Genomic DNA, 140,704 nt, shown 5'->3' on the forward strand with positions numbered 1-140,704 from the left:
GGAAGAAGTTAATGACCTACATGAACGGTGTAAAGAAGGCTGATTAAAATAACCGTTGCGAGGCACGGAAGAGGAACGGCGGACCTCCACCAGAGAAATTGACTCCACTACAAGATAAAGTCTTCGAGATCATTGGAGAAACCCCAATAGAAGGCATAGAAGGAGGAACTGACACAGGATATGTACCATGTGGTGATGGAATTGAAACATAATTATGTCTTGGACTTTACTTTCCTTACCTGTCCAAATTCTAGAAAGAGTTGAAATTCGTCTATGGAAAACGGTAAGTTTCTTTATAAAAAATGATAAGATGTGGTATAAGAACAGTGGCGGATCCAAGGGGCGAGAATTCTGGGGATTGGACCCCCCCCCCCTCTTTTTGGACACCTAATGCCTTAGTATGGAGACATATGGTTGAAATCTCCCTTTTTATATGACTTGCCTGTGTTGCAACCCCTTTTTAAAATGGCTGGATCAACCCCCTGGAGGGCAAATGAAACAGCTATCCATGCAATACAAAATGTCATTAATGTACGCAATTATATGTCACGGGACGGCCGTTAACGCAGAGCTTAGGGAGCTACCATTTGATTTTTAGGGGGGGGGGGGACTAGGATGCAAAATTGTGTCCTGCATTTTCTTTTAGTTGTAATCTCTGCCTTATATTTTTCACTCTAATCGGTCCTGCCTTTTTTATTAGTTTATCTGGACTTTTTTCCACCTAAATTGTGATCCTGCCTAATTTTTTTTGCATAGTTGCTCATCCTGCTTTTTTTTATATATAAAAACTCCTGTCCTGCCTTTTTTTCAAATTTCATCCTAGGTACAACCCCCTTATTTTTACTCCATTAATATGCAATACAAATTCTAGTGCCTAAATTTTTATGATTAACACAGTCGAAGTGTACTACCTGAAGTGCGCATTATGGAAAAGTTCCAATCGAAAAAAAAATAGTTATGTGTTTAAAAATGTCAAAGAAAGTGCATCATGTGCACTTTTTTTACATGTGGTACGATAACTCGTTTGTTTTAACAACATTTCGTTAAACTATAAATGTATAACAAAGATGAATGTTGATGAATGGCTGCTTACCGTCCAGCGGTAGATAAATTGTATCATTCATACTCGCATTTCTCTTTGTCTGTTACTTTCAATCTATTACAATGTAAAAACCATGAATATTAATCAGTTCATTCTATTTCAGAACCAAGCTGCTCATTCTGGACAGAGGGCATCAAGGGTTCATGTATGACAGGAGAGCAACCAATCAACAATAGAATCTAACACGATACATGAGGACAAAGCAACACAGAGTTTTATTGCCATCGAAGAGAGACGACTAAAAACAGAATAAGAAAGGCGTTGTGTCGAAAAATAGAGATTGACTATGAAGTCGGAAAAACATGATATCGAAAGACAGTTGTTTTGAACGTGTAGACAATAAAGGCGAGTAATGGCTATAAACTCAAGTTCGTATGCTTTACTTGGAGTCAATGATATACATAGAGAAGTCGGCAAGTGACGGCGTTGCGGGCCTATTGTTACGTAAAATGGCGCTAAAACGTTAACCAAATAAAAGAGTATAAAAATAGACTGAAATGAAGCTATAACTAATTCACAACATTCTAGGGGCCGCAAAATGCATTTACTGTTCATGTATTGTTCATAAAAAAGGGTATGGAAAAAACACTTTAACCAATTATAGTTCATATTTCCAATGGCACTAGTTTCACAATTGGTCTTGTTGTAATCAGTCCATTTGATGTACGAAGTTTAACTGCTCTCACTACTCCATCATTCTCGGCCGTGATCAAATCTTCTATAACTGCTAGCTTCCACATCATTCTCGGTGAATTGTCCATGATTTGTACGACGGAACCGACTTTCACATGTGCGCTTTGGTCTCCGGCGACTCGATAAAATTCTCTTAATCCGGTGAGGTATTCCATTCTCCATTGTTTTGCAAAGTGTTCAATTAAAGTTACTTTATGGTTGTAACGTTTGTTTGCTTCTGTAAAATCAAAACTTGAATTATTGTCCTCTGAATCAGAATTGTTCTCTTGTGATAACCTTCTTCCCTGTAGTAGATGTGAAGGCGTTAGCGGCTCTGAATCTCGAATGTCGGACGATACATACGTAATCGGACGATCGTTGATTACACGTTCGATTTCTATCAAAGTTGTTCGTAATACGTTAGAATTTACTTGTGATTTCCCGAGCACTTTTTTCAATGTCGTTTTCGTAATTCCAACTAGTCTCTCCCACCATCCACCGTACCATGGTGCTGCTTTCGGAATAAATTTCCAATTTATTTGAATGTACATTTCCTTCGGAATGTCATGTCGGAATACACAGTTCTGGGAATTCCTCTCCTGCTAACGAATCGTCTAAACGCTAATTTGAATGACTCGATTGTCATTTCTGGAACAAGTTCTAGATGTACGGCACGAACACACGCTCATGTAAAAAAGGCAAATATACGATTTCGTATTGTCTCTTGTTTGAAAACTTGTAAACGGTCAACATCCCCACCCTTAAACCATATATATTCTTGTAGTGGATAATAAAACAAATGAAATGAAATAAGAGGGGAGTCCCTAGGGGGTCACCCCACCCCCTCTTGTTTGAAAACTTGTAAATGATCAACATTCCCACCCCTAAACCATATATATTCTTGTATGGGACAATAAAGCTAATCAAATGAAATTAAAGGGAAGTTCCTGGGGGTCGCCCCACCCCGTTCAATTTGAGAATGTGCTATTATCTTGTAAACGGTCCAGATCCCCACCCTTAAACCATATATATTCTTGTAGGGGACAGTAAAACAAATCAAATGAAATGTAGGTAAATTCGCTGGGGGTCACCACCACCCCCTCTTGTTTGAATACTTGTAAATGGTGGAGATCCCTACTCGTAAGCCATATATATTCTTGTATGGGACAAAAAATCAAATCAAATGAACATGGGACCATATGAATGGCGAGTTATGGGAGCTTTGTTTGGGAGACTTTGTAACAGCATCCTGTTACAATTACTTCTTGTTTTTATCTAGTTTCCTAATGAAAATAATTAAAAGAGAAGATAAATACCTTACAGCTTCCTTTACCGCCGATGCTGTAATGTTTAATGTTATAAAACAATTTTAGCGTCTTTGACCTACTTTATCTTTTTATTCGGATACTTGCGGTTATCTTCTCCAATTTCAACGGGAACATTAGAATGATCTAGAATAGAACCCAGATGGAACCAAGAAGTTGGGTTGCTATAATCAAACAACCCGGATGTTGAACCAGTTACCATGGTTTCGAACCAAATAACCAAGGTTCAGAACCAAAAAACCCAGATGGAACCAAGGTTTAGAACCAGAGTTCCCGGATAGAACCTAATTGCATTCAGAATTCTCTTGACTTTTTATACTTTAAATGTATTTTCCAAATCATTTATTTATTTAGTATATTTATATATAATTTACAAGATTGATCGTTTATATAAATATACAGTGTTAATTTCCATTGTTTAACGCGAGCGAACATTTTAAATGAATAAATTGAATGAAAACTACGGTTCCTTATTTGTTCATTGTGATTAAAATTTCGTATGTACAATTACTTTCATTTGTTTGCAACTCTGTCTTGTATTGTTCTGGTCGTACTATTGCAAATATTCAATTCCATGACTGCATCATGTGTTTCTATCAGTTTACCATAGTGCTATCACGTGGTAAGGTTAGAAATTAATGGTAAACCCTAGTTTTAAGTGTTTTAATGTCTTATCTTACCGTTTAAATTTATTGACATAACTGCACGACCCGATTTTCAATTAACAGTGGTAATATAATCGTTGCAAAGAATCCTGCTCAAACTTTTGTGAAAGACGGTTTTAACTTTGAAGTGTTGCGAGAGTTTATTTTCTATGTTGAAGGCACTTGTATATAGTGACCTGCAATACAAGTACTGTTCCATTGAGTTTAGTTATATGTCTTCTGTTTCTGTCCATGACCCATGTTTTCTTGGTCTTTAAAAACTTCGACCCCCCTTTCCAAATTCCTGGATCCGCCCCTGGTTTATGTTCTATTTTGAAGGCAATTGTAGTGACCTGCAATACAAGTACCGTTCCATTTGAGTTTAGTTATATGGCTTGTGTTTCTGTCTCTGACCTAGGTTTTCTGTATTTGGCATGTGTAGTGCGTGCATCATGACATAAGACATTGTTACGTGTACCATGGTGAACTTTCGTGCATGACTGCTGTGTATAATTTTGAACTATTGACCAGAATATGACCTTTTGACTCTTGACCTATGCACGTTGGGTGTGTCATCGGGATACAGTGTGTATATAAGTTTGACCTCAAAATATAATTTTCAATTGATCTTGCTTCTGAATATGTGGCATGTAGATGTATTGTCATAAGTTGGTGAGTCTAGTGGCAATAGAAACTTCATGTGAGCTTGAACTTTGGCCTCAATGTACAACTTGTATATTTTGTTTGAATTAAATGAGGAATTGTCTGATTGGCACTCATACCACATCTTAGAATGAAATTCAAAACAGTGTGGCTGTGGCCATTGATTGACACATTAAATTCATCCATTGACTGGGACAATTTAGGTGAACGTTTGTCTGTAACGACCACTGTTCACGATGTACCTACGATAGACATTTACACTGTGGGGTCACCAAAGGTTTCTTAACGCCTTTAATTATAAAATAATTCGAAAAATTAATCAGGACTAACCTTTATGTTTTGATTTATATAATTGATATAAATCAAAACATCGTGTTATTTCTGATTAATTTTTCGAATTACTTAAGGTGTTGAGAACCTTTGGTGACCCCATGGTTTAAGTGTCTTTAAAAAGTACATAGTGAGCATTGGTCGTTACATACAAACGTTCACCTAAATTGTCCCAGTCAATGGATGAATTTAATGTGTCAATCAATGGCCACAGCCACACTGTTTTGAATTTCATTCTATATATTTTAGATATATAAAGATATATTTGTTAGTTTTGTGTAGCACGATTACTCTTTCCTCAAAATATGCTTTGTGTTTTTTTTATAAGGAACTCTTGACCAGACTATGACTTTTTGACTCTTGACCTCTGCATATTGGGTGTGTCTCTTGGTATAATTACCTTGACGACAAGTCAGGAGTCTCTGTTTTTTGTTGATTTTGTATGTTTTTAATTGTAAGTTCAGTTTTATGTTTTGGAGTTTGAACTTGTACACACTTTGTTTAGGGGCAATCTGAAGCCCACCTCCGGTCGAGGGATTTTCACGCTTTGTTGAAGACCCACTGTTGGCTTTCGACTGCTTTCTGCTCTTTGTTATGTTACTGTCTCTTTTACACATTCCACATTTTCATTCTCAATTTTTAAGAATGTAAGGTTCAAATGAAAACTAAATCCTTTAATTTTCGTGAAAAATTTGAGTGGGTCTCATTGGAGTCTAAGCGTGACGCGGGATTGCTGACTTTTTGTAAGCGTTACACGTGAAAGTCAAATTATTGTGCCGTGAAAACGGGAATTGAAGTCTAGCGGGACACGGGAATTTACAAAAAAAAACAAGAACTGCTTACGTACACAGTGTAAGCGGAATACGGAATCTGATAAAACAGTAAGCGGGATCCGGGATCAGAACCCCCAACGAGACCCCCATTAGAGAGAACATTTACTGCTTTAGTAACACCATGTGCTGTCAGTTGTGATAGATAATGCAAAATGTTTTAATCATTTTACCTTAGATTTCATTTCAATTCATGGACATGCAGATATGGATAGTCTGTTTTTACATCTTAAAAATTCACACAGAAGGTATACGCATACCAATAAACTGAACTCAATGCAAAGAACCTTTAAAGTACACTTAGACAGAGAGCTCAATCTAGTGAAACACTTTGTTATGCTGGTCACATGTAACTTGAAATATCGTTGTCTGTTACCAAACTGCACCGAGATCCTGAAAAAATATGCAAGTTAATTCTAGAAGTAGAATTCAATGGAAGTAAATAAGCTAAATGTTAAATATGTCAATGGGCCACAGATGCCCCTGCTTGTGAAAAAACATCAGTAAACTTCCACATATAGATGCAGGATTCACGTTATTTTGACCGTTTTGTGACCATTAGCATTATGTATAAGTTTCAAAATATTTGGCTATAAAGGCAAACTGAAGTTGAAGAACGGTAACAACAGATTTAACATTTTTCCTATCTTAAGGCTCCGTGTTGACATTTGTATCATTGGTACTCGTACCACATCTTCTTACATCTAATGACTCATGAACAATAAAAGTGACGCCACTCAATATCGAACTTCATAGATCTGTGTTATGGGGTAATAAGCATTGCGTATAAGGTTTATAACGTTTGATTGAGTTAAACTTATTTAAGAGAACGGAAACGAAAAATTAAGCATTTTCTATGTTTTTATAGGGACACGAATTCTCATAAACGGTAAAAGTGACGCTACCAAATTTCAAATTTTATTTTGTGTTGTGTGGTAATAAGCATTGTCCCAGGATAGTGGGATGGTGGGGATCCCGTATTATTCGGTATGTATGTGCCTGTCGCATGTCAGGAACCTGTAATTCAGTGTTTGTCGTTTGTTTATGTGTTACATATTTGTTTTACGTTCATAAATTTGTCCTTTTCTATTCTCGTTTGAATTGTTTTACATTGTCATTTCGGTGCCTTTTATGGGTGACTATGAGGTATGACCTTTGCTCATTGTTGAAGACCGTATTGTGACCTATAGTTGTTAATTCCTGTGTCATCTGATCTCTTGTGGAGAGTTCTCATTGGCACTCAAGCCATATTAGGTAAAGGGTGGGGATCCCGTTAACAAATTTAACCCCGCCTTATTCTGTATGTATGTGCCTGTCCCAAGTCAGGAGCCTGTAATTCAGTGACTGTCGTTTGTTTATTTGTTACATATTTGTTTTTTGTACATAAATTAGGCCGTTATTTCTCGTTTGAATTGTTTTACATTGTCATTTCGTAGCCTTTTATAGCTGACTATTGTGTATGGACTTTGCTCATTGTTTAAGGCCGAATGGTGACCTATAGTTGTTAATTTCTGAGTCATTTGGTCTCTTTCGGAGAGTTCTCATTGACACATATGCCACATTTTCTTTTTTATATTGTGTATAAGTTTTGTAGTACTTCCCAATATTGGTTGAGTCAAACTAAAGTTAGGAGAACGGGACTCATTTTTGGGATGTTCGGAAAGGACGGACAAGGGTAACACCTTATGCCTCTCTACTATGGCACCAACACAGAAGTTCTGACTATTGTGCTGGTAATACTCATCCCACTAGCACTGTCATTAACACACACACAATTTTATTATAAAAATATTTAATATTAATTTTGATTTCTTTTTTTTTTGGGGGGGGGGGGGGGGGGGGGGGGCGAATGATTGATTATATGCATCCCCTTCACAAGGAGTCTCAAATTTGACAAATTTATTGTACATATACATTTTTGTAATATTTTATAGCTTATTTTTCAACTTATTAAAGCTTACAAACTTAAATTGATCATCTCTTTCTTTTTATATGTCTTTTAACATTTTGTTTTGAACATGTATTTCTATCAAATCTGGCATTATTACAAAGCCAATTAAATAAAATTCAGTCGAACTTGAAAATAAATATGCAATCATTCAAATACATATGCAAGTCGTTAACTGGTCAAGTGGCTAGATGCACATATCGTCGGCAAATTGAACGACATGTCGTTTTAAAACTTCTAGAAATATTAACGGAAATAAGGGATGAGTAAAGAAAAATAAATGAAAACAGAACGACTGAATTAAATAAAAAGATGTTCAATATACTGTATATTTCGGTTTATTTTTAAAATCTATACGATGCTTTATTTTTATCTAGTTTCCTAATGAAAATAATTAAAAGAGAAGATAAATACCTTACAGCTTCCTTTACTGCCGATGTTGAAATGTTTAATGTTGTAAAACAATTTTAGCGTCTTTGACCTACTTTATCTTTTTATTCGGATACTTGCGGTTATCTTCTCCAAGTTCAACGGGCACATTAGAATGATCTAGAATAGAACCCAGATGGAACCAAGAAGTTGGGTTGCTATAGCCAAACAACCCGGATGTTGAACCAGTTACCATGGTTTCGAACCAAAGAACCAAGGTTCAGAACCAGAGTGCCCGGATAGAACCTAATTTCGATCAGAATTCTCTTGACTTTTTATACCTTCAACGTATTTTCCAAATCATTTATTTATTTAGTATATTTATATATAATATAATATAATATAATTTATGTGCATCGAATTAGTAATCAAATGATTTACCGTAGTTTCACTTTCATTGTTGACATTCTTTTTCTTTAAATAATCAGTACACGTACAATGCATGCGTTGTCAATCTCTAGCTAGGGGTTAAATTGAAGTTCACATGAATACGGATTTAAAGAGGTTGACTCATTCACTTGCAAGTGAATAACTAATTATCAATGTTTCTTAGCGTAATTTGACAAAATTGAACCTTTTTGGCTGCAAAAAGCGAATTGTTATTTCACTATTTCACTTTCATTATTGATTGAACAAAAAAAATCAAACTTTAGATTTTTTATATATCTCGTAGCTAGTGCCCCTTTAATATAATTTAGTAGTTGACAATGTGTTAATTTAATATGATCTTTTTTTTCGGAAATCACGTCTGTATTAGAATTGTTTTATACGTAAACAGAAAACACAATACATTTGTGAAAAAAATATCTATGTTCATTAAAAATTTCTTTATACTTTGATCGATGATTATTTAAATTAGCGCATGCGGAATTTGTAATATTTTGCGTCAAAATTCAATTTACTGATTGGATGACAAGTTAGATAATCCAAACTTGTTCTTTTGCTCAGTTGATGTGTTATAAGTTATAAGTGGATCAAATTTGTATTTATTTTATGATATTATATATTTTATTTTTATTTCGTGTGAATGATGTAGGGTGATGAAAATGTGGATTATCTTTCTAGCATTTGGTAAGTAATCATTTCTTTTAATTTTAAATTCTGAATAACTAGAATGTATATGTCTAGCCTTCTTAAATCTTTAAGAAGTATTTTTGACAAACAGTATCAGTTAAAAGTAATGATTTTACAGTGTATCATAAAACGCCTAAAACATTATCTAATCTTGTTTCAGCAATATTAACTTCCTTCTTAGGATAATGTATATTATAGTGTGTTTCGTGTCTGGGCATCCCTTCTTGGGATGTTGCAAAAATATTTTAAAATCCTTTTAATTTGGAGGGCAAATATTATATATTTATCATATTTATATTGAATTTGATAGAACAATTTCTTTTTCTTTTTTTTTAATCCCTTATTTTTAGTGGATTTTTCGTATTTATTTATAAAAAGCAAGTATCTCGTTGAATTTTAACCGATTCTGTCGTTTAATGTTTTCACAAAGAAGAACAATTAAGTTTCCTTAGATAAAAGTTATTTAAAATAACTGTGATGTCGTTAATTTCAAGGTATTGTAACGAAAAACCAAGGTCCATGACCTCTAGTTTTAATATTGAAATTCAAAAGTACATTGACTCAGAAGTCGTTTACAGAAGTTCAAGAAAGATCTATCGTCAAACATTTAGACCCCTTCGCTACCTTAATTTCAAAATATAGTATTGTTGCGGATTAAGTTTTTAGGGGTTAGTCATATTTATAGAAGAAAGAATATCTACCGAATTTACAAGCATAATGACAATGATACTAAAAACCATCTGACATGTCTTTCTCTCTTATATTACTTTACATTAGACATTAAAGTTTGTATTATGTGGAGATTAGTATCATTTAGTGTATATATTCATAATTCTAATGCAATTCGTTTAGAACGATAATTTTCATTGGACGTTGACAAATATTTTGAAGGGTTAGGATTCACATTCTACTAGTCCGTAACTAAGGAAAGCCACCATTTTGAATTCCGATTTTTTTTGGGTTGTAATTTTTCAAAAAATAAACAAAGTCACATTTTCTGCCTCAAAATCTTCTTTTTGTCAATATTTGAACCATTCAGAAGCGTACGAAAAGTATAAATACATCTAGTGTTTATGTTTGACATCGGGAGTATACCTATGCTGTCACATTGTTTTGATGCCAAAGACAATGTAATAGTTTTGCGGACTTTTTTATTTATAGCATTTTTAAGCCAATATAATTACTAAAATGGATTTATTTTAATGTGAGGTATTAGAATGGAGATAACTGTATTGTATTTTAAGCTTGGCCTTCGTAAAACTTGATTGAACTGTTGCAAATATCCGTTTTTAATCCAAGGTAAAATGATTGAACATTTTGAATTATCTACCACAACTGGCAGCACATGGTGCTACTGAAGCAGTAAATGTTCTCTCTAATTTTTCACGGCAATAAAAAGTTTTAGTTTTCATTTGATCAAAACATTTTGGGACCTTTTTTGGACTAAAAAACATAAAATAAGTGTAAAATGCACTTTTTAAACGGTTCCTGGCGTGGGGCATGTATATTCTATAGTTGCTGTTAAGTAATAGGGTTGGACATTTTTTATGCTGTATTCTCCCTATTGATTGGCTATCATAAAATGATAGTATGGATCCAAAGCTATGTACTGATATACATATATTTGATGTTGGACTTGTCAGTAAAAAATAGACATGGAAAATTCTCGTTTGTTTTATGTTTAATAAGTTAGCATAACCTCACATATGTCTTGTAAACAAGAAATACGCCGGGCTATTCGATGATTTACAATACGACCGACACGAGTTAAAAAAGTCAAACAGGTCATTTTTATCCAAATGGTTGATTGATATGTTTCACCCAACAGAATTAAGGGAGGTGAGGGGGTCCAAATAAGCCAAAGGCTACGCATGAGTCTGAAATGACAACGAATTTGTGAATGACGGTCGACAAATGGAGACATAAGGGCCACACTTAGCAGTCCGGTTGCAGTCTGGTCTTGAAAAAAGTATTCAATATATCAGCTCGGCGAAACAGACATTCCGGCCAGACATGCAAACCCCGGCCTCAAATTAATACGCCCGTTTTTTATTCATCATGTTCAGTCAGTAATGTTTAAGAGGAGAAAGATAAATTTATAACTTTTAAAGAGCTTAAATTTTTAATGATTTTTTATTAGCATAATATTTAAGATTTTTAAATCAATTCTACTTTTTTTTGTTCTTTTAAGAGACAAATTGTTGATCTAAGAAGTAATTGTTTTGTATTTTTAAATAAGTTTTTAATTTTGAAAAATGTTTTAAATTGTGTATGCATTTAATTTATTAATGAGCATGAGGTAAAAGTGTCTCATATAAAATTGAGAATGGAAATGGAGAATGTGCCAAAGAGACAACAACCTGACCATAGAAAAAAAAAACAACAAAACAACAGCAGAAGGTCACCAACAGGTCTTCAATGTAGCGAAAAATTCCCGCACACGGAGGCGTCCTTCAGCTGGCCCCTAAACAAATATATACTAGTTCAGTGATAATGAACGCCATACTAATTTTCAAATTGTACACAAGAAACTAAAATTAAAATAATACAAGACTAACAAAGGCCAGAGGCTCCTGACTTGGGACAGGCGCAAAAATGCGGCGGGGTTAAACATGTTTGTGAGATCTCAACCCTCCCATATACCTCTAGCCAATGTGGAAAAGTAAACGCATAACAATACGCACATTAAAATTCAGTTCAAGAGAAGTCCGAGTCTGATGTCAGAAGATGTAACCAAAGAAAATAAACAAAACGACAATAATATATAAATAACAACAGACTACTAGCAGTTAACTGACATGCCAGATCCAGACTTCAATTAAACTGACTGAAAGATTATGATTTCATCATATGAACATCAGACACAATCCTTCCCGTTAGGGGTTTAGTATCATACCATCATAACATATATGAGAAGAACATAACCCGTGTCATGCCAACAACTGGTTTTTGAATAAATGTATTTAGTTCCGATGCAAAGACCCTATAAGTGAATCAATATTAACGCCAAAATATGCAATCTTTAATGACCTGACAACAGTATCGTAACTATATCCCTTCTTAATAAGTCTATTCAAAGGTTTTGTTAGTTTTTGAGGTGAATACTGACACCTTTGTGCTTTATAAAGAATATTTCCATAAAAAATTGGATGTGAAATACCTGAACGTATAAGAAGTCTGCATGTTGAGCTATATTTACGAATGATGTCCTTATACCGATGATAAAATTTAGTAAATGTTTTGACTAGTTTGTGATATCGAAAACCCTGGTGTAATAATTTTTCAGTAATACATAAATTTCTCTCGTTAGAATCTAAAACATTGTTACATACACGAGCGAATCGTACAAGTTGAGATATATAAACACCGTAAGATGGTGACAAGGGAACGTCACCATCTAAAAATGGATAATTAACGATAGGAAATGAAAAATCATCTCTTTTATCATAAATTTTAGTATTAAGCTTTCCGTTAGTGATATAGATATCAATCTTCTTCCTGTTTAGTTCATTCGAGACATATGTCTTTTAAGGCAGGAATCTAATATATTTTTATGCTGATTTTATTTGATGTATAATGTATTATGTATTATAGTATTAATGAATGGGTGTTTTTATAATGGCCTTGTTATATGTCCAAGGTCTGTTATAATGGTCGAGAAAGTCTGTAATGGCCCGAGGCAACGCCGAGGGCCATTACAGACATCCGAGGCCATTATTACTGACCGAGGACATATAACAGAGCCATTATAAAAACAACCATTTCTTAATACATTTATTAACCAACTGAATAAAAGTGTATGTGTTAATATACCAAATATCCAAGATATTAAGTTGACAGAAGTTATGTGTTGAAAAACAGGAGGAACAGTGATCCCTATATATGGTTCATTAATGTTGGTTGCTGGTTACTAAATTAAATAAAATACAAAGAAGTATTATACTCTTTACAACTTAATTTTATTAACATTATTAAAAACCCTAACTGTGCTTTATACAGACAAACCGGGCATTAATACAGGGCCATTACAGAAAAACAGGGCCATTACAGAAAAAAACCAGGGTCATTACAGAAAAAAAACAGGGCCATTACAGAAAAACAGGGCCATTACAGAAAAAACAGGGCCATTACAGAAAAAAACTGGGCCATTACAGAAAAACAGGGCCATTACAGAAAATATGTTATTTTTAATAACCAGTCATTTTTAATAACCAGTAATTTTTGGCAATAATGTACTTAGTTGGTTAATAAAATGTTATATTGTGACACTGTAATAAACTATAATTACTTACTTACTTACTTACTTCTAATTACTTTTAATTAATTAAACAGGAAGACAACTATCTATGAAACATTCTTGGTTAATGTTATGAAAAATAAAAAATAAACACCATTTAAATTAACACGAAAAACTAATTGGCCATATTTTTTTAATCAAGATATTTGGTTCATTAATGTTGGTTGCTGGTTACTAAATTAAATAAAATACAAAGAAGTATTATACTCTTTACAACTTAATTTTATTAACATTATTAAAAACCCTAACTGTGCTTTATACAGACAAACCGGGCATTAATACAGGGCCATTACAGAAAAACAGGGCCATTACAGAAAAAAAACCAGGGTCATTACAGAAAAAAAACAGGGCCATTACAGAAAAACAGGGCCATTACAGAAAAACAGGGCCATTACAGAAAAAACAGGGCCATTACAGAAAAAAACAGGGCCATTACAGAAAATATGTTATTTTTAATAACCAGTCATTTTTGGCAATAATGTACTTAGTTGGTTAATAAAATGTTATATTGTGACACTGTAATAAACTATAATTACTTACTTACTTACTTACTTACTTCTAATTACTTACTTACTTACTTACTTCTAATTACTTTTAATTAATTAAACAGGAAGACAACTATCTATGAAACATTCTTGGTTAATGTTATGAAAAATAAAAAATAAACACCATTTAAATTAACACGAAAAACTAATTGGCCATATTTTTTTAATCAAGATATTTGGTTCATTAATGTTGGTTGCTGGTTACTAAATTAAATAAAATACAAAGAAGTATTATACTCTTTACAACTTAATTTTATTAACATTATTAAAAACCCTAACTGTGCTTTATACAGACAAACCGGGCATTAATACAGGGCCATTACAGAAAAACAGGGCCATTACAGAAAAAAAACAGGGTCATTACAGAAAAAAAAACAGGGCCATTACAGAAAAACAGGGCCATTACAGAAAAACAGGGCCATTACAGAAAAAACAGGGCCATTACAGAAAAAAACAGGGCCATTACAGAAAAACAGGGCCATTACAGAAAATATGTTATTTTTAATAACCAGTCATTTTTGGCAATAATGTACTTAGTTGGTTAATAAAATGTTATATTGTGACACTGTAATAAACTATAATTACTTACTTACTTACTTACTCCTAATTACTTACTTACTTACTTACTTCTAATTACTTTTAATTAATTAAACAGGAAGACAACTATCTATGAAACATTCTTGGTTAATGTTATGAAAAATAAAAAATAAACACCATTTAAATTAACACGAAAAACTAATTGGCCATATTTTTTTAATCAAGATATTTACGCTAATATTAATTTTTTTTTTCAGTTTCAATCAATAATATGTTACTATATAAACATTAAATCTTAGAAAATGTTTTTCATTATAATAAAAATATTAGTTTAAGCATTAAAATTTCAGCAGTAAGCCAGATAACAATCTTCTTCCTGTTTTAGTTCATTTGATAAAATAATTGAATTTCATTATGTTAGCACATACACTAAGTTCAATTCATGTATTTTAAATTCAATATAAGTTTTTCATTGAAAAATGATATTCATAGGTTTTGTCCTCACGTATATGTTCACTGTGCTTAAACGGCTGTGAGTAACTTACGTTACCCACAGCCCAAGATGGAGCCGCCTTGCGTCGGTTAGATACTTTTCTTCTATAGAATAACAATACCACGAATGCATCAATTAAACAACTGAATTTAAAAGTTGTATTAATCGTTTAGGGAAACCCCTAAACTGGAAAGGTGACTAAATTCTACAAAATAAACGATCACAGCACGATTTTAAAAAACACTTAGGCTGTCCGTAACTTCAAAACAACTTGTCCGTAACTTTTTTCATCATACCAATAGAGATGTCCGTAACTTTCAAAGAATCGACATACGCGGATGTAATGTTTAAACTGGTGATAGAGATTGCATCAAATACATATTCACAAAACGAAGTAGATGTCTAGTACGATATAATTCATTGTATCGATGGAAGACAAAATTGGGAAAAATATGAAAAAAATCACGATAAATCCGCAAAACTCGGGTCTTATTTTGTATAACGTCGGGGTATCCGAATCGCCAAGTTCGGAGGGTTGTTTCCGATCATAGCAGTATGATAAACTGTTGAAACATATCATTGTTCGTTTTTATTTTTGAACAAGTAGACTACACAAGTATTTTTTACACATACATGTAGCATGTATACACTTACTGATTTTCTGCCAGCAACGACAAGGGTAGCGTGAATCCGGGATTTTGGATTTTGGAGGGGAACCCAAATTGCCCAGGCAATCAGTGGATAGACTATACGAGACTTAAGTGCACAAACTTTTTCCGTCTTTTTGAAAAAGCCTAAAACACTTTTCTCTCATCCCCACAAAAACCAAGATTTACAGTAAATGGGAAAACTTTAAAAAAAAAAAAAGAGGACATTTTGTATAAATGAATAAACCTAGTTTTACAGCAGCTGCATATTTCATTTGTATGCAAGCTGCATTAAATCTCATTAAACTGAATAAAACTGAAAGACACAATAGGTAAAAGTCAGTGACAATAAAAGGAAAAGAGCAGTCAACACAGTGTAACAATTCGACATAGTATATAAAAATATAAATAACTACGTAGGACAACAGGGTAATTTAATAGTCTATCAACCCCTGATAACATACAAAGAGAGAAAAAAAAACATACTAGGAAACATATTCAAAAAATCATAACACTATAACTAACTGGTGGGATGTATAAATACCGAGCCGCGTCAAAGAGTATTCATCAAAATACACATAGAAAGAAACAGAGGTGAAGGTAAACCGCAAACATATAATTAAACTCAAAACATTAAAGAGTATGGAAAAGCCTTGGTCTGACAAGCGAAAAACGTCGATAAGACGCACATCAGTAAATAAAAGTTGAAACCATAACCAGGATGGAGTACCCCAAACCCGACATAAAACTTCTGTGGTGTAAGTATGATGCGTTAATAAAATCACATTTGGTGGTGAATGAGTAGTATAAACGGCCGCGAAGGTTACAAATATGATGTTAATTGTCTTCTAATTGTTGAAATTATAATTCTTAAAATTTTAAATCAAAAGTTACCCACATCTAAAAATAAAGTTACGGACAGTCTGCTTAGTTTCGATCAAAAAGTTACGGACATCTTATGCATTTTTTAAAGTTGACCTTGCGCTTTAGTGAACTCTATATTAACAAATTTATGGTAATTGTTAGTCATTTCTTTATTCAATAATCCTATAAATATTTACATTCTGCATGAAAAACGTCGCAAAAGGTACATTTTGTATGAATTAAATATCAACGAGTTTAGAGTCCGCCATCTTGGACTGTGGGTAACTTAAGTTACCCACAGCCGTTTAAGCACAGTGATGTTGCAAAAATGTATATGCTAAGAAGACTTTTACCAAATTGTTCCTTTTTATGGGTAAATACATGTAGCAATGAAAATCAAACGTCGTGCTTATCTACAAATAATATTTAGGATTGCATTTTCAAAAAAGTATTTTTTAATTCCCTTGATACATGTTTTTTTAATTTTCAGAGTTCTAAAGAAAAAAAGCATCATACTTATAATTTAATACACCAGACTCATGTTTCAAAACAAAACGAAAAAAAACCCAAAAAAAAACACTAATGACATTCGAATCAAATACAAGAAAATTAAGTGCATTGAAAATTAAAAGTTCCAAAATGTGCATAATCTGGCTAAGGCTATATATGCCTTTGGTGTAGACAACACACTTTTGTGTTTTAAACAATTTTTATACTACCATAAAAGGGGGCCCAAAATAAGGATAATCTGTTTTCCAGATAGTAACTTTAGTATAAGTCTATGGATCTCTATGAAATTGTACCACAAGGTTTCATACCAAAAAAGGAAGGTAGAGATTGATTTTGGGTATGATGGCCCTAACCGTTTAAATAAAAGAGGTCAAAACAATACTGTGTGTATAAATGGCTTATTTCTTGATCAATTTTTAATCCATTTGGGGTTTAATTCAAAGTCTTGAATTCTTGGGATTCTCTTATATGCTGAATTAAACCGTTTATTTAGATTTTGGATTTTGGGCCCCGTTTTAAACGGGTCCACATTGAGCTTCAAAGGGTCCAAAGTTAACCCTTGCTTGATTTCATCAATGAATTATTTGGTTCTTTGAAATACCGAATTTAACCGTGTATTTAGATTTTTTATTTTAGACCCGGTTTAAAATTGGTCCACATTAAGGTCCAAAGGGTCCAAAATTAAACTTGCATAATCCTATTGCCCCTTAAATCAAAACTTAGCTTGATTTTAACAAACATTTAATTCAGAGGTTTGTTTGATAAACTGAATCTGAACATGTATTTAGATTTCGGATACTGAACCATAATCATGATAATAGGTAAATGTTCAATTTCAAATTTTTAAGTTCTTAGACACCATTCATTGTGTGTCAGAAACCAATGTAGTGTCAATTATTTAATCACAATCCAAATTCAGAGCTATATCAATAAAATTGAAAATGGAAATGGGGAATGTGTTAAAGAGACAACAACCCGATCAATATCAAGCTTGAATGTTGTGTCCATACATGCCCCAACTGTTCAGGGTTCGACATCTACGGTCGTATCAAACTGTGTCCTCCTTCGAAGCATTTTATTACCATTTAATGAAGACTTAATTTACAAAATAGACCCCACCAGTTATGTTTCATGTCAGCACAAGAATTCTCACTACTGATATGGTTACTTCCAATGAGACGAAAAATCAGTCAGCAGTGGCATCGACCAAGTGGTTGTGAAAACTTTTCAAAGATACCATATTTATTAAGGTCCCAAAAGTAAAGAACCAGGCCGCTGAGGTCAAAGAATCAATGTGAAATAGCACCAACTTTTTACGTGTCATCGTAGCTTTATGTAACTAATTTATTTGACTAATAATTCGTGAAGTACCTTGTTTTGAAGTATTATATGTAAAGTAAAAATGCACTTTACTTCTCTGACATATTCACCATTTCCTTTCTCAATTTTATTTTTTACAGAGTTTGTCTTTAGTGCCGTGTGGAGACAGTAGAGTGCCTCCCCGTGCTTAAGGTTTATGCTCTTATATTATACTAGATTATGGAGTGTGTGTCCGAGCGAGAACTTCTCTATGTTCATTACTTTAGGAATATCTATCAAAAAGTAGTATTTTAATATTCAGCCCCATTCATCTATTTAGTCAGACGTCAGTCGCTACCTTGATATACCCTATCTTTTGTTAAATTTGTCGGGTAACTTATGACAATAAGCATTTGACGTCTTGAGCCGAACAGTTTTATCATTTTTACACAATTTAATCTACTGTGTGATGGTTCATATTCTGGACGCCAGTCTTTGCTCCTTTGTAATAAATCTACATACCAAAAAACAAATATGAAGCTTAGAAATGGAAAAATATTAAATACTAAACTCGTTCAAAGGGTATCTACACGTCTCAATCTTCAGAATCGCTTATCTAAAAATACTACCATAGCTAACGTTTTTAACAATAAAAATCGTGGTTACCCTTCTATCGATAAGTGTCATGCCAAAAAATGACTTACGTGTCCCCGTCTTTCCACCAACAATACAGTAAGGTCCACATTTAATGGTCGCACATTTTCTCTAAATTTTGAAACTGATATTACTTGAAAAACAAACAGTATTATTTATTTACTCACATGAAACAAACCGGGATGCGGTATTCAGTACGTAGGTGAAACTGGGCGATATTTATCTAAACGCACGCAAGAACACCTGTATCGTTTTAAAAGACCCAATAAATTCAAAAGTATCATTTATCAACATCTTAAGAAGCACAGTCATCCTATTAAATATTTAACAGTTCAACCTTTAGAAGTAGTAAATAAGCAGCCTGGTGAATCTCATTCCAAGTTTGTACGATCACGAAAAATAAATGAATTAAATTGGATTAAAAAATTACAGACAGTCTACCCTCTCGGTCTTAATGATAATATCATGGGAATTGGCAATATATCAAGAACCGATTCTGTTAACATTTTGGATATAGTTTCTAAAACTGTTCGTAAAAATCGTTCTCATGGACGCAGAAAAAATCGCAATCAAAGAAAATTTCGGACCAACCATACAAATATTTCGGACCTAATTTCCATTTCAAAAAACAACGGCAGACATTATCTGTTAACCAAGCTTTGTTCTTTACCTATAAATAAATTAAATAAAATTTTAGAGGATTGCAACACAATTTCATATTACAGTCCTAAGTATGAAATTGTCCAAATTATAATGGCATATTGTTATTCTAAACTGTTTCCAAAAATTGATCGCCCTGAAGATCATAAAAAACATTTTATTAAAATAAAGTATGTCAATAAAGGTTTTGATTTTGTAAATATTGCCGGTATTTTCAACGACCATTCTGTTAAAGACCAAATTCCTGGATATTTTGATAATACTGAACTCCCTCTCATTTGTTATATTTACAAGAAATCTACCCGAAAATATGTGTTTAATTATAGCCAATTGTGTAAAGATGTAAATATCACTGAAAATACACCTATGTCGTGTAATTGCAGTAATTCAGAATACACCTATGGACCAATTTCCCATGTTATAACAGGAGACCTTAACATCGTTCGCGACCGAGAGTTAAAATCATTCCTCAGTAAAGGACCTAAATATCGTCCCCCGTCAACTATTAACTGGAATGAGTGTCGTAATATCATCAACGACTCACTCCGCGCCTACTGTTTGAAATGGGTAAAACGGGAAAAAGCTGACAAAAAATCTTTGGACTCTTTTTTTTAATTCAGTAATGAAGATAGTTGATATTCGAATACAACATTTTAAAGAACATTTTACCCTCAACAAAAACTATAAAAACCCTATTTCGCGTATCAAAAATAAACTAACAGAACTAGCCAAGGAATTTGTTTTTGTCCCGGCTGATAAAGCTGCTAATAATATCATTATTGTTTGACGTAAATTTTATATAGAGGTTCTGCAAAAGGAAATCACGAATTCACCAACATTCCAACTGACTTCATTTTCAGAAAACGACATCTGTAACAAACATAAACTTTTAGCTACTTCTTTACAAGCAGAACCAAACACAATGAAAGTCCCAACTATGTACTGGCTTCCGAAGCTGCACAAAAAACCTTACAAATATAGATTTATTTCATCTTCCAGCCATTGTTCAACTACTAAATTGTCTGTTTTACTTACTAGTACACTTGGTACAATAAAAAACCTGATAATAAATTGTTCAAATAAGGCCTTTGAAAATAGTGGAATTAATTACTTTTGGAGTGTCAAAAACTCGTTGGAAGTACTTGATAAATTGCATGCATATATTGGTGATTTTGAATCTGTTCAAAGTTTTGATTTTTCTACCCTATATACCACTTTGCCTCATATTCTTATTAAGAAAAAGTTCACATCCCTAATTAACTGGGCATTTAAAAAGTCGGAATGCGAGTACATATGTTCAAACTCTTTTAGATCATTTTTTAGTAGCAATAAACAAAAGAACTATGTCAATTGGACATGCTTTGATACTATTTATGCACTTGAATTTTTACTTGATAACATTTTTGTTCGCTTTGGAGATTCCGTATATCGTCAAGTTATTGGAATTCCAATGGGGACTAACTGTGCACCACTTATTGCGGACCTGTTTTTGTATTGTTATGAGTTACAATTTATGACTAAAATTAGCAAAGACCCATCAAAACAACATTTGATACAAAAATTTAACAATACTTTTAGATATTTGGATGATATATTGGCTCTAAATAATGACGACTTCAGTATGTATACTAAAGAAATTTATCCTGTAGAACTTACTTTAAATAAAGCTAATGATAACAATGACCACTGCCCTTTCCTCGATCTTGATATCTATATCATAAACGGGAAGCTTAATACAAAAATTTATGATAAAAGAGATGATTTTTCATTTCCTATTGTTAATTATCCATTTTTAGATGGTGACGTTCCCTTGTCACCATCTTATGGTGTTTATATATCTCAACTTGTACGATTCGCTCGTGTATGTAACAATGTATTAGATTTTAGCGAGAGAAATTTATGTATTACTGAAAAATTATTACACCAGGGTTTTCGATATCACAAACTGGTCAAAACATTTACTAAATTTTATCACCGGTATAAGGAAATAATTCGTAAATATAACTCAACATGCAGACATCTTATACGTTCAGGTATTTCACATCCAAAATTTTATGGAAATATTCTTTATAAAGCACAAAAATGTCAGTATTCTCCTCAGAAACTAACAAAACCTTTAAATAGACTTATTAAAAGGGGATATAGTTACGATACTGTTGTCAGGTCATTAAAGATTGCATATTTTGGCTTTAACATTGATTCACTGATAGGGTCTTTGCATCGGAACTAAACACATTTATTTCTAAAAAAACAGTTGTTGGCATGACACGGGTTATGTTCTTCTCATATATTTTATGATAGTATGATACTAAACCCCTAACGGGAGGGATTGTACCTGATATTCATATGATGAAGACATAATCTTTCAATCAGTTTAATTGAGGTCTGGAGCTGGCTTGTCAGTTAACTGCTAGTAGTCTGTTGTTATTTATGTATTATTGTCATTTTATTTATTTTCTTTTGTTACATCTTTTGACATCAGACTCGGACTTCTCTTGAACTGAATTTTAATGTGCGTATTGTTATTCTTTTACTTTTCTACATTGGCTAGAGGTATAGGGGGAGGGTTGAGATCTCATAAACATGTTTAACCCCGCCGCAATTTTGCGCCTGTCCCAAGTCAGGAGCCTCTGGCCTTTGTTAGTCTTGTATGATTTTAAATTTTAGTTTCTTGTGTATAATTCGGAGTTTAGTATGACGTCCATTATCACTGTACTATTATGCATATTTTAGGGGCCAGCTGAAGGACACCTACGGGTGCGGGAATCCTCGCTACATTGAAGACCCATTGGTTGCCTTCGGCTGTTGTTTGCTCTATGGTCGGGTGGTTGTCGCTTTGACATATTCACCATTTCCTTTCTCAATTTTATACTTTACTTCTCATATAACAATAAAAGAAAAAAAATGATGTGATGTACCAATAAGACAACTATCCTCTAAAGACCACTGGACAAGAATGAAAATACTTACAGATCACCGTAAGGACTTCAGCATTATAGAAAACTTATACCGTATAGTAGGTATAATAGGCTACTAATAACAAAACGTAAAACACTTGACAACTGTAAACTATTTGCTTCATCTAATATACATGTATTAAACTTAAACTCAAAAATAAAACATTACGCTTTTTTCTCCTACCTTATGACAGAGGTTTAACAGCGCAACATTAAAACAAACTGTAAAAATCAGTTGGTATTGGTTTGATTGGTTCGTAAGCCTGCTTTTAGGCAATGTCAAATTCAGATGTTTTAAGATCTTTCAACTATTTAAATACTAGTATCCGGATGTACTATACCGAGAAAATATATGTTGTATACACAATATATTCGTTGTAAGTAGTTGATTTATAGTATCATAATTATTCAGTTAAAATCTAGTTCAGTATAATACGCTGAGAGCTTTTGTTCTTCATGATTTTTACGTTAGATGTTTTTAAACCTCGATGTTAATAGAGTCTTCACTTATATTTTTATTACAGTGAACACTTTGGTGTTCGATATTTCCAACGCATTAGCACCTCCAGATGTCATTAGTGACTGGATGCCAATAAAAGCATATGACAATCCTGAAGTAGACATTTCACATGGTTTAAATGAACTACCGCTAAAGGTCGAAGTACAGGTCAAAGTGTTTGATAGGTTCTTAAATAAGGACATGTTTTTCTTAGCAACCGGATCTGCACAGAAAGGAAATGATAATAATTTGCCATTTGGAGGAGTTTTATACTTATATAATAATGAAACAATAAAGATATTAGCACCAGGACCAACAAATTGTACACGACCAGAGTGCACAGGTTTTCTAGTGTATTTGGGTAAGTATATATGTTTGCTAGCCGCTTGGATTTACGTACCTTCAAAACAATTTCCATACCAGATGATGCGTATTTTTCGCGTCTCGTGAGTTTATATTCAATCTACTTGCTGTTTAAAGACCACACACATATATGTGATTAGCTTAGATATTTTCCAGGCTTATGGAGTTTTCTAGGCAAAAATTAGTTTATTACATATTAGTCAACCATAGATCCTGTCAAATTATTTTGACATATTCTTTAAATAAAGGACATACGATTCTTTTTGTATTTCACCATGAATGAATTTTCGCACATATTTATTTATAAAGTATTTATACGGCTTTTCATCAACTTCCAACAGCAACTTCCAACAGCACATTTTTACATTATCTCAAAATAATATAAAAGTATTGTCGCCTACAAATACCTGTACTATTTTCAGCTCTATAATGCACATTTCTCTCTGCTTTTTTCGTTATTTGGACTCTTTGATAATCATACCACATCTCCTTTTTTATATAGTTAAAAGATATCTTTTGGGTTTCTGTGTCGTTGTGTGATCGTCTTATTGATGTATATTTCACACCTACTTTTATTCATATTTGTATTTTATTTAAAAGAAAATGCTAGAGGTACAATATCTACCTTACTTCCCTAGCCTGCAAAAAGATTATAATAGAGTGTCATTATTAATATCAAATTGATGCTTCCAAAGTATTGCGATAGGATTAAGATAAAAAAAAAATATGGAACTTAGCAATGATCATCCTTGTTTCTTTTAATCTTTGACTGTAGTTATTATGCTGTTGCCATGGTATTTGATGTAGTTACCATGACATTTTGCCATGTGGACCCCGAGGCACATTATTTTACATGATCAGTCCACTGTTAGATTTGCGCGCGTATTTTAGCTTGAATATGTTAGCTGAAGTTAGTAAAGTTATGCGTCTTATTTTTTTGTATTCCTGTAATAATTTATCATGTTAGCTTTAAAATTTAATTTTTAGATTATGAATCATGTCCATTTTAGTATATCAAGCATAACATTTGTTCAGTAGTCTGCAAAATGATATAATATAGAATTCTATAATTGTGTTTAAGTGGTGGAAGAACATAAAAAGCTCTTTGAACCGATAATGATTTCAACACCTTTTAAATACAAAACAATTTATATAAAGATGAATATGAATTAGCCGTTTCAGAATCTAAAGAATCATGGGTAATTTCATTGTTCGTACCCCAAAATGAAAATAACGCCACGTCATTGGTTGAATTTCCATTGTTTTGGACGTTTTCAACCAATCACGACGTTTTGGTGTACATTTTTGAAAATATTACCCAGAATGCAATAGATTCTGAAACGGCGAATTGAACGGATACAGAGCATTTCCAATAAGAAGAACTCAAACAAAAAAGCATAAAATCGTGCGTTTTGATTTACTTGTTAGCAAATGAATGAAACAATGTACCAACATTTGTGGTTTAACCATCTTTTGCTAAACACTACAATAAGACTTAAGTCATTTACCAAAACAAATGTACAAAAAAATCGAACGAAATATCCGGAAATATTTGTTTTCATTATGAATAAAAGGAAATGTTGTTCCTACGTAAATTTTTAAGACAGCTATATGTACCCAACGATAAACAGAACTAATAGACACCAAAAGGTTAACATAGTTACAATTTTTAACAATTTACAAGTGGCGACAAAGTGTCAATAAAAGTACATAGTTCAAATTTAACTCCCTACAAACAAAAAATGTATCTTTTATTTATTCTGCTTTGTTGCTTATATCAAAGATTTCTTAAATTTGTTGTACGTTGAAATTATCTATCTTTTTTAAATAAATGAAACACGAAAGCGCTTTGAAAGCATCAAATTATATAGTTTTGTTTTCATATTTTTAAATTACAGCACTGTGTCGATACCGCTGATGGTGGACTATCAGTCCCCTAAGGTATCATCAGCTCACTAGTCAGTTACTTCGGTACTGAAATGATTTACAGTATAACAAACTTTTTTTAAATTGCTCAATATAGAAGCGGAGTAGCAGGAGACTCCATTTGTACAAGTACAAATAAAGCAAAACTGTAATTGTGTACCTGTTATTTGTACACTAGTTGACTGATTGCAGGATGAAAGCGTTGACGTTTGCTCCTTTTGTAGTATGAATCATGGAAATCCATTCTGTAATAAATTATCTCATGTATTTTTTGGAAAAAAGTTTCAATTCAAAAACCTAATGGAAATCATGAACATACCACAAGAAAGAGCTTAAAAAAAGAGATAACGCTGATAGTAAATATGAATAATACTTGAAACATGTACAACGAAAACAATATTAATTGACATGAACTTGCTTTTGAAAATGTCTATATGTATGTGCAAACAATTAAATCAATAAAAACTGTTCCTATCAAATAACTGCAGTTATGCATCGTCGTGCATTATATTTCCTTTTCTGTTGATATTTGTCTTGCGAAATTGATCCTCAATATTAATAATAAAATTTTTAATATACTATTTCATGGGAAATTATTTAATTATAATTGTTAATGATTCACAGCAAAGAATAATAAATAAATATTTATTATTCGTAAATACAAAATTGATAATGATTGTATATATATAAAGCAAAGATGCTTGGATATTTTTGGTTTATATTGTAGTTTTTTTTTTTAAATCGAAGCATACAACTAATAGATTTTTTTTTAATAATTTCAGGGTTTTTTTTTTTTTGCTTTGTGAATAATTTAGCTTTTTTGTAAGTGTTCTACTCGCTGACTTGCATCCTTGGTAACTATTGAGTGATCATAAACAGTTTAAAAGTATTCATAAATATATATGTAGAGATAGAATATGAAGTTTTCATTGTCTATTTTTATATTTTTACACCGTCATTATGGTTCCGTCTCCAGTCAGGATGCTCGTTTGTTGATGGTAATCAATTTCAAATTTTTTTGAATTGCTAATTTTTGATAGTTTCTTTTGTTTCTTTTCTGACATGGGACTTGGATTTATTTTAAAGTGCGTTTAACTGTGTGTATTGCTGTGGGTTTGTTTTTTCTACATTGGCTAGATGTATAGGGGAAGGGTTGTGATCTCACGAAACATGTTTACCCCGCCGCGTTTGTGAGCCGGTCCCAATTCAGGAGCCTCTGGTCTTTTAAGTTTTGTATGATTTTAATTTTAGTTCATTGTTATATTTCGTAGTTAAGTTTGTATGACGTATATTATCACTGAACCATCACTGCACCATCACTGAACCAGGGTCGTGTTCAATACCGTAGCAGCTACGTAGCCGCTACGTAGCTGCTCGGCTATCTATGTAGAAAACGCGGCTAGCTGTACACGTTCAATAGTCATAAATATACGTAGCACTACGTAGCCGCTACGATATTGAAAGCAACCCTGTAGGGCGGATCCAGCCATTTTAAAAAGCGGGGGGGGGGGGTCCCAACCCAGGACAAAGGGGGGGGTCCAGCTATATGTCCCCATTCAAATGTATTGAGGGGCCAAAAAAAGGGGGTGTTCCAACCCCCGGAACCCTCCCCCCGGATCCGCCAATGTAGTACACTGTTTTTAACTAGGGGCCTGCTGAAGCACGCCTAGCACAACGTTCATTGTGACACCATAAATTAAGTATTACTTCCGTATCATTACTTGGAACTGAAATCAATCATAAAAGGCAAAATATTATCGTCATGCAATCAATAAAAAAACAAAACAAAAAATTAAAGTTGCATGCGACTGTAGCGCTTTTCTGGATCTACCTTCATCAGGAACGTCAAAAAGGCGAATAATACTACATGTATTTTGCCTACTGCGAGTTGGTTTCACTGTTACCTCTAAATTTTTGGCACTGGGAACACCAAATAGCTGTTATTTTTTTATTTTTTTTTTAACTCAAACGCTATCTTTCTATCAAATACTTAAATCAATTTATTTGATGCCGGTTTAAATAGGACATTTTTATAATAGATGCACAATCTTAAAATTTCAGGATACTGTTATCCCAGGTGATGTCTAATATGTTTTATAAAAAAACCGACTTCTTTTAATTGTTTATTTTGTTATAAAAAGTTATTTGATATATTTCGAGCTATTTATTCCAAACTAAGAATCAGAGCAGTGTTTACAGGTACCCCTCTTTTCGCCCCTTTTCTCTTTTTGATATTTTAATCAAAAATCTAAAAAATCAAACTTTCAAAAAGTGAAATAATCAAAATTGCACATTAGGTTTAGTATTTTAAAAGTTTGATCAAATTATTAAACTATCAAATTTATAAATGATATTTAGAATTTTAATATTTTAATTATTTGGTTAAAATTTCAAAATTTCAAAACTTTTACACAATTTGGAATTTTGATACTTTGAAACTTTGATCAAAATTCCAAAAATCTAAAATTTTAAAACTTTTTAAAACTTTGAATTGATTAGTGTTACACGGACCGTACTGTAATAAGGCTTATTCTCATTTCGCCTTATTAATATTAATTTTAGAAAAGTATAAAATATTAATTTTAGTAAAGTATAAAATATTAATTTTAGTAAAGTATAAAATATTAATTTTATAAAAGTATATGAAAAAAAAGTCATCGGATAAAAACACTTTTAATATAAAACCAATATTATATCTCTAATTTATGAAATATATCTACAATGCTACGTTTAATATTTATAAAACAAATGTCAATACCATAATTTTAATAACATTTTCTTTGTAAAGTTTTTAAATAAATAAATAAATAATGCATGCAATTTAAAAAGGTATAAACTCATTTACATTCTACCCTCTATCTGGGAATAGTATATCTAACAGTCAATTAATATGTTTCAGCATCTATATGAAATTGTTGATGGAGAAATGTTTCCACTAGTACCTTTGCAATTTTACTAGGGATTTCAGAGGACATGTTAACAATATTCTCTGCTCTATTGAAGACTGCTAAAAAATCACCTGAACCAACAACGTTCTTTATTGATAACGAAGCTGTTGTCTAGATTTTGACCAGTTTTGTCTTTCAAATAATCACTATTAGAGATTATTTTACCAATATTCCTATTGTCTTTGTCGACAAGACTCGTAACCAACTATATACAGAAGAATCAGACTTCAATAAAAAAAATAAGAAGATGTGGTATGATTGCCAATGAGACAATTCTCCACCAGAGACCAAATGACACACAAATTAACAACTCAAAACAATTCCCAATTATCCCACTTTTAAACTTCCCAACTGTCCCACAAACATATTCCCGATTGTCCCACAATATTTCGTTACTTTTTTACCTGTAATTTCAAAAAGTGGGACAATCGAGAAGACAACCTTGAAATACTTTTTAAAAGATGTTTTTTTTTGTGTCTTTCCAATGTTTCCTTTTTGAATAATTCTTTTAAGAGTGGCTCATCTTTTTTAAAATGTATTTTTAAATTAGAAAACTAATAATGTACATGTAATTAAGAATCACATGAGAGAAAAGCATTAATACAAAAAGCACAAAATATAAACATAAATAAATATTAATATAATGATAGTATTTTACATATAAATGGACTTAGTTTTTCTGCCAGGAAACATTACAATTTCCCTCTGGTTAAAGTTTTTAAAATAACTTTCTTAAACTATCCTGGATTTGTACCAAATTTGGACAGAAGCTTGTTTATGATCATAAGATAGTATACAGAAGTAAATTTTGTAAGATGAAATATTCAATTTTTTTCAGTATTTTACATATAAATGGACTTATTGTTTCTGCCAAGAAAACATTACATTCACTTAGAGGTTTAAGTTTTTAAAATTTTGATAACTTTTTTTTATACTATCCTGGATTTGTACCAAACTTAGACAGAAGCTTGTTTATTATCAAAAGCTAGTATCTAGAAAGAAATTAAGTTAAAATTTTGTTCTTTATTTCCGTATTTTACTTATGAATGGACTTAGCTTTTCTTCCAGATGCATTACATATAGTCTGCAGTTAAAGCTAGTTTTTAAAACATTTATTAGATTCATAAACTATCCTGGTTTTGTTTTTACAAATCTTGGACAATCAAAAGTTAGTATAGAGAGGAATATCTTTATCTTTTTTTTCTCATTTTTGTTGAGACTGCGATTAACATCAAAAGTAGGCGAGACACCAGGTTCAACGGAATCCTTACAAATTTAATATACACGAAGCACAGTTTTTTTTTAATTCAATTTGTTTTTATTATTAAAGTTTCTGTTATAAAAGTCTGTTGGAAAACATGTTTTTTTGTTCTATTAAACTTTTTTGTGTGTTGCATAATGTAAAAGGATAATTAGATTATTTAGATTTTTCTAACTGCGTAAAATAAAAAAAAGTTTCAACTTTTATGAAATATGAAACAAACAATATTTCAAGAAAAGCAACTTTCCAACTTAAAAATGTTTTATTTTAGATTTTTCCTAATTTCACAACTTTTGAAATCATAAAAATGGTCACTTTTATTAAAAATAATAATTCAAAAGAAACGATTCCCTAATTGCATGTTGTTTAAATTGCAATAAAAACACAGAGGTTTAATTTGTTTATTTAATATTTTTATCTAAATTCACAGATTCAGATTCAATATAAATGTTTATTAAAGTCTCACCACTTGTATAACATTATACATTCCAATATACATATAAAACATTGCGTATAACATGAAATATTGGATAACATAGTATATAAAACATATTGTATATTAAAACTAACAGTAAAATATCATAAGCTTATAAATACTAAAACATATACAAGTGCCATTCTATTAAGAATTATGAGACTAATACAATTCCTTCGGATTCGTTTGTTTAAATATGTTAACTCGTAAAAACCATGGTATATATAGTACATAGTGCAAGCAGTTGACGTTTTGTCATGTATGTTTCATACAATACAATATTTTCATTGTCAAATAAGGACGCCCTAAGAGGGCATTATAATTACAAACAATTTATTACAATGATTATTATTAATTCTTAATGATATAAAATGACAAAATAGAGAATTTAGAAAAATAAACACAATAGATAAATTAAAACCCCAGATAAGAGTCCGTAATTTTGATTGGCAAACAACAGTCGCGAGGCGTTCTAAAATTATTTTTATTTCGTAATAAAAGTCAACATTCCGATGACTGCATGTGATTCTTTTGACATTACTTACATAATAGTTATTGAAAAACTGGTCTTTATCGTGATATGTGCACTGTCCACAGGACAGCAATAATGATCAATAAGCAATAATGATCAAGCCGTAGGCGAGGTCATTATCGCTGTTGCAGTCAATGCCCCTGTTCTACGGGCAGTCCATGTATCACGAAAATGACCAGTTATTCAATAAATATTATGTTTATTTCATTGAGGAACCATGTTTTTAAAAATTCTCATAAATTGAAATTGTTTAAAGCAAACTCGAGTTATTGTACGATTTCTATAGGAAAGAGTGAAGACCAGTCATAGTGTCAGATAACTACAAATGTATAAGTCACTGCCATTCATTTAAGTGCAATTTTTCACTATGAATACAAAATAAAGTTTTCTATAATTTTATGATTAACGAAATCACTCAAAACAGAGAAACCACGCCGTACTGGTCATTAGCATGTAAAAGTCCGTTAACGACCGGTTTTCTGGTCCGTTTTTTTCTGTTAATGACCGATGGATTTTTTTACTGAAGAATAAAGAATGTCATGTGGCCCCTTGTTATCCAATAAGAAAAGCTAATTCTTAACCGATATGAAATAAAACAATATAAAGGAAAACAAACGAAAAGATTGATTTAACTCGTAATTTCTTAAATGTGTAAATGTGTAAAAGTGTAATGATATTTAAAGATTGAAATTATGTGCTTTTTTTTTGTAATTTTATAGAAATACCTGTAATATCAACTTTTGAGCTTCGTTCAATCAGATATGGTCAACTTTATTTAAAAAATACGATCACACTCAGGTCAATACCTCGATTTTTTTAAAACATTAAAAAACGATTAAACAGTTAAAGTTATCCCGTAAAGTGCTTCAGAAAATCTTAACAATACATATTAGTTTACAGGAGTTTATTTCCACATTTATCATTCGATATTATATGAGTTCCAAAATATAACAGCGGAAATATGTTAATATTTGGCTTTTTTGTAGATATGAACCTTATTGTCTATATAGCTTCATATAAATACATGTATTATATGACATTTAATTATCTCGTGATTGAATATTATATTTGCAAAAAAATAGAATTTATGTTTTAATGCTAGTTGTTTAACCAAACATAAAGTATTTATGTGCTAAAATGCTCCATCTATTTTGAACATAATATGTGTACATAATTGAGCACATGCAATTATGTACACTTCAACATTAGCCTTTACTTTCTAAATACAATAGAACAAACACAAGTTTGGATACTGAATGGCGCAGTGACCACCTTAAATTTTATTTTCCTAATACAATATGTATCTGTTCTGGTTAAGTCCATCAAACTAAAATAATAAAGTCCATCAAAAACACAAGATACAATGCCTGACAGAATCTTGGACAATATCATGTTCTGCAACAAAATAATCTACAAAATAAATAGAACACATTTAATAACTGTTCTATATAAAACTTGCATACAAATATTTTGTATACAAAAAAAAAAAAATACAAAAAAAAAAATAAACTTCTACCTATATATATGACGTGCGATTGTGTGGTCTCTACCCAGTCCTCGATTACAAAAAACCTGTGCAATTACCTTTGGTGACCACCTCAACGCACAAAGAAAGTAGACAGAAATATACATGTAACTAAATTCCAAGATTCTTAGAAACTGATGAATGCTTTAATTTGTAAATTTTCTAACACATATCCGTCTTTGGCTCTATCTGATTTCCAGCGACCATGAATTTTAAATAATCTATCAGATATGCCACACTGAGCGGCGGCTGTTGCCCCTCCAGCTCTAAAGCTATGTAAACCAAAATCAGATATACTACAGCCAAAATCAGCTAATGCCATAGATACGATTTCTCTAGTTCTAGTGTACGACAAACATGCATTTTTCTTTCTTAATGAAAATACATTGCGACTCTTAAAAAACGAGATCGATCTAAAAATATACATATCGGACTTCATATCTATATTGGCTACATCTAAATGATTTGAAAGTAAAGCAACAGGACATTGTGGACTTTCTAGCTTTGATATGAAAATATGGTTGCCTTTTCTATAGCAATCTGTTTTGCTCCTTTCGACAAAAATATCTATATAACCGTCACAAAAACTTATATGTTTGGCTTTAATGTTACATAATTCATTAAAACGTAAAAAAACAGTATAAGCTAAAGAACAGATAGTAAGTAAACGTAAATCTTTGAGTGTGCTATTGGAAGTATTATATCTAGCAAACAATTAAATCATAATATCAGGTGTCACAGGTTCCTTTTTCTTGATAGGTCTAGAAAATGTTCTTCTTGCTGACTCAACTATTGAAGAAATTAAATCCGAGTCGCAAGGATTTTTTACACCAGCTAAATTGTGTGCCCATCTGATACTATAAAATGCAGACTCAATTATATGATTTGCAGATTCAATTAAATTTTGCAGATAAAAGATAAAGACCGACATATATTTCTTTGTATGGTAAAATACAAGTTATTTCACGATACTTTTCTGTCCATTTGGAAAATCTTTTTAAACCACCACTATATTTGTCTACTGTAGATTTAGCTCTAGCATCAGTTACAGTTGTTGGCAAATTATGTAAAAGCAGACGAAGCTCAGGATGTGCCAATTTTTTCATTTTCAGACCAGAATCCAGTAGAAAATATTTTCTGTAATCAAATAAACACTCCAATAAAAAATCTATAGTATAATCAATACACACCGTTATGATTTCTATATGGTCCTGTGACCAACACTACACAATGCAAATTCGTTAAACATTTTACAAAAGATGTACGTCCAGTGACACTTAAACATATGGTCCAATGACCTCTAGTACATTCACGGTCCATCAACCTTTAAGGCAGTCCAGCGTAATCAGTACATAAAAATTATCCAGTGGTGTAACATCTTTATCCACAATCTGTAAATAATAAACAGCGTATTAATTCATCTCAGAAGCATCCAAACGAACAGCTAATACTAGCCCAGTAAATGTCCCATTAGCGAAAATAGAATTCTTATTATTGCCTACAACTAAGATTCTGTCAATCTCATGAAATTCTTAAACATCTCTGACAAACCAAGCATATTCTAAATTTTCCTTAAATAAAAGAGGCCAAAACGCAGACGATGGCCATTTCGGAACGTTTAATGTTCCTACTGTCTTGCAGTTAACTAAATGATTGATGCATTTGCTAACTAGATTAACAGGAGGGACTAACCAATTATCATCCCCATTCCAATTACAAGTAAAAGCATCAATTGCACTCGTAACCGGATTCCAAAATGAAGAATTAAATCTCCCGAGTTTCGCATTATACATATTAGCGAATCTATCAACTGTATGTAATCCCCATAATCTATCTATGAAGTTGAAAAATTCAAACTAAATACCCCAATCGTCAATATCGACGATCCTACTCAAAGCATCTGCTTTTTCGTTATCTTCCCGCGGTATCCATTGTGGATATAACGAAATATTAAAAGAAACACAAATACTAAATATTGACAAAGCCAACGTTTGCAATTCTGGTACTTTGCTACCTTTCTGAATAATACCAACAGCATTTAGGTTATCTGTGAGAAACGAAACTAAACTATTCGATAGTAAATGCTTAAAGCTATCTATAGACAGTTCAACAGCTTTCAATTCTCTCCAAGTGGAACTTTTTATTGCTTCATGCTGCAACCACTGCTTATGCATGATATAATCAGAATTAGCCACAAAACCTGCAGCTGCACCATCAATCTCGATCAAGACAAATTAAGCGATCGGGAGACTGGTCTGACTCAATCGACAAGAATGTTCGGGATGGTCTACCCTGTTCGTCATCGATGAGACTTTCTACCCTAGAATTTTTGACATGTCAAAAACATTCGAGTAAGGATCGAGAAGCCAGACACTCGAGAAGAGATCGAGAATTCGTCGAGTAGCGGTCGAACTGGTCGGGAAAGGATCGTGTAGAGATCGAGTTTGGTCGGAATACAAATACAATGTAGTTTACAGATCAGTACTCGATCATTTCGATCTTTGCTCGACTAATATCCGATCATTTACCGATCAACGCCAAGCTGTTCGATATGTGGTCCAGATTAACTCGACCAGTGCCCGATCGCTTCATGATGACTGCGACTTCTGTATTTTTTTCATCCCAGACCAACTCGAACAATACCCGATCTCTACGCGACTACATTCGACCACTCTTCGATCTCTACTCGGCCATACACGATTCTCTAAAAATGTGTGCAGAGCTGATTAACTCGCATAACTTTGCTTCTGCAAAAATATATTGTCACTATTTATTTTTAACTGTACACAAATTCCTCCATGTAAAGTACGCATATGTACTTTTGCAAGGTGTAAAATTTATAAAGAGTGACAAAAGATACCAAAGGAGCAATCAAACCCAATCTAGCCACATTCTGTATGTACTTGTCCCAAGTCAGGAGCCTGTAATTCAGTGGTTGTTGCGATCGTTTGTGGCTGGGGTCGAAAACAAACCGAAACAGCCATAGCGAAAAACGAAAGCCGACGAGAAGACAATGAGGCAGTCTACATAACACAACATATAGAAAACTAAAAACTTAGCAACACGAAACTCAATAAAACCTGGGTTGATCTCAGGTGTTCCGGGAGGGAAGCAGATCCTGCATTTTGGCCCTAGAGGATTTTTCAAATATGAAAGTAATTGTGCATTAAAATTCATTATTAGACAGCTGATGAAAGTTAGTGATTAAGAACATCAATATTATATTTTACCTGTTTAATGGGCTATTTTTGTTTGACAGTCCGTATTTTCCGTATGTCCAGAAATTTTTGTAGTATAAAAATAAAAAGATGTGGTATAATTGCCAATGAGACAACTCTCCATAGGACACCAAATGACACAGAAATTAACAACTATATGTCACCGTACGGTCGAATGTTTACAAACACTTTTTTTCATACGCTTTTTGACGTAATTTTATATAAAAAAAAAAAATGAGACGAAAGACAAATTATTTTTATTTGAATTCGTGATAGATATATGTAAACAGTTTCAGAAAAGGTACATATATCCTCCAGGGGATTGAAATTCTATTTTTGGCCAAATTTTGGGAAAATATGTGACATCTTTACCCCCTTTTTGCAATATTATTAGTAAAAATAAACAGGTCGTTGCCATGAATACATCAAAAAGAAATATCTTGAAGCATTCAACTACTGGGTATCAGATCTATGGAAACTACTGATTACATACATATGCACATATATGACACAAACAGTAGGCTTAATTTGTAAGAAGGCAAGGAAAAGGGGATGGTAAAATTGATGTATATTGCTATCTAACATCAGTACTAATCCAGTGACAAATCTCATTTTGTGGTTTCTTTTTCAAGAAACAAGCAGTAAAACTCCCATAACAAATCAGCGTCCTGCTTTACTTTCAGGAAGTTTTTATAACCATTGGGGTCCTCTTTGTTGAGCTACTGCAAGTCTCTCATACTTTTGATTTTGCCATTTGATTAGGAACTTTCCGTTTTGAATTTTCCTCGGAGTTCAGTATTTTTGTGATTACAATTTAAACTGCCCACACAGTGGTTACCATGTCAGCCACTGCATCACCTAGATTTCTCGGTTCCCTTTGCTGTCTACCCCTTTTTGTTCGTCTTCTTAGCTCTCTTCAAGCTCCGTCACAGCTATTAACCTGTCTATCTGAGCTCTAATCACCTTGCCAAATAATCCAACTACTTTCTTTCCGTGTAGATATTTTAAATGTATAATTTTACTCAGACCTTCTGTGCACTACTTAATCTAACCAAATAAATGGAGACTGTGTCCATGGGACACAAACAATGCCCCAGCTTGCATATAACGTTATAAAGAGACGGTAAAAGTGACGCCACCCAAATTCGCACTTGATCTGTGTTTTATGATATTAAGCATTGTGTATACGTTTCATAAAATTTGGTTGAGGCCAAATACAATTAGAGAACGGAAACTAATTGTTGGGACGTACGTATACGTACTTACGGACGGACAAGGGTAACATTGAGGGCCTCAATGAAAATTAGACTAGACTAAGTTCTAATTGAGTTACCCTCTTTAAATAAAGAACTTATTATTATTATTATACTTAATGCCCCCTCCGCTGCAGCGGGTGATATAAAAAATTCAGACGTTTTCATACTGAAATTGTACATACCCGACCAATGCCCGACTTTCCTACTTTCCTATACGATCAAGTCGATCTGGTCTGGCCAAGATCAGGCTGAGATCGAGTATAGTTGATTTGGTCTAGCTAGTCGAGTAAAGATCGTGTAGAGATTGTGAATTGGTCGGAATTATCGATTATGTATACAATTAGTGGTCGGGTTGGAGTCGCGATGGAGTCATCAAGGAGTCGTGAATGGTCGAGTTAAGTTCGTGTACAGTCGGATAGCATTCGGGTAGAAGTCGTAAACAGGCCCGATCAAGAATTTGGTTACGCTTGGTCGTGGAAATTTGGACCTGTATTCAGCCTAATTGCACCTAGTATTATCATCTAGCGCGCAAAATATCCATCAAATTTGATTACTGTTTGATTTAATTGATCACAATTTCATTGTCATCAGGAAAGACATTTTTCTCAATCATATAATCTCATTTCTTCAATTAGCATCAAGAAAATGCAGAATTTAAGGACGGAAGGAAGGGTGTAAAGTTCAAGTAATTACACAAATAAGATGTGATAAATTTACCACCATTGACACAATTAAATGGACAGTATGATTCACGGATGACTAGGCTTCATTCTAAGAATTTAATACAAAAGGAAAGGATGCCTTGCATCCAGAAGTTTACAAGATAGGAGAGAGAGAATAAAAAAGGAAGCATGCAAGAATGAACAAAGCAGAGTGAGAAGTGAGAAAAATGTTTACGTGTAAGCAAATTCAGAATTGTAGTTTTGAGGAAAATTATTTCTGACTAGCTGGACCATGTACCGTCCGTTGTTGTTTGTCTTTGTTTATATGTATTTTTTCGGTGACTTGTGTGTTGGTATAGTTGATGTGGTCTGTTGTCTTTGGCTCGTTAAACTTTCCAAGATTTTTTTTCTTTGCACAGTTTTGTGGCTTATTAAGAAAATACGAATACATCTAATCGTACGACATTGTACGAGTTGAACATTTGAGTAACTACGATCAATTTACATTCTAAGGTATGTTTTTGTAATAAGAACCCCATCCTTTCATAAAAATCATTTTAGTCCTCTGGACTAGATATTATTTGCACGGAACAAATTTTACACATGATTAGGTTTTGTTGATCTTTTAAATATGTGTTTACAAAATTTAACTCGTGGAAAAATCATCCAAGAAGCATATGAACCGGTCGTTTATGTGCAAATTTACGTCAAGTTGATATTTGAGTGAATACATTAAAAATGTCGGCTATATGTCAATCAGACAGCATCCCTGCGATACAAATAGCCAAAAGACTTCTAATAATTCCATGCATGACAAAAACATGTATTTTATAGTGAGTTTTTCTATGTTGTGATGTTATATTATTGTTTCAGAAAAGGGAGAAGGTTTGGAACCATTAAAACGTTTAATCCCGCTGCAAATGTTTGCACCTGTCCTAAGTCAGGAATCTGATGTACAGTAGTTGTCGTTTGTTTATGTAGTTCCTACGTGTTTCTCGTTTCTCGTTTTTAAATAGATTAGACCGTTCGTTTTCTCGTTTGAATGGTTTTACATTACTATTTTTTGGGGCCCTTTGTAGCTTGCTGTTCGGTGTGAGCCAAGGCTCCGTGTTGAAGGCCGTACCTTGACCTATAATGGTTTACTTTTATAAATTGTTATTTGGATGGAGAGTTGTCTCATTGGCACTCATACCACATCTTCCTGTATCTATATACATTGTCTGTTCCTTTAACAAGACATGTATCTATCGTGTTCCTTATTTTTATGCCCCACCTACGATAGTAGAGGGGCATTATGTTTTCTGGTCTGTGCCTCCGTTCGTCCCTCCGTCCGTCTGTGCCTCCGTTCGTCCGTCCGGTTAAAGTTTTTGGTCGAGGTAGTTTTTGATGAAGCTGAAGTCCAATCAACTTGAAACTTAATACACATGTTTCCCATGATATGATCTTTCTAATTTTAATGCCAAATTATAGTTTTGACCCCAATTTCATGGTCCACTGAACATAGAAAATGATAGTGCAAAGTTCAGGTTCAAGTTTTTGGTCAAGGTAGTTTTTGATGAAGTTAAAGTTACATCAACTTGAAACTTAGTACACATGTTCCCTATGATATGATCTTTCTAATTTTAATTCCAAATTAAAGTTTTGACCCCAATTTCACGGTCCACTGAACATAGAAAATGATAGTGGGAGTGGGGCATCCGTGTACTATGGACACATTCTTGTTTAAAAGAAAGTTGAATTATTAGGGGTTTTTTTTGGTTGAAAATAAGAAATTATTGTGTGTAAAAGGTAAAAAAGTCAACGTTTGGAACCGTTTCTACTCTCATTTCTGCACTATGAAATACACGTTATCTTTTTTCTCTTTATCACTGTTTTTTTTTAAAGGTAAAAAATTTGTCGAGGCAGTTGCCTCATTGACACAATGGAAGCTATATGTACGCCTCTGGTCCCTGTCTGTAAAAATAAATATTGGAAGGAATCCATGTATTTTTGTTTTAAAATAATAAATGGAACCACCTTTTGGAATCATAATTATCTTAGACATGCCCAATGTTTTACATTTAGTAAAATGTTAAAAATAAAAAATAAAAAATGTATAAGTAAGACAGTGGTAATAGTACATGTTTAACAGTTCATTTTCTATACGTACATGCAGATCATGTACCTTTACAATAACTATACAACTTTAATATCATTTACGGTTCATTGGAACTTAATTCTTCGATAAACCAATTTGCATAAACATTCACTTTTATATTTTGAAACACTCAGGCAATAGCAAGAAAACCCTGTTTGGACAAATCTTAGAACAAGAAATTGTTGCAATAGCTCACCGCTTGACAGGAAACTGGATTTTTCTCAAACGTTAATACATTTTGTAGAAAGTCATATGAAGTTATCATTGCAGTTTTTTGTCTGTTTCAGGGAATAGCAGTAAATTTCATGGTAATAGTTCAACAACTAGATCGTTTTCAGCAGGAACTGTGAGAGCAAGAGTTTGGAGAGCATGCTCACTTCCGAAACCTCAATTCATCTCTGATGAAATTCCAATGAGCTCAGGTCTAGTATATAGTCTTAAACTTTATTTTAATTTACTGAATCCATTTAAGACATTTATTTACAATGTTGTGTAGTAATATTCAAACAGCGCCTGCTTTCTCCGATATAAGCTATATGATCCGATATTCAAGAACTTGTGTTTACTATCATGATTTCCTTGATAGAGGGTTACCAGGCAGAAGCTAGCGAACAATAGCTAGCGAACAATAAGCCAGCGAACAATAAGGCGATATATCGAGAAACCAAAAAACCGAATAAGACAACAACGGTCGTTAAATAAAAAAAATATTCAAAAAGGCAGAAAATCAGTTAAAATATAGCAATTTTAACTCAATTTTGAAATGGTTTTTATCCAATCCATTGATTTAACAAGTCGCATAACTTTTTAGGCTAATATTCAGTACCACAATAACTCTGCACCTATCAACGAATTATTTGTAGGTGTAGGGCCACCAATGTACCCACTTCAATTTAGAACGTATGTAAAAGTAGTCCTACCCTGTATATTATAGCACCTTTTATGTCATTGTTTAATTTAGAGCTCAAAATTTGAAAAAAATGTCAAAAAATTAGGGGGGTCGGCCTATTCCAGGGCTTCTAGAGAAAAATAATGAGGGGTGTCACGAGGAATGACTATATAGGTCTTGTAGAGGAGAAACAGGCGCTTCTTTGCGCTAGGTATCGAAGGGCGCTATGTTCAAAAATCTGAAACTAGAGCTCAAAATTTGAAAAAAAGGTCAAAAAATTAGGGGGGTCGGCCTATTCTAGGACTTCTAGAGAAAAATAATGAAAGGTGTCACGGGGTATGACTATACAGGTCTTGTAGAGGAAAAACAGGCACTTCTTTTGCGCTAGGTATCGAAATGCGCTATGTTAAAAAATCTGAAACTAGAGCTCAAAATTTGAAAAAAAAGGTAAAAAAATGAGGGGGGTCGGCCTATTCTAGGACTTCTAGAGAAAAATAATGAGGGGTGTCACGGGGTATGACTATACAGGTCTTGTAGAGGAGAAACAGGCGCTTCTTTTGCGCTAGGTATCGAAGGGCGCTATGTTCAAAAATCTGAAACTAGAGCTCAAAATTTGAAAAAAAGGTAAAAAAATTAGGGGGGTCGGCCTATTCTAGGACTTCTAGAGAAAAATAATGAGGGGTGTCACGGGGTATGACTATACAGGTCTTGTAGAGGAGAAACAGGCGCTTCTTTTGCGCTAGGTATCGAAGGGCGCTATGTTCAAAAATCTGAAACTAGAGCTCAAAATTTGAAAAAAAGGTAAAAAAATTAGGGGGGTCGGCCTATTCTAGGACTTCTAGAGAAAAATAATGAGGGGTGTCACGGGGTATGACTATACAGGTCATGTAGAGGAGAAACAGGCGCTTCTGTTGCGCTAGGTATCGAAGGGCGTTATGTTCAAAAATCTGAAACTAGAGCTCAAAATTTGAAAAAAAGGTCAAAAAATTAGGGGGGTCGGCCTATTCCAGGGCTTCTAGAGAAAAATAATGAGGGGTGTCACGGGGAATGACTATATAGGTCTTGTAGAGGAGAAACAGGCGCTTCTTTTGCGCTAGGTATCGAAGGGCGCTATGTTCAAAAATCTGAAACTAGAGCTCAAAATTTGAAAAAAAGGTAAAAAAATGAGGGGGGTCGGCCTATTCTAGGACTTCTAGAGAAAAATAATGAGGGGTGTCACGGGGTATGACTATACAGGTCTTGTAGAGGAGAAACAGGCGCTTCTTTTGCGCTAGGTATCGAAGGGCGCTATGTTCAAAAATCTGAAACTAGAGCTCAAAATTCGAAAAATTTGTCCAAAAAATTGGGGTAGGGTCGGCCTATTCCAGGAGTTCTAGAGAAAAATAATGGGGGGGGGGGGGGTGTCACGGGATATGACTATATAGGTCTTGTAGAGGAGAAATAGGCGCTTCTTTTGCGCTAGGTATCGAAGGGCGCTATGTTCAAAAATCTGAAACGAGAGCTCAAAATTCGAAAAATTTGTCAAATAAATGGGGGTAGGGTCGGCCTATTCCAGGAGTTCTAGAGAAAAATAATGGGGGGTGTCACGGAGTATGACTATATAGGTCTTGTAGAGGAGAAACATGCGCTTCTTTTGCGCTAGGTATCGAAGGGCGCTATGTTCAAAAATCTGAAACTAGAGCTCAAAATTTGAAAAAAAGGTTAAAAAATTAGGGGGGTCGGCCTATTCCAGGGCTTCTAAAGAAAAATAATGAGGGGTGTCACGGGGAATGACTATATAGGTCTTGTAGAGCAGAAACAGGCGCTTCTTTTGCGCTAGGTATCGAAGGGCGCTATGTTCAAAAATCTGAAACTAGAGCTCAAAATTTGAAAAAAAGGTAAAAAAATTAGGGGGGTCGGCCTATTCTAGGACTTCTAGAGAAAAATAATGAGGGGTGTCACGGGGTATGACTATACAGGTCTTGTAGAGGAGAAACAGGCGCTTCTTTTGCGCTAGGTATCGAAGGGCGCTATGTTCAAAAATCTGAAAATAGAGCTCAAAATTTGAAAAAAAGGTCAAAAATTAGGGGGGTCGGCCTATTCCAGGGCTTCTAGAGAAAAATAATGAGGGGTGTCACGGGGAATGACTATATAGGTCTTGTAGAGCAGAAACAGGCGCTTCTTTTGCGCTAGGTATTGAAGGGCGCTATGTTCAAAAATCTGAAACTAGAGCTCAAAATTTGAAAAAAAGGTAAAAAAAATAGGGGGATCGGCCTATTCTAGGACTTCTAGAGAAAAATAATGAGGGGTGTCACGGGAAATGACTATATAGGTCTTGTAGAGCAGAAACAGGCGCTTCTTTTGCGCTAGGTATCGAAGGGCGCTATGTTCAAAAATCTGAAACTAGAGCTCAAAATTTGAAAAAAAGGTAAAAAAATGAGGGGGGTCGGCCTATTCTAGGACTTCTAGAGAAAAAAAATGGGGGGTGTCACGGGGTATGACTATACAGGTCTTGTAGAGGAGAAACAGGCGCTTCTGTTGCGCTAGGTATCGAAGGGCGCTATGTTCAAAAATCTGAAACTAGAGCTCAAAATTCGAAAAATTTGTCAAAAAAATTGGGGTAGGGTCGGCCTATTCCAGGAGTTCTAAAGAAAAATAATGGGGGGTGTCACGGAATATGACTATATAGGTCTTGTAGAGGAGAAACGGGCGCTTCTTTTGCGCTAGGTATCGAAGGGCGCTATGTTCAAAAATCTGAAACTAGAGCTCAAAATTCGAAAAAAAGGTTAAAAAATTATGGGGGTCGGCCTATTCTAGGACTTCTAGAGAAAAAAAATGGGGGGTGTCACGGGGTATGACTATACAGGTCTTGTAGAGGAGAAACAGGCGCTTCTGTTGCGCTAGGTATCGAAGGGCGCTATGTTCAAAAATCTGAAGCTAGAGCTCAAAATTTGAAAAAAAGGTCAAAAAATTAGGGGGTCGGCCTATTCTAGGACTTCTAGAGAAAAATAATGAGGGGTGTCACGGGGTATGACTATACAGGTCTTGTAGAGGATAAACAGGCACTTCTTTTGCGCTAGGTATTGAAGGGCGCTATGTTCAAAAATCTGAAACTAGAGCTCAAAATTCGAAAAATTTGTCCAAAAAATTGGGGTAGGGTCGGCCTATTCCAGGAGTTCTAGAGAAAAATAATGGGGGGGGGGGGGTGTCACGGGATATGACTATATAGGTCTTGTAGAGGAGAAATAGGCGCTTCTTTTGCGCTAGGTATCGAAGGGCGCTATGTTCAAAAATCTGAAACGAGAGCTCAAAATTCGAAAAATTTGTCAAATAAATGGGGGTAGGGTCGGCCTATTCCAGGAGTTCTAGAGAAAAATAATGGGGGGTGTCACGGAGTATGACTATATAGGTCTTGTAGAGGAGAAACATGCGCTTCTTTTGCGCTAGGTATCGAAGGGCGCTATGTTCAAAAATCTGAAACTAGAGCTCAAAATTTGAAAAAAAGGTTAAAAAATTAGGGGGGTCGGCCTATTCCAGGGCTTCTAAAAAAAAATAATGAGGGGTGTCACGGGGAATGACTATATAGGTCTTGTAGAGCAGAAACAGGCGCTTCTTTTGCGCTAGGTATCGAAGGGCGCTATGTTCAAAAATCTGAAACTAGAGCTCAAAATTTGAAAAAAAGGTAAAAAAATTAGGGGGGTCGGCCTATTCTAGGACTTCTAGAGAAAAATAATGAGGGGTGTCACGGGGTATGACTATACAGGTCTTGTAGAGGAGAAACAGGCGCTTCTTTTGCGCTAGGTATCGAAGGGCGCTATGTTCAAAAATCTGAAAATAGAGCTCAAAATTTGAAAAAAAGGTCAAAAATTAGGGGGGTCGGCCTATTCCAGGGCTTCTAGAGAAAAATAATGAGGGGTGTCACGGGGAATGACTATATAGGTCTTGTAGAGCAGAAACAGGCGCTTCTTTTGCGCTAGGTATTGAAGGGCGCTATGTTCAAAAATCTGAAACTAGAGCTCAAAATTTGAAAAAAAGGTAAAATAAATAGGGGGATCGGCCTATTCTAGGACTTCTAGAGAAAAATAATGAGGGGTGTCACGGGAAATGACTATATAGGTCTTGTAGAGCAGAAACAGGCGCTTCTTTTGCGCTAGGTATCGAAGGGCGCTATGTTCAAAAATCTGAAACTAGAGCTCAAAATTTGAAAAAAAGGTAAAAAAAATTAGGGGGGTCGGCCTATTCTAGGACTTCTAGAGAAAAAAAATGGGGGGTGTCACGGGGTATGACTATACAGGTCTCGTAGAGGAGAAACAGGCGCTTCTGTTGCGCTAGGTATCGAAGGGCGCTATGTTCAAAAATCTGAAACTAGAGCTCAAAATTCGAAAAATTTGTCAAAAAAATTGGGGTAGGGTCGGCCTATTCCAGGAGTTCTAAAGAAAAATAATGGGGGGTGTCACGGAATATGACTATATAGGTCTTGTAGAGGAGAAACGGGCGCTTCTTTTGCGCTAGGTATCGAAGGGCGCTATGTTCAAAAATCTGAAACTAGAGCTCAAAATTCGAAAAAAAGGTTAAAAAATTATGGGGGTCGGCCTATTCTAGGACTTCTAGAGAAAAAAAATGGGGGGTGTCACGGGGTATGACTATACAGGTCTTGTAGAGGAGAAACAGGCGCTTCTGTTGCGCTAGGTATCGAAGGGCGCTATGTTCAAAAATCTGAAGCTAGAGCTCAAAATTTGAAAAAAAGGTAAAAAAATTAGGGGGTCGGCCTATTCTAGGACTTCTAGAGAAAAATAATGAGGGGTGTCACGGGGTATGACTATACAGGTCTTGTAGAGGATAAACAGGCACTTCTTTTGCGCTAGGTATTGAAGGGCGCTATGTTCAAAAATTTGAAACTAGAGCTCAAAATTCGAAAAATTTGTCCAAAAAATTGGGGTAGGGTCGGCCTATTCCAGGAGTTCTAGAGAAAAATAATGGGGGGTGTCACGGGATATGACTATATAGGTCTTGTAGAGGAGAAATAGGCGCTTCTTTTGCGCTAGGTATGGAAGGGCGCTATGTTCAAAAATCTGAAACTAGAGCTCAAAATTCGAAAAATTTGTCCAAAAAATTGGGGTAGGGTCGGCCTATTCCAGGAGTTCTAGAGAAAAATAATGGAGGGTGTCACGGGATATGACTATATAGGTCTTGTAGAGGAGAAATAGGCGCTTCTTTTGCGCTAGGTATGGAAGGGCGCTATGTTCAAAAATCTGAAACTAGAGCTCAAAATTCGAAAAATTTGTCAAAAAATTAGGGGGGTCGGCCTATTCCAGGGCTTCTAGAGAAAAATAATGAGGGGTGTCACGGGGAATGACTATATAGGTCTTTTAGAGGAGAAACAGGCGCTTCTTTTGCGCTAGGTATCGAAGGGCGCTTTGTTCAAAAATCTGAAACTAGAGCTCAAAATTTGAAAAAAAGGTCAAAAAATTAGGGGGGTCGGCCTATTCTAGGACTTCTAGAGAAAAATAATGAGGAGTGTCACGGGGTATGACTATACAGGTCTTGTAGAGGAAAAACAGTCACTTCTTTTGCGCTAGGTATCGAAGGGCGCTATGTTCAAAAATCTGAAACTAGAGCTCAAAATTCGAAAAATTTGTCCAAAAAATGGGGGTAGGTTCGGCCTAAAAGAGTTTGTAACATGTGTTATGTAAATACTGATAAAAAGAATGCTGATTACTGGCTGATTTTCCTTTTCAAGGTTATGTTAAAAAGAAAACAACGAAGATGAAAGAACTTTAGTGCGAATGCCAGCTGGTATATAACCAAATTGGAATTGAAATTAAAAAAAACACTCTTTATTTTTTTCTGATATAATTTGTTAAAATTGAACTAGTTAAACACTATTTAAATATCACCTGAGTTTGATCAATAATTATCGACTCGATAAGTTCTTATCTGCACATGCAGCTACTGTACCCGTACACAACAAAACATGTGTTTCATCCTCATTGTTTTCAACACTTTAAATAACCAAGTTTATAAAGTTATGTGATTGACACCTTGAAATAGGTCCTCCACAACTCTTAACCGCAGCAAGATGGCAGATTATCAGCATGAGAGAGGCAGGAATGTCGCACGTATTGTCGGTCATCACTTTTCCACTATAAGTCGTTTAGATAATAAAAATTAGGCAATACACGATATAAAAGACTATCCGAGATCAAAAAGACCCCCTATTCCACCTGCTAGGGAAAATCAAGCATGATGAAGCTTAGTCAGAAAGAATCCCATTGCATACAATACAATCCTAAAAAGAGAGGACTGGGCATACAGGAGCCTTTTAACAATAATTGTTCGAGATTGAATCATCCCTTCTGGTTATTTTGCGATAAGACCATATCGGGGACGTTTGCTTACGAACAGACACACAGTTATCCGTATCCAATGTAGTGCAGAGCTCGCCAAAATTGGAAATTAGCATCGTGGAGGAAGATCCATTGTTCAAATTGAATTCGGTTCATCTTCCTTAGCCAGATCGTAGCCCGGATTTGAACCATATCGAGCATATTTGGGACACTATTGGGCGGAAAGTGCACAAAAAGAGACACCAGTTCAAACACATCATGAAATAAACAATGCCCTTCATCAGAGATGGTTGCTGCTACCTTAACAACATATTAGCCGATTTATGGCAGGAATCAGAAGACGGTGAGATGCGGTAATCCGTTTGATTGGAGGCTGCGCACAAAGTACTAATTCTTTGGCGTATAATGACCAACCATGATGCGAACAGTCATCTGAAGATTAATTTTGAAATACCTGACATTGTAAATTTCGACTACAGTAAAAGTTGAAAAATGCATTTTTTGTACAAAAAACACTACATTTTGTTATTAAAATTGTTGTTGCCAATGTTATCATAAACTATGTTTCAATAATATCATACACATTTGTTATTATATGTCATCCAAAAAAAGAGGCTGATTTTTCAAGTTTTAAAAAATCAAGGTGTTGCAATACTTTTTTCTATGTGTATATATAATACAGCCGTGCGTAAGATGGGTCCATTAGGGTTGTTAACTACGCGTCGTTTTGAAATAAGTCACTCGCCTATTGCAAATAAGCAGTCGATGCTCAACATAAGAATACAACGACTCGCAACTATGTGAGTTAAAGAACATGGGTTGTTAAATATGCACTATATAACCGACTTTATCTAGTCAACCGTTTAACAAACCTCATCTTCACAAAAGTACAAATCGGTCTAGGTGTCTCTATAGAAAAGTTTGTTAAACGGATAAAATATTTCGACGTAAATTCGAGAAACGATGCTTGATCGTTGTTCGTTTGAGTGAAACTTGGAAACTGGTAGAGATTTATTTCCCCGAGGGTATCACAAACCCAGTAGTCAACACTTTTTGTGCTGACATGAATTGGCATTGATATGGTTATATTTATAAATTTACTGTTCACATATTTTTGAATTGTTTGAAATACTAAGTCTTTTCTACCACAGGCACAGATTAACTTAGCAGTATTTGGCAAAACTTTTAGGAATTTTGGTTCTGAATGCTCTTCAACTTCGTACTTTATTTGGCATTTTAAACTTTTTTTGGATTCGAGCGTCACTGATGAGTCTTTAGCAGACGAAACGCGCGTGTGGCGTATATACTAAATTTAGTCCTGGTATCTATGATGAGTTTATTTACAGTTCTGTTTTAACAGAATAAAGAATTCACGTTTATTCTTCGCATCATTTATGTTTTACTTGCCAATATGACTAAGTGCCGCCCAAGACCAAGAAGTTGTGATGATCCAGATTGCTTTTCATACCATATTCAAGTCAAGTATTTTCATAAAACTATGGACGGAAAAGATTACCGAATTCAACAACAAAGAGATCAAAGTACTATGTATAAAACACTGCGTTGATGTCTACTCTATTGATCCCGCAAGATTTGAGGAAACTCGAGTTTTTCTCGACCACTGAGATCATACCATGATGGGGAAGATGAACAAATACTTTAAAGCCAAATATATTCGCACTTGCGTGATTGGTACTTTAGATGATCTCATTAACCAACTAAAACACCACCAAACAGCAATCGACTTAGGACATGTGGCCGCAACTTATAAGAAATATGAAAGATAATAAGTTGAAGTGTAACTTGTATGCAGACATACTAACTATACAGCAGGGTCAGTTCCGCATGATTACCAATTCCAGAATTTTAACAATGAGGAAAAACAGAGTTCCCGAACTTCCGAATACCTCGTATCGCATCTATAATCGTATAATTGGGGTGATGTTAATGATCTCTTGGAGGAATGGAAAGGTATTCTCAGTCATTTATTTCTTGGTTCAAACAACAAGACATGGAATCACAACCTCTATTTTCAAACACAAAGGTTCTTGGTTTTATCTCCGTTTCTGGGAGACAATTTCAGGGACCAAATTTTCGGCTCTTCCTTCACACCATTTGCGAGTATTGTCCTCTGGAACAACGATAGTCTGTCAGATGGATACGCGACTGATCACGTGTTAAAAGAGAGCCATACCACTTGCACGTAAAAGACAACTTGTTAGCTCCCAAAAAAAGAGCAGGCTAATGGCGCTACAAGGCAGCACTCGCACAATAAAAGTAGAAAGGGCCTGGGGTATGATTAATTTAATTCATAATAACTTGTTTCCAAATACACTAAAAAATAACTATGCTTAAACTAACATCTCTAGAAGGTCTATATTCTTGATGATTCTCCCGGACTGTAAAGGTTATGAGAATGTAAAGGTTACTACTAGTAACCAATGATTCAGCGGTTTTCTCTGATAAATCAGAGTAACTACTATGAATATATGCTGCATTCTATTAAACAAGAGATGTCGACGTGCATCAATTTAATTGGCGTGCCGGTGCTATTGAGAGGAGTGACTTGCGGGTAGACATTGTCTCTAGGTGAAATTATGATATGTATTGGTGTATTAGAGGCAGTAACATGGCTACCTTAAAAAACGATAGTATTGACGGGTAAGTTATAACTAGATGATTGTGAGGATTGAATAAAAAAAAATTAATTCAACGGATTTCTTAATCTTAACGAACATTTACTGATTTGTTTGCTAAATCTCTTCCACCACCTTTTTATACGAGCAATCTTCTACAATTTTATCATGATGACCTATAAATATCACTTTTTTGTGAGTATGAATCTAAAATTCCTCAATTTTTATATCGAAACTATCCAGTTTTATATATGTATCCAAAATTCTTCTAAAGTCTTGTAAGTGCTCGTTCATTTCCAGAACAAATGGCTTTAAGCTTTGTCTTACTTTTCCTTTCTTAAAATAGAAATAAAGGACTTCTTAACTATGGGAGAGATGTATTAATCATAGAAAGATGTCAAAGTGACGTGACATTACATTGAGTGCTGCACATAGTAAACGCCATGTGTGTGGTATTTACGAGAGGTATGAGTATGATGCAACGTATTACCTTCAATTTTTAAGGTTTCTATATCTACTCTAGTTCGTCTCAACACAGCTCATTCCGTGAATCTATTCAATTTCTCTTTCTTGTTCTTCTTGTTTTGCTTACCAAACATTCATCACCTGGATCTCAGCCGCCGTTTTATTTTCGTGAAGTTAACAAATCAATGGTTCTGCATGTTTGAATTTGTGGTCATACTTGTCCAGCTTGTTCATTATTTTTTCTCACGTTCTTTTATTGCTGCATCATATTCTATTTGCATCCATTTTATATCCGTTTCATACGTGCTTTTGAATGAACCAACATTTCATTACAGCATCCGAGCTTTCAGGATGGTAATATTGTGGTCATTCATGTTCCAGTATCTGAAGAAACTACACTTGATCGTCCCTTTTTATCAATGACCCTTTCTGTTGTTATTTTCCCTGAAAAGTGTTATTCAAGTTGGATGACCTTTTCCGATGGATTTGGGCTTTTTTTGGTGAGTCTTCCAAGTTCGTCCCAAAGATGTCCCATTGGCGATAATCTGAAGACATTACTGGCCACGGCAACACTCAAATGCGATTATTCTCCAAAACTCATTAAAATGTGTTTACAACGGGCGTTTTCTGTTAAAAATGTAGTTTAACGATGCCTTCGGAGAAACGGGAGAACTAGTGGAGCCAGAATTTCGTTCCTATACCTTTTTGCATTTAGGTTTCCTTCACTAATTGTCAGATCGGGGCGTTCCTGGTAGGTTATCCATCTCATACCATTAATTTGCCTCCCTAAAGCCAATTTGTTTCCTGTACGCATGCATCAAAAAACATGCGTTGCACCTGCGGCAGACCATGTCCCTGCCGTCGATAAATGTCAAGTTGAATTTCGATTCAGCGGTAAAAAGGATTTGTCTCCATGTTAGTCTATGTCATCGAATCAGTACCCTCTCCATTTAACTCGCGACATCCTTCGATTCTGCTTATGGATAGGTCACTTCAACGAACGACGAGCTCTTAGACTGCCTAGATGAAGTCGGTTACAAACTGTTTGCGCATATAGCCTATTTTTGTTTCTTCCATGAGTTTCTCCAAATCCATTATGGAGATGAATAATGCGGATTTGCCAATCTTCACACAACCTCGTTTCACGTGAGTTGCAACCTCGGGGACGTTAACATGTTGTACCAGTATCTCTAAGACGAGTCTTTAGCGCCTTTCAAAGTCATTCTAGAGACATTGAATAGTGCTCGATACATTTAATGATCAAAAGGAAAACTCAGTTCCATCTCTATAAAGGTAAATGGTTGAAACAAATGCGTATTTGTTTGAAATCGGAAAATGGCGTAAAGTTATCTTCGAATTTAAAAAAAAATACTAAATGATCATGAATAAATTATTCAGATCATTAGTTTTAATTGTGAAAATATTACAAACTAATATATTAAATATATTTTACTTAAAAAGCAAAGTAATGTTTCTTTTTTTTTATATATACACATGGAAAAAGTATTGCAAAATATTGATTTTTTAAAACTTGAATAATCAGCCTTTTATTGTGGATGAAATATGATAAAATATTTGTAAAATAATATTGAAACATAGTTTATGAAAACATTGGCATTTTAACGAACAAAAAATGATTGAAAAAAAAATTATTTATCTAACCACAATTCTAAAAACAAAATGAGGTGTTTTTTGTACAAAAAACTGCATTTTACCATTTTTTACTGTAGTCGAACTTTACAATGTCAGACATTTCAAAATTAATCTTAAGATGATTGTTCACATCATGGTTAATCGTTAAACGCCAAAGAAATTGTACTTTGTGCGCAGTCTCCATTTAAACGGTCAACCGCCACTTAACGTCTTATGATTTCTGCCATAAATCGACTAATTTGTTGCTTAGGTAGCAGCAACCATTTCTGATGAAGGGCATAGTTTATTTCATCACGTGTTTGGACTGGGGTATCCTTTTGTGCACTTTCCGCCCAATAATGTCCCAAATATGCTCGATATGGTTCAAATCCGGGCTACGATCTGGTAAAGGAAGATAAACAGAATTCCATTTGAACAATGGATCTTCCTACACGATGCTTATTTTCAATTTTGGCGAGCTCTGCACTACATTGTAAAGATAACTGTGTGTCTGTTCATAAGCAAACGTCCCTAAAATGGTCTTATCGCACAACAACCAGAAGGGATGATTCAATCTCGAACAATTATTGTTAAAAGGCTCCTGTATGCCCACCCCTCTCTTTTTAGGATTGTATTGTATGCAATGGGTTTCTTTCTGACAAAGCTTCAACATGCTTGATTTTCCCTAGCAGGTGGCATAGGGGGTCTTTTTGATCTCGGATAGTCTTTTATATCGTGTATTGCCTGATTTTTATTCTCTAAACGACTAATAGTGGAAAAGTGATGACCGACAATACTTACAGTTTTCACAGCGACATTCCTGCCTCTTTCATGCTGATAATCTGCCAACTTGCTGCGGTTAAGAGTTGTGGAGGACCTATTTCAAGGTGTCAATCACACAGCTTTATAAACTTAGTTATTTAAAGTGTTGAAAACAATGAGGATAAAAACACATGTTTTGCTGTGTACGGGTACAGTAGCTGCATGTGCAGATAACAGCTTATCGAGTCGATAATTATTGATCAAACTCAGGTGATATTTAAATAGTGTTTAACTAGTTCTATTTTAACAAATTATATCAGAAAAAAATAAAGAGTGTTTTTTTAATTTCAATTCGGTTAAATACCAGCTGGCATTCGCACAAAAGTTCTTTCATCTTCGTCGTTTTCTTTTCGACATACCCTTGAAAAAGAAAATCAGCCAGTAATCAGCATTTTTTTATCAGTATTTACATATATATATATATAACACATTTTACAAAATACTTTTTTCCATGTGTATACATCTATTTTTATCAGACAACACCCACACGTGGACGAGGGTACTTATACCGTCTTAAAGGTTGAGGCGCTTGTATTGTCATTGATAAAGTTAACTGGTCTGTATGTAGTTTTACAATCATTCTTTTTTAACAATGCAGTACTCTTTGCTGATTTTGGTTATCTGATACAAAACCTCTGATATGAAAAAAACTGTTGAAAGAATAAAAATTAGACTGTCTATTAAGTCTGTAAGTGTATATAGAACTTTAGGTTATATACCAGCTGGCATTCGCACTAAAGTTCTTTCATCTTCGTCGTTTTCTTTTCGACATACCCTTGAAAAAGAAAATCAGCCATTAATCAGCATTCTTATTTATCAGTATTTACATAACACATTTTACAAACTCTTTTATCATGTTATTCGGATGGGGAAATTATGACTTTATATGACAAGATTTTGAAAATTAGTTTTTACTGACTCTGATATGTTTTTTTTTCTTTGGTTTTCGCGTTCTCGTCTGACAGTTCAGTTTTTCATTAATTTTTTTTAGTTCCTTTCGACAAAATTGAACATAGCACCTTTTGAAGTCTTACGCAAACGATGCGCCTGTTTTCCCTTCACAGGACATTCACTGATATATTGTAGACGAAACGCGCGTCTGGCGTAAATATAAAATTAAAATACTGGTATCTATGATGAGTTAAAACTTAAAATGCAACCACTGAGTCGATGCCACTGCTGGTAGAGATTTATTTCCCCGAGGGTATCACCATCCCAGTAGTCGGCACTGTGTTGACTTGACTTATCATTAATATAATCTTATAAATTAACACCGCTTTGAATTTTTGAAAAAAAACCTAAGGTTTTTCTACACCAGGAATAAACTGTCTTACCTGTATTTGACAAAACTGCTAGGAATGTTTGGTTCTCAATGATCTTCAACTTCGTCCTTTATTTAGGCCTTTCAACCATTATTTTCATTCGAGCGTTACTAATGAATCTTTTGTAGACGAAACGCGCGTCTGGTATTTATGATGAGTTTTTTTTGTTATGCCGCTGCTGGCTGACCCCCCTAATTTTTTAAAAATTTTTTCAAATATTGAGCTCTAGTTTCAGATTTTTGAACAAAGCGCCTTTCGATACCTAGCGCAAAAGAAGCGCCTGTTTCTCCTCTACAAGACCTATATAGTCATAAGTCGTGACACCCCTCCTTATTTTTCTCTAGAAGCCCTGGTATAGGCCGACCCCCCTAATTTTTTTACCTTTTTTTCAAAATTTGAGCTCTAGTTTCAGATTTTTGAACATAGCGCCCTTTGATACCTAGCGCAAAAGAAGCGCCTGTTTCTCCTCTACAAGACCTATATAGTCATATCCCGTGACACCCCCCATTATTTTTCTCTAGAACTCCTGGAATAGGCCGACCCTACCCCAATTTTTTGGACAAATTTTTCGAATTTTGAGCTCTAGTTTCAGATTTTTGAACATAGCGCCCTTCGATACCTAGCGCAAAAAAAGCGCCTGTTTCTCCTCTACAAGACCTGTATAGTCATACCCCGTGACACCCCTCATTATTTTTCTCTAGAAGTCCTAGAATAGGCCGACCCCCCTAATTTTTTTACCTTTTTTTCAAATTTTGAGCTCTAGTTTCAGATTTTTGAACATAGCGCCCTTCGATACCTAGCGCAAAAGAAGCGCATGTTTCTCCTCTACAAGACCTATATAGTCATACCCCGTGACACCCCCCATTATTTTTCTCTAGAACTCCTTGAATAGGCCGACCCTACCCCCATTTATTTGACAAATTTTTCGAATTTTGAGCTCTCGTTTCAGATTTTTGAACATAGCGCCATTCGATACCTAGTGCAAAAGAATGGCCTATTTCTCCTCTACAAGACCTATATAGTCATATCCCGTGACACCCCCCATTATTTTTCTCTAGAACTCCTGGAATAGGCCGACCCTACCCCAATTTTTTTGACAAATTTTTCGAATTTTGAGCTCTAGTTTCAGATTTTTGAACATAGCGCCCTTCGATACCTAGCGCAAAAGAAGCGCCTATTTTTCCTCTACAAGACCTATATAGTCATATCTCGTGACACCCCCCATTATTTTTCTCTAGAACTCCTGGAATAGGCCGACCCTACCCCAATTTTTTGACAAATTTTTCGAATTTTGAGCTCTAGTTTCAGATTTTTGAACATAGCGCCCTTCGATACCTAGCGCAAAAGAAGCGCATGTTTCTCCTCTACAAGACCTATATAGTCATACCCCGTGACACCCCCATTATTTTTCTCTAGAACTCCTTGAATAGGCCGACCCTACCCCCATTTATTTGACAAATATTTCGAATTTTGAGCTCTCGTTTCAGATTTTTGAACATAGCGCCCTTCGATACCTAGCGCAAAAGAAGCGCCTATTTCTCCTCTACAAGACCTATATAGTCATCTATTTCTCCTCTACAAGACCTATATAGTCATATCTCGTGACACCCCCCATTATTTTTCTCTAGAACTCCTGGAATAGGCCGACCCTACCCCAATTTTTTGACAAATTTTTCGAATTTTGAACTCTAGTTTCAGATTTTTGAACATAGCGCTCTTCGATACCTAGCGCAAAAGAAGCGCCTATTTCTCCTCTACAAGACCTATATAGTCATATCTCGTGACACCCCCCATTATTTTTCTCTAGAACTCCTGAAATAGGCCGACCCTACCCCAATTTTTTGACAAATTTTTCGAATTTTGAGCTCTAGTTTCAGATTTTTTAACATAGCGCCCTTCGATACCTAGCGCAAAAGAAGCGCCTCTTTTTCATCTACAAGACCTGTATAGTCATACCCCGTGACACCCCTCATTATTTTTCTCTAGAAGTCCTAGAATAGGCCGACCCCCCTAATTTTTGACATTTTTTTCAAATTTTGAGCTCTAGTTTCAGATTTTTGAATATTAAGATGATACTAATAACACAATATTGACTGTTGTACCCCTATTTTTGACATTTTTACTCTTTGAGTATGTTTGTTTTGTTCATGCATCGTTGACAATGTAATGGAATTTGATGCGACTGTCATACAAGTAAGAGGTTTAGCTAGCTATAAAACCAGGTTCAATCCACCATTTTCTACATTAGAAAATGCCTGTACCAAGTCAGGAATATGACAGTTGTTATCCATTCGTTTGATGTGTTTGGACTTTTGATTTTGTCTTTTGATTTTTGATTTTCCTTTTTGAATTTTCCTGGGAGTTCAGTATTTTTGTGTTTTTACTTTTTCCGATACCTAGCGCAAAAGAAGCGCCTGTTTCTCCTCTACAAGACCTATATAGTCATTCCCCGTGACACCCCTCATTATTTTTCTCTAGAAGCCCTGGAATAGGCCGACCCCCCTAATTTTTTGACCTTTTTTTCAAATTTTGAGCTCTAGTTTCAGATTTTTGAACATAGCGCCCTTCGATACCTAGCGCAAAAGAAGTGCCTGTTTCTCCTCTACAAGACCTGTATAGTCATACCCCGTAACACCCCTCATTATTTTTCTCTAGAAGTCCTAGAATAGACCGACCCCCCTAATTTTTTGACCTTTTTTTCAAATTTTGAGCTCTAGTTTCAGATTTTTGAACATAGCGCCCTTCGATACCTAGCGCAAAAGAAGCGCATGTTTCTCCTCTACAAGACCTATATAGTCATACCCCGTAACACCCCCCATTATTTTTCTCTAGAACTCCTGGAATAGGCCGACCCTACCCCCATTTTTTTGACAAATTTTTCGAATTTTGAGCTCTCGTTTCAGATTTTTGAACATAGCGCCCTTCGATACCTAGCGCAAAAGAAGTGCCTATTTCTCCTCTACAAGACCTATATAGTCATATCCCGTGACACCCCCCATTATTTTTCTCTAGACCTCCTGGAATAGGCCGACCCTACCCCAATTTTTTGGACAAATTTTTCGAATTTTGAGCTCTAGTTTCAGATTTTTGAACATAGCGCCCTTCGATACCTAGCGCAAAAGAAGTGCCTGGTTTTCCTCTACAAGACCTGTATAGTCATACCCCGTGACACCCCTCATTATTTTTCTCTAGAAGTCCTAGAATAGGCCGACCCCCCTAATTTTTTTACCTTTTTTTCAAATTTTGAGCTCTAGTTTCAGATTTTTGAACATAGCGCCCTTCGATACCTAGCTCAAAAGAAGCGCCTGTTTCTCCTCTACAAGACCTATATAGTCATTCCCCGTGACACCCCTCATTATTTTTCTCTAGAAGCCCTGGAATAGGCCGACCCCCCTAATTTCTTGACCTTTTTTTCAAATTTTGAGCTCTAGTTTCAGATTTTTGAACATAGCGCCCTTCGATACCTAGCGCAAAAGAAGTGCCTGTTTCTCCTCTACAAGACCTGTATAGTCATACCCCGTAACACCCCTCATTATTTTTCTCTAGAAGTCCTAGAATAGACCGACCCCCCTAATTTTTTGACCTTTTTTTCAAATTTTGAGCTCTAGTTTCAGATTTTTGAACATAGCGCCCTTCGATACCTAGCGCAAAAGAAGCGCATGTTTCTCCTCTACAAGACCTATATAGTCATACTCCGTGACACCTCCCATTATTTTTCTCTAGAACTCCTGGAATAGGCCGACCCTACCCCCATTTATTTGACAAATTTTTCGAATTTTGAGCTCTCGTTTCAGATTTTTGAACATAGCGCCCTTCGATGCCTAGTGCAAAAGAAGCGCCTATTTCTCCTCTACAAGACCTATATAGTCATATCCCGTGACACCCCCCCCCCCCCCCCCCCCATTATTTTTCTCTAGAACTCCTGGAATAGGCCGACCCTACCCCAATTTTTTGGACAAATTTTTCGAATTTTGAGCTCTAGTTTCAGATTTTTGAACATAGCGCCCTTCGATACCTAGCGCAAAAGAAGCGCCTGTTTCTCCTCTACAAGACCTGTATAGTCATACCCCGTGACACCCCTCATTATTTTTCTCAAGAAGTCCTAGAATAGGCCGACCCCCCTCATTTTTTTACCTTTTTTTCAAATTTTGAGTTCTAGTTTCAGATTTTTGAACATAGCGCCCTTCGATACCTAGCGCAAAAGAAGCGCCTGTTTCTCCTCTACAAGACCTATATAGTCATTCCCCGTGACACCCCTCATTATTTTTCTCTATAAGTCCTAGAATAGGCCGACCCCCCTATTTTTTTTACCTTTTTTTCAAATTTTGAGCTCTAGTTTCAGATTTTTGAACATAGCGCCCTTCGATACCTAGCGCAAAAGAAGCGCCTGTTTCTCCTCTACAAGACCTGTATAGTCATACCCCGTGACACCCCTCATTATTTTTCTCTAGAAGTCCTAGAATAGGCCGACCCCCCTCATTTCTTTACCTTTTTTTCAAATTTTGAGCTCTAGTTTCAGATTTTTGAACATAGCGCATTTCGATACCTAGCGCAAAAGAAGTGCCTGTTTTTCCTCTACAAGACCTGTATAGTCATACCCCGTGACACCCCTCATTATTTTTCTCTAGAAGTCCTAGAATAGGCCGACCCCCCTAATTTTTGACCTTTTTTTCAAATTTTGAGCTCTAGTTTCAGATTTTTGAACATAGCGCCCTTCGATACCTAGCGCAAAGAAGCGCCTGTTTCTCCTCTACAAGACCTATATAGTCATTCCCCGTGACACCCCTCATTATTTTTCTCTAGAAGCCCTGGAATAGGCCGACCCCCCTAATTTTTTGACATTTTTTTCAAATTTTGAGCTCTAAATTAAACAATGACATAAAAGGTGCTATAATATACAGGGTAGGACTACTTTTACATACGTTCTAAATTGAAGTGGGTACATTGGTGGCCCTACACCTACAAATAATTCGTTGATAGGTGCAGAGTTATTGTGGTACTGAATATTAGCCTAAAAAGTTATGCGACTTGTTAAATCAATGGATTGGATAAAAACCATTTCAAAATTGAGTTAAAATTGCTATATTTTAACTGATTTTCTGCCTTTTTGAATATTTTTTTATTTAACGACCGTTGTTGTCTTATTCGGTTTTTTGGTTTCTCGATATATCGCCTTATTGTTCGCTGGCTTATTGTTCGCTAGCTATTGTTCGCTAGCTTCTGCCTGTTAGAGGGTTACTGCTTCAAGGAAGTTTTCCTTTCAGGAGCACCAATGTTCAGCCCCGTTTTATAAGTGGACGATTTGTACTTTTGAGAACAACCCCTAATAAAAATTCAGCGTTCAATTTGAAAAATTCTACTTAAATTAAATGAATATTCATGAAAATAAGGAGATGATGTTTGATATAATTTCCAAAGAGACAAATATCTACCAAAAAGACCATAGATCTAGAATTTAACCAACTTAGGACATCGCATGTACTATTTGCCTATCAGTCTCGCTTTTGAACATTTAAATGTTCAAACATAAATAGAAAAAACACAATTTCAAAAAGTTTGTTTAGTCCGTCGTCATCATCTCCCCAGAGATAACTATAATTATTAGTTTTGGTTTGATTCCTTCCGTTGACCTATAATCCAAGATCTTAATATATCCTCTAAAAAATTAATATGTATATCTGGTAATAAAATGCAGTTTCGGTGACAATATCTCATATGCTGTTTTATTATACTAATTCATTGCATTTTTAAAGATGCATGTGATGAGGATCATTTCATGGTTGTGTGCAGTGCTATGAATAAACGTAAAAAACTATGACATAAAAGTCTGGCGCCCGATGCGGGATTCTGACATAGTAACCCTCTTTATATAATGCCCATACGCGCTTGGGGCATGGACCTCCCTTCTTAATTAAAGATTTTTATCTCACCTTGTCCAACTAGCAAGTTAAATTAATTTGGCTCGTTTAATTTTTATAAAAATTTAACAAAATATTTACTTTGTTCCTTGGACAAATATTTGAAAATTTAAAAAAACTTGAACCACACACTTTATCGGAAAAATTTCATTGGCTATATAACAGTTTGACAAACACTAATTTTAATCATTGAGAAGCTTAATATTTCTTTAACAATAGAACGTAATTAAAACGTTCAGCTGATTTTTACAGAGTTATCTCCCTGTAGTGTTATGTACCACGTGATTTTCTGTCCTGCAGGTCAAGTACGGAAATCTTACTTAGATTCTGCACCAATGAAGATGTTGCCTAATCAAGATAGTAACCATGAATCTTTTTTTATTGAAGATATTCGACTTTATTCATGCACTATTCTTGTTTTACATTAGGCGATTTCAAGTCTTTAACACATGGGCAGAGACCAACGTGGGTTATTGTAAGAGTACACATTGAGCAAGGCTGGATTTATGAGGCACAAGGTAATACTATATTGTTATTGCTTAAGATTCTATACAAAAATGTTAATTGACAATCTATAGATGTTTTGCTATCTTTTCTAAATTAAATCATCGGTATCATCGAAAAGGTGGCATCAGACTAAAACCGGAACACGTTTATCTTAACAACCTAAGGATCCTTGCTTTTGGCAGGTAAATTGGTTGTATTGGCAGAAAATAACTTAGCCTGGCAGTTCTATTGTGTGTATTACCGGAACATACCTAAGCCTAGCAGACATACTTCTTAATAAGGTGTTCAAGCAATACACCTTATCGCTATTTGACCTCCATTACTGACCATCACAGACGTTCCCGTAAAATTTAGACGTCATAAGAGAAATTGTCTGAGGCAACAATGCAAAAGTGATTGTTGTATGCCGCCAATTATAGTTCAAATGTCGCAAAAATCTTTGGTCAAGTGTCGCAGATTCCGCCGAAATAGTAATTAGGTTTATTGTATTTCTAAACAAATAACTAAGAATGATGAAGGTCTCATTTTTTTTGTCTTGATTGCGCATTTATATATATATATATATAAAACATAAAACACCGCCAGACTTATAACATATACTGTAAGCACAATATTGACGATGCCAATGTCCATGGATACATATGTTGTAAAGTTGGACAGTGTGTATAAAAATAAGATGTGGTATGATTGCCAATGAGACAACTATCCACAAGAGACCAAAATGACACAGACATTAACAATATAGGTCACCGTATGGCCTTCAACAATGAGCAAAGCCCATACCGCATAGTCAGTTATAAAAGGCCCCGAAATGACAATGTAAAACAATTCAAACGAGAAAACTAACGGCCTTATTTATGTACAAAAAATGAACGAAAAACAAATAAGTAACACATAGACAACCACTGAATTACAGGCTCCTGACTTGGGACAGGCACATACATACATAATGTGGCGGGTTAAACATGTTAGCGGGATCCCAACCCTCCCCCTAACCTGGGACAGCAATAGAAACCTACTCTAACTAAGTTATTATTTTTAATAACTTGTGATTAGATATCAGAGAAAATCAAATAATAACCTTTTTTGTGATAAAATTGAGAATGGAAATGGGGAATGTGTCAAAGAGACAACAACCCGACCGAAGAGCAGAAAACAGCCGAAGGCCACCAATGGGTCTTCAACACAGCGAGAAAATTCCGCACCCGTAGGCGGGTTTCAGCTGGCACCTAAACAAAAATGTGTACTAGTTCAGTGAAAATAGACGTCATACTGAACTCCAAAACATATAAATAAACTAAAATTAAAAAACATATAAATGAACTAAAATAAAAATAAAAAACATACAAGATTAACAAAGGCCAGAGGCTCCTGACTTGGGACAGGCGCAAAAATGCGGCGGGGTTAAACATGTTTTGTGAGATCTCAACCCTCCCCTATACCTCTAGGCAATGTAGAATAAACAAACAAACAGCAATACGCACAGTAAAACCCAGTTTTAAAAAAGTCCGAGTCCGATGTCAGAATAGGTAACAAAAGAAACTATGCAAAAAGACAATGATACATAAATTAACAAAGGACTTCTAGCAGTTACTGACATGCCAGCTCCAGACCTCAATTAAACTGATTGAAAGATTATGTCTTCATCATATGAAAATCAAGCACAATCCCTCCCGTTAGGGTTTTAGTATCATACCATCATAAAATATATGAGAAGAACATAACCCGTATCATGCCAACAAGTATATTTAAGAAATAATTCCTTCATGTCATGCTCTATGCTCATTTTAACATGGGTAGGCATTATATTTGTCGATATTTTACACTGAGCGTTAGCGAGGTGTAAAATGTAGTCAAATGTAATGCCTACCTATGTTAAAATGAGCATAGAGCATAAGATGAAGGAATTATTTCGATTCTAATAGGACAAATAAAGTATTTTTATAGGTCGAAGCGTACGGAAATACCGTAAAAATGTTTAGCTGTTCCCGTTTCCTCCCCGAGGAGTCTGTACATTACATTTCATATTTGATAAGTTTAAAAAATACGAGCAGGGTAAATATATGTTGTTCGATATAACATACATTATAATAGTTTATGTAAGATACTTGAATGTATATATTTTATAGAATAACGATGGAAATAACTTTAATATAAACAGTAAATGTGTGCGCATGTGTCAAACATATTTTGTGCTCATTAGAACACGGCTTTGTTTACAAAGCGTAATAAGGACGTCATATTAGAATGAGTGTCCTGTTATGGTATTATTTGGGTTAAATTTCTTTTGAACAACAGGTAGCGTCTTTTATGAAACATCCAGTGGTGCTTTTGGAGGTGTCGTATTTGCATTTAGTGGTAGTCAAATCAGATTATGGGTTCCAAAAAGAGGACCAGGACCGTCAAAAGCTAATGGTAAGAATTATCGTTGAAACGTCAAATCATAGTATACTATTTTTTTTTTTTTTTTTTTTTTGACCAGTTAAATCAAAAACATTCCGTTTTAAACAACTTTACAAAAATCGTCCCTAGAGTCATAACAATGACACACGAAAAAAACAACCACGAAGACTTAAGAAAATCTGCTGAATTGCTTGTTTCAATTTGTAATAAGTCTCTTTTATATTTTCATTGGTTTATTTCATGACAGATTTGCTCATTAGGAGCAATTTTCAATTACTCTAAACAGCAATATTTCAACATCTAGTAGTAATCAGGAGTTGGAAACAATATTTAATCTCTAAAACAAATCTAATATATACTATTTGTTTCTCAACCTCGATATTCTCTATCCCTGCCGAATCAGACCAAACACCTGAGAATTGGTATTTGCTCCTTCTGTAGTGAGCGCATAGCATTTAGGAGTAAGATCAAAATCTGGTAGGCTCGATGTTTGAATTAAGTGTCCGGATAGGGTGACATGTCTGATGACTCCTTATTCGTAAACTAAAACATAAGAATATAAACATAAGGGGATTAAGTTTGATTGTCGGTGAGACAGCTATATACCAGGAACCAAATGATGTGGAAGTAAGCAAAAATAGGTCAACGTACGGCTTTAGAAGTCCGGTTAAGCATGTCAGTCTAGTACATATAGTAATGTTTTCGTCCTGCTATACATAAATCTATACTATATATATAAAAATTAGGCCGTTAGTTTTCTCAATTGAATTGTTTCATATTTTTCATGTCGGGGCTTTTATAGCCGACAATACGGTAATGGGTTTTCTCATTGTTGAAGGTCGAAGGGTTGCCTATAATTGCTTACATCCACTTCATTTGAACTTGGTGAATAGTTGTCTTATTGGCAATCATACCACATATCCTTATTTTTATAAAACTTTCCCATTGGACATGAAACAACAATCTATCCATCCATCTTAGCTAGCTATAGAAAGCTTGTATAATGAAGTACGTACCAAATTTCACCATAACGACTCAGATGAAATACAAAATTATTACACGATGTTTTATTCACAACTCCGAAGCAAAACAATGGCGTTTTATTGATTTCTTAACCTCAAAATCGCAGTAAGAAAAAAAGCTTTCATTTCACGATGAGTTCCTAATCAATAAATAAGACTTAGTCATTACTACATGTGAAAAACAGCAATATATTTTATCTTATACATTTGCATACCATTTTCCGTCAGTTAATATATTTTATACTAATGCTAATTTTCTCATTTTATATACAGGTGTTCCGTTTAATGCTATTAATGGTTGGGGAGAATCTGGTGAATTCGGATACAGCGAGACAGTTAGAGTGAGGGCATTTGTATGGAATTTTAAAAGTTTTGAACACAATCCAATTGTCCTGGAGCAAACCTCGTACATAACGAGTTCCAGCTTTATATCTGTTTCAGGGTATTCATTTCAAGATAACAAAAACTTGCTTCTGTTTTCGGTAAGTGGAAATAAAATCTTTCTTAACCTTCTCAGTTTTTCGAATACTTAATTCGTACTTCCACGAGCAACACGATGGGTGTCACATGTGGATCAGGATCTTCTTACCCTTCTGGAACACCCTTGATCGCACCCAAATTTTTAGTTGGCTTCATGTTGCTCAGTCTTTTCTCTTCTATGTAGTGTTTTGTAGAATGTGTGTTGTTTCGTCGTTTTCGTTTTTGCCATGGTGTTGTTAGTTTGTCTTCGACTTATGAGTTTGAATATCCCTTTGGTATCTTTTGCTTTTATTAACTTAGCATGATGTTAACGTATACTCTGAGGGTAGCATTTATATTTTCTTTTGTAAACAAAGTATTTTCCACAATTTTTTTCCACAATTATCAAGAGTGACCAATACCATGCTTCACTAATTATATCTCAGAAAATATCATGGAATGCATCCATTTTTGTCGATTCAACAATTAGCCACACAGCATTTCATGACACTTAGATTATGCATGCTTAATGTTATGCAATATTTGAAGCACTAAGGCATTTTTTTTAGTAATTCAACAATAGTGCTACTTCAGCATCGGATTTCAGTTTCGGTTTTGGTCGGGTTTGTTATGAACGAATTTTAGTTTTCAGTATAGTCATTTGAGAACGCTGTACTCTTTTAAGGTCTTGTAGTTTTGCTATCACTTGGCGTCCGTCGCCGTCCGTCGTAAACTTTTTCCTAGATCTTCTCCTTGTTATTGAACCAATTTCAACCAAACTTAAATGAAAGATCATTACTTAAGAGCATCTATGTTGTGGATTTTTTAAAATTTCGGTCAGTTATAACAAACATGGTCGCCTACTCGCCATGGTGAAAAATAGAACATACGGGTAAAATGCATGAATTATCTTATTTCCTGAAAACCATCAGAAAAGAGACAGGGCAAAAATGTTCAAAATATTTAGATCTAATTTCTGTATATTTTTACAAAAATTTTCAGATGACTCCTAGTAGGAGTTAGTATTCTGAACTGAACAATTCTTTGGTCTACTATCTAAAAACGCAGAAGCTGTTAATGACAAAAATAATCAGCAATATAAAATCTACAAAAAGTGCCAATATCATCGAAACCATTGAATTACTCCATATGGCGTTATTGTCCATAAATGACGTATTTTAACTAATTTTCGTACGTCCGTCTCTAACGTTTTCAAATATCTTCTCCTCTGAAACTTCTGAACTAATTTCAATAACATTAATGATACCAATTTTACTGTACAAGATGCGCATATCGACAATAAATGTCTCAATAGAGATGCTCTAGGTCAAAATATTTGAAAATCCAAAACCTAGTACAAATGTTGAAGGGCCGATAAAACAAAAAAAGGACAAAAAAAACGAAACCCGGACAACCAATATGTGTGTGAATGATCTTTATGGTGCCAAGAAATAAAACGAACGAAATCCATGCCGGCCAACCCACATGGGCGGAATGGCTCAAAATAGAAATACGGGTCTATTATTCCGTTTTCGATAGAGAAAATCTGACAGTGGCAGATAAGTTCAGAAATTCAAGATCTTCTAACTGTCAATTTAGACAAAAGTTGTCAGACAACTCTTTTAGTTAGAAGAGTTGCTTTTGAATTACTATCAACTCTCTACAATTACATTATAAATTTCTAAAACGCTAGTCAGGCAAGCCTCAAGTTTTGTCCCTTTCAATTGGAGAAGTGTGTCACTCTATTGAGTGCCTAAATTAACTCGACCTATTTTGCTTTTACTTTTTAGTACATATCTAGATGAAGGTGAAATCAGAAATCAGAAAAAAATTAAAAAAAAATGAGCTGGTTCCTTTATAACAAACTGGATTACTCATCAATAAAATGTAAACTGCATTATTTTTTCCTTTGTTCTTTCTTTGACATGAGACTACATGTTTCTGATCTACGTATTCATTTTACCTTAAAAAGTATGGATAATACTATAGAAATTAAAAGGGTAATTCATCCGTTTCAGACAAAAGCAGAAAGTGGAAATAATCAGGGCTACCAGTTCTATCCAGCTGGTTCCTCCATGACAGACGGGACAACAAACAGTATTAATACAAAGTATGGGTCATTTGTTTATGGCTTTACTGATGACAAAATTTACTACTGGGCACCAGATGTCACTCCACCAGGGTGTGTTTTGTTATTGGATGGTTTATGGGGTTCACAGAATCAACAACACTGTTTGAGTAAAAGTGCAAAGGACGTGGCACTGATAATAACGTTCAATGTGCTAGCAGATCAAGGTATGACGAAACATGTTTGTGGCAAGGAGTTTTTCCTTATCTCTTACGATTCTCTTATCTCTTACGATTCTCTTTCCCAAATGACGTGGAAACTGATGACTACGTTCAATGTGCTAATAATGGAACATCAAGATATGATGAAACATTTTCGTAGCAAGGAGTCTTTTCTAATTACCACTTAGAAATGTATTTTTGACTGTTATGTTGTAATGAAACTTTAAGTATCATCTTACTTTAAAGTTTCTTAAAGAACCAGTCATTTCTTTTCGTCTTTCACCAAAATGAATAATTATGATTTAGTAAGCACTTCAATGTTGACATGAATTATTACTGATATGGTCATAATTATAAATTAACCCTTTACAAAAGTTTGACTTTTTTTCAAATACTAAGCTTTTCTACCCCCAGGTATAGATTACAAAAAACTTTCGGAATTTTGGGTCGTTAATGTTTTCAACTTGGTACTTTATTTGGACTTTTTTAACTTCTTTTATTCGGGCGTCACTGATGAGTCTTTTATAGACGAAACGCGGGTCTGGCGTACATAATTTCAATCCTGATATCCGTATGATGAATATATCATATAAAAATATATGATACAAAATATTTATGGACCAAGTGGGAAATGGGTTTTCCTTACTTGAATCTGTTTATAGCTTTAATTTGATATTCAGGTTTGTCTAGACATCATTTAAGATAATCCTAAGACTACGCAACGTAAAGTTCAATTTCTGAATTGGTCAGTATGTGGTCTTATTAAATTGGACACCTCCAGAAGGGGCACTTTTGTGTTTAATTTTTTGAACATTAAACACAGGATGCTATCTGATTGATATACACTGATAGGACCCTTTAAGTTATTTAGATTATAATGATATTTTTCACCGTTCTCAGCGCAACTTTTTTTAATGTTTTTTTTTACTTGTAATTCTTTTAAAAGAGCACACATTCCGGACATACTGGAGAAGGAAACTGTTGTTTTACTTGATCTGACAAAAATATATAAAAATTGTCTTTATCAGAAGCCAAAGAACCATGACCGCCAAGGGGCAATTAAAAAAAAACCAAAAAATTCCAGCGAACATTTTTAAAACATAAAAGAGGTAAATTAAAAGGGAAGGGAAAGTGCAGAGAAAAATCACGGGTAGTCACCTCGTCATATCGAGAAGCGTTTAGTACAGTGATTTTGTCATAGTTTGGTTAAGATGAACACGGTTGTGTTAAGTGTTTTTGATGACAAATAGTGCCAAAATATAAACATTCAAATATTTTGTTAAATGAACTAATGACAACAAATTCAAGCTCGTAAGTATCTTTGTTTATAGCTAATATGTTAGTACATCAAAATGTGTATCATATAGTTATAAATTTGACACAGAATAATGCTTGCGAATGTCAAAATTTAAAAGTTGTGATTCGTTTCTAATGCATAAAGAAAAGTGTTTTTCTTACTGTTTGCTCCATCACATATTTTGTTATCATATAAAACTGTCGTCAATTTTCCCGAAAAACAGCCCCTACTGCACACAATTTGAGATTACAGAAAATTCGGTGTCATGGTTTGGTTCATTCGTGTCATGGTTTATTTCATGTTGAACATGGTTCAGTTATGTGATTCTAATCGCGAATGAAGGAAAAGTAATGATTAAAATAAACAGACATCATATAACTTTTGAAATACTCTTTTTTTAAACGTTTTATTTGGAATACAAAAGGACATATATACCCACATTCAATGTAGTATCATATATATTAAGTACATGGTGCCAATGAGTAAAACTATCCACCTGAGACCAAAATGACGTAGATGTTAGCAACTATATGTCGCCGTACGGCCTTCAACAATGAACAAATCCCTACCTCTTAGCATGCTATAAAAGGCTCCGACAAAATTATACGTAAAAAAAATTAAATGAGAAAACCCACGTATACAATATTACAAAAACATAATTATTGTTTTCGTTCGTAATAATAATTGATTAAAATGGACATTAAATCGGCTTCATTCTAATTCGAAATTGTGATTTTTCATCTATTTAAATTCGAAACTTGTGTGTATTTTTTAATTTTTTTTTAAATTTTACTAATAGTTTATAAAACAAATAAGTTTTAACTGTTGTCCATGTCACGCGTTAAAACAATTTGTTTCGTGGATGGTTGAATAAAATTGAGAATGGAAATGGGGAATGTGCCAAAGAGACAACAACCCGACCATAGAAAAAAAAACAACAGCAGAAGGTCACCAAGAGGTCTTCAATGTAGCGAGAAATTCCCGCACCCGGAGGCGTCCTTCAGCTGGCCCGTAAACAAATATATACTAGTGCAGTGATAATGAACGCCATACTAATTAGAAGACTTATTGTGTCCTCTTGGTATCGTTTGGTTAGTTTTGTAGTTGAGGTACTATATATCATGGGCGTATAACCCCACATCTCCTTTTATTCATCATAGACGGGTTCAAAATAAAACAACAGATGTATATTTTACTAGAAAAAAATGTAAAACAAAAATTACGTTTTGACTAGCAGATACGTTTTTAAGTAGACATCTTTACCTATTTTACAAGTGATGCCGCTCACGATATCCCCGACAGAGTCCATCATGGACATAAGGAAAATAATTTATGTGAAACAGAAGCAGTGCTTTCTGGTTTTGTAATTAGTATCTCAAAAGATAGTTTAAAAGAGGTGTAGTGACTATTAAAAATATAAAAGCAAAATAACAAAAATACGGGACTTCAAGGACAATTCTAAACGGAAATTCCCTAAACGTGGTAAAATTAAAAACTGAAATACATCAAACGAATGGATAACAACTGTCATATTCCTGACTTGGTACAGACATTTTTTCTGAAGAAATTGGTGGATTAAACCTGGTTTTATAGCCAGCTTAACCTCTCACATGTTATAACAGTCGCATAAAATTCAATTATATTGACGACGATGTGGGAACAAAACAAACAATCATAAAAGGTAAAAATGTCAAAAATAAGAGTACAGCTGGCAACATTGTGTTAAAATCTTAATCACTATAAAACAAAGCAAATATGTCAACAAAGAAAAACAAAAAGGCATATAGACAAAGCACATAAGCAAAAACGAAAAGACAAGAATATAAAAATGTGTCATAGCACAATAACACAATGACGGGATGTATAAGTACCGAGCCACGTCAAATGGATTGGGCCAACAATAGACTAAACAGTTAAATTAATAATTTACAAAGACAAATAAAAGAATACCATAACAAAAGGACGAGAGTTCTTTAACATACCACTGGTTCATCAACTTTCTGATCAGACACTGGTGACGGTTTACAAATTCTGAGTAGCATCTGCAAGTTCTTGAACATCGAATGAGTTGGGAAATGTATATCCCATATGCAAGGAGAAGTTGGTATATTACTGCTAAGGTTGGGGAAACTGATAATTTCAAATTAAAATCCTCGTTTGTCATGATCATACTAGATTCTGGTACTGAGATGACCGCTCATGTCAAATTCGAGGTATAAGTCTAAAAATGAGGCAGAGGAAGCTGTGTCTGTTGTTCCTTTAATTTCTAGTTCTGGGGATATATTAATGGAATTCAATCAGAAAAGTGTGGATTGTTAATGGAAAGAACAATATATCTGAATGTGAAATTAAATGATCTGGTTTCTTTGATCTTCTTGTTTTTACAAATGTCTGAAGGAACTCCGACTCATATGAAGATAAGAAGAGGTCGCTGCCGCACAGTTCGTTCCCATAAAAATGCCGACAATTTAGTGACAAAGTCTACCTCCAAATTCAACAAATATGTTTTCAATAAGAAACTCCAGCATACTGGTCACTTGTTCCTCTGTGTAGCATGTTTTATTTTTTTGTTCACTATTAACAAAATATGCAGTATGGTATCCCAAAGTAATAGATGTATATATAGCGTGCGCTACCATTTTTATGTTGAAAAACATTATGGATTATTTCTTTAAACCGATTTATCAATTACACATAGGGACTAGTGGTATACAGGGTTGAAAAAATGTATTTCAGAGAAAGATCGAGATTTACATTTATCCAGAAGTTCTTTAAGAGTTTTTTAAAATCCACAATTCACGAATAAATGTAGTTAAATTGTTTAATGTACGCTTTGCCAATTACAACATGTCAATTTTGTTTGAAAGGCTTGTTTTTCTTCTTAGTCAGTTGGTAAATTGTGTAACTTTGTTTAATTACAAGCGTTTTTAAACAAACTATCAATATTGAACTGAAACACATATATATTAATTTGAATCTAAACCATGACAAACTTGATCAAAACCATGACGCTTAACCGAACCATGTCATAGCTTAACCAAACCATAGCAATTTCGATAGTTTGCTTATTCTGCGTTAGTTTCTTGAAAACAACAATTCTAATGTAGATCGTTTGACTAATAAAGCAGATTAAAACATATTTTTTGCTTTTTATTTGCTCCTTTGAATAGAACTGAGACAATCGTTCGGAGAAGTAACTTAACACAATCATGTTCATCTTAACCAAACTATGACAAAATAACTGTACTAAACGCTTCTCGATATGATGAGGTTACTACCCGTGAAAATGTAAATATGTAATTAAACATTTTTAAAGACTAAACTGTATTGAGAATGAACAATCTGACTCAGCAATCTACAGAATTAGAGTGAGCCATCTGTAGCACAACACATATTATAGGTCAAAACATGATGGCCCCCGTTAAACGTTTCGGTGATGATAATAACGATGTTTGCTAAAAAAAAAGTCCGATAAAAAAGCATTTTTATTAAACGATGTCCTAAACTATTATAGTCATAGATTTCTTGGGTTTTATCGTTTTTTTTTTTTTTGGGGTTTTTTTTTTTAGCCTAGATGTTGTTTTTTTTTTCAATTTTTGAATTGTTATTGCTTACTAGGTATTTTTTAATTTTTGGCCAAAATCTTTCAAAATTTCCGGTTTAAGCTCTTCGGAATTATAAGGCTGCAAGTTCCGTAGATTGAAATTTGTCTTCAGCCTAGATGTTGTTTTTCTTCAATTTTAGAATTGTAATTGCTTACTCGGTATTTTTTACTTTTTGGCCAAAATCTTTCAAATTTGTAGTTTAAGCTCTCTTCGGAATTATTATTATTTTTTCTGATGTAGATATGCATTCTGTCAATTTTTTATTTGTACCTGTTAGTCTGCGTTCTCGGGGAATTGTTTGAAAATTCTATTTGGAATAAACACCTATCCTTGATATATGGTTCTATAGAAAAATTGTTTGCATCTAAAGTTTTTCATTTTAATACGTTGAAAATACATATATTCCTAATTGAGTACTGTTATATATTTAGGGAACCTGTTCCCTATTTAATTGGTTGGGCCAAATCTGTTAAATGCCACTTATTAAAACAACATAAAAGTTCAGTCTTTGAAATGCTTCAGTTCCTCATTTTCATTCTTATTTCACCTCGTTTCTATCACTTCGTTTCTTAAACTTGTTTATCATTCCTCTTGGGGAAACTTTTTATGAAGTGTCTTTAGTATAAGTACAACATGAACATTAATTTCATTATTTATTTTTATACTCTGCGTTTTAAAAATCTCTTGCCTTTTCACCTAGCCCGTTCTGTCACTAGACCGATATCTTTGACATTATTCTGTCACTCTTTAACCTAACTCTTCCTTTAAGCATCCCGTTACCTTCCACTTAAATAAGCTTTTAAACTTAATTATTTACTTGCAATTTTATTCAATATATTTGCTAATATACATCCAAATCGAAATCGTAATAAAATGCCTTTTATCTTAAATGTATATTATACAACACTTAACTAACATGAAATTGAAATTATTGCGTTTTTAGTGTTTTAAATTGAGTATTTATTTATCTTTTACGTAAACACGGACAATGATAATATTTTATCATGTAATCAATTTGATTATGTATGCAGAAAAATACTTTATTATGTATACTCGGAAGAAGCATACTATATCCATTTATCAGTTTATGTTAAACGCTCATTTGATTTTAAATATATGGAAATATATGGTAAACTAATTAGTAAATTACATGATATTCTCAAGGAGTGTGACACGATCTCGTTTTTCAGCACACTCTATGAATATTCGCGTATAATTACAGCTTTTTGTCATTCAATATCGAGTAAATTTCATGACTCTTCCAATCAACACTTTGTACCTCCCTATTTTGAGAACACAAAACCATCTATTTTTTCGTAAACATGCAAAAACCGAATAGAAGTTTAGTTTTTTAATCCTACTTTAGTAACACCAGGCGTCAGTGTAGAAAACAATACTCCTCTAACGTGAGACTGTGAATCGTCGAAATTTATGTATGACCCGAATGGCTATGTTATTACGGCGAACCTCAATATCGTTCAAATCCGAGAGGTTAAAAACTTTGTGAAAAAAGGACCAAAACATCGTCCTCCATCTAAAATAGATTAGAAACAGTGTCGTCATGACATAAAAGACGCCTTTTCTTAGTATTGTAAACGTTGGTGTAAATGGGGAAAATCTGATAAAAGATCTCTTGATTCTTACTCAAACAAATGTATAAATGTTGTGGATATTCGAATATGACATTTTGAAAATAATTTAGAAATAAATAAAGGGGTACATAATACGTCCATTTCTAGAATAAGAAACAAACTTCAAAGACTCGCAAAGCGGTTTGTGTTTGTACCGGCCGAGACAACAGCAAACAATGTGGTGATGGTATGCCGTAAATACTACACGGATGTTCTTACGAATGAAATTTTGAATTCTTCTTCTTTTAAGTCCGTGCGTTCCACAGAGATGCATATAGTAAACAATCGTATCATCACTGCAACACAACTTAAGGCCTCTTCTGAACATTTGAAGGTCCATACTATGTATTGGTTACCTAAACTACACAAAAACAAGTAATTTAAATATAGTTTCATCTCGGTCTCTAGTAAGTGTTCTACAACTAATCTTTCAGTGATTTTAACTAGGTTCCGTAACTACTATCAAAGAACCTATCATTAACTTTCGAAATAACACATATGACATACACAAATTCTGTGGACGTTTTAGATAAATTAAGTGCTTTTGATTCTGTTGACAGTTTTTACTTTTCAACTCTTCACACTACTCTTCCACACAATCTTATCAAACAAAAGTTTTCTTATTTAGTTTAATGGTCGTTTGATAAATCTGATTGCAAATATATTTGCTGCAACTCATTTAAAGCCTTCTTCTCCAATGAGAAAGGTAAATATGATAAATAGACTTACCGGAGGTGTGATGAGATGATTGAGCTGGTAATTTATTCTTGATTGAATTTGTGTACGTGTATCGACAAGTTGCAGGTATTCCTATGGGCAACTATTTAGCCCCTTTATTAGCAGACTTGTTCTTGTACTATTATGAATCACAGCTTATGACAAAACTCAGTAAAGACCCGTCTAAATTGCATTTAATTGACAAATTCAACAACATTTTTTCGTTAATTAATCAAGAATTTTCTAAACATACCGCCGACATTTACTCAAAGGAACATTCTTTGAATTAGCTGTCAGTAACTGCGTTGTTTTGTATTAGCCATTCCGGGGCCTTTTAAGCAGACTGCGATTTGTGTTTTGCTCATTGTTGAAGGCCGTATGGTGACCTATAGTTGTAAATTCTATGTCATTTGGTCTCAGGTGGAGAGTTGTCTCATTTGCAATCATACCACATCTTATTCTTGTTATGCCCCCGCCGAAGGCAATGGGGGCATTAAGTGTTCCAAATGTACCCTTGGCCGTCCTTCCGTCCGTCTTATTTTCGTTTCCTCATTCAAATTTTATGAAACTCTTATACAATGCTAAGAACCAAAAACGCGCAGACAGAGTTTGAATTTGGGTAGCAAGTCACTTATAAGCTTATAGTGTTTTAGAGTAATGCCCCTTTTTTATTTGGAAAATTGCAAAGCTTGAGCGGGGACATTCGTGTCCTCAGACACATTCTTCTTTTATTTTTATAAACAAATTATGCACACAAAGAGACGATAACATGTCCCCAATCTGAGCAATCATTTTTTTACTATTTACTACTGACGCGTAATTAATATCATATTTTGTTAATTTTATCGAAACGTATTGTCGTAACAGATGTTTAATGTCTTCGATGACAATAAATATGTTAAATAATTCATGCTTCATTCATTTACATACAATTATGTAGGATTACGTCTATTTTTGAAGGAGAAAATGCATGGTATTAAATGGTGATCGAATTCAAACCATTATCCAACATAAAAACATTTGGCATCAAGTGACAGTAATGAAAATATAGAGACCGTATACAAAAAACAAGTCCACATTCAGAGAAGAATATGAGAACAACATAATAAAAACAATGAATAAATAATATATACAAAAACTAAAGCTTAGTTAATTTAAACCTGTTCATCATACAGCACATTATATTTTATATGATTCGAACGTTTTATACATTAAACCAACGCAGTGCCAACGTAAAAGTTTGATATTACTACGTATAAGTTGAACTATATACACGCCTGGTAAACCATCTAATCTCAACCAAATGTTGAGACGGAAAAAAGTATTCTGGCACTTCCTGTTGAGCTATTCTGGTTCAAAATATTCAAAATAAACACAGGGTAGGTCGACTTTTCGTCAATTTACTGAAAATCAATGCGTTTTTTGTAAAATCGGAGAATGTCATGCCAGAGATATTTGAATTACAGTTTGTCTCGTGTATAACACAAATGAATGGGATTTAAAATGACATCGTAATGACTTTTCTCTAGCAGGTAAATATGGCCAGCGCAGTCTGCTATTGACAAAATGACAGTGATATCATTGATAAACTAGCATATATATTAGTAAATTAGTATTTTTCTAAAACATTATAAACATAAAATTATAGTTTGTTCTTTTTCTTTACTAATATAATTTCATTATGCTAAATATGTTATAAAGTATGTCATGTTGAGATTTTCTGGTACCGGTTGAGATATTCTGGAACAGTGTTGAGATCTTCTGGTGAATGAAATTTTCAACTATAAAAAGGAAGATGTGGTATGACTGCCAATGGGACAACAGTCCACAAGAGACCAACACGACACAGACATTAACACTCATAGGTCACCGTACAGCCTTCAACAATGAGCAAAGCCCATACCGCATAGTCAGCTATAAAAGGCCCCGATATGACAATGCAAAACAATTTAAACTAGAAAACTAAAGGCCTTATTTATAAAAAAAAATAACGAAAAACAAATATGATTCAATATTTAACACATAAACAAACGACAACCACTGAATTACAGGCTCCTGACTTGGGACAGGCACATACATAAATAATGTGGAGGGGTTAAACATGTTAGCGGAATCCCCCCTTTACCTGGGACAGTGGTATATATAACAGTACAACATAAGAACATAAGAACGAACTATAAAAATCAGTTGAAAAAGGTTTAACTCATCAGATGGACAAAAATACAATTGGACGTGGCCGGGTTCTTGAACATCCCGACAACAAAAAGACAATAGGAACAGATATGAGAGTACTCGCAGTTATCTGACAGCTAGTTCAAAGCACTAACAACTAATAAAAAAAATCATGCAGGTAAGACTAAACTATCAATCCGTACACATCCAACATCCAATGAATTTAGTGTAAAGACGTCATAAACAGTCAGAGAAAAACATGACCTTGTGTAGCTTAGTATCAATTACATATACAACTGTCAAAATTCATAAACTTGCCGTATATTGTTTGACATTTCAACAGTCATTTTAATCTTGTCTGTAGTTATCACAGCAGCTTCTAAAGAGGCCTCTGGTTGTAATAGTGTCTAAATAGTAAATAGCTGTGTTTTTAAGTACTAGTATTAAAGTTCTAACGCTGGAGATTAAGTCTAGCGTTTGAGATGCAGTTTTGCACAGAATCTTTAACGTGAATAATGTTGTAATTGACATCTCCAGGGCTAGAATTTATTTATTTTTTTATGTGTAACATATTTGTTTTTCGTTCATTTTTTCTTTATATATCAATAAGGCCGTTAGTTTTCTCGTTACAATTGTTTTACATTGTCATTTCGGGGCCTTTTATAGCTGTCTATGCAGTATGGGCTTTGCTTATTATTGAAGGCCGTACGGCGACCTCTAGTTGTTACTGTATGTGTCATTTTGGTCTCTTGTGGAGAGTTGTATCATTGGCAATCGTACCACAGAAAGAACATTGATAATAAAACAGATACATACAAATTGAAAACAAATCGCGTAAGAAAAATCAATTATTGGTATGTTAGTTTTCTTTGGTATCATTAATATTTTTGGCTCAACTTCTTAATCATGATCAGGCAAAATTATTGGCTTTTTATTCTGACATTATTTTTTTTCTTATTCCTATTCCACCCCATTTTTCGCCATATTACACGTCCGTTTTATTTGGTCATTACATCGCGGACTCCTAACGGATGCAAAAATTTTGTAAATGTAAAACTTTTGTTTATCCTTTCGGCGTTAGTTCGAGCTATCTGGTAAGGTGTGACCACAGTTTTTAGCAGATATCGCATGCTTAGCATAGACACACACAATTTTTTTTTTAGAATTTAAGTTGACCAGGCCAGAGTTCAAACTAACTATCTCCCACAATTTACCTACGTCGAATCCAGTTTTAAAATATTTCAAAAGAAAACTGATTTAATATTCAGAAATGGATAATCATTAAATTCAATCATTTCATCAAAAGTTATTCTCATTTAAAAAAATTGCAAAGGAGATTTACATACAATGGAGATTACCCCTAACTGTCATAATCTGACTTCAGGAGAACTGTTCTAGCGGACAAATGTGGAACTATCTCCTGACACTTTTAAGACAGTTCTAGCTAGAACAGTTCTAACAAAGAACTGATTTGGTCATTGGTAAGTTCTATACCTAGAATCGATTTACACAGTTCAACCTGGAACTGATCCTGACAGTTCCACGGCTAAAAAAATCTTAGTCTCGATCATTCAGCCGCTTTATTTTTCAAAGTAGATATATTTAAATATGCGTCTGGGTAATCGAGACTAAAAAAAATCTACGACTAGAACAGAACTGCGACCTGATTTCGCCACGAACGCATCACGATTGTTTTGAACATGTTTAAATTAATAAAAGTTGGCTACTCTCAACACGAATACCAAGACCTCATCAAGACCGTAACACGACCATACTGCACTACGATCGCCAATAGCATTATATTTTTAGAGATCGTAGTGCGATTACGGCCTAGTGTGACGGGACCCGGGTTATACTATAAATGTTACTGAATATTACCAAATATTAAGGATTTGCCCTGAATACAGTTGTGAACAAACATCTAAGTTTTCATTATTTCAATACAACACCTGTGAATACACTAAGTTGGACGTCACTTAAGGAGCTACCATTTGATTTTTAGGGGGGGGGGGGGGGGGGGCTAGGATGAAAAATTTTGTCCTGCATTTTTTTTTAGTTGTAATCTCTGTCCTGCCTTTTTATTTTTCACTCTATTCGGTCCTGCCTTTTTTTTATTAGTTTATCCTGACTTTTTTTACCTAAATTGTCATCCTGCCTTTTTTTTGCAAAGTGTCTCATCCTTCCTTTTTTTTTTACTCAAAACTCCTGTCCTGTCTATTTTTTTCAAATTTCATCCAAATCATATTAATAAATAACCATTGTAAAATAATCTTATTTATATTTGTAAGGCATGCATTTTTCTATCGGCAATGCTTAAAATTGTATCTGAGTGTATTTAGATTTACCACAGACAGAAAACATGAATCAGATTAACCGTAAAAAAAGGTAAACTCGAATAGTACAGCGCAACCAGAAAGTCTCAACATTGTGACAGAAAGACTCAACCAATACCTTTATATCTCAACCATTTATATTTTTTTTATTTTTCTACTCAGAGTAGGCTTGACAAAAAAATATTTGGGCAATTTACAGACGTGGTTATCGTAAAGCTTAAAAAAACAAAAATAATTGACATATTTTCTTGTTAGTCATTAATATCATAGCAGTTCTATCGGATTTAAAGAATGTAAACATTATTATCCGTAGGAGAAAAGTGATTGTAACTTCAATTTAAAATATTTTAAACCAAGAAGAGACATATTAGTTACAATTATGATTTATCTATGGCATGACATTCTCCGATTTTACAAAAAAGTCATTGATTTTCAGTAAATCGACGAAAATTCGACCTACCCTGTGTTTATTTTCAATATTTTGAACCAGAAAAGCTCAACAGGAAGTGCCAGAATACATTTTTCCGTCTCAACCATTTGGTTGAGATTAGATGGTTTACCAGGCGTGTATATATGGATTTTTTTTTAGCCGGATTGCTTTAATGCTTTGATAAACACAACACATCTCTGTATAATGAATGACAGTCATGCATGCTATTATTAATCTAATCGAAGCTCTCTGCTGAAAGTTGGGAATAATAAATACTAAGATTCCCTCACAAACTGAATAAAAGCCCAAATGTTTATGAGTTAATTGCAAAGTTAACGAATCAATAATCTCTTTAAAATAAGTGTTTTTTTCTATAATGTATCCAATTGCATTTACGTCTGTGCATATGTCGTTGTAGAACCAGCATGTGGAGCATTTCCATGTGCAGGTGCATCAGACAGAGGACCAGAATGCAACTGTACAGGAAGTGGAAAGGAAGGACAGTTCTGTGAAAACGGTAATTATTTTTATATCTATACTATTAAACGAGAAGACCTCATTTTTGGTGTCGCTTCTCTTCTTTCTAGAATAAATTAATCAACACGCCTCTGTGTCCTATAGGTACAGTGCATAGTCGCATTTGTCATCCATTCATATGATTATTCAGATTGAGTTATTTTAGGAGAAAAACGAGAAAAAAGGCATCCGGATATTGTCCCGTCATTGTACGAAATTTTAAGTCAGATTAGACTTCCGGTTTGCGTTTTTCTGTATACTTTGAACATACATATACTACGAATAAAGTGTATTTTCAGAATTTTATCTGCTATCATTTTCAAGTTTACTATCCACGGCGGTCACAGAGTTTATTAAATAGAGAGGGTCTGTATACTATGTCAATGATCACCATGGATCGATTAGTAAACTTAGAATTGAAAGTAAATACGCTTTATTTATATAGTAATGAATGTTCATAATATACAGATAAGCGCTAAAATTATTCATGTGAACTTTTGATACTTTTTCTGAAATTCTCCAGTCATTAAATCTTTTACAAAATTCATTGATTACATAAAAAAAAAAAGATGTGGTATGATTGCCATGTTAAGACAACTCTCCACAAGAGACCAAAATGACACAGATATTAACAACTATAGGTCACCGTACGGCCTTCAACAAAGAGCAAAGCCCATACCGCATACTCAGCTTCAAAAGGCCCGAAATGACAATGTAAAACAATGCAAACGAGAAAACTAGCGGCCTTATTTATGTACAAAAAATGAACGAAAAACAAATATGTAACACATAAACAAACGACAACCACTGAATTACAGGCTCCTTATTTAAATAAATGTTCATAACATACTAAATGTATGTTCATATTGAAATTGATAGAAAACCAAAAATTGGGAACTTTGGAAATAAAGGTGGAGGGTAACAAAAACATTTTCCTGTCCCCAATAACCTATGACTTATGATACTTTTGCTGAAATTCTCCAGTCATTCTGCATTTTACAAAATTCTTCCAACAACACTTTACATACTTTAAACTACGCTCTGAATGCCCGCGATTTCGCGGGTGTGTTCTAGTTATTTTTATTCTAGAACACTATATTCTAACTTAAACTATCGTGTTCAAAATTAAAGCATTTTCTTAATTATCAGGAGATATTGTAAGTGAGTTTAAATAACCATATAATGATGTTCAACGATGCATTAATAAATCAAAATTCACAATTAACTGGTTAGTCATAAAGAAATACAAATATAACATAATACGTCTGTCTTTGAATTATTATGCATCTGAAATATTATCCGTAATTTATGAAATCAAACCCTTTTCGAATTTATTTCTAAGTATGTATCATAAGTATGTTACTGAAACTTCTAGCACGAAATCCAATTCTAGGCACATCACGATTTACTCGCATATGGATTTGCGAATAAATAGTTGTAAAGATATAAAGTAAAACATATTTATAAAACAAAAATGATTTTTTTCTTTAAATACATGAAATAGCCAGTATTAATCCAAAAATAAACGGAAAAACCCACTTTTATTTCAAAAATATCCACATGTACATACAAAATAAGAAGAACGGAAAAACTAAAGAATATGTTAAGTATGCATAAACTTAGTTAGTTATTTAACTAAGGAATACTTAAATCGGAACCTTTCTTTAATTACCGTATGATATATATTAGTACAAGTACACACCCGTGATATCGCGGGTCCGTGACTGAATTAAAGTATATAACTATGCCTAAGCCTTATTTTAGTAATTGGTATTGTCATCTGATAAGTCATGCCGATTATATTAAGATACACAGTTTTCTCTGCTTTCAAATCTTTCTGTTTGAACCCGTCGACCTGTAACTTATCAGTTATTGGAAATATTAATTATTTGGAAAACAAAAGGTCCTGGCTATCCAGGAATGGAGTATTTTTTAATCAACAGCATTGTCCTATATTAGTTATCTTAGAAAGTCTTGCTGATTGCTGAATAAGACTACAATAGGGAACAATTTGACAATGATTGAATTTAGTAGTGTCAGTCCTTTGATTATGACCCGTGTATATAGCAAAATCCTAAATACACCGTTTGGTGGTGCGCCTGTCAAATGCGGAACGTACAGATAAGGTAATAGCTGAATATACTATTTGTATCGGTATCGGATTCGGATTCGACCCGGAACTTGTTAATTATTGGCAATATTAAAAATGCTGAAAACAAAAGGGTCTGGAGTGGTGTAATTTTTAATCTACACCATTGTCCTATATTAGTTATAAATAGAGTTGAATTCTTTGATTTGTCGTTTTTACCCGATGACGGCTGACAAATTGGACCTCGTAATTTTAGTATTATAGATATTAGCTCATCACAGGAACTGATCATCCGTGTAAAAGTTGGTTATTGATTGATCAATACATACTTTTATTAAGAGCTGGGTCAAATGGATGTCGGTATGTTAAACAATAATTCAATAACTAAAAACGGATGAAACATTAATGCATAAGAGAAACGATTTACGTTTTGATGTTTCCAAAACTTAAAACTACTTAATCTTTAATGCATCCTTCATGGATGTTATATTTTCTAGAGACAACAATATTATTTAAACTCTAACAAAACTTGCATGATAAAGGTTCCAATGGCGTAGCACTAGTGTAGCATTGTAAGCAAGTGCTTACAAATAAATTAATAAAACTTACTAAAATCATTCAGCTGCTTTTCGACTGTCGTCCCCCCTTTGAGACCTCCTTCTTACTTTTTATTTATTGGTTTAAAAAAATCTATTTCAATTTGAAATAAATAGTTTTATCATTTTCCTTTTACAAAAAAAAAAAAAGAGAAGGATCAATTTTCCACGAATCCATATAAAAACGAGGGCATTTTCAAAAAAGGTCCTACAATCTTAACTAAGACATATGATTAGATTGATATATTCGCAGCAAGATAATATCAACATCTTAGTGCGATTATCAATATTTTCGTTAACAGCAACTTATCACTGCATATATAAGGCACCATGAAAAATACGGTTAAGGTACCATAAATACGTTATATAAACGTCGATTCGCATAGCAGTGGCGGATCGAGGGGGGATTGTCCTTGGGTTGGAGCCCCCCTTTTTTTGACGATCAATTCATGTGCATGGGGACAAATAGTTGGAACCCCCTTTATTCTGGTTTAGGAACCCAATTGTAAAAATGGCTGTATCTGACCCTGCATTGGTTAGCAGTGGCGGATCCAGAAATTTTCATAAGGGGGGGGGGGGGGGCTGGGGCACTGACTGCCATAAGAGCTCCAATGATTTCCTGAATTATCAACCAAATTATTCCCTCAAACGGGATGTCCGTACACCCCCTCCCCTCTCCTTTTAATGCACCACTGGCTATGGATAGATCTTAAAACTTTCCGATTTACAAGTGTAACAAATTCTGAGAAAATTTGCCTTAAATATTTAGAATAAAACTAAATAATGGAAAATTTAACCGATGCCGCTCATACACACACGCATACAGAAAACAAGGTTTTGCATGCATGCAGTCTTCATCTTTCTTTCTTTTCATTCTGTTTTTTTTTTTACTTAAGAATTGAATGCTCTTTTTTGTAAATTTATTGGGGTGTAAAAGCGTTGACCGAAGTACATTTTGTATGAAGCGCGGAAGCGCTTCATACTTAAAATGTGCGCACGGTCAACGCTTTTACAACCCTATAAAGTTACAAAAAAAAGCATTCAATACTTATAATTACATTTTTACCTATAGGATCATGAAAACACGCCTTTTATCAAGTTTTTATTTCATTTACCTGTGCACTTTATTGTGGGACCTCGTGTCATCATGAATGAGAAGTTTTATTGAGTGACACAACTGCTTAAGGAATAACACATGATGTGCAGTTAGCCAATCAGAATAACGTATTGTAATGAAACATACATCTAATGTAATTATTAACGGTTACAATTGATACCACGAGGTGTACTTAACAGATTAACGTAATAAGTTATGTGTGTAAAATGCACGTACAGAGCAAACAAAAGAAAATAATAGCATGAAGTCCATGCGTTTAAAAACTGAGTACTCTTCGGTATAGATAACAACGACATTGAGAAATAATGGTATGATGAAATTATATATCTACCCTCTGTTATCACTTGATTTGTTTATTATACGTGAATTTAAGAAAACTACGATGATTGTTAATATTCAGCGAATTATTAGTATTTTATTACTGATATTATTATTTAATCAATTAGATTTTATCTATGCTATAAATGTTCTGCAAAAAAAATTATTCTTTCAAATGATTTTAACTATTTCTGAAAATTTAAGGTAGCATTATAGGTACCTTAGACTTAAGTTAATTCTTAGGCGTTTTCTTAGAAACGTCGCACGCTACTGGTGTTACTTTGGTAAAATCACGGACGACACATTCATCTTATTAATTTTTAAACATAAATATTGATATTATAAAGTGTTGTATATCATTTTAAAGCTTTTAAACTCTTCTTTCAGATTATTGCAATTTTGTATATGTAACAGACCATTTTCATTAATTAAAACTAAAGCTTAACATCTTTTATCTAAGAAAAAAACAATTAATCCTTTCTTAGGAAAAAAATCAATCCTCTAAAATTTATTGTAAAAAGCCATCTGAACAACATGCATTCCAACGTTTTTATTTTGGCTTTTGTCTTTGAGTGTGTAACGTTAGGTGACACCAGTATCGTGCGACGTTTCTTAGTATAAGGGGTTTTATGCATAACACTTAAGTTTTATGGGCGTGACTTAAAACAACTAAGATTTTACTAAGGAAATACTTAGTTTAAGATTTTTTATGCATGCCACTTAGATAAAAAGGGCGGAGTTTCCTTAACTTAAGTGTTTACTAAGGAAAATCTTAACTTAAGTAGCTTTATGCATATGGGCCATGGACAACAAAGAGAAAAGAGGGATTCGAACAGAAACCGACATATGGTTAAAAGGAAGTAAATAAAGATGACTGGCGCCACCTAGATTTTACATCCAAGATAATAGGTAGAAGTAACTTTATTTTCTGCTGCCTTGGTAATTAGAAATTAAAATTGAAATAGTGAGAAATGGGTGTTGGCCATTGATGTAGAAATAGCGAGAAATTTAGAGAAAACTCTCTAAGACAAGCAACATTTTCTGTGCCAAATTAAGCAAGGGGTGTTCTTCATTCATACTATTTCGAAAATTCCGGAACCGTTGAGTACCCTTAAAAAATGCCATTTTGCTATCAAAATAGCTGCGGCACCATATGTGTTTGACCATTGCAATTACACCCAAAGGTGTTGATAACTCAGAATTTGAATTTTTTTTCAATGGATCTTTGATAGTAAAACGACAGGACCAAATAAGGCTACCATTGTCGCCTATGTAAATAATTACTTCCTTGTAACCTAAAATCTACTTCTAACTTGACTCTTCAACTCATTGATCTAAACCTCCCGGCTACCAACTTATACTATACGATTGTCTATTTTGTATATATAAAGGAACACGCCCTGTGTGCCCGTTGTACCGATGTGTATCATATGTTCATTTATATATATATATAAGATATCTGAAATGCATTGGTAGTCGAGAGGTTTTGTTGATGTGTTGATGTCAGTAACACTTAACATATTTCAAGGAGGGGTTTGATTCCCAGTGAAGGCATATAAAAACTAAAAAGATAAAGGTAAATTTTTAAACTAATTCCATTAGTGAACAGAAATCAGTAAACAAGTCAATTCAAACTTAATGAAATTATGCGCACAAAAGAAACAATTGAATATAATTTGGTGAGTCATTTCAGCGACAGATTTAGGAAGCGTTGGTTCAATAATAAACCACCACGGTAAATGAAAGGCTGACGTAACGCAATGGTTTGTTTATATGTCAACAAGTCAGACAAGATAAAATGAAAAATACTGTGAATACTTCTAATCGGAGTGGGAGTAGTTTCTTCGACAAGGCGAGCTTTGCGATTCACAATAGTCGCTCTCAGAAGTACATCGACCTTTAAAAAATAGCTTTTCTTTTAAAGTTCCCTTTGGTCATAACGCTGCTAACGTGTTTAAGTCGTAATGCATACCTTGGTTTCAAATGATTAGGTTTAAACGTTCCTGATGAAGATAAATTTTAAAAAGTCCGTCAGCCCCACGAATTTATCACTGTTATTTGCATTATGTCGTTGACAGGACAATTTATAAAACCGATTATAGTTCCATATTGGTATTTGTTTTCGAATCTACGACATAAATAAAACGTAATAAAATTTTAGCTTGATATCTATGATATAACTTTTTGTTGGTGACCTATTGCAAGACAAATTCTTTCATCACCCAACATGCACTCATTTCTTATAGGAGTCCACATTTTTCGCTTTTCGTCTAGGTTGATCAACTTTCAAGAACTCATGAACATGTACATGATCTCATTTGTTCTGTTTTCGACCTGCACATGCATAACATATGTCTGGCAAACAACAGGCAGTCTTTGGCAACTGACACTGTGGTCATATTTCACTTTTTGTTAGCTCAACTAGCCCAAAGTTTTAGTGAGTGCTAGTGCTATTACTTATTGTCCCTTTTCCGTCGTCGTTGTTGTCTTCCGGTTACTTTTACAAATATCTTCTCCTCCGAAACTACTGGTCCCAATATCTATTGTTTCTGCCTATTATCTCAAAAAGTGTACTATATATTTGTTTAGGGGCCAGTTGAAGGACGCCTCCGGGTGTGGGAATTTCTCGCTACATTGAAGACCTGTTGGTGACCTTCTGCTGTTGTTTTTTTCTATGGTCGGGTTGTTGTCTCTTTGGCACATTCCCCATTTCCATTCTCAATTTTAGGTAAAGAGAAACTGTACAAAATTGTTCGACAAGAAAATATCTACAAAAATGCGGTATAGCAGAGTTCGTCAATTGACTCCTAACATGAGTTATTGCTCTGAAAAGACTATATTACCAATGTTTGTGTATTTTTGTCTATTATCTTTAAAACTATAACGAAAAGAAAGAAATCTAAGTATAAATATATGTACACGCGACAAAATATTTTGAAAAACTCTAGAAAATTAAATGTTCATGACACATTCCCTATTTCCATTCTCAATTTTATTCTTTATTGTTTATTTCAATTACAGATGTAACATGTCTACAACCAAACGATCACAGGAATGCTAATTTGGCACCATTGAAAGACTGGTATAACCACCAAGCAGACGTTACATTCTATTGCAAAATAGGATATAATAATGTATCAGGGTCATCAGTTAGACAATGCCAGGAGGACAAAACATGGAGTGGAGAACCATATCTTTGTGACCGTAAGTACATTCTCGTATCTCGAGCTAGTGCATCCCTTTCAGAGTACCTGAGTTCACACAGTTCTTTATTTATTTATTTTGTTGCTCAATCTTGAGTTTTCTTTGAATACATTTTCAATAATGTTCAAATCGGGTGATTGTGCTGGCAAACTCATATTGTTTAGGTTTGTCCTCGCTATGTAAGCTTTGGTCGAACGGGCCATAAGCACCGGCGCAATGTCATCCTGGAAAAGGTAGTCATTTGCAGTCTAACAATAACGGGCCAAAAAATATCGTCCAGAATGCTGATATACTTGTCTGCATTTATGTATCCCTCTACCTTCGTAAGTGTCCCTAAACCTTGATAGAAGATACATCCCCACACCATAGCACTGATTTTCGGTCATTTTTAGCTCACCTGGCCTAAAAGGCCATGTGAGCTTTTCTCATCACTTGGCGTCCGTCGACGTCGTCGTCGTCGTTAACAATTTTTCAAACATCTTCTCCTCTGAAACTACTGAATGGATTTGAATGAAACTTAGCATGATTGTTCCTTAGAGTATCCTGCACAAAGTGTGTGCTTCGATTTTTGATCCGTCAAAAAACATGGCCGCCGTTACTTAAAATAGAACATAGGGGTCAAATGCAGTTTTTGGCTTGTATCTCAAAAACTAAAGCATTTAGAGCAAATCTGACGGGGTAAAAATGTTCATTAGGTCAAGATCTATCAGCCCTGAAATTTTCAGATGAATCAAACAAACCATTGTTGGGTTGCTGCCACTTAATTGGTAATTTTAAGGAAATTTTGCAGTTTTTGGTCATTATCTTGAATATTATTATAGATAAAGATAAACTGTAAACAGCAAAAATGATCAGCAAAGTAAGATCTACAAATAAGTTAATATGACCAAAATTGTCAATTGAACCCTTAAGGGGTTATTGTCCTTTAATGACAATTTTTCACAATTTGTTCATCATATTTGCTAACTTTAAAAAAATCTTCTCCTCTGAAACTGCTGAATGGATTTGGATGAAACTTAGCATGATTGTTCCTTAGATTATCCTGCACAAAGTGTGTGCTTCGATTTTTGATCCGTCAAAAAACATGGCCACCGTTACTTAAAATAGAACATAGGGGTCAAATGCAGTTTTTGGCTTATATCTCAAAAACGAAAGCATTTAGAGCAAATCTGACATGGGGTAAAAATGTTCATTAGGTCAAGATCTATCAGCCCTGAAATTTTCAGATGAATCAAACAAACCATTGTTGGGTTGCTGCCACTTAATTGGTAATTTTAAGGAAATTTTGCAGTTTTTGGTCATTATCTTGAATATTATTATAGATACAGATAAACTGTTAATAGCAAAAATGTTAAGCAAAGTAAGATCTACAAATAAGTCAATTTGACCAAAATTGTCAATTGACCTCTTAAGGAGTTATTGCCCTTTAAAGACTTTTTTCACAATTTGTTCATCATGTTGACTTACTTTTAAAAATCTTCTCCTTTGAAACTGCTGTATCAATTTCAGCCAAACTTAGGCTAAATGAGTTTTAGAGTTTCAGAGTATCTAGTGTAAATTTTATATTTCATTTCCTTGTATGTCAAGAAACATAGCTCCTATGGCTAAAATAGAACATAGGAGAAAATGATTTTTTTTTTTGCTTTTGAAGAAAATAGGACGATTCAAAGAACATTTAAATAAATTGAAAAGCCAAAATAATCATTGATATGAGATTAAACCAAAAAAATTCAGGTGAGCGATTCAGGCTCTTGAGAGCCTCTTGTTACTTTGCACTAAGTCCTGTCTCCAACCTTCCCCTCGCTTCTTCCACATATACACGCGACTGTCCTGTCCGACACACACTTGAGACTCATGACTGAATATAACCTTACTCCACTGGTATTGAGTTGTCCACCACCTCTTTTCCCTACACCATGAAAGACGTTTTTTCCTATTGTAAAATTTGATAACAACTTTCTTTCTGTACACTCCACGAGAAAATCCATGATCACTCAAACGTCGTCGTACAGTACGTTTAGACACTTGACCATCCCTTTGTTGTTCATTAAACTTTGCAGTTATGCAAGCAAGCGGTGTTCTCCGATCTTGTTTTACATTTTTTTTCTAGCTGCCGGTAGTCCCCGTCCGACATGGCTCAAGGCCTCCCTGATCTAGGACCTTTCTCTATTGCCCCAGCGTCTTGAAATCTTCTGATAAGCCAGATATTGTAGACCTAGGCTGTTGTAATATTCTTCCAATGTCAGATATTTTTTCTCCGTTTCTAAACAAATCTACGGCTACTCTTTTAAGGTACGGTGACAATTCTTTCCCTCTCCTGCCCATGGCTTCTACACATGAAAACAATAACAAACGTGCATTTGACAACAATATGACGTATATTGTCACGTTACAAAAACTCCTTTTCATAACTAGAAATGCGGACTTTCCCTTGTTGTTAATAAAAGATCGATAAACTTGGCGTTTAATGTCAAGTCATTATGTTTTGGGAATTTCGGCCGCCATATTTGACGAATACTTTTGGCCACCCTCTTTACATTGATAAAATCAATTATTTGTTAATACTCTATTAACTTTAAGGTTTTTAAAGGAACACTTATACAAAAAAAAAAAAAGCTTTTGATGACTTGTTTGCATGCTACCTTGAAGAATGATAACAAAATATGAATTATAATTATAATATGTGCTTCTTCTAGGATACAGGTTTCTATGATCGTGAACAAAGTGATATCAAAAAAGATAAATTTTTAAAACACAAAAAAACTGTATGCATGTATATACTTTAAAATTCCTATTTTATATATTTTATATATAGCTGTATCCTGTGGTGAACCAGATAATGGAACGTTTTCCATGATAGTTGGTATTTACGGAATCGTATATTTGAATTCTGTAAATTATGAATGCATCACCGGACACGGTCATCTATCTGGAGATATCGTTCGGAACTGTCAGCAGAACGGATCATGGAGTGGAAGCCCATTAGTATGTGAAAGTGAGTTGTTTTACTTACATACTAAGTTTCTAATAATAGTCTTTTATTCAAAAGCAGTTCAGCTTATAGCATACACATATAATAGCATCAGTGATTTATTATAAGAATGACAACAAATAATGCAAATAATGAAATATGAGCATTATATTATGAATAATGAATCTCATCAGTTAAAAAAAGGTTTTCACTTAGATTGTTAAGCTCTTCGGTGTTATAAACAGACATTAATTGTATAAATTTAAAATCGACTTTTATATAACTGTTCCGGACCATATGAGTATTTGGACCATACGCGTATGGTCATGACCATATGGGTATATACTCATATGGTCCGACCATACGCGTATGGTCGGACCATACGCGTATGGTCGGGGTAATTAACACTCTGTTACAGTTTACTTTTAATACTTCTAAACTCTTCATATGGTATGACCGTTCATTCAAAAGACGCTATCATATAGGTAATTTTATCGTTATATTATAATAAAAAGATAAGCTAAATAAAAATAAGAAGTTTCACATTGTTAATTTTACTTAATTGTCAAATTTAAAGTAAACACATTTTATACCGATGGTCATTACCGATGGTCATAACCGATTTGTTATTACGAGTAAATGGCAATATGTCGACTAAAAAATTAAATTCCAAAAATTTCTTAATGAACTGTTACATAAGAAGTCACTGGAAAGTAGCATACTATTAGTTTATTTAAGTTGTGTTGTGAAGATGGTGTATTGCAGTCAACCATTTTACGATATTTGAGATCTAGAGCTTCTTAAAAACACTGTAGACATCAGAATTGCCAAAGACCTCGGTATCACTGTACGCAGCTGCAAAAAAGGCTTGTTTTTCACTCGCAAACAAAATGTGTAAATGAAAAAGATCGTGCACAAAACTTGCAAATGCAAAAAAGCTATGATACCGTGTGGAAGTGAATGTCATCCAAGCCTACATGCACTATTATTATACCTTACATATATTTTAAACAATTCTATTGGGTGAAACGTTATCACGTGACATGGAATAATTCAGTTGTTTTTCATTCAATTGCAAGGAAGGACGAATAACCCTAAAAATTTGCACCAGCGGTGAATAACCCTATTATTCACCGGTGAATAACCTTTTCAGTTTGTTGATTTGTACTTGAGTTACCTCCCATGAAAATGACGTCACAGACGTAAATAAACAAAATGGCAGCGTTCACGTTACACGCAGATGGCAGTTAGGTCCGCTGCTGTATGCCCTGAGGTAATCGGTGCCCTCAGGTAATCGTGGCAATAGTTCCCATATGCGTAGTAATAATATGATCTAAAAATAGAATAAACTAAAAATACATCATTGTGCTTTCTATTTCGACTGACAGTATATGTGCGAAAAATAGGAGAAAACAGGAACACATACAATGTTTTACAATAAGTTACGACAAATAATTCACGAAAAAAATCCAAATATTTGGTTAATTTGTCATCATTGCAACGTGAACAGATATTTATTAAGGGAAACGTAAATGACTTAAAATAATTAAAAAGAAAACACTTTTTGAATGGCGATTTAAACTTTTATAATAATAGTTGTCAAAAACTGGTTTCATAGAGATTGATGTAAATAAATGTATACAATTATTTAAACTGACTATTAAAGAATAAAAGTTATCCACACATGCCTATGGCAGCAAACATTTGATTTCAGAAAAGGGGGGGGGGGGGGTCTATGGATTTTTTTTGCTTCGGCGAAAGACAATATTTTTTGGAGACAGGTCGAACACATTTTTTTCTTTCAATTCAATTTTAGCATTACATATAGTGGCAGCTGAGTGTGAAACAAACGATTTTTTTTTCTCAGGGTCAAAAACAAATTATTTGTTTCTCAAACAATTAGAAACAAACTTTAAAAAAAAACATAGACCCCCCCCCCTGAAAATGAAATGATTGCTGCCTAAGTTTCGTGAATGTCCTGTTGAAACTTAGACTATCATTGTGTTTGGTAATATATGACACATACATATGGACAGATTACGCATATATTGATTTTGGTTACTTCTTTTAAAGTAACATAAGTAGAAAATGATAACATTTAATAGATAGGTTATAAAAATCAGTCCATCTTGTCCGACTGCATGAGGGGCAGTGGCGAATCCATCCATTTTTAAAAAAGTTCCCAATCCAGGACACAAGGAGGGGGTTCCAACTATATGTTCCCATTCAAATGCATTGATCTCCAAAAAAAGGGTTCATATCCCCAGAACACCCCATGACCCGCCACTGAGCTGTTACAAAAAATATCGCTATAAACTGTCACGGCATTATTTGAATTTAAGTGTAATGCATGCATCTTGCACTGTAAGATTAGCATTAACACTAATGCAAAATTTTTAAATAATTACCACTTTCGTTGGTTTTTTCTTATCTTTGTTTGAAATGTATTTTATTTAAAGCTTCTTTGTGTACCATTCTATGTTTATTCGAAAGGGGTAGTAGATATATATATATATATATAAAATTTGCGAAAGCAAATTTACAGATCTAACATTGTTGGGTTGATGTTTAGACGAGTTGTATATATTTATACAACTCGTTGATGTTTAGACGAGTTGTATATATATATACAAATCGTCTAAACATCAACCCAACAATGTTAGATCTGTAAATTTGCTTTCGCAAATTTTTGGTTCTTCCCTCGCCGGGATTCGAACCCATGCTATATATGCAATTAAAATAGAAGAACCTAGATAACGATATTTATGCGTTCAATAATGATACATATAAAAAGGAAGCTGTGGTATAAATCCCAATGAGACAACTGTCCACAAAAGGACACAGAAATTAACAACTGTAGGTCACCGTACGGCCTTCAACAATGAGCAAAGTCCATACCGCATTGTCATCTATAAAAGGTTCAGAAATAACAATGAAAAACAATTCAAACGAGAAAACTAACGGCCTTAATTATATAAAACAAATGAACAAAAACAAATATGTAGCACATACTAGTAAACAAACGACAACCACTGAATTACAGGCTCCTGACTTGGGGCAGGCACATACGTTTTTTTCCATAAAAGTTGTACAAACAATCGATATGTGAAAAGTATTCCATCAATTATATCAAAGTATAAATAATCATAAATCTTTATCATTTAAGCAAAGCATACATTCGCGTATCAAAAATAAACTAACAGAACTAGCCAAGGAATTTGTTTTTGTCCCGGCTGATAAAGCTGCTAATAATATCATTATTGTTTGACGTAAATTTTATATAGAGGTTCTGCAAAAGGAAATCACGAATTCACCAACATTCCAACTGACTTCATTTTCAGAAAACGACATCTGTAACAAACATAAACTTTTAGCTACTTCTTTACAAGCAGAACCAAACACAATGAAAGTCCCAACTATGTACTGGCTTCCGAAGCTGCACAAAAAACCTTACAAATATATATATATATATAAAATTTGCGAAAGCAAATTTACAGATCTAACATTGTTGGGTTGATGTTTAGACGAGTTGTATATATTTATACAACTCGTTGATGTTTAGACGAGTTGTATATATATATACAAATCGTCTAAACATCAACCCAACAATGTTAGATCTGTAAATTTGCTTTCGCAAATTTTTGGTTCTTCCCTCGCCGGGATTCGAACCCATGCTATATATGCAATTAAAATAGAAGAACCTAGATAACGATATTTATGCGTTCAATAATGATACATATAAAAAGGAAGCTGTGGTATAAATCCCAATGAGACAACTGTCCACAAAAGGACACAGAAATTAACAACTGTAGGTCACCGTACGGCCTTCAACAATGAGCAAAGTCCATACCGCATTGTCATCTATAAAAGGTTCAGAAATAACAATGAAAAACAATTCAAACGAGAAAACTAACGGCCTTAATTATATAAAACAAATGAACAAAAACAAATATGTAGCACATACTAGTAAACAAACGACAACCACTGAATTACAGGCTCCTGACTTGGGGCAGGCACATACGTTTTTTTCCATAAAAGTTGTACAAACAATCGATATGTGAAAAGTATTCCATCAATTATATCAAAGTATAAATAATCATAAATCTTTATCATTTAAGCAAAGCATACATTCGCGTATCAAAAATAAACTAACAGAACTAGCCAAGGAATTTGTTTTTGTCCCGGCTGATAAAGCTGCTAATAATATCATTATTGTTTGACGTAAATTTTATATAGAGGTTCTGCAAAAGGAAATCACGAATTCACCAACATTCCAACTGACTTCATTTTCAGAAAACGACATCTGTAACAAACATAAACTTTTAGCTACTTCTTTACAAGCAGAACCAAACACAATGAAAGTCCCAACTATGTACTGGCTTCCGAAGCTGCACAAAAAACCTTACAAATATAGATTTATTTCATCTTCCAGCCATTGTTCAACTACTAAATTGTCTGTTTTACTTACTAGTACACTTGGTACAATAAAAAACCTGATAATAAATTGTTCAAATAAGGCCTTTGAAAATAGTGGAATTAATTACTTTTGGAGTGTCAAAAACTCGTTGGAAGTACTTGATAAATTGCATGCATATATTGGTGATTTTGAATCTGTTCAAAGTTTTGATTTTTCCACCCTATATACCACTTTGCCTCATATGCTTATTAAGAAAAAATTCACATCCCTAATTAACTGGGCATTTAAAAAGTCGGAATGCGAGTACATATGTTCAAACTCTTTTAGATCATTTTTTAGTAGCAATAAACAAAAGAACTATGTCAATTGGACATGCTTTGATACTATTTATGCACTTGAATTTTTACTTGATAACATTTTTGTTCGCTTTGGAGATTCCGTATATCGTCAAGTTATTGGAATTCCAATGGGGACTAACTGTGCACCACTTATTGCGGACCTGTTTTTGTATTGTTATGAGTTACAATTTATGACTAAAATTAGCAAAGACCCATCAAAACAACATTTGATACAAAAATTTAACAATACTTTTAGATATTTGGATGATATATTGGCTCTAAATAATGACGACTTCAGTATGTATACTAAAGAAATTTATCCTGTAGAACTTACTTTAAATAAAGCTAATGATAACAATGACCACTGCCCTTTCCTCGATCTTGATATCTATATCATAAACGGGAAGCTTAATACAAAAATTTATGATAAAAGAGATGATTTTTCATTTCCTATTGTTAATTATCCATTTTTAGATGGTGACGTTCCCTTGTCACCATCTTATGGTGTTTATATATCTCAACTTGTACGATTCGCTCGTGTATGTAACAATGTATTAGATTTTAGCGAGAGAAATTTATGTATTACTGAAAAATTATTACACCAGGGTTTTCGATATCACAAACTGGTCAAAACATTTACTAAATTTTATCACCGGTATAAGGAAATAATTCGTAAATATAACTCAACATGCAGACATCTTATACGTTCAGGTATTTCACATCCAAAATTTTATGGAAATATTCTTTATAAAGCACAAAAATGTCAGTATTCTCCTCAGAAACTAACAAAACCTTTAAATAGACTTATTAAAAGGGGATATAGTTACGATACTGTTGTCAGGTCATTAAAGATTGCATATTTTGGCTTTAACATTGATTCACTGATAGGGTCTTTGCATCGGAACTAAACACATTTATTTCTTTTAAAAACAGTTGTTGGCATGACACGGGTTATGTTCTTCTCATATATTTTATGATAGTATGATACTAAACCCCTAACGGGAGGGATTGTACCTGATATTCATATGATGAAGACATAATCTTTCAATCAGTTTAATTGAGGTCTGGAGCTGGCATGTCAGTTAACTGCTAGTAGTCTGTTGTTATTTATGTATTATTGTCATTTTATTTATTTTCTTTTGTTACATCTTTTGACATCAGACTCGGACTTCTCTTTAACTGAATTTTAATGTGCGTATTGTTATTGTTTTACTTTTCTACATTGGCTAGAGGTATAGGGGGAGGGTTGAGATCTCATAAACATGTTTAACCCCGCCGCAATTTTGCGCCTGTCCCAAGTCAGGAGCCTCTGGCCTTTGTTAGTCTTGTATGATTTTAAATTTTAGTTTCTTGTGTATAATTCGGAGTTGAGTATGACGTCCATTATCACTGTACTATTATGCATATTTTAGGGGCCAGCTGAAGGACACCTACGGGAACGGGAATTCTCGCTACATTGAAGACCCATTGGTTGCCTTCGGCTGTTGTTTGCTCTATGGTCGGGTGGTTGTCGCTTTGACATATTCACCATTTCCTTTCTCAATTTTATTTATAGATCCGTATTTTACTCGATTGGCTTTAAAATAGTTAATCATATATGACACTAACATATGGACAGATTACGCATATATTGATTTTGGTTACTTCTTTTAAAGTAACATAAGTAGAAAATGATAACATTTAATAGATAGGTTATTGAAAATCAGTCCATCTTGTCCGACTGCATGAGGGGCAGTGGCGGATCCATCCATTTAAAAATAAAGGGGGGTTCCCAATCCAGGACACAAGGAGGGGGTTCCAACTATATGTTTCCATTTAAATGCATTGATCTCCAAAAAAAAGGGTTCCTATCCCCAGAACACCCCTGGACCCGCCACTGTCCATTGTTCAACAACTAAATTGTCTGTTTTACCTGCTAGTACACTTGGTACAATAAAAAACCTGATAATAAATTGTTCAAATAAGGCCTTTGAAAATAGTGGAATTAATTACTTTTGGAGTGTCAAAAACTCGTTGGAAGTACTTGATAAATTGCATGCATATATTGGTGATTTTAAATCTGTTCAAAGTTTTGATTTTTCTACCCTATATACCACTTTGCCTCATATTCTTATTAAGAAAAAAATCACATCCCTAATTAACTGGGCATTTAAAAAGTCGGAATGCGAGTACATATGTTCAAACTCTTTGCGATCATTTTTTAGTAGCAATAAACAAAAGAACTATGTCAATTGGACATGCTTTGATACTATTTATGCGCTTGAATTTTTACTTGATAATATTTTTGTTCGCTTTGGAGATTCCGTATATCGTCAAGTTATTGGAATTCCAATGGGAACTAACTGTTTGCGGACCTGTTTTTGTATTATTATGAGTTACAATTTATGACTTAAATTAGCAAAGACACATCAAAACAACATTTGATGCAAAAATTTAACAATACTTTTAGATATTTGGATGATATATTGGCTCTCAATAATGACGACTTCCGTATGTATACTAAAGAAATTTGTCCTGTAGAACTTACTTTAAATAAAGCTAATGATAACAATGACCACTGCCCTTTTCTCGATCTTGATATCTATATCATAAACGGGAAGCTTAATACAAAAATTTATAAGAGAGATGATTTTTCATTTCCTATTATTAATTATCCATTTGTAGATGGTGACGTTCCCTTGTCATCATCTTATGGTGTTTATATATCTCAACTTGTACGATTCTCTCGTGTATGTAACAACGTATTAGATTTTAGCGAGAGAAATATATGTATTACTGAAAAATTATTACACCAGGGTTTTCGATATCACAAACTGGTCAAAACATTTACTAAATTTTATCATCGGTATAAGGAAATAATTCGTAAATATAACTCAACATGCAGACATCTTATACGTTCAGGTATTTCACATCCAATTTTTTATGGAAATATTCTTTATAAAGAACAAAAATGTCAGTATTCTCCTCAGAAACTAAAAAGACCTTTAAATAGACTTATTAAAAAGGGATATAGTTATGATACTGTTGTCAGGTCATTAAAGATTGCATATTTTGGCTTTCATATTGATTCACTGATAGAGTCTTTGAATCGGAACTAAACACATCTATTTCTTACAAACAGTTGTTGGCATGACACGGGATATGTTCTTCTCATATATTTTATGATAGTATGATACTAAACCCCTAACGGGAGGGATTGTGCCTGATATTCATATGATAAACACATAATCTTTCAATCAGTTTAATTGAGGTCTGGAGCTGGCATGTCAGTTAACTGCTAGTAGTCTGTTGTTATGTATGTACTATTGTCATTTTATTTATTTTCTTTTGTTACATCTTTTGACATCGGACTCGGACTTCTCTTGAACTGAATTATAATGTGCGTATTGTTATGCTTTTACTTTCTACACTGGCTAGATGTATAGGGGGAGGGTTGAGATCTCATAAACATGTTTAACCCCGCCGCAATTTTGCGCATGTCCCAAGTCAGGAGCCTCTGGCCTTTGTTAGGCTTGTATGCTTTTAAATTTTAGTTTCTTGTGTATAATTCGGAGTTTAGTATGACGTCCATTATCACTGAACTATTATGCATATTTTTAGGGGCCAGCTGAAGGACACCTACAGCTGCGGGAATTCTCGCTACATTGGAGACCCATTGGTTTCCTTCGGCTGTTGTCTGCTCTATGGTCGGGTGGTTGTCGCTTTGACATATTCACCATTTCCTTTCTCAATTTTAATAACTATGTTTCTGATCTAATTTTGTATTCTATAAACGGCATCTATATATTTACACTACAAATCTAAAACTCTCAGTCTATGGCTACACGTGCTGATCTTATCTATATTCATGCATAATATTCATTAGCTGTGTATGAGTATCAAATTCGTATCATACGCGATGATGACCAGCCAGTACATACAGAACTGTAAGGATTTTATTCACCAGTATTAAAAAAGAGAAACATTGCAGTACGAACAGTAATCTATTTTTTTTTTCATTTGACATTACTTTGAAAGTAACGTAGTTACAAGCACAGGTTTTATAGTATATAACTGCTTTTTTAAAATGTTAATTGTCTTAATTAATCTTATTTGAGAGATGTTGGATATTTTCAAGGAAAAACCTCACATCTCCAGTGTACTTTTGTACATGGTCAGATAACCTTAGGTCATCTCTAAATTACTGTGTATTTCCTGTATCTCAGATCATAATGATTGCTCACATGGTGAGGTTACCTCAGGTCACCTCTGTACGATGGAACATTGTGAGGTTACCTAATATTACCTCTGTATTGCTGTACATGGTAAGGTTACTCTGTATTACTGCACATACTCGTATTACCACAGTTTTTATAAACTTTACAAAACACTATTTTTTTAGTTTTCCTCAGGGCACTTCTGCATTTCTATACATGGCCAAGTGCACATGTTAACTAATGTCATTTCTTAACTACTGTACATAAATATGTAACCTCAGAATACCTCTGTATGTTAGAATATGGTGAGGTTACTTAAGGTCACAACTTCATGGTCATTGTACCAGCTGCATGTTACCACAGATAAACTTTGCAAAACGCTCATTTTCTACAAACCTCAGGTTACCACAATTGAATGTTCATAACTCCTTTCGTCAGCTTAGTCCAGATTACATCTATGTCCTTTTTTTTCACGGACAGGCTACCTCATGTCATCTGTATATTACTGTACATGACCAGGTTACCTCAGGTCATCTGTAAATTACTGTACATGACAAGTTTACCTCAGGTCATATGTAAATTACTATACATGACCAGGTTACCTCAGGGAACCATTGTACTACTGTGCATGGCACGGTTACCTCAGGGAACCATGGTACTACTGTGCATGGTCGGGTTACTTCAAGGAACCATTGTTCTACTGTGCATGGTCTGGTTACCTCAGGGATCGATTGTACTACTGTGCATGGTCATGTTACCGGAGGAACCATTGCACAACTGTGCATGGTCAGGTTACCTCAGGGAACCATTGTACTACTGTACATGGTAAGGTTATCTCAGGAAATCATTGTACTGCTTTGCATGGTGAGGTTACTGCAGGGAACCATTGTAATGCTGTGCATGGTGAGGTTTCCTCAGTGAACCATTGCACTACTGTGCATTGTCAGGTTACCTCAGATAACCATTGTACCCGGTGCATGGTCAGTTTATCTAAGATCACCACTGTACATGGTCCTTGTACCAGCTGCATGTTATTATAAATAAGCTTGCCAAAACGCATATTTTCTGAAAACCTCAGGTAATCACGATTGCTTTACATGGTCATAACTCCCTTCGTCAGCTTAATCCAGATCACATCTATGTGATTTTGTGAACGGACAGGTTACCTCAGGTCAACTGTAAATTACTGTACATGACCAGGTTTTCTCAGGTCATCTGTAAATTACTATACATGATCAGGTTACCTCAGGGAACCATTATACTACTGTACATGGTCATGTTACCTCAGGGAACTACTGTACTACTGTGTATGGTCAGATTATCTCAGGGAACCATTGTCATGTACCCTCATGGAACCTTTGTACTACTGTGTATGGTCAGGTTTCCCCATGGAACCATTGTACTACTGTACATGGTCAGGTTACTTCAGGGAACCATTGTACTACTGTGCATGGTCAGGTTACCTCAGGGAACCATTGTACTACTGTTCATGGTCAGTTTATCTCAGGGAACCATTGTACTACTGTGCATGGTCATGTTACCTCAGGGAACCATTGTACTACTGTGCATGGTCAGGTTACCTCAGGGAACCATTGTACTACTGTGCATGGTAAGTTACCTCAGGGAATCATTGTACTACTGTGCATGGTCAGGTTACCTCAGGGAACCATTGAACTACTGTTCATGGTCAGTTTATCTCAGGGAACCATTGTACTACTGTGCATGGTCATGTTACCTCAGGGAACCATTGTACTACTGTGCATGGTCAGGTTACCTCAGGGAACCATTGTACTACTGTGCATGGTAAGTTACCTCAGGGAATCATTGTACTACTGTGCATGGTCAGGTTACCTCAGGGAACCACTGTACTAATGTGTATGATCAGGTTACCTAAGTGAACCATTGTAATACTGTACATTGTCATGTTACCTCAGGGAACCTTTGTACTACTGTGCATGGTCAGGTTACCTCAGGAAACCATTGTAGTACTATGCATTATCAGGTTACTCAGGGAACCACTGTACAACTATGCATGGTCAGGTAACCTCAGGAAAGCATTGTACTACTGTGCATTGCCAGGTGACCTGAGGGAACCATTGTACTACTGTGCATGGTAAGTTTGTCTCAGGGAACCATTGTACTACTGTGCATGGTCAGGTTACCTCAGGGAACCATTTTATTACTGTGCATGGTTAGGTTACCTCAGGGAACCATTGTACTTCTGTGTATGGCCATGTTACCTTAGGGAATCATTATACTACTGTGCATGGTCAGGTTACTACAAGGAACCACTGTACTACTGTGCATGGTCATGTTACCTCAGGGAACCACTGTACAATTGGGAATGGTCAGGTAACCTCAGGAAAGCATTGTACTACTGTGCAGGGAACCTTTGTACTATTGTGCATGGTCAAGTCTCCTCAGGGAATCATTGTTCTACTGTGCATGGTCATGGTCCCTCAGGGAACCATTGTACTGCTGTGTATTTTGAGGTTACCTCAGGGAACCATTGAACTACTGTGCTTGGTCAGGTTACCTCAGGGAACCATTGTACTACTGTGCATGGTCATGTTACCTCAGGGAACCACCGTACAACTGGGCATGGTCAGGTAACCTCAGGAAACCATTTTACTAATCTGCAGGGAACCATTTTATTATTGTGCATGGTCAAGTCTCCTCATGAAATTATTGTTCTACTGTGTATGGTCATAGTACCTCAGGGAACCATTGTACTGCTGTGTATTTTGAGGTTACCTCAGGGAACCATTGAACTACTGTGCAGGGTCAGGTTACCTCAGGGAAACATTGCACTACTGTGCATGGTCGGGTTACTTAAGTGAACCATTGAACTACTGTGCATGGCAGGTAACTCAGGGAATCATTGTACTACTGTGCATTATCATGTTACACCAGGTAATCACTATACAACTGGGCATTGTCAGGTAACCTCAGGGAATTATTGTACTACTCTGCATGGTCAGGTTACTTCAGAGAACCATTGCACTTCTGTGCATGATCAGGTTACTTCAGGGAACCATTGTACTACTGTACATGGTCATGTCACCTCAGGGAACAATTGTACTACTGTGCATGGTCAGTTTATCTCAGGGAACCATTGTACTTCTGTGCATGGTCAGGTTAACTCAGGAAACCATTGTGCTTCTGTGCGTTGTCAGGTTTCCTCAGGGAACCATTGTACTACTGTACATGGTCATGTTACCCCAGGGAACCACAGTACTACTGGTCATGGTCAGGTTACCTCAGGGAACCATTGAACTACTGTGCAGGGTCAGGTTACCTCAGGGAAACATTGCACTACTGTGCATGGTCGGGTTACTTAAGTGAACCATTGAACTACTGTGCATGGCAGGTAACTCAGGGAATCATTGTACTACTGTGCATTATCATGTTACACCAGGTAATCACTATACAACTGGGCATTGTCAGGTAACCTCAGGGAATTATTGTACTACTCTGCATGGTCAGGTTACTTCAGAGAACCATTGCACTTCTGTGCATGATCAGGTTACTTCAGGGAACCATTGTACTACTGTACATGGTCATGTCACCTCAGGGAACAATTGTACTACTGTGCATGGTCAGTTTATCTCAGGGAACCATTGTACTTCTGTGCATGGTCAGGTTAACTCAGGAAACCATTGTGCTTCTGTGCGTTGTCAGGTTTCCTCAGGGAACCATTGTACTACTGTACATGGTCATGTTACCCCAGGGAACCACAGTACTACTGGTCATGGTCAGGTTACCTCAGGGAACCATTGAACTACTGTGCAGGGTCAGGTTACCTCAGGGAAACATTGCACTACTGTGCATGGTCGGGTTACTTAAGTGAACCATTGAACTACTGTGCATGGCAGGTAACTCAGGGAATCATTGTACTACTGTGCATTATCATGTTACACCAGGTAATCACTATACAACTGGGCATTGTCAGGTAACCTCAGGGAATTATTGTACTACTCTGCATGGTCAGGTTACTTCAGAGAACCATTGCACTTCTGTGCATGATCAGGTTACTTCAGGGAACCATTGTACTACTGTACATGGTCATGTCACCTCAGGGAACAATTGTACTACTGTGCATGGTCAGTTTATCTCAGGGAACCATTGTACTTCTGTGCATGGTCAGGTTAACTCAGGAAACCATTGTGCTTCTGTGCGTTGTCAGGTTTCCTCAGGGAACCATTGTACTACTGTACATGGTCATGTTACCCCAGGGAACCACAGTACTACTGGTCATGGTCAGGTTACCTCAGGGAACCATAAAACAACTGTGCATTGTCATGTTACCTCAGGTGACCATTGTACTACTGTGCATGGTCAGGTTTCCCCAAGGGAATCATTGTACTACTGTACATGGTCAGATTACTGCAGGGAACCATTGTTCTTCTGTGCATTGCCAGGTTACCTCAGGGAACCATTGTACTACTGTACATAGTCGTGTTACCTCAGGGAACAATTGTACTACTGTGCATGGTCAGTTTATCCAGGGAACCATTGTACTTCTGTGCATGGTCAGGTTAACTCAGGGAACCATTGTGCTTCTGTGCATTGTCAGGTTTCCTCAGGGAACCAATGTACTACTGTACATGGTCATGTTACCTCAGGGAACCACAGTACTACTGTTCATGGTCAGGTTACCTCAGGGAACCAATAAACAACTGTGCATTGTCATGTTACCTCAGGTGACCATTGTACTACTGTGAATGGTCAGGTTTCCCCAAGGGAATCATTGTACTACTGTACATGATCAGATTACTGCAGGGAACCATTGTTCTTCGGTGCATTGCCAGGTTACCTCAGGGAACCATTGTAGTACTGTGCATGGTCAGGCTACCTCAGGGAACCATTGCACTACTGTACATGGCCATGTTACCTCAGGGAACTACTGTACTACTGTGCATGGTCAGGTTACCTCAGGGAACAATTGCACTACTGTGCCTGGTCAGATTACTTCAGGAACCATTGCACTACTGTGCATGGTAGGTTTCCTCATGGAACCATTGTACTAATGTGCATGATCAGGTTACTTCAGGGAACCATTGTACTACTTTGCATGGTCAGGTTACCTCAGGGAACCACTGTACAACTGTGCATGGTCAGGTTACCTCAGGGAACCATTGTACTCTTGTGCATGGTCAGGTAACCTCAGTGAACCACTGTACAACTGTGCATGGTCAGGTTATTCGTTAAAATAGACAAGAATGAGATTTACAGATAATTTAGAAGACTGAATGTTTTTCTGAACTCATTTTTTTCTGTTTGTTTATAGGTTTATGGTGAATGGAAACATAAATATAGACTTCTTAAAAAATCTTGCATCTTTTTGGATATCATTCCAGGAAAGTGAAAGGATATCATGTTTACTTGAAGTGGTGAGGTCTAGTAAAAATAGCAAACAGAAAGTAGAAAAAAAATGAGTTGACTTCAGGATTGCGTAACTTTTTATTCTTCGTGGCAAGACCCCCTTTTTTCAATTAAATCACAATTTAACTTTGGTACATACATGATATGAACATGATTTTTTTTCTAAGATCAGCTGTTTTGCATGTAAGCCTAATACCAAGACTGCAACCTTATGTTAATTTGATTTGAATCGATTATATTTGTTGTTATTTTTGGGTTACCTGAGATAATCCTGTTATGAAAGAATACTTCGTAGATACTTGGTTGGTATATGCATTTGCTGTAATTACACAATTTCTTAATTCAAAATGTAGGACTTCATAGATTTGTATTGTTTATGCAGTTATATGTAAATGTTACCTGAGTTCACTTGAGTTAAATGGGTTGTATTTGGTGTTATAATTGGGGTTACCTGAGGTAACCCTGTCATGAATGAATACTTCGTAGATACTTTGCTAGTCTTTACATTAATTGTAATAAACCAACTTATTCATTTTGAATGTAGGACTTCATTGAAGTTATATTGTTTATGGGATATATATATGTAAAGGTGATCTCAAATAATTTCAGTTAAGTGGGTAATATTTGTAATTATATTTGGGGTTACCTCAGGTACCCCTGTTATAAAAGAATGCTTTTTAGATAGTTTGCTAGTGTAAACAATTATGTTGAAATCAAACAATTTCTTTGTTTAACATGTAGGACTTCACAGATGTAAATTGCTTATGCGATATTTAGAATATTCGATCTGTCTGAACTCGATTTAAATGGATTATACCTGTAGCTATTTTATGGGTTACCTGATGTAACACTGTCATGACAGAATACTTAGTAGATACTTTTCTAGTGTCTGTATGTATGCTGAAATAAACCAACTTCTTCATTTTCAATGTAGGAATTCATTGAAGTTATATTGTTTATGTGATGTATATGTAAAAGGTGATCTGAATTAACTTGAGTTAAATAGGTTGTAATTGCTGTTATTGTTTGGGTTACCTCAGGTAACCCTGTTATGAAAACATATTAGTAGATACTTTGCTAGTGTATACATTTGTATTTTAATTACACAATTTCTTAATTTAGAAATGTAGGACTTCATAGATTTGTATTTTTTATTTGATGCATATATATTTAAAGGTGCCTGAGTTAACTTGAAATAAAAAGGTTATCTTTGTTGTTATTGTTATGGTTACCCGAGTTTATCCTGTCATGTAAGAATACTTCGTAGATAGTTTTCCAGAATATACATTTAAGTTGTAATAAACCATTTACTTTTTTATCAATTTAAACTTTATAGATGTGTATTGTTTATATGATATTTAGGAAAGGCGACTTAAGTTAACTTGACTTTAATTGGTTATATTTACTGTTATTTTTGGGGTTACCTAAGCTGTTATGAAAGAATACTTCGTAGATACATTGCTGGTATATGCATTGATGTTGTAATTACACAATTTCTTAATTTTAAAATGTAGGAATTCATACTTTTGTATTGTTTATGCGATGTATAGATATATGTTACCTGAGTTAACTTGAGTTAAATGGGTTGTATTTGTTGTTATTATTGGGTTACCTGGGGTAACCCTGTAATGAATGAATTCTTCGTAGATACTTTGCTAGTGTTTACATTAATTGTAATAAACAAACTTCTTTATTTCAAATGTAGGACTTCATGAAAGTTGTATTGTTTATGTGATGTACATGTAAAGGTGAACTCAGTTAACTTCAGTTAAGTGGGTTATATTTGTAATTATTTCTGGGGTTACCTCAGGTACCCATGACATGAAGAATGCTTTTTAGATAGTTTGCTAGAGTAAACATTTATATTTCTTTGTTTGAAATGTAGGACTTCATATGTGTATTGTTTATGTGATATACCGGAAAGGCGACTTAAGTTAAATGATATGGATGGATAATACTTGTTGCTATTTCATGGATTACTTGAGGTAACCATGTCATGACAGCATATACTTAGTAGATACTTTGCTAGTATATACATTTATGGTGTTATCAATCAACTTCTTCATTTTTAATGTAGGAATTCTTTGAAGTTATATTGTTTTTGTGATGTATATGTAAAAGTGATATGAATTTACTTGAGATAAATAGGTTGTATTTGTTATTATTGTATTGGTTACCTCAGGTAACCCTGCTATGAAATAATTCTTAGTAGATACTTTGCTAGTGTATATGTTCCAGACCGTATGGGTATTTGGACCGTACGCATACGGTCTGACTCATATTAAGAAGTTAGCCAAGTTTATTAGATACACGTGCATGTAACAGATCAACACAACTTAACTCTAAAATTAATATAAAAAAAGTTCAATTGTAACTGAAATACAAACTTTAGATTTTAATTACTTAAAAAAAGCACCTTAATTAAATCTGTTAATCTCTTATAATTAGCATGTCGATGTAATACATTACATTTTTTCTGTATTAAATTATGCTCACTGAAATTGAAGATATCGGAAGTAAGCATAATGTGGGAGCACAATTGTTTTAGAATATTACCCAAAAAAAATGCAAAGCTTAGGAACATGCATGAACTGCAAACATGTAAATGTAAAATAAATATTACGTTACTTGTGGTAGCAAGTGTCACCTAGTGAGAGAGTACAAAAATAGGATTCAGATGTACAGTTCAACACATATTTAATTTCAATTGTTCGCTTGTTCACTGTATCCGTCTTATTGTAATATTAACAATTTGTAAAACTAAAAATAAAGATTTCGATAAATGTTTCTTTAAATTTAACCCATTTGATTCAATAACATGTATTGCCAGCTGAACCGTATGCGTATACTCATACGGTCCGACCGTACGCGTATGGTCGGACCGTACGGGTAAACGTATACGGTCCGGACAGTACGGGTAAACGTATACGGTCCGGACAGTACGTGTACGGTCCAAAAACTCATATGGTCTAGAACATATACATTTATATTATAATTCGATAATTTTTTAATTTGAAATGTAGGACTTCATAGATTAGTACGTATTGTACCTATAATGTTATAGATGTGTATTGTTAAGTGATATTTCTGAAAGGCGACTTGAGTTAACTTGATATGAATGGATAATACTTGTTTCTATTTCATGGGTTATATTTGTAATTATGTCTTGGGTTACCTCAGGTACCCATGTTATGAAGAATGCTTTTGAGATAGTTTGCTAGTCTAAAACAGTTATTTTGTAATCGGACAATTTCTTTATTTTAAATGTAGGACTTCATAGATGTGTATTGTTTATTTGATATTTCTGAAAGGCGACTTAAGTTAACTTGATATGATGGAACAATACTTGTTTCTATGTCTTGGGTTACCTGAGGTAACCCTGTCATGACAGAATATTTAGTAGATTCTTTGCTAGTATATGCATTTATGGTGTAATAAACCAACTTCTTCATTTTAAATGTAGGAATTCATTAAAGTTATATTGTTTATGTGATGTATATGTAAAGGTGATTTGAATTAACTTGAGTTAAATAGGTTGTATTTGTTGTTATTTGTTGTTATTGTATTAGTTACCTCAGGTAACCCTGCTATGAAAGAATTCTTAGCAGATACATGTATACATTTGTATTGTAATTCCACATTTTTTTTAATTTGAAATGTAGGACTTCATAGATTTGTATTGTTTATGTGATGTATATATATGAAAAGGTGACCTCAGTTAACTTGGGTTTTCTTTGTTGTTATTGTTATGGTTACCTGAGGTCACCCTGTAATGAATGAATCCTTCGTAGACATTTTGCTAGCGTTAACATTAATTCTAATAAACAAACTTCTTTATTTTAAATGTAGGACTTCATGAAAGTTGTATTGTTTATGTGATGCACATGTAAAGGTGACCTCAGTTTACTTCAGTTAAATGGATTATATTTGTAATTATGTCTTGGGTTACCTCAGGTACCCATGTTATGAAGAATGCTTTTAAGATAGTTTGCTAGTGTAAACATTTATGTTGTAATCGGACAATTTCTTTATTTTAAATGTAGGACTTCATTGATATGTAGTGTTTATGTGAAATTTCTGAAAGGCGACTTAAGTAAACTTGATATGAATGGATAATACTTGTTTCTATTTCATGGGTTACCTGAGGTAACCTGTCATGACAGAATATTTAGAAGATACTTTGCTAGTATATGCATTTATGGTGTAATAAACCAACTTCTTCATTTTGAATGTAGGAATTCATTAAAGTTATATTGTTTATGTGATGTATATGTAAAGGTGATTTGAATTAACTTAAGTTAAATAGGTCGTATTTGTTGTTATTGTATTGGTTACCTCAGGTAACCCTGCTATGAAGAATTCTTAGCAGATACTTTGCTATTGTTTACATTAATTGTAATAAACCAACTTCTTTATTTCAAATGTAGGACTTCATGAAAGTTGTATTGTTTTTATGATGTATATATATAAAGGTGACCTCAGTTAACTTGAGTAAGATGGGTTATCTTTAGTGTTATTGTTATGGTTACCTGAAGTAACCCTGTAATGAATGAATCCTTCGTAGACACTTTGCTAGCGTTAACATTAGTTGTAATAAACAAACTTCTTTATTTTAAATGTAGGACTACATGAAAGTTGTATTGTTTATGTGATTCACATGTAAAGGTGACCTCAGTTTACTTCAGTTAAGTTGGTTATATTTGTAATTATGTCTGGGGTTACCTCAGGTATCCATGTTATGAAGAATGCTTTTGAGATAGTTTGCTAGTGTAAACATTTATTTTGTAATCGGACAATTTTTTAATTTGAAATGTAGGACTTCATAGATTAGTATGTATTGTACCTATAATGTTATAGATGTGTATTGTTTAGGTGATATTTCTGAAAGGCGACTTAAGTTAACTTGATATAAATGGATAGTACTTGTTTCTATTTCATGGGTTACCTGAGGTAACCTGTCATGACAGAATATTTAGTAGATACTTTGCTAGTATATCCATTTTTGGTGTAATAAATAAACTTCTTCATTTTTAATGTAGGAATTCATTAAAGTTATATTGTTTATGTGATGTATATGTAAAGGTGATCTGAATTAACTTGAGTTACATAGGTTGTTTTTGTTGTTTTCGTACTGGTTACCTCAGGTAACGCTGCTATGAAAGAATTCTTAGTATAAACTTTGTAAGTGTATACATTTATATTTTAATTACACAATTTCTTAATTTAAAAATGTAGGACTTCATAGATTTGTATTGTTTATGTAATGCATATATATTTAAAGGTGATACCTGAGTTAACTTGAGTTATATGGGTTGTATTTGTTGTTATTATTGGGTTACCTGGGGTAACCCTGTAATGAATGAATTCTTTGTAGATACTTTGGTATTATTTACATTAATTGTAAAAAACAAACTTCTTTATTTCACATGTAGGACTTCATGAAAGTTGTATTGTTTATGTGATGTATATATATAAAGGTGACCTCAGTTAACTTGAGTTAGATGGGTTACCTTTGTTATTATTGTTATGGTTACCTGAGGTAACCCTGTAATGAATGAATCCTTCGTAGACACTTTGCTAGTGTTTACATCAATTGTTATAAACAAACTTCTTTATTTTAAATGTAGGACTTCATGAAAGTTGTATTGTTTATGTGATGCACATGTAAAGGTGACCTCAGTTAACTTCAGTTATGTGGGTTATATTTGTAATCATGTCTGGGGTTACCTCAGGTACCCATGTTATGAAGAATGATTTTTAGATAGTTTGCTAGTGTAAACATTTATGTTGTAATCAGACAATTTCTTTTTTTAAATGTAGGACTTTATAGATTGGTATTGTTTATGTGATATATCAAAGGCGACTTAAGTTAACTTGATATGAATGGATAATAATTGTTTCTATTTTATGAGTTACCTGAGGTACCCGTGCATGCCAGTATATTTAGTAGATACTTTGCTAGTATATGCATTTATGGTGTAATAAACCAACCTCTTCATTTTTAATGTAGGAATTCTTTGAAGTTATATTTTTTATGTGATGTATATGTAAAGGTGATCTGAATTTACTTGAGTTAAATAGGTTGTATTTGCTGTTATTGTTTTTGGTTACCTCAGGTAACCCTGCTTAGTTGATACTTTGCTATTGTATACATTCATATTGTAATTCAACAATTTTTTAATTTGAAATGTAGGACTTCATAGATTTGTATTGTTTATGTGATGTATATATATTTAAAGGTACCCTGAGTGAATTTGAGTTAGATGGGTTATCTTTGTTGTGATTGTTTTGGATATCTGAGGTAACCCTGTCACGTGAGAATACGTCGTAGATAGTTTTCCAGAGTATACATGTAACTTCTAATAAACCATTTACTTTTTCATTTTGGACTTCATAGATAAGTAATGTTTATATAATATTCAGGAAAGGCGACTTTAGTTAACTTAATTTGAATGGATTATATTTGTTGTTATTTTTGGAATAACATGAGGTATCTCTGTTATGAAAGAATACTTCGTAGATAATTTGCTGGTATATGCTTTTATGCTGTAATGACACAATTTCTAAATCTAAAATGTAGGACTTCATATATTTGTATTGTGTATGCGAGGTATATATAAAGGTTACCTGAGTTAACTTGAGTTATATGTGTTGTATTTATTGTAATTATTGGGGTTACCTCATGTAACCCTGTCATGAATGAAGACTTCGTAGATACTTTGGTAATGTTTACATTTATTGTAATTATTGGGGTTACCTCATGTAACCCTGTCATGAATGAATACTTCGTAGATACTTTGGTAGTGTTTACATTTATTGTAATTATTGGGGTTACCTCATGTAACCCTGTCATGAATGAATACTTCGTAGATACTTTGGTAGTGTTTACATTTATTGTAATAAACAAACTTCTTTATTTTAAATGTAGGACTTCATGAAAGACGTATTGTTTATTTGATGTATATGTAAAGGTGATCTCAGTTTACTTCAGTTAAGTTAAGTGGGTTATATTTTTAATTATATCTGGGGTTACCTCAGGTACCCATGTTATAAAGAAGGCTTATTTGATAGTTTGCTAGTGAAAACATTTATGTTGTAATCAAACAATTTCTTTATTTTACATGTATGCCTCATAGATGTGTATTGTTTATGTGATATATCGGAAAAGCGACTTTAGTTAACTTGATATCAATGGATAATACTTGTTGCTATTTTATGGGTTACCTGAGGTAACCCTATCATAACAAAATACTTAGTAGATACTTTGCTAATATATGCATTTATGCTGTAATAAACCACTTTCTTCTTTTGTTATGTAGGAATTCATTGAAATTATATTGTTTATGTGATGTATATGTAAAGGTGATCTGAATTAACTTGAGTTAAATAGGTTGTATTTGCTGTTATTGTTTGGGTTACCGCAGGTTACCCTGTTATGAAAGAATTTTTAGTGCATACTTTGCTTGTGTATACATTTATATTTCAATAACACAATTTTTTAATTTAGAATGTAGGACTTCATATTTGTATTGTTTATGCGATGTATATATAAAGTTACCTCAGTTGACTTGAGTTTAATGGTTGTCATGATTTGTTGTTATTATTGGGGTTACCTCAGGTAACCCTGTCATGAATGAATACTTCAGATCATTAATTAAACTTTTATAAAAAAAAAGTTTATAATTTTACCAGCCATCCCCACCCTACACGTTCATACGAAATGAATGATCGGTGAATACAAATAATAAAATCATTTTGGAAATTTGTTGACATCTTTGGTATTTGGTCACATTAAAATTTGCTATAAAGATCTATCTAAATAAGAACTATATTTTCATGCGTATTTAATCAATGACGCATTACCACGATTACCTCAGGGCACCGATTACCTCAGGGCATACAGCAGCGGACCTAACTGCCATCTGCACGTTACACTGGATGCCCACCGAGAGAAATGGAAATAAGGCAGTGGTTATGAAAAGAGTGCCAGCAGCCGTATCTCTTATAAACGGTCCTTTTCAGGGCCATCAATATTTTACAAAAAGATTCTACCTTTGTTGTACATTCGAGAAATTCTAGAACACAAAGCCGTTAAAGGTATTTTCAGCTTGTGGGTTTGTGTTGACCTTTGTGTAAAGTCCAAAGAAGTGTTCGAAAGGCCTTTCCAATGTTAGTTCGGTATAATAAAACAATTGTGGCCCCTTAGAGTCGATGAATATCTAAAATTGTCAACCCTTAAAAGTTATTTCACTTCGGGCTGCGCCCTCAATAAAATAACCTTCTCGTGTTGACAATTTTGGATATTCACCTCTTCAATGGGCCATAATTGTATAATGTAACTAGCGATGAAAACTAACTATGGCATCAATATTAAATTTTTACGTAGTTTTTTTTATTATAAAATTAAAAAAATGTCATGTTTTAAACCATCACTGTTTTTTTTAGATAAAGTTCTTGTATAATTGAAACGTTTATAATGTAATTTGGAAAAATAAATATACCTATATGGTCCAAATACTCATATGGTCCGGCCCGTTAATAACCAAACGAGTATTATACTCATATGGTCCGACCATACGCGTACGGTCGGACCATACGCGTATGGTCGGACCATATGAGTATACGCATATGGTCATGACCATACGCGTATGGTCCAAATACTCATATGGTCCGGAACATAACCTTAAATTTCTCGGAGTAAATTGTTGTATGCAAAATATTGTCAAAAATGCCTCTTTGTGCTACGGATTTTATAAAGTTTGATAAAAGCATTGAAGTCTAAAAATTGTCAGATAAACAAAACAAAAAACGATAGTATGCACAAGAGATGATAGGTCTGTACCAGATCAGAAGCTACGTTTTTAAATGATAAAGACAACCGTATGTTAAGTGATAAAGAAATCAGATCGTTTTTTTTTCAGTCTGTTGGTTTTAATTTTTCCTCTTATATATTTACCTTGTGGTGTAGTCATACTTTTCCGGTTGGTTGATATAGTCGAGCGTTTGATTTTGTCAGGTGTTATGGGCTTCCCTTTTTAATAAACCTTGGAGTTCGATATTTTTGTTAATGCATTGTTTAAACATAGAAAATATCGACCAATCTAGTATATCTCTTCTACAACTTTATCAATGCAAATAAAAATTGATATATTGATAGAATTTAATATATATATTTTTATACTTTCTTTGAATTTTCCATACTTCTTACAGTTACATCTACCCTCCTTCGAAATTTAAATAGCTTGACCAAGCTCCGTACATCTCTTTTATTATATACATCCTAATGTAGTTATGTGTTTTGAAGTTTAATGTCTTATTTGCTGCTTGTTTAGCTTAATTTTATCTATATAAAAAGATGCACCATATAAGATCTTGACATGAAAATGTGCTTACGAGTGAGTACATTGTTTTCATCACTCAAAGGTTTAAATAACTATTTTACCCGTTAAATAATACTTTTATCATCTTCTTAATGTCTTAGGTCGGATAAAATTGTGCTATGGTAAATTTTTGTATTCTTGTCATTAATTTTTGCTTATGTGCTTTGTCTTTATGCCTTTTTGTGTTTTGTTGTTACATATTTTGTTTGTTTTTATAGTATTAAGATTATAACACAATGTTGACTGTTGTACCCCTATTTTGACATTTTGCCTGTTGTGTCTGTTTGTTTTGTTCACACATCATTGTCAATATAATGGAATTGTATGCGACTGTCATACGAGTGAGAGGTTTAGCTAGCTATAAAACCAGTTTGAATCCACCATTTTCTACATAAGAATATGCCTGTTCCAAGTCAGGAATATGACAATTGTTATCCATTCGTTTGATGTGTTTGAACTTTTGATTTTCCCATTTGCTTAGGGACTGTCCTTTTTAAATTTTATCGGAGTTCGGTATTTTTGTGATTTTACTTTTTATTTTACTTTTAAAAATGCATAGGAGGGTGTTAGTTTAGACTGGTCATGGATTGAAACCTATTTTTAATGAAACTTTTTTATGTTTACTTGAAATTTTTAAACTTACTGACTTTGAAAAACTTAACATTTAAGGATATGTTTTACTTTTTTTAAGAAAGCTGTACAGAAGAACCATTAATAGAGGGCGTTACGCGTACAAATGATGGAAATCTTATCAACACCAATGCAACATTTGACTGTATAGCCGGTTTTACGTATGTCGGTGGATCTACAAGACAATGCGGTGTTATGGGGAGTTGGTCGGGAGAACCGTATAATTGTACAAGTAAGTGCGACTGACGTAGGAAAAAGGTTGAGAAAGATTCTACGTTTGTTTCCCGTCATATGAAATCCAGAAAGATTCAGATGTTATGCATCATGAACTGTATTTTTGAAAGTCATCTGATGTTTGTAAAATTTTAAAAGGATATTTCAGGTAGAAAGATATATTATCAAGTCAATGTAAGTGTATTTTCTAAAATCTTTCTCTATGGAAAATGTAGATCTTTTGGTTGCTTGGTGTATTTAGATCGTTTTCAAATTGACATATATTCCAAATAAAGGCAACAGTGGTATACCGCTGTTCAATAGTCATAAATCGATCAAGCGAAAACAAATCCGGGTCACAAACCAAAACCGACGGAAACACATCAACTGTAAGAGGAAAACAACGGAAAACAAGTTTGAGCTTTCTAAAAAGCTGTGAACTGCTTCTTTCTATCCTACTTCAAGGTAAAATGTGTGCATGTGGTTGTTGATTTAGTATTGGAAATGTGGTATTTTTAGATTTTGATTGATATAAAATGGATGTCTTAGACTTGAAATATCAATTTGTTCACTTTACTTGTTGAAAATTAAAACATTTACGAATAGACGCGACTCTGGAGTTGTGCCTCTCTGGAGGTGTGCCTAGACTGGCAGAAGTTATAAAATACAGATAATGCATTTTTGTAAGCATTGTATAGGAACATTGTTTAGCAAAATAAATCGTGCAAGTTGCAGTAACAAAGCAAATAAACACGTATTAATAATAGATATTTCAATATTGAATTATAGTGTGCAATATATGCATAATTAAACGAACATGAATTAATGACAGTAGATCGGAACTGAAATACACCTACTTAGGGACGACATCAAAAGTTCAATGTAAGATAAAAAACTTAATTCACATAGTTTTTTTCGCTGACCCCCCTACCCCCCTTCTTAACTTAATTTGGGAAAAATTGATTTACCTATATGAATATAGGTAAAATCGATTTTAGATTAACAAAACTTGCAGCAATGTTGACCCCCCCACCCCCAAACTATTTGATTTAAGTTTTTTATCCTACATCGATCTTTTGATGTCGTCCCTTAATTTCCGGCATTTGATGTCTTATCCTGAGACGAGAAAAATCTGTAATTCTTTATCTCATTTAAGGCAATAGCTGTTGCTGTATCTCAGCAGCATCATAAAGCAACCAATCAGAATCTATATGTGATAAGTAATTATTTCAAGATGGCGTGTATATCAACTGAAGCTAATAGCTCCGCACCGTGATGCGAAACAAACAGAAACACTGAACTGCAACAAAAACAAAAACAAACGCCAAACATACATAGCAACGGACCAAAACTTCTTGTATATAATAATCCGTTCATGCAACAATCACTCTAGTATCCAGATATATTTATAATTGGTTCTGCTGGAATCTGGAGCAAATTGTTTAAGCTTTGATGAAACGTTTACAATTCAAAAGGGAAAAACACCACCCAGAGGCGGATTTAGGGGGGGGGGGGCCAGGGGGCCCGGGCCCCCCCTTTTTGGGAAAAAAATTGGTTGCTTATATAGGGAATCATTGGAGTGTGACTGGAGCGGGCCCCCTCTTAGGTTAGTCAGTGGGCCCCCACTTATGTAAATTTCTGGATCCGCCACTGCCACCTCTCAGGAAATACACACCATAATAAATTATGAAAGGGTGTTTTTATATGAATAGATTTCTGACAAGCATTCATCTTGAAAGTAAACAAAATAAATAATTATTGTTGAACAATGCATTATACATGAAATAACTCTTAACACGGTCTATGTTTTTGGTATTAAATATAGGAAAGTAACTTGTTTTTGAATTTTTAAAATTATATTTTTAGTATGTCAGAAGTTATATAATAAAAATATGGACACGACATCAATGTCTTTCAGGAATTTCCTGTGGAGTTCCTCCAAATATCACGAAAGGATCTGTTACTTTTACTTCTATGTTGTTTGAAGCTGTCAGTTTGTACACATGTGATGTTGGCAATATAAACTCTAAGTCTGGTTTAAAAACAGGGACTGTAACCTGTGACCATACAGGTTCGTGGACAAGTGAACTTCCAGATTGTCAACGTATGTAACTAAATAGCCAGCTCACGAAGTGAGATCAAACTACATTTGAATGAATTAAAAATTGCAAAAAATAAAATAAATGCCTTTTCTACAGCACCAGGTGCGCATTTCGACGTTAATGTCTCATCAGTGATGCTCAAGGCACTATCTAAAATTATAAAACCTACTACTAACGTTGAAGAGCTGATCAAACCAAAAAATACAAAATGCAACTTTTACATTGTTTTTTTTTTCAATTTTTGTACTTTATTAAATGTTTAACGGATTCGATACCCGTCTCCATTTTCATCTCAATGGATTCGTTTGAAATTTTAACAACTGAACTTGCGTAATACAGTATCATAATTGTAGCGAAATACTAAATGTAAACCAAAAAAATACTGAATCGGTATCATGAACAATTATAAGACCACATTTGTCTTATTATTTTTTTATATTATCATTTCTTTGAAAATTAAATAAAACGTATTTTAGACTTTGGGTATTTAGCTGGATTTTTTCTCCAAAAAAAAAGTAAAGTAACAAAAAATACCGAACTCTGAGAAAACTCAAATCAGAAAGTCCCTTATCAAATGACAAAATCAAAAGCTCAAACACATCAAACGAATGGATAAAAACTGTCATATCCTCTAGATCTGTCTCCGAATAACCATCTAACGTCATGCAACAATTAAATTTTCAATTGTTTGAATTGGTATGCAACATTCTCGGGAATTTTGTGTGATTTTAAGTAATGGCGGACAAATTTGCAAACAAGTGTAAATACGTATATTAACTACCTTTTTTAGGTGTTTCCTTTTGAAATATTAATTTGACAATCTCCATTTAATAACTATATTATAATTTGTTAATATTTATGCCTACTGTCCCATCGCCGTGATATAAATGAATTGGGGTGCTTTTCTGTATTGTTAAGAAAGTCTTATATACTTCCAAACGTGTTATTACTTGAACTCTCAAAGTATTCCCGCGTGGTGATTATAATCAATTAATATTTTAAAATCGGTGTAACAACTTTATATTATGAGGATAGGTGTGAGATTAGATGTATGTGAGAATGTAGGAAGTGAAAACAAATACAATAATCAAAGTACAAAAAAAAAAAAAACCAACTAAATCAATCAGTTTTAGTAAGATTTTTTCTGTATTCTGAATTGCAATAAAAACTAATGTTTGAAGATGTTCAAAACTATTGTGTGATCGTACAAACAAATAGTTCAAATTTTGGCATAAAACATAATAATCATAATTGAAATAGTACTAAGATTGCAGAATTTGACGTATCATTCTTACATTTAAAAACAAAACTATTAAATATGAAATTCAATTTCATTTCTTTTTCCCTACATAAACTCATGCATATAATTGAAATGCCTTTTTTAGAAATAGAAAATGAAAATATAGAAATTAGTTTTCAGTAATGAAGTTTGTTATTATTTCAGTGGTCGAATGTCAGGCCCCTGCTCTCATAACTGATGGCACATGGAATACCAGTTCCCAATATTTTTATGGAAATATCATAACTTACCAATGTGACAGAGCCTTCGCCTTGATTGGAATAGAGAGTCGTACTTGTCAGGCAGACAAAACCTGGAGTGGTGTGCCGCCAACATGTTCAGGTACTCATTTTGATTATGTATCAATATTTTATATGGGGAGGGTTAACATACTAGTGTAAAACAATCACTTCACATATGATGTCAAATATTAAAAACCAATTTATATCACTGATTTTTTTTCAGCTGTCACATGTCCAAATTTCATAGTTCCGAATGGAAATGTGTTTGCTTCTAACTACAGTGTTGATGGATTTTTGGCAGTTTCATGTAACGACGGATTTACCTTGAATGGTTCCATTCCAATATTTTGCTTAGTAACAGGAGTTTGGAGTGGTGATGACCTACGATGCATAAACACGAGTACTTCAATTACAGGTAATTTTGTTATTTTGGAACATTGCACCAAATTAATTACATTTATGTAAACTTTATTGATGTTTGAAATCGCAGCAATTTATATAAAAGGGTATATGTATTTAATTGTCAATCTGACTAAGAATCAGACAGTGGTGAAAACATGACACACGAAAACCCGCTCAAGTTTACATTAATATTAATTTAAGTTCAAATGTATAAGGTGCACGAATATAACATTCATTTCCCTTTTCTGTTCTATTGTATCAAGATATAAGTCGGTCGAAATAAACTAGAAATTAACAATAAAGGAGAGAATTTGCTATCAAAAGTTATCTTGAGATTTCTCGTATTACCTTACCAAACGAAAGACCTGCCAATTCTTACTCAGGATAAGGGTAACTTCAAAATGAAATGGTTAGGTCGGCGGGTTTGTTTTCGACATGTTTTTAAATTCTTCTAAATTGCTTGACTCTTATAAAGACTGACACTAAATCTTTATAATTGACTATTTACTTCGTATAAAAAAAGAATTCTTTTTATTTCAAAAACAGAACATTATACAAAACCCCCTTTGTCACATTATATACAAATGTGCAGTGAGTTTTGTTTACTCGAATAAGGATGACGATGGAACATAATGGAGTGACCATTGAAACAATGTATCAATGTAAATATTTTCTGTACAGGAATGTGGAAATGTGATATGATTGCACCATGCGATACTATCTTTGTTTCTAAACAATTTGAATAGAATGCAACAAGTGTATGTCGATCACAAGGTTGACAAAAGTTACTATCGTAGTTATGGACACTTTTTTTTTCAATGACGCAAACACGAGAAGCCTTTTTTACAGTAACATAAAATTGAGAATGGAAACGGGAAATGTGTCAAAGAGACAACAGCTCTACCAAAGAGCAGAAACCGCACAGGGCCACCAATGGGTTTTCAACACAGCGAGAAAATCCCGCACCCGGAGGCGGGCTTCAACTGGCCCCTAAACAAAAATATGTACTAATCTAGTTCAGCGAACATGGACGGTTCACTAATCTCCGAAACATATGAATGAACCAACATAAAAAAAAAACAACATAAAAGACTAACAAAGACTTCTTACTTGGGACAGTCGCAAAATTGACGCAATATGTATGTACAAGGATAAATAGTTTGTTTTCATATTTCAAGGTGACGGCAGTAGTCTTAGTAACGGACAAACAGATACCACGCAAATGAATCCAAAAGGATTCATATATAAAGTTGACAAAAAAACAACTTCATCGTATAAAAGAAAGTTAGTAAGCGCTCCAGATGACAGAACATCAGCGATAGTTGTTGGATGGGTTGGTGTGATTGTTTTAACTGTTGTTATAGCAACAATAGTTTCTTTAGACTGCATAAATATTTGTCAGAAAGCTGGAAAAAAGAAAAGAAAAAGATCTGTGCGAGACAATAGTTCACTTGATTCCGACATTCCACATGTTATTGAATAAGACAAATGAAAAAAAAAACCCTGCATAAGCGTACAATCGTCCTTCGGTGACATAATAGTGTTGTCTGATGAAATGCTTTCTTAGCATTACTCACTATAGGTGATCAATATCCTGTGCTATCAAATAGTATTTTCTGCGATTTTTATAACCCTACTTAAGTAGTTGTATTTGTCATTTCGGGAACTTTTATTGCTTCCTAAGCGATATTGGGTTTGCTCATTGCTGGAGTCCGTACGGTGACCTATAGTTGCTAACTTCTACGTAAATTGGTCTACGGTGGAGTTGTCTCATTGGCAATCATTCCTTATTTTCTAATTTTTGTAATTAATAGATGTAATGCAAAGAAGGTGATGAAAGCATATATTCTATAACAGTTTATCAACTGACCAGAATCGGTAACATTTGGAATTTTATCTTTTACCCCTGGGTACCACAAACTGAAAAAAATATATATTAATAACTTTATTTTCAATTAACAAATTAGAATAACACTTTATATTTCATGCGTCCGAAACGCTGGTCTGGATTTACCTTCACCAGGACACTCAAAGACGAATATTTAAAAGTCAAGGATGTATAAGAACTAAAATAATTTAAAAGCTATATGACAAAAAAAGGATCTTAAATCAATAGCCAAATCGATCTAATGTCAACTTTGCCTGGGGGGTTGGAACTTGTAAAAGTGGTTTGTCATTTTAGATCTTCAAAAGAAGACCTATCGTTCTGATTTTTTAAAAAAAGGTATATAAGACCACAAAACCACTTATTGTTGAGTGATTTTTATGCCCCACCTAGAGGCATTATGTTTTCCGGTCTGTGTGTCCGTCCGTCCGTCCGTCCGTATCCCGCTTCAGGTTAAAGTTGTTAGTCAAGGTAGTTTTTGATGAAGTTGAAGTCCAATCAACTTGAAACTTAGTACCCATGTACCCTATGATAAATTCTTTCTAATTTTAATTCCAAGTTAGAGTTTTGATCCGAATTTAACGGTCCACTGAACATAGAAAATGATAGTGCGAGTGGGGCATCCGTGTACTATGGACACATTCTTGTTTATTTTTATTTGTCACTACATTTAACAGTTTTATCTGTTGGTTTTCATTTAGTTAATTTTGTGAGTTTCTGTAGACTTTTGATGTTCTTCGATTTGATTCATTTGTCCCATTGGTTTCTCCTTCATTCAAATCAGGAATATGACAGTTGTTTTCCATTCGTTTGATGTGTTTGATCTTTTGATTTTGCCATTTGATAAAGGACTTTCCGATTTGAATTTTCCTTGGAGTTAGGCAATTTTATTATTCTACTTTTTTCTCAATTGTATGAATTTGGCATCCAAGTCCTATTTGGAGAATGATATTCTTAACCAAAGTGCCTTATGCACGGTTAAAGGGATGGTACAATTGAATATGTCACTATATATGACCAATTTCCTATGATTTTTTTTCCCCTTAAGCTTGCAAGCTAAAAATACTAAATTGGTCAAAACATATTGGAATTAAATATTGAAGAGTTTTAATAAAACAAACATATCTTTACACATCCATTAAATCAAATTGTTATTTAGCCAAGTGTTTGAAGATGAATTTGATGCAATGTCACAATTTTTTGCATAGAGCCAAATTGAATTGATGTGTATCTGAAATACAAAACTGCTTTATTTCAAACAGAGCATTACTCATTCTTTTTTCGATTATAACAATTACTAAAATGTACCTAAATTGAAGTTTCGAGCCTTCAATAGGCATTTGAAATTTGGTAACTTCCTCGGAAATTGCTACAATACTGTTACAACCTCTAAGTAAACATGAAATTGGCATACTATGAATGATTGTGTAGATAAGAAGATATTTTTTAAATGACCTTTAGCTTGGTGTGAAAAATAAAAAAAAAACCTACCTCTTCTAATCGTACATCATCTTTATATATATATTAACTGTGTGTGAAAGGTGTCTCTGTAAGAATTGTACATCATTATTAAAGTGTTTTGAATTTTAAGTGTTGCATATGTGCTTTGTATCAATATTTTATAGAGCTATTTTACCTTGAATTTCTACAAAATTAGTACCTATAATTTTTGTGTTGACAAAAGAGTTATATGAAAACTACTTATCAATAAGTGACAGATGAAGTCCCTGAATAACAGGTAGTTTAAAATGATTGTTATTGTTTTTGCTACACTTACTTATCTATGTTTTATATTGATTGAAATACATCTTCTTATTAAATTTTAATGTCTTTATTGTGTACTGGTTGTTGTTAATCCACTATAGAATAGCACTTTTAGATGGTATACAACATCCAACCTCGAACGCACCGAAACAGGTCTGTTTATCGATAAGATAGATATTGCGATGTCATTATAACTCATACAACATCAAAAGTACATAAAACAAAATATGAAGTAAATATAATATACACTACTGATCATGTGCAATTAATGCAGACAATCAGACGGTGACAATTCTCAACTGAAATTCAACTAAGGGTTTCATTTTACCGAAAAAATGTAGAATTTAAAAAAAAGTTAAGCAAGGTCATACCTCAAATAATCGATAAATTAATTTGAAAAAAACATATATTATGACAATTATTGAAAAGTGACCTGTTTAAGTAACGTCATGCTTCTTTTTCATAGATTTTTTTACACCTCAAGTACGAGAGCTTGTGCCTTAATATAATGGTATATTTGAATCTAATTAAATTTAAAAAAATAAACTTTCAAACTTGGTATTAACTTCTTCCCCGCTATAAACACAGTATCAAAATGTGCACTTTTGAAATATCAAAATTTAAAGTTTTACCCTCTTGCTGCCCGTAGTTTTTTTATGATTTCATTTCACATGTCCCAGAAAATATGAAAGCTCGACGTCTGTGACTTCACATGCCAAACAAAGACGTCATTAAAAAAATGTCGTAATGACTGTTCCGTTTTGGACCCATTGAAGAAAAATATTTCTCTAATTTTTGTGCTATTTTTCATATTTACGAGTAGCAGGGGTGTGATATAGGGTAGGCATGCGATAAAGGGTTTGATAAAGGGTAGACATGCGATAAAGGGGTGTGACATGAATACCGAAAATTTGTGTTATGCATGCTGAAGAATATCTCGAGGACGTTTTGCAACGACAAATATGAATGCCTACTCAAATCAAACCTATCATTAAGGAAGAGTGTTCACCATGCACTTGCACTGCACTAACATTAGAATAACAGAATAGAATGATGGTATAAATGGATGAAACTTTGCCGGTAACGTTATTAAGATGATCTGCTATATATATAACTGTTTTACAAATATTAATATAATTAAAATTTAACAACATATCAGATTATACTGATAACAAATGATTGTCCCATGATTATATCACTACAATATAATAAGTATTACGATGAGGATGAATACCCTGTCATTTATTCATATTCCACACAGGAACTTGTCTCAGAAAAGAAAGCATATCTATGTACTTTAACCTACCTTTCAGGTATATAATTGTTTCCTCCGGTGTTCAGTACTTCAGTACTTTGATTTTAATATTGGAAACGTTTTCATTCTTACATATTATTTTTGACTGGAATGAAATAAACATACTTATAAAAATCAAGGCACATAGGAACATAAGCTCTAAACTCTTTAATTGATTGACTGAAATCTACTGTTTAACATGAGAAAAAGAATTATGGTTGTAGGTTCGGTATTGATGGATTATTTGAATTTTGAAATAACAAACAATCAATGTTTATATTAAACTGAGGTTGACAAAACGAAGTCGGTAACCCACATTTTTTATTATATTTTGTTCCCGAAATCATGAAATACCTTGGCACAAAATTTAGATGTCCTATTGAGACTGGTAGATGGCAAAATGTTGCAAGAGAAAATAGAAAATGCTTAATTTGTAACTCTGGCGATATCGGAGATGAATTTCATTATATTTTTATATGCTCTGTATTTAATGATAGTCGTAAACAGTTATTGAGAAAAAAATATACAAATCAACCAAATTCGTTGAAATTTAAGGAACTGATGAATAGTAAAAATCTTTCTGATCTTAACAGCTTATGCAAATTAATAAGACTAGTCAATATGCATGTAGGCTCTCCTGGGTAGCTCATGTACTTGATATAATTAAGCTTAATATGTATACTGTAATTTATGATATTTGACTCTCTCTTGCTTTCGTATAACTTTTGTATGTATGTACATATACATTATGTAATATTTATTGTGTGTATCTCTATTCCAATGTAATTTGGTTTGTTGAGAAATAAAGAGATATAATTATATTTGGGTCATTATCAAAAAAACATGCAAAACTATGTTATTTGTTATGTTTAAGTCAAAAGACATGAAAATATATCAAAATGTATCAAAATAACACTTTCATATGTAAGGTATGAATGTTTTGTGATACACTATATACAGTTTACAGTATGAAATGTTATAAAAACATCCTTAATGTTTGCTTAAACCCTTGGATATAGCCAGAATCAACTGTTATTTTTTACTATGATAAATCCTTTCAGACCTGAAAAAAGGACTATTATTTATACCATTTGTTAATAGGATTTATCACTTTTAATTGCATTTTGATACATACAAACATTTTTAATGATTTGGGAGGTGTATATGTTGGTTTCATAATAAAAAAAAATCACAAAAAGGAAAAGTCTCATTTTTAAAGTCAATGGTGTAACCAAAAGACAAATTGGTAGGGTAATCAGGAATCTGACAGTTCATTCGTTTGACGTGTTAATTGAGTTTTTGATTTTGCCATTTGTAAAAGGACATCCCACTTTAAATTTTCCTAAGAGTTTGGTATTTTGTTTATTTTTTTTTTTTCAATTTTTCCTCTACCATCAGTGACATGAAGTCGTAATGTTGCTCTTAGTGACGAGTACTCATTTGCTGATTAATTGGCAACTACCTGAAACAAAATTGTAACCAAACTTGAGCCAAAAAATGAATAGTAAATTTTCTTTGTACTTGACATGTACATCATAATGATAAACTGACAATGCCAAGATTAAAAAAGACAGACAAAATACAGTACACAAAACACGACATAGAAAACTAATAAATATTGCGTAACACGAACACCCCCCCCCCCCCCCCCCCCCCCAAATTAAAAAAAAAAAAAAACCTAAACAAAATAATTAGGGTGAAATCGTTCCCTTTGTCGTAAAGTTTTGTTTTAACCGACCTACATTGTCAATTTCTAGATGTAAATTAATAACTCTATTTGTTGTATCATGGAAGTAACACACAGGTGCTTAATTACCGGACTCGATAAAATCACGTGACTGATAAGAAATTCCAGAAGCCAATTTACAACCGCGGTATCACAGATAACCAAAGGGGTCTTGCCGCTGAGACTATAATTGGATAAAATCATATGATTTTAGTACAGAGCTTTGCAGACCGTTAATACGTGCTAATTAGTCGTTGTTATTCCTTTTAAATATTACTTCCATGGTTGTATATCTATATCTGAAGTTTGAAAAGACAGATGCGTTGCACTAGTTCCCAATTTTGAATAGTTTAGTGATTATCATCTATATAACAGGAAAGTAAAGTTAAAGAATACTGCTTACTTCTTTTTTTTTTACAAAGAAGTAAATATATGAAGTCAGCTTCGTCCAAATAAAGGAACACGTCGACAAGAAGACGAGCACAGTTGTTTCCCAGGAACTTAGTTTCTTGGTTTGACCTTTAACCATGTATGAGGGTCTAAATGGGGTATAATGGGCAAAAGAAAATAGGCAGCATAAAGTGCCAAACAATAAAAAATAGAAAAAAAGGGAAAAATATTCGGTTGTTCAGATATAAAGATCATTATGGGAAAAAAGGACAAGAAAAAGAGAAAAATGGTATAAAAAAAATAAAGAATAAATGAATGAAGGACACCCCGGTCCCCAACTGCACCCTGTTGTATGGGTCGCGGACAGACATACTAATTGACATATCCATAGACGAGAAGACATACTGATAACCAATGTTTGCTATCATAGGCGGGGCATATCGATAAACTGCGCGTCTGCCATAAATACAAAACTCGATGCCACTGCTGATAAAGTTTTCATTCTCCGAGAGTATTGCCAGCCCAGTAGTCATCACTTCTGTGCTGACATGAATTATCATTGATATGGTCATATTTATAAATGAACTTTATGTAACGTGTAACCGGGCGGGGACGTTTATATATTTTTATCCTCGGGTTCGTACCAGTTTCTTGGGATTTTTAAAGCAATTCAAATGTTCTAAAGTCAATAAAAAGTTTACACTATCACTATCAAATATGAACCAAATACTATACTACATAAAACGAATGTCAACACCTATCAACCTAACCCGAACCTGTTAAATTAAAAACTGTTTAAAACCCTTTCAGTCCGATACTGTTTAAACCAACTGCTTGGAACTATTGTCTGAAACATAAATGTTTGGAACTGGTCTGAAATCTAAATGTTTTGAACTGGTCTGCAACCTAAATGTATGGAACGAGTCTGAAACCTAAATGTATGGAACGGGTCTGAAACCTAAATGTATGAAACTGGTCTGACGGTTTGGAACGATTGTCTAGCTGAAACCTAAATGTTTGGAACTGATCTGAAACCTAAATGTTTGGAACTGATCTGAAACCTAAATGTTTGGAACTTGTCTGAAACCTAAATGTATGGAACGGGTCTGAAACATAAATGTATGGAACGGGTCTGAAACATAAATGTATAAAACGGGGCTAGACCTTAATGTATCAAACGGGCTGAAACCTAAATATATAAAACGGGGCTGAACCGAAATGTATCAAACGGGCTGAAACCTATCAAAACGAATGTATGGAAACTATTCCAACTGTTGTAAAACTTTCGTATGAAACTTTATTAAATAAACATGTACTATATAACTGTCTGAACAACAGGGCAGCACTAAGGCATGCATGGTATGTCAGCAAAAACGCACTTCAAAAGTGAGAGATGTGAGACGCGGCAAAAACATTAGCACCAGCCCTGTTTGGACAATCTGTACCGAACCAACAGTCTCAGCATTTCTATATTCTGTCCGCAGGTTCCAAGCACTACACTACACTTCACTTAAACTAACCGACTGCCTGCTATAAACTACTTCCTTTCCAACCTTTCCGATGTTCACTGTCTGCTGTCTTCGGTACAAATGACGATTTGAAAAACAAATGGAAGTTTAACGATTAGATTAGAAACTCATAGAGATATCGGAAAATATATAACTGTAGAAATATTATGATCTTCTTAAACAGTAAATTCGTAACATTTACAAAACTTTAGAATTTTTGAAATACTATAAGTCTTTTCTTCCTCAGGAATAGATTACTAGCTTAGCTGTATTTAGTAAAACTTCTAGAATTTTTTGTACTCAATGCTCTTCAACTTCGTACTTTATTTGGCCTTTTTAACTTTTCCTGATTCGAACGTCACTGATGAGTCTTTTGTAGACGAAACGCGCGTCTGGCGTAAACACAAAATTTAATCCTGGTATCTATGATGAGTTAATTATGCATGCAGCTGATTCAGTTTCTTCTTTTTTTTGTTATTGTAAGTGCCCAATTATTCTACGTTCTATATGAACGCTTTTGTGTCCATAATTTTGCCTATTTTATTTTAATTCCTTTTTTATTTGCCATTTAACCTACACATTCTGTCCATAATGCACATACAAGCATTTTTAAATTGCCATAGTCAGTTAAAAGACAGACAACTCTATTTACCTCATATAATTGTCAGCGCGGTATGCCCAGGGGCCGTCCATCAAACGGCTACAAAATACATATCAACTAATTTTGTTCACCAATTCATTGATATAGGTAAAGCGCAAGATCTATATACTTAAATCGAAAACAAGAAATCTGAAGGACTACCAATCAGTCAACTATTCACCATGATAGATTAAAATAAAATTGAGCAAATATAGGCAACCGTATATAACCTTCAACAAAGCCCCATACTGTAAAGTCGGCTATAAACGGCCCCGTCCGACATGTATATGAAAAATGTGAAACACATCCAACGAGAAAACCAACGGCCTCATGTATATCAAAACAATTTAAGCCGAAAAACAAATATAACAGGACATGAACCAACGACAACCACTGAACCACAGACTCTCGACTTGGGGCAGGCACGTTAAGAATGTGGCGGCTGTCAACATGTTTTCGAACGCTCTACCCTCAAATAGCCTAGCTGGGACAGTGGTGTAATAACACAACATAAAAACAAACTCTAACTAGGGTCTCAAAGGAGCCTGTGTCGCTCACATGATATTTGTATTTACAATTGATGCATGAAATAATTCAACCGTTATACTTTTGCTCTAGTTTCAGAGATACAACTCAAAAACTGCATTTTTAGCCATGTCTGCCATGTTGGTTGGCAGGCAGGGTCACCAGACTACGTCAAATTTGCTCTAAATGCTTTAGTTTCAAAGATATTTAGCCAAAAACTGTATTTTACCCCTATGTTCTATTTTTAGCTTTTTTGGCCATGTTAGTTGGCAGGTGGGTTCGTTGTACACATTTTTAAACTAGGTATCCTAATAATGATTGTGACAAAGTTTGGTTAATTTCAGAGGAGAAGATTTGTGTAAGATTACAAAAATTTACAAATAATTCTTAAAAATTTACTATAAAGGATAATAACTCCTTATGGGGTCAATTGAACTGCAAAATTCCTTAAAATTACCAATTCAGGGGCAACAACCCAACAACGTGTTGTCCGATCCGTCTGATAGATATTTTCAGATAGATCTTGACCTGATAAACATTTTCACCTTATGTCAGATTTGCTCTAAATGCTTTGGTTTCCGAGATATAAACCAAAATCAACATTTTACCCCTAAATTCCATTTTAGCGGCCATCTTGGTTGGTTGGCCGGGTCATCGGACACATTATTTAAACTAAATACCCCAATGATGATTGTGACCAAGTTTGGTAAGGCCCAGTAGTTTCAGAGGAGAAGAATTTTGTAAAGGTTAACAGACGACGACGACGGACGATGGATGCCAAGTGATGAGGAAGCTCACTTGGCTCAATACTACAATAGGGGGTGCTGCTGGGGTTCGGTTACCCCACCCTTTTCATATTATTTAGATTTTTAAAATGTATACCTTTCCATATATTGCGTAGGCAAAACTATAACCTTTTCTCATATTGTTTGGGTTTCATGTGGTGTGTAATGGTCTGTAATGTAAGAGTGGAATACCTAAGTGCCAAAAGAGAAATCTAGGTTGATAAAAAAACAACTGGGAACACCAAGAAAGATGACAGAGTAGACAAAGAAGTTATGGGAACTTTATTGACTTAATCATTCATTTATTACAGTTTTCCCAACCTATTCACATATTTTCAAGCTTGATTTTTTTTAGATAATTTTTCTCTAGCAAGTCTTCCTTTATTTTGTCCCTTATTTTCTATTCTTTATTTTTTCCCCTTTTTTTATATTCTTTATTTTTAAAGCCCTTTATTCTACACGTTTCCTATTATTCCCTATTCTGTAAACCCATGTCCACACCCTCATATATATGTTAGCGGCAATAAGTGAAATTAGGCATTAAGCTTAAATCTTAGGCAATAAGCTTCTATGATGTTAGGCACTAGTCTTAAATTAAGGGTCTAAGCTTAAATCCTGAAAATATGTGCAGGTATTAAGCGTAATGCCTGAAATATAAATGCAAGTAAATAAGACATTTATTATTTTTATAAAAATATGTTTGTTACATAATAACATTATGAGCCTCTTAATCGAAACTGTCCTAAGATCGGTTCTTTAAGAGATTCTTAGGACAGAAATTATGATGAAGTTAGGATCGACTTAGGATATGTCTCAGCGTGCACATCGAAGCTATCTGATGATTATCTTAGCTGGGTCATTTTCAAAAAATGTCGAATTTTGAAATTGAAAAAATTATTAAAAGTTACTTATTCAAACAACCCTCTACATAAGCAAATCATAACAAACAGTACTGTAAGAACAACATAGTAAAAGATGCAATCTTAATGATGTCATACAAGAATATGTTATAACATTTTTTGATCGGTGGTACATTATTTTGTCTATCCTGTTACCATTTTCAAAAGAAATTTTGGGTTATTAAGAAAAGGTTAAGATAAAATGTTAAGCTTGTTTTACGTAGACAATTAGATGGTTTTCAAGAGAATAAACTTCTATATATATTCATTCTGTAATATAATAGATAATTTGCCAATTTTCCAGGTTGTACTGAAAAATGCCTCTAAAAATTGGTTTTCAAAGGTTGTAAAAATTAGCACCAGTAATGCAAGTCTAAGATAGCAATTTATATTGTTCGGCATTTTTTCACCCTTTCAAATAAACCCAACATCAAGTAAATCCCTCATAAGTTAGTTTACTTTTCTCTATATTTCATTGGTAACAGGAACGTACGTTTCTGATATATTACTATATAAAAGTCTATCCTGTTACCTTTTTACAGAGGATGACCTTGAGGTCACTCCGATGTATTGTTATCGCTTAAATTTTCGTCATTCATAAATTCTAGTTAAATTAGTGTTGGGTTTTCAACACCAGTGAAAAAAGTGCATTTTCATACCTGCGATTTCTGTTCTCCGGTTTCAACAAAATATGGAATCATTTCAGTTGTTGATTTAGTGGTGAAAATTTGACTGAATTATATCTTAATAAATACGATTTTATATGTTTAATTGGTGTTTCAGAAAGAGGTCAGGTGCTCTTGTTCATTCATAAAATTATCGTTCATTCATAAATTTATCGTAAAATAAAAATCACTACACAGGTTATACGTGTAGTGTAAATGACCACCTGTAATCTAAAAATAGCGGTCTCACTAATAACGACAAGAAGAACTTTTAGCGACAAGAAGCGTCAAGAACGGACAAGAAGAATAAATTAAGCGACAAGAAGACTATTTAGACATGAAAACTTCTCGTACCGCATGAGGATGACACATATCAAATGAACAATTATGTGTGGGACTTAGTTTTAAGAAATGATGTCAAAGTAACACTATGAAAATATTTTTAGTAAGCTGAAATATATATTTATTTTTTACATGTTTATGTCTTGTAAGTTTAGCGTCTCGAAAGGTGAAATGTTTTAAATGAATGGTTAATTTAAATTAATTATGAAAATTGTTAAAATTAAATAAATAAAAGTAATTATTGCCCAGTTACAAACACTACCAGGGGATAATCCATAATTACCCCCAACTTTAGCCTGGTTGTCTCCTTGTGAAATATAAAACATATTAAAAATGATTTCCTGCTTAAATCTTTTATTGATATAAAGTCAAAACCTTTTTGCTTTTCACTAGACAACCATGTCCTGTCAGGTTTAATTCTTATATATGTAGATGAAAAATAAAAGTGTCCCAAAACATTAACATGGCAGCAATTGCTTTTACAGCCTTTAAGGCTTTGATTTTTTTACAGAAGAGTGTCCACCATGCACTTGCACTGCACTATAATAATAGTAGAATAGAATTATCATATATACAAATAGATGAAAATGATATTTATCGGTCGTCCAACTGTCTATATCAATCTGCTCAGCTCTTAATAAAACTCCATAGCACGGCTTTGTGACGTCAAATACGTTGACCTGGCCTTAATAACTTTGACCCGGACATATCAGCGACGTCATAATGTTTGAACCGACGTTGATAAGTTTGACCCAAACTTATCAAGTCAACTTCCGGTTGCTGGTGAAACTAAGACAATACTTCCAAAAGACGCAAATGCAGCCCGATAAATCGATTATCAGGTTATCGGCGTATTAATATTGTAAAATATCAGCTGCTCGACATAATATGAAGGCTTTTTGATCTCGTTCGCTGCGCTTACTCGACAAAAAGCTTAATAATATGTCTCGCAGCTGATATTTTACGATATTAACATTTATCATATACTTAGCATTAATATGATAGCTTTTGCATATGTGTAATTGGCGGAAGTGCACAAGCCATATCTTCCCACCCGGGCTGATAACCCATATCAAGTGCCTCTCGTGCAAAAAACCCATATCAGTGCCTCTCGTGCAAGTTACTTCCGGTGTTTCCGGTATCGGTTGTTTACTTTTCCACTGTGACGTCAGATGTTTTTTATGACGACGTCAAAATTTACGGGAACTTTTGTGGGGATAAATGCCATTGACAATTATGAATCATTTTATAGTACAACAAACATGGAGTAGTAATGATCGTAAAACTCTTCCAAATTTTCAATGTTTCAAAATGCCTCTATAGGAAATGTTTCCATAAATATATAAGAAGTATAATGCTGTTGTTGGACAACTATAGTATATTTGATTCATAATTTTAATTTTCTTTATAAAATGTTTGACTGTTTTAGTTATTGCATTAGTTTATTTGTCTTACATAAAACTATTGTCGGAAGTATATGATAAAGCGATTAATACATGGCCTTTTCCATATCAGCCTGGGTATCATCCCTCGACCCATATCAGCACCTCGACTCCGTCTCGGGCTGATATGGGGGTCTCGGGATGATACCCAGGCTGATATGGAAAAGGCCATGTATTAATCTCTATGCAGACAACCTGATAATCGGTACATACATGCAATCGTAATACTAATAATATATATAACAACAAACCAGTGTATTCTCTACGACTATTATTATACAAGTATAATAGTCCAAGGTATACTGATTTCTTGCACTACAATATAATAGTTATTACGGTGAGGTTGAATTTCCTGTCATTTATTCATCATCCAAGCACGAACTTGTATCAGAAAAAAATATCTCTGTAAATTAACCCAAGTTTCAGGTATAGAGATGTGATCTGTTTCTGTGACATGTGCTTTTGACCATCCACAAGAACCTGCGGTCATCCGATGTTCAGTACTTCAGTACTTTGATTGTCTATCCTGTTACCGATATCAGTATTGCACCTGCGAATGCTTAATTGGGAAGATTAAGACGTTATAACATGAAGATGACTTCAAACAACGAAATATTTCATTCGTTTTGCACCTATATGTTAAGATAAAAAAATTAACGACGTTTTTGTCTACAATTGTCAATGCTGTTACTGTAACCATAGCAACCATAGTAACAGGATAGACATAACAGGATAGACAAATTTCTTCGTTTTTGATTGCTGTTGTGAAATAACTACTCCCTTTGGACAAGTGATTATGTTTTTCTATTGTGAATTTGGTTTCCAACACGTTATTGCACTTTTTACAAATATACTGTTGGTGTATTTAATCAAAATTGGTGGTAACAGCATAGACATAAAAAAAAAGTACGCTATATTTTGTTCACTAAATGTCTTGAAATTTCTTTTCTCTACACTGTCGTTCAAGAAACGAGGCGTTTTAAATGTAAAGATTACTTTGCACTTTTGAAATCAACACTGACTGATTCAATATTCATAGGGAGATTAATTTCACGGCTGATATAAGTAGCGGTAACAGGAAAGACATGAACCTCCTGTACGCAGATTCAATTTAGTTTGTAGATAATATGTTACATACAGTGATATAGAAGCTACGAATTTTCGTTAGAATAATATTTAACGTTCTTAAAAAGTCCCTTTTGTAGATATCAAGGCGATCAGAAAATCGCAAAAAAATCATTTGAAATGTGTTTTTCTGACACTGTACGCAGACAAATACCTCCAGAATGGGTCTTAAATGCAGTTTAATCTTATCAAAATAGATGTAAGGTGTGTTTATTATTAATGTTCTGAATCACAAATCCGACAAGCTTTCATTTAAACCATTACAACTGAAATTTCCATTAGAAATAAAAAAGTTAGCATGGGTGTACTGAAAATTCGACATTTTTTGAAAACGACCCAGCTATGATGTCATAAACGCTGTCCCAAGTATTAACGTAACTGAAAATAGCAAATGGAAAAATTGAAATATTGTATCAAATTTAATTAACAACTTTAATCACTTTAATTTAAAAAACGATTAATTATTAGAAAATAATTATTAGTTTTAAATTAAAGGTAATAAATAATTGTGATATTATAATACCTTTAAACTCTTTGAAACAAAACATGAGTAAAAAAAATATAACTACGTTTTATATTAGAACTGAATAAACTAATTGTTAAAATTATATATTATATATCATAGGTAAAATCATAATATTCTTTGAGGGAGCTGGATTCGAAGTGTCACGGTTTCATACTTAAAAGTTCAAAGGCAAATCTCGTGAATCTTTCGTGTAAATAATGAGTATTTCAACTATTTCATTTTATTAATGCAAATAACATACGTTTGAATATTAGCAAAAAAAAAAAAAAATCGAATTTCCCCGATGCAAAACTACAGGGCCCTAATTCATCCTATATATATATATATATATAAAAAAAAAAAGAAGATGTGGTAGATTGCCAATGAGACAAGTCTCCACAAGAGACCGGAAATAAAATCACAATAAAATATAATATTTATATTCAATCGCATCAAATTATTATTCAAAAATATAAAAACTTGATAGAAATTGGTGTTAAAATCATTTTGTTATCACAAGTTGTGGAATTGTTAAAATAGAAAATTTACTTATCAAATAAAAAAAAATGGAAAATGGTGTGAGCAAAAAATCATATCTGAATTTTTTTCTACATTTGACCAGTTCAAATTTTCAAATAAATATTATAATTATTCTATAGAATCTCCCCCTTTTTTAATTGGATACAATCACGTTTTTTTTAAATCTTTTTAATATTTTGTAATACCACAAAAACATTAAAAAGTATGGTTAGATATTTGACCACAGAGGACCCTCGTTGGGGTATCCAAGTAATTGCATAATCACAAATTTTTGGCCAATATAATCACATAAACATTCATTATGTTTTAAACAAGATAATCAACTAATAAGAAATACTGTCCGAGAGAATCAAATAATCAAGAAATGTTTGGTCTGGTAGTCAAATAATCTATATAAAAACGGCAAAGTAATCACAGATCTCGAATCAAAAACCCTTATGTGAATACTTTCCACACGAGGTTAATTCATATATATATGACATGCTTTTGATAATGTAAAATTTGTAAGAAACATTTTGTATATATAAAAAGTTGTTTCAAAAATTTATTCCATTACAATAGATATAAGAAGACGTGGTATGAGAGCCACTGCAACAACTCTCCAATGACATCCAAGTGACAATTTATAAAAGTAAACTATAAAACCAGGTTCAATCCACCATTGTCGACAGAAGAAAATACCTGTTCCAAGTCAGGAATATGACAGTTATCCATTTGTTTGATGTGTCTGAGCTTTTGATTTTGCCATTTGATTAGGAACTTTCCGTTTTAAATTTTCCTCAGAGTTCAGATTTTTTGTGATTTCACTTTATACAATTGAGCTGTTTCGCTAACGATAAAACCAGGTTTAATCAACTTAAACTCGTTTTCAACATGAATCAGGAATCTGACAGTTCATTCGTTTGACGTGTTAATTGAGTTTTTGATTTTGCCATTTGTTAAAGGACATCCCACTTTAAATTTTCCTAAGAGTTTGGTATTTTTTTAATTAATTTTTTTACTTTTTCCTGTACCATCAGTGACACGAAGTCGTAATGTTGCTCTTAGTGACGAGTACTCATTTGCTGATTCATTGGCAACTAACTGAAACAAAATTGTAACCACACTTGAGCCAAAAAAAAACCAAACTTGAGCCAAAAAAATGAATCGTAAATTTTCTTAGTATTTGACATGTATCTTAATACTTTGATGTACATCATAATGATAATGTTTACTTAAAGGAGATGCGAAAGATATTGCCAAATGATCCGCATTCAAACTATAAACTGACACAAATCACGACATAGAAAACTAAAGATTGTGTAACACGAACAACCCTAAAAAAAACACAAAACAAAACTTAACTTAACATATCAAAACCTAAACACAATAATTAGGGTGAAATCGTTCCCCTTGTCAAAGTTTTGTTTTAACCGACCTACATTGTCAATTTCTAAATGTAAGCTAATATCTCTATCTGTTGTATCATCTATATCTGAAGTTTTAAAAGACAGATGCGTTCAACATAGTTTCCAAATTTTGAAATGTTTAGTGATTATCATCTATATAACAGGAAAGTAAAGTTTAAGAATACTGCTTCCTTTAAACTTTGAATTTTTCGAAAAACTAAGGATTTTCTTATCCCAGGAATAGATTACCTTAGCCGTATTTACCACAACATTTTGGAATTTTGGGTCCTCATTGCTCTTCAACTTTGTACTTGTCTGGCTTTATAACTTTTTTGATCTGAGCGTCACTGATGAGTCTTATGTAGACGAAACGCGCGTCTGGCATATTAAATTATACTCCTGGGGCCTGATTTTCGAAAGTATCCTATGACTAAGACATGTCTTATGATGGTTTTTGTACATGTCATAGTCGTAAGATGTGTTTTAGAAAGTGTCCCAAGTTACGATTTGTCATAACTTTTGTCGTATATTTAAGACCCCTCGAGACATGACTTATGATGGTGTTATGATTGTCAACTAAAATTTTAATTACTTTTTATGTATAATTTCATGTTAATTGCAATAAAATATTTGTTGTGTTTCTCAGAAAGCTAAATAGTAAAGATTTTATTAAATTTTAATCTCCTGCGCATTGGCGGATCCAGGGGGGGGGGGGGGTCCGGGGGTTGGAACCCCCCCTTTTTTTTGACCGATCAATGCATTTGAATGGGAGTATATAGCTGGAACCCCCCTTTACTCTGGGTTGGGACCCCCCCTTTTTTTAAAATGGTTGAATCCGCCCCTGCTGCGACATATAGTTTGGAATTCTTTTCTAACTCATGGTTTTGTATAATAAATATACAAACATATTATTTCGTTCCTAATATATTAAATAGTACTATATTAACGAAAAGCACGGGCATTTCGTTAAGCGGGTACTCGATGTACCGAATCTAAAAGTATTCACAGTTAAATAATAATGCATGTATGATAATACACGAAGGCGAAGTTCAAGATTTATTGTATATTACAAACTAAATTTAAACAAATTATCAACTCATATTTCAATTCCTTTTTGTATAAAATATTATGTTCATAATAAGGGAAAAAAAATATACGACGTTCTTCTTTCGGTTTATGAATAAAGTTTAACCCATGCTCTAAATCCAATAATTGTTTTTCGCACATGCGTATATTGACTACGCAAAATAATGGATTTTGTCAAATTGAAATGCATTTAATATACTTCATTAACTTAAAACACTTCCAAACTCTTAAATGATGCACATGTTGCTACTAATTCATTTATTATGACTACAACTACACTGCATTCCGAAATTGTCATATTTGACCTAGATTCGACAACCGTTCATGCTGGCTGTTCAAAAACTCCTCCGTCTGAAAAATCACAGTGCCAGCCGTTTGCTTCTTTACAAACAAAAAGGGGTCTTCATGAAAGAGCCTACACAATCGCTTTACCCTTATACACATCGGACATAGAAATTACCTTAATTGTCCTAATCAGAATCGAAATAATTGATGCAAGCTATACTTTATTGTAGTTTTAACATGGGTAGGCATTATATTCGTGTTATTTTAGCCCTCATTATCGCTCGGGAAAAAATAATCACGAATATAATGCCTACCCATGTTAAAACTACAATAAAGTATGGCTTGCATCAATTATTTCTTCAATAAAATATTCGTAGATTTTAAAAATGGTAATGATTGATATGTTCATACTTCTCATTATTTTTATATTTACCACTTTTTAATCATTATTTAAAACTAATAGAAAATAATGTTCACTTATGACAGTCATAAGAGCATCATAGCTATGACTCTCTTAAGACAGCTTTGATTTACATCCTTTGACATATCATTTGATACTTTCGATAATCAGGCCCCTGGTACATTTGATAACTTTTTTTTATTTTCTTTCTTTCAAAAAAGTTAATATATATGTAGTCAGCTTCATGTAGATCAAGGAATAAGTCGACAAGAAGAGGAGTTCAGTTGGTTCCCATATGAACTAATTTAAAGTTTCTTGGTTTGACCTTTAACCATGTATGAGGGTCTAAATTGGGTATAAAGGGCAAAAGAAAATAGGCAGCATAAAGTGCCAAAATATAAAGAATAAAAAAGAGGAAAATATACGGTTGTTAAGATATAAAGATCATGCATTATGGGAAAAAGGACCCAAAAAAAAGAGAGGAAAATGGTATAAGAAATAAAGAAAAAGGGAATGAAGGATACAACGGTCCCCAACTGCACCCTGTTGTATGGGTCGCGAACAGACATTTTTTATATCTTTATTTACCAAAGTCATATACAAAATATAAACTACACAAAGTATACATAAATAGCAGAAGGTAATGTGTGAAACATATTACTTCATGTTAGATCTTAATTTTTGTGCACGAAATATTTGCTATCATAGGCGGGTCATATCGATAAAATGCATGCAGCTGAAGGATTTTCTTCTTGCATGTATATCGTCACCATTAAAAAAATTTATAAACAAGTTAAAATTTTCACTCACGATCATATGTTTAACGTTTCTCTATTCTTTACTCTTTAACAATTTGTCCATTTTTCTAAAAAAAAATTATTATTGTCAGTGCCCAATTATAAATTCTGTGTGAACGACTTTTTTTTTAATTTTGCTTATTTTTCGTTCTTTTTGGCTATTTAATCTACACATTTTGTACATTATCCACAGACAGACGTTTCAATACAAACATTTTTAAATTGCTACCATCAGTTAAAAGACAGACAACTCTATTTACCTTATATAATTGTACAATTATATGTTTACGTGGTATGTTCAGGGGCCATCAAGCGGCTGGCAACAAAATACATATCAACTAATTTTTTTTTTTTTTTTTTATTTAATTGAGACCTATATGGGTGGGATTCCAGTATAAGGGGACGATGAAGTGATACTCTGGTGGACTGCAGAGGGATTATTTCCAGCATGCTTAAATCTGTTTTCCGCCGGTATTGCGCGAAATTATTTTTTTATTTTTGCACACTTTTTTACCATACATTTTATGATGCAGAATATAAAGGTCACCCTACAGCATTGAACAAAGGTTTTTTTGGGTCATAAGTCAGAAATTAAACTAAGGAAAGATAATGTTGTTAAAAAAGTCACCAGATATGTATTTTTTTTTAGTTTGGGTAATTAATGCTGATATTTATATACTTTAAGATATCTGAATGAAACTGAACAAGCCAGAAATATTTTGCAATTGAAATATACCTTTCCATGCAGTATATGTGCAAGTCTCTACAATTTGTTATTTGATTTTAAAGGTCTAGGAGTGGTGAAATATTCTCAAGAAGATGAGGTATGATTACCAATCAGGCAACAATCCACCAGAGTTTTGATAAAATGGATGTCATTTGTGAGCAATTATGGGCAACTGTATTCTATCTAATCCTTCGTGTAACTCGGTGAATGTGATGAATATTTTCAACTCGACTCCTCGACGTAGACACAGTCAAGGTTATCGTCATTATACATCACCTTCTCTGCATGATGTATCTATTAATGACTTGCTGCCATTTATACAAAAGCCGTTAGGTATTCATCACATTCGCACGAAACTTTATTCATTACCCCTTTCAAAACTTCATTCTCTGTTTAATTTATGTTTGGAATCCACTGTTACAAACCCTCATTCAAACCAATACAAAATTACAGCTATAATTTCGGATATTGCTAGTCACAGATTTTTCAAGGCAGTCCGCATTGGAAAAGATGAAAAAGAGAAAAGATCTTTCCTTAATCTTTCTTTTGCCAATAAAGGTCTCGATGGCGTCAACTTAGGCAATATCCTTCATCATAAATTAGTTCAATCGAAAATACCTCCTTATTTCAAAGACCAGTCTGTACCAATCATTTCTTATACCTATACCAAACATATTGCAACTAAAATTTTCAATTACAAACACGTTTTGCAGGATCTCGATATTGACGACTTCAAGTCTAAACCTCCTGATTGCACTTGTGCTAGTTCCCAATTCACACATAATCCTGTTGGCCACGTTATTACCGGTGACCTCAACATTGTTAATAACACTTCTCTACGAAATGTGTTATCGAAAGGTCCGAAATATCGTGAGCCTAAATCTATCAATTGGAAATACAACTTTAAAATTTTGATGGATTCAGTTGAGGATTATGCCAGGAAATGGGCTAAGCGCGAGAATGAAGACGTAGACACTCTTTCTGAATGGATTAAGGCAGTGAGGTCGTTGATACAAATCAGAATTAAGAAACTGAATGGGTCTATCAATGCCCATGCTACGTCAATCTTTAAAGACCCAAATGTTGCAAAACACCTATCCTACCTCCATGACAAATATGTTGTTGTCCCCGCAGATAAAGCCCCAAACAGCATCGTTTTTGTGTGTAAAACTCATTACATTAACTGCTTGATAAACGAATCAGGTATTGACAGTTCACTTGGAAACTCAACATATACCCTCACGACACTTACCAAAGAGGAAATCCGGGATAATCATAGGTCTGTTCTGTGTTCCTTTGGAATTTCAACCAAAGATGAAGAACTGGATCTTCCATCACTGTATTGGATACATAAACTTTATGAGTATCCTTACAAGCAACGGTATATTGCTGGGTCTTCCAAGTGCTCCACGAAACCTCTTTCAAAATTAGTAACATCTATTATAAAGTTATTGTGAAACTGCTTATTCTACAGGGACGTGAATCAGATGTGGATACTTAAAAATTCCAAAGATCTTTTAGGGTACATACAATCTAACTCTCTTTCATCTTGTAACAGTATTAAAACATTTGACTTTTCTACTCTTTACACAAGTATTGCACATTCCAAACTAAGTGACAAATTGAAAGAGTTGGTATTGCTTTGCTTCATAAAAAAAGAATTGCCAACGTAGATACAAGTATCTTGTCTTAGGGAGGGATAAATCTTACTTTGTAAAGGATCACTCTGATTCAAACAAAAAATTCTCTGAAACTGATATCAAGATGTTTGATTTCTCGATTGACAACATATTTGTTACGTTCGGAGGACAAATTTTTCAACAGACTGTCGGTATTCCAATGGGAACAAACTGTGCCCCTCTACTTGTCGACTTGTTTCTTTATTATTATGAGGTTGACTTCATGCAGGAACTTCTTAGGAAGAAGGATAAGAAGTTAGCAATATCCTTTAACTCTACTTTCCGCTATATAGATGATGTTCTTTCACTGAATAATTCAAAATTTGGTGACTATGTGGAATGCATCTATCCCATCGAGCCAGAGATAAAGGATACTAAAGATACAGTTAAGTCGGCCTCATATCTTGACTTACATCTAGAAATTGACAATGAGGGTCGGTTGAAAACGAAACTTTACGACAAAAGAGATGATTTCAGTTTTCCAATTGTGAACTTTCCATTTCTATGTAGCAACATTCCAGCAGGACCTGCATACGGGGTATATATCTCTCAATTGATACGATATTGCCTTGCTTGCATTTCCTATCGTGCTTTTCCTGACAGAGGGTTGCTGCTCACAAAGAAGCTATTAAACCAAGAGTTCCAAATGGAGAAGTTGAAATCATCCCTTCGTAAATTTTACGGACCGCCATCACGAGTTGGTTGACCGTTATGGAATAACTGTTTCACAAATAATATCGGATATGTTCCTTACG

The 140,704-nt window shown here is 33.9% G+C and overlaps 2 protein-coding genes across 2 annotated transcripts; one reads left to right on the plus strand and one right to left on the minus strand.

Annotated features, from left to right (window-relative positions):
- Positions 1–1,707: 1,707 nt before the first annotated feature.
- Positions 1,708–2,325, minus strand: LOC139527860 (uncharacterized). Its single transcript, XM_071323567.1, has one exon. The coding sequence runs from the start codon at positions 2,323–2,325 to the stop codon at positions 1,708–1,710; it is 618 nt and encodes a 205-aa protein (XP_071179668.1).
- A 6,565-nt stretch (positions 2,326–8,890) lies between these two features.
- Positions 8,891–121,272, plus strand: LOC139486990 (uncharacterized). The gene is made up of 15 exons (XM_071272022.1): positions 8,891–9,014; positions 23,005–23,340; positions 39,570–39,704; positions 59,721–59,810; positions 62,098–62,214; positions 63,498–63,706; positions 65,702–65,978; positions 78,576–78,674; positions 85,815–85,997; positions 88,813–88,992; positions 113,376–113,546; positions 115,446–115,631; positions 117,074–117,250; positions 117,374–117,565; positions 118,731–121,272. The coding sequence occupies exons 1-15, from the start codon at positions 8,984–8,986 to the stop codon at positions 119,033–119,035; spliced, it is 2,688 nt and encodes an 895-aa protein (XP_071128123.1). The 5' UTR covers positions 8,891–8,983; the 3' UTR covers positions 119,036–121,272.
- Positions 121,273–140,704: the final 19,432 nt, after the last annotated feature.

Source organism: Mytilus edulis, chromosome 1, assembly GCF_963676685.1.
Source record: "Mytilus edulis chromosome 1, xbMytEdul2.2, whole genome shotgun sequence".
In the NCBI taxonomy this organism is placed as follows: Eukaryota; Metazoa; Mollusca; class Bivalvia; order Mytilida; family Mytilidae; genus Mytilus; species Mytilus edulis.

Coding starts and splice junctions, on each gene's coding strand:
- LOC139527860 (XM_071323567.1), bottom strand. CDS start 2,325: ATGTACATTCAAATAAATTGGAAATTTATTCCGAAAGCAGCACCATGG.
- LOC139486990 (XM_071272022.1), top strand. CDS start 8,984: ATGAAAATGTGGATTATCTTTCTAGCATTTG. Junction 115,632..117,073: donor TGAACTTCCAGATTGTCAAC/GTATGTAACTAA, acceptor TTATTATTTCAG/TGGTCGAATGTCAGGCCCCT. Junction 117,566..118,730: donor CACGAGTACTTCAATTACAG/GTAATTTTGTTA, acceptor TCATATTTCAAG/GTGACGGCAGTAGTCTTAGT.